At 46.0% G+C, this 144179-nt stretch overlaps 1 protein-coding gene across 1 annotated transcript; it reads left to right on the top strand.

The window, feature by feature from the left end:
• The first annotated feature begins 40574 nt into the window (after positions 1-40574).
• Positions 40575-96526, top strand: LOC127580684 (ankyrin repeat and BTB/POZ domain-containing protein 3-B-like). Its single transcript, XM_052034430.1, has 17 exons — positions 40575-41670; positions 61374-61505; positions 63901-64105; positions 65538-65690; positions 67162-67327; positions 69142-69231; positions 70329-70430; positions 74446-74533; positions 75485-75620; positions 80561-80781; positions 84868-85043; positions 87105-87210; positions 88039-88141; positions 92860-92950; positions 93582-93650; positions 94288-94401; positions 95052-96526. Exons 1-17 carry the CDS (start codon positions 40830-40832, stop codon positions 95250-95252), a joined length of 2994 nt encoding a protein of 997 aa, XP_051890390.1. The 5' UTR covers positions 40575-40829; the 3' UTR covers positions 95253-96526.
• Positions 96527-144179: the final 47653 nt, after the last annotated feature.

Here is a 144179-nt window from a genome sequence, read left to right as displayed (position 1 = left end):
GCGGGTTCTCCCTGTCGCTCGGAAAGACGAGGCCCGCCGCCATCTTGGGCCTCGTCGCTCCGACGCCGCGCGACCCGACTGCCGAGCCGGTTCGCCCGACTAGATGGTGAGTCGCCACAATATCATTAAAACACTCAAGAACCACCAAATACATAGTTCAGCTCTATCTATGGAGGCCAAACAAAATCTTTCTGCCTCTTTGCAATCTTGCCCTAATTCAGCCAGCGTTCTGATCTCTGCCACATGGGAGTACATTGAAGCTCAAAGGACAGTGGCATACCACCAGGGAGCAGAGTGGAGAAATGCTACTCGTGAGCAGATCACGGTCCTCATTGGTAATTGGTTTATTATTGTCACATGTACTGAGATACCGTGAAAAGCTTTTGTTTGCATTGCCATCCAGACAGATCATTTCATACATAAGTACATTGAGGTAGTACCAAAGGAAAAGAAATGAATGCAGAATATAATGTTACAGTTACAGAGAAAGTACAGTGCAGGTCAAAAAAGTGCAAGGGCCATGATGAGGTAGATCGAGAGATCAAGAGTTCATCATTGGTGTATAAGAGGTCCATTCAAGAGTCTTAAAACAGTGGGATGGTAGCTGTCCTTGAGCATGGTGGTATGTGTCCTTAAGCTTTTGTATCCTCTGTGCCATGGTAGCAGGGAGAAGAGAGAATGAGCAGGGCGGGAGGGGTCCTTGATTATGTTGGCTGTTTTCCCGAGGCAGTGGGAAGTGTTGAGCAGCACAGTGTCAGCTGTAATTGGATTAATTGACACAAGAATGCCACTCATGAGCTGCTCACGGTCCTCCAGGAGCAAAGAGTTAGCCGGGAAAGATTTAAGTACAGTATATCCCTCAGGGTCCCAGCAATCTCCTCTATTGCTTCTCATTGCAGCCTGGAATGCATCTCATCAGGCCCTGGGGATTTGTCCACCTTTAAGCCCACAAAGACATTGAATACTTTCTCCTTTATAATGACAACGTGCTCTAGAATTTCACCATCACCCTCTCTGAATTCTTCAACTACAATACCATTCTCTTTAGTGAATGCAGATGAGGTGATCATTTAATACCTCACTTATGTCCTCTGACTCTGTGTACAGATTGCCCCTTTGATCCCTAATGGACCCTACTCTTTTCCTGGTTACCTCTTGCCCTTAACGTACATCTAAAATGCTTTGAGATATTGCATAATCTTGTAGGTCAGAGATATGTTGTGCTCCCACTTTGCCCTCATAATTTTTTGTTTAAGTTCCCCCCCAACTTTCTATACTCCTGAAGTATTGCCCATTTTCAGTTCCGTATACCTGCCATATGCTTCCTTTATTTTTTTTAATCCAACTCTTGATATCCTTTGACGTCATATGCAAAATACTGTGTTCTGTTGGGCATGACCTGAAAAGATAGTAGAAGCAACTTCAATGGTTGCATTCAAAAGGGAATTGAACCGGAAAAGTTTGCAGGACATTGGAGAACGAGCAAGGAAAAGGGATTAGCTGTGTGCGCTTGTCAAAGTACCAGGACAGGCACAATGGCACGAATTGTCCCATGTACTCCAGGATTTTGTCAAAACTATTTTCTGTTATAATTTAATCATTGCATAGAAAATTCATTTTGTCAGTTCTAGGGGTCAATGTGCATGGGGAGGCCAAGATAATCAGTGTCATTAATTTGAAGCTATTACAGTGTCCCTAAGAAATGTACATCTTGGACATAAACAGCAGCACGCACTTCGACACAGAGCACATGGTTATTCACAAGGCCTACTTGCTAATTGGACTAATCTGACATTCAGCATGATCCAGTATTGAGTCCCCGTTCTGCAGCACTTCAGAACAAATCCTGTGCATAGTAATACTGAATCAACACTGAGTAAAAGCCTAATGTTTGCCTGCCCGCTCAGGATTTTATTTACAGCAGTTCTCATCGCAAATATCCAGACAGCACGAATGTCTTTTTTTAGCCATAGCCCTTAATAAAAAGCATTCCGTCAAGTCAGGAATGCAGATTGATTTAAAATAAAATTGTGCATGAAAACAGAAATGTTTACGTAGGTGTGTGTGGGCTCTGCAGCAGATTGCTAAAAGTACCTAATGGCATAGATGACATTTGTCTTTCTTATTTTTGGGGTAATTTAAATCCGAAGTGGTAGCTGCCCTTGGGCACATAACTAAACCGGATATTCTTTATATCAGAGTCTCACAGCTAGGGTCGGCTTGATGGTGGAGGAAGGAGTGAGGAATGTTGAGATGTAAGAACGGTGTCTACATGAAATATTGTTTGTTGAGAGGATAAACATTAAATCACTGTGGTAAAACGCTGACAATTGGGTGTCCCATTGTTTGGAAATGCTGATGGTATGGCACCTGGCTCCCCAGGACCCCAATCCCATGCTCTCTTTAAACACACCAGGGCCCCATTCCCATGCTCCTTTTCATCTGTCTGGGGCTGTTCCTGTTCTCCCTTTAAACTAACCTGGTGCACTGGAAAATTTACTAAACTTCTGTGTAACTTCTGAAAAGCTGAATTAGAAGTATGTTTGTGTATTCGTAGCAGTAATATCCAATAGACAGGAAAATGTGGCAATCTGGCACCACCAAGTCCTGAGGGTGCCAGATTATTGGTGTGTTACTGTAGGATGGGTTCAGTGTTTCTGTTTTGTTGTTGCTTTTTTTCTGAATAGCTGTGAGCAATGTTACCTATCCAACTTTCCTTTTGATATGGAAGTCCCATACAGTACAGGGTTATTTGTATCTCTAGGACAGAAATCTTGGTCTAAGACTAGGGCTTAGGACTGAAACAGAGGAGTTCTGAAGATGGCCAACACAGTAGTTAGGTACAGGGCTAAGACAATGTACTTGGGACAGGGCTGAGGCAAGGAGATGTGGTTGATTGAGGCAGCATATTTGGTGTTAATGATACTGATGCTGCTTGGATTCAGGTGCACTGAAAACCTTCACATTTATCTCTTGGGTGAGATGTGCGATCCATTGGCTGTTTAAGTTCTAGTCCAAAGCCTGTTTACAAAGAGGACGTTCTTCATTCTTGTCCTACTGCTCAATTTTAGTTGTAAGTTCTCAGTCAAGGTATCTAATTACCATTAATATGTGACACCGGTGGTGAAGCTTTGCACACAGTATTGATTTGTATTCAAAGTTATATTTAAAGCTACTCCAGATTGGATTTAACAAGGCACATGGACTAGAAGGTCTGAAAGCTACAAAAAGACTGCTGAGTTAATTGAATTGCTTTCTTCAATCTGATCATTGGTTATTTTTAGTCACCGTGCAGTAATCTTTTACTGCTGTACTTAATCCTGCCCAAAGGTGAGCTCAAGTAGTAATCATGCTCAAAGCATTCCTATTAAACAAAACTGATGATGCATGTGGTCAGTACTGTGAAGATGAGTTAGCCATAGAATGTAACAGCCTCCTTAACAGTGCTGAGGGAGTATCTTCTCCACGAAACCAGGAACAATTCAAGAAGGCTGCTTATCACAACCTTCCTGAGGGCAAGTTGGGAAGGTCAATAAATGTGATTATCGTCAGGGTTGTCCAAATTCCATGAGAAAAGAAACATCGAGGAAACTGCCTGTCAGAGTGGAGTGTTGAACTAAAACATCACATTATATGTATAGCTGAATTTGGAAAGGGCCTCAGAACAGTGCAACTGCTTCCTTATCCAATCTTCTCTTCCCCCTACAATGTACAAATCACAAAATCTCAAATTTGGAATCACTTGATCACTATTTGCTTAATTTGGCTCATCACTTGACAAATTACTCCTCAATATTTGTGGTATCAAAGCAGAGTTTTAACCCCTGATCATGACTTTGCAATATTTAAATAATACTGGAAGATCACAATTGGCAAAAGTATAATCTTAACTCTTTCCGTCTAGAAGATGTTTCTTATGGTTGACCCTTTGTGAACTTTGCAGTGCAAGGACATTGTGCTCATGCATGATCACGCCCTAGCATTTACCATTGCTTGTTTCCACTTCATAAAATTATACAATGCAGAAGGGACGTGTTCTGCTTATCAAACCTGTGCCAGTCCTCTGAAAGAGCTGCCAGTTAGTCCGCTCCCTTCGCATACCCCATGCCCAGATTGAGCCTAGAAACCGAGATAATATGCGCCTGTTTTTTTTATTAGTGTAAAAATTGCGCATGAAAGTAAATTTATGCATGTTTGAAGCAGTAGTAGCCATTTCTTGTTGAAATCCCACCCATCATGAAATTGGATTGGGCAATTCCTGGCCTGACTCACCTTTGTTCCACCTACATTTTGCCTTCATTTTGAGTTGTCCAAGGACGTCGTCAATGTGCGCAAGGCTCATTTCTGCCCTACTGACAGAAATTGGACAACCAACTACTTTTGTAACTTTCAATAAACCAAGGAGCAAACCCATAATCATTGGGAAGTAGAAAGAAAAGATCTTTATGGGATACCAATGTGTAACTGTCCGCATACTGCGATCCTTGTAGAGTAACAAGCCCAGGCCTCACAGTGACTTGGGCCCATTCATGGCACAGGACTCAATCTATACCAACAATTGAGGTGGGGGTGGGTGATGATTGTTGCGATTGTATGGCTACACACATCAAATGTATGATTTCCCTCATCTTCATGGCAGCCTTTTATACTGCTGTATTGCAGCTGTTGTGGGAAGTTTTCTTCAAAGTACCTTCTTCCCATGGCTCCTGGAGACAGACAGGGCAGCTGAGACCTCTGCAGGCAGCTGCCATCAGGAAGTGCACAGATTGTGTTTCAGTGCAGTAATCGGTGAAAACCATCCTAACAATTTTTAAAAGATTTTTTTCCAAGTTTACTTGGTGGTTGGTACTAAACACAGCACCTATTTAGCATACCAAATATGGGTGAACTCTAATTTCTGGTCAGTAGTATTAAATTCAGTAAAGAAGACCAGGAAAAACAATGCAGAAATGTTGAGATTACAGAAAAAAATCAAGCAAATAACGATGCCCAATGTAAGCTTGAGGTGTAACACCTCATCTTCTGCCTGAGCATGTTGTAGCCTTCTGGACTTCATACTGAATTCTATAACTTTGGGCAACTCTTTCTCTGTTCGTATCAAAACTGACCATTTATGCTGTAAGTCATCCATCTGTGATATTGGCTGGTTTTTCTCATCTCACAGCTTTTATTCTCTAACTGCTTCCATTAACCAATCAGCCAGATGATTGATGGTCTCACAATCAGAAATGATGGCCTCACCTGATCAGAGATATTCCCTTTGTCCTCTCCGTTCCTGCCTCACCTTCCCTGCAACTTAAAACTAACTTGTTTTCACTCTTTTCCAGTTTTGACAAAGGGTCTTCGACTTTAATTGTTAACCCTGTTTCTCTTTCCATGGGTGCTGCCTGACCTGTCAAGCATTTCCAGGATCTTTTGTTTTAATTTCAGGTTTCCAGAACCTGCATTCTTTTAATTGTCAATATATGTAGATGGATGGCAGTTGGGTATATTCAGGGCTGATATCAACAGAATTTGGACCCATTTAAGAAAACAAAGAAACCTAGGAGCAAGAGCCTTTAAGTGCCTTGAGCTTGCTTTGACAACCAGTGAAATCATACCTGATCATGATCTAATCTGTGTGCCTGCCAATTTTCCATATCATTCAATGACTTTGTGCAGTAATGTATATAATTTGTGTAGTATAATTCAATGTGCTTAGGTGACAGTTGTTCTCCAAGCCAGCAGGGATCATTGTCCTGATATTTAGCAGAGAGCATTTTGATTGCTCTCTGTAAAGTCTATGTTTCCAGACATGACACTCTGTAGGATTGAAGAAAATTCTTAAACTTCCTAAAGTCTGAAACTCCATATATTTTGTATGCTAAGATATAATATTTTTGTTATCAAAATACTACCAATTACATAAGATTAATAATCTTGGGCTGGCGCAGTGGTGCATCAAGTAAAGCTGTTGCCTTACATCTCCAGGGATATGGGTTCAATCCCGATCTCCGGCACTGTCTGTGTGAAGTTTGCACATTCTCTCCTCGACCACGTGGGTTTCCTCCAGGTGCTCCGGTTTCCTTCAACACCCCAAAGACATGTGGATTGGTAGGTTAATTAACCACTGTAAACTGCCCCTATTGTGTTTGTGAGTGGTAGAATCTGTGGGGAGTTGATGAACATGTGGGGAGAATTAAGAATGGAATGAGTAAAAATGTAGGTTTGCTGGTTGGCACCACACTAGGTGGACCAAAGGACCCATTTCTGTGCTGTATAACTCTGTGACTAATCGATCCAGCATCTGTTACCATTTACTGAAGAGAGTTCCAAATTCTACTCTGCTCTGCATACAGCTGTTTTCTAGTTCTGCACCTGAAAGACTAGCCTTCATTTTCTTGACTCTGTCCCTTGGTCCTAGATTCTGTTCCTCTCTGTGAATTGATCTCTCCATCTACTTAATTAGTTGTCCCTAATATCTGTCTGGAAAATTTCAGTCAAAATACTGGTCCCCAGCTTTGTATATTCCAGGGATTTACAACCTATTTTCTGTGATGTCCTTGCATTTGAACGGTTGGAGTTCACTTATTATTCTGGGAAATCTACACAGCACACCCTCACTGCCCACAACCCCCACACCCCCCCCCCCCCACACCAACACCCCCCCCCCCCCCCACCTGCATGCCTCCAAGGCTTGCTTGCTTGCTTATCTTTTCTAAGGTGTGGTGCCCAGAACTATTCAAAGTACATTAGGTGTGGACTAACTAGTGATTTGTGTAGCGAGAGAATTACTTTTGTCCCTTCTGGGTTTTCTGTAATTGTCATTTCAATGATCTTTGTACACAGACCCCAGGTAATTTTTAAATGCATTTTTATTATGTGTATGGCACAGGCAAAGCTAACAATTGCTGCAGTGTGTTCTGTTTACAATTGCTCTGCAGTAAGATAAGATAAGGTGTCTTTATTAGTCACATGTACATCAAAACACGCAGTGAAATGCATCTTTTGCGTTGAGTGTTATGGGGGCAGCCTGCAAGTGTCGCCATGCTTCCAGTGCCAACTTAGCATGCCCACAACTTCCTAACCCATACGTCTTGGGAATGTGGGAGGAAACCGGAGCACTCAGAGGAAACCCACACAGACACGGTGAGAATGTACAAACTCCTTACAGACAGCAGCCGGAATTGAACCCGGGTCGCTCGTGCTATAATAGCGTTACGTTAATCACTACACTACTTTCTAATGGAGAAAATGCTCGGGATTCTCAGCAGGTCAGGCTGCATTTATGGAGAGAAAAACAGAGTTAACTTTATCAGATTGATGAAGGGTCTGTTTCTGTCACCAAGCTGTTGCCAGGCCTGCTGTATATCCCCAGCATTTTCTGTTTTTATTTTAGATTTCCAGCACCTGCAGTTTTGTTTCTGCTTCTCAACTAAATAAATTGATTTCTTTTCTGAAAAAGCTAACCTCAGTAACAGTAATCATGAAGCTACTGGATTATTGTGGAAAAAAACCCCCACCTGGTTTACTAGTGTCCTTCAGGGAATGAAATCTGCCATCCTTACCCTGTCTGGCCAATTTGTGACTCCTGCCCCACCATTGTGGTTTACTGTTCACTACCTCCTCGGTCCAGGTTCAAGTAGGCATAGGCAAATAAGTTGTCAACACATGGATTCCCAGCTCTGAGCTGCTAGATCAGTTCTAAGACTCATGAGATTCTGCGAAGGCTGGAATCTGGAGCAACACACACGCAATGCTGGAGGAACTCAACAGGTCAGGCAGCATCTGTGGAGGGAAACAAACAGTCGACGTTTTTGGTCGAGACCCTTCATCAGGACTGGAAAGGAAGAGGGTGGAAGCCAGAATAAAAGGGGAGGGGCTGGAGCACAAGCTGGCAGGTGATAGGTGAGTCCAGGTGAGAGGGGGAAGGTAGGTGGGTGGGGAAGGGGGGGATGAGAGGGAGTGATGTGAGAAGCTGGGAGGTGATAGATGGAAGAGGCAAAGGGCTGAAGAAGAAGGAATCCAGTAGTAGAGGACTGTAGACCATGGAATAAAGGGAAGGAGGTGGGGAACCAGAGGGAGGTGATGGGCAGATCATGAGGATGGGACAGGGGAAAGTGGGGGAGGGCACAGGAATAAGGAAAAACAAAGCGGGGGGGGGGGGAAGGGTTACTGGACGTTAGAGAAATCGATGTTGAGGCCGTCAGGTTGGAGATTACCAAGACGGAATATGAGTTGTTGCTCCTGCAATCTGTATCTGGCCTCAAAATGGCAGTAGAGGAGGCCATGGATAGACATGTTAGAATGGGAATGGGAAATGGAACTGAAGTGGCTGGCCACTGGAAGATCCTGGCTGTTGCAGCGGACGGAGCGAAGGTGCTCGATGAAGCGGTCACCCAATCTGCGTCAGGTCTCACCGATGTAGAGCAGGCCGCACTAGGAGCACTGGATGCAGTAAATGACACCCTCAGATTAACAAAATCCCCTTGACTCAAAAATCAGACAGTAAAGTGCCAGCAAATGATATATCCTATGACAAGATAGATATTGCTAAAATAACTTTCATCAATCAGCCTCATTCGTGGAGATTTGCTTCCTGCTTTTCTGCTCAATATAAATTATCTGAATGGATCTGTTCTGAATCCATTGGAACCATACAAGAACTGTTTGGTGATCACTCCTAGAAGCTCTGTCATGCACAGATAAAAATTATTGCGAGCACAGTCAAGCAGCTTTATCCTTTGTCTCAGTTCTTCCACCACCTGCCACAGACCCAATCTGACAGATTCGGCCGGCTTGATCAGTGGTACTCCAACCCACTCCTGTGCTACCAAGTACCTGACCCAGGGTACATCCTGCTTTCTTCTTCCTCCTAGTTGCTATTTCCAAGTCCACGAACATGAAAAAGCACTGACTCATCAGCTGAGGGAGTTGGTAGGTGCTAATCCCAGGAGGTTTTCTTGCTTATGTTTGACAAAGCCATAAGACTTCAAGACCATAATTCCAAACAAACTCATTTCCAAACTCCTCGACCTAGGACTCAGCACCCCCCTTTGCAACTGGATCCTTAACTTCCTGACTAACAAACCACATTCAGTAACACCTTTGCCACAATCATCCTCAACACAGGTGCCCCACAAGGCTGTGTCCTCAGTTCCCTACCTTACTCCCTATACACTCGTGACTGTGTGGCCAGATTCTGCTTTAACTCCATCTACAAGTTTGCAGATGACACCGCTGTTGTGGGATGGATCTCAGATAATGTCGAGATGGATTACAGGAAGGAGATAGAGCCTAGTGGCATGGCGTCATGACAACAACTTTTCCCTCAATGTCGGCAAAACAAAAGAGCTGCTCTTTGACTTCAGAAAGTGGGGTGGAGCACATGCCCCTGTATTAGCTATGATGCTGAGGTGGAGATGGTTGAAAGCTTCAAGTTCCTAGGTATAAGCATCACCAGTAGCTTGTCCTGGTCCAACCATGTAGATGTTATGGCCAAGAAAGCACACTAGCATCTCTACTTCCTCAGAAGGCTAAGGAAATTCAGTGTATCCCTGTTAACCCTCACCAATTTTTACAGATGCACCATAGAAAGCATCCTATCCGGATATATCACAACTTGGTATGGCAACTGCTTGGCCCCAGACTGCAAGAAACTGAAGAGAGTTGTGTACACAGCTCAGTCCATCATGAACATCAGCCTCCCCTCCACGTACTCTGCCTATACTTATCACTGCCTCTGAAAAGCAGCTAGCATAATAAAGGAGCTCTCCCAACTCAGACATTCTCTCTTTTCTCCCCTTCCATCAGGCAGAAGATACAAAAGCTTGAAAATACGCATCACCACACTCAAGGACAGCTTCTATCCCACGGTTACAGGACTCTTGAGTGGACCTCTTGTACATTAAAGATGAACTCTTAATCTCACAATCTACCTCGTCGTGGCCCTTGCACCTTATTGTCTGCCTGCCCTGCACTTCACTGTAACTGCAACTATAACATTATATTCTGCATTCTGTTATTGCTTTTCCCTTTGTACTACCTCAATGTACTTGTGTTTTGAAATGATCTATATGAATGGCATGCAAAACTGAGTTTTTCACTGTATCTTGATATATGTAACAACAATATACAAATACCATTAAGACTTTGTGTAGTTCAGAGCCAGTGTGCAAGACTTTCAGGGCCACTTCTTTCTCACCACACACCACTGTGCCATCATCTCTTGTAGTCCCATCCTGTTCTTTAGGCCAGTCAAGAATCAACCACATTGCTGTGAATCTGGGATTAAGTAAATGCTACATTGGGTAAGAGTGGCTTATTTCTACTTGAAGGATGTTGGTGAACTAGCTGGGTTTTTATGTTAATCTGGTAGCTTCAAAAAGGCATCTATTTGAAGCTGCAAAAACACATCTACCTGCTTCAAAAAGGCATCTATTGTACCAGTGCCCAAGAAGAGCGTGGTGACCTGCCTCGATGACTACCATCCAGTACCGCTTACATCAATAGTGATGAAGTGCTTCGAGGGGTTGGTTTTGGCACAAATCAACTCCTGCCTCAGAGGTGACCTGAATCCACTTCAATTCTTCTACTGCCACAACTGGTCAACAGCAGATGCGATTTCTCTGGCTCTTCACTCTGCTCTGGACCACCTGGACAGCAGGAACACATGCGTCAGGCTGCTGTTCATCGACCACAGCTCGGTGTTCAACACAATCCTGCCGTCCAAACTTATCATCAAGCTTCAAGTCCTGGGCCTCTGTACCTCCCTCTACATCTGGATCCTTGACTTCCTCATCAGTGAGGATTGGTAACAACAACTCCTCCTTGTTGACTGTCAACACAGGTGCACCTCTGTTGTGAAATGAACAAGTAGTTGCCACTCTTTTGACTTTTCAGTGATGCTTACATGGCTTGTGGCTGATGCAGATTTAGGCCTTCATGGGGTAAGTGTACGTAAGGTGGACCTGCGTGTCCTGTGGGTAACTTAAGGTGGCACTTCAGGTGATAGAGATAAAAAAACTCTCCCCACAATATTGGTCCCTTGAGTTAACACCTAGGACCGGGATACATGAAATTGTTAAAGTATTAGATCTTTTTTTTCCCCGTCTTCAGCACCCATTCCTCCTGTACTTTTAACATTTAGCCAGTTTTGATCTATTCACTTGAAAATGCTGTTATGCCATTAATTGTTTTTTAATTTCCCTTGTGCTGTCTAGCCTACTTCTCTCTGGACTTGTGCCAATCCATTCTCTCAGTCTAATCCTAACATTGTCATTGAAACTTACTGAGCACCCCACAGTTAGCCATATGTCATATTTGAACCAAGAAATGTGAGCTTCTACATCATGATGAAGATTGCTCATATCTACCTTCATCATTCCCTATATCAGCTCATCCACCATTGAACCTCTCCTGTCTGATTTGTCTCCTTAAACATGCCATCCAGTAACCTACTGCCCGTATCCTAGTTTTCATAACCCTGCTCAACCATTGCCCTACACTGAATCCTGGAGAAACAATACATTTTTTATATCCTCCCTCTTGTTTTCGGATTCTTTGATGTCCTTTCCCTGTCTCTGTGATCTCTTTCAATCCAACAACCCTTTGAAGTATCTGCATTCCTCCAGTTCTGGCCTTTTGAGTATCTCCGTCACTGGCAGTCGGACATCCAGCAAACAATACCACACACCAGTCTAAATGACCACCTCTTGATCACTCTTTCCTCCACTTACATCCTTCATATAAAAGGTGTTGCTGTGGGAATCTTTATGTTTGCCTTTTTACAGGATGTGCAGGACATTCATTTTGCCAGGCTTACTCCTGGTCCTTCATCCAACAAGTTGATGACTGCCACTGTTCCTTAATGTTCATGTTTCTAACTGGAAAACTTAATCAAATTGGCTTCCAATTTCCATTCCTTCATTGCTTTCGTATGTCCATTTCCAATTCTTCCTCTCCCTTCTTTGTTAACCATCATCTGAACTAATATCACAGAACGTCATTGCCAACATCGTTAGAATTTCTCCCTCCTTGCTTCCTTTGAGGACTTCATTCTCCCAACTTCTGCATTTCTCAGTTCTGATGGTGTGGCTCACCATCCCAGTGATTCCCTTTTCCTTCACCTCTAGGCTTTCACTCCCTCCCTTCCCACCCAGAACCACAATTAGCTTCCACTTCTGCTAATTGAAAAGAATAAAAGTTATTCCTTAATCTTGTGTTGAGCTTTGTTGGAGCAGGATAGAAGGACGGGGAGGGTTAAACTGAAGCCACATTGCCACCTTCCCGATTTATTGTTGAGATCAACAATTTCAGAACATACCCTCTGCTCCTATTTTTTTATTCTTCCATTGCTCATAATAATGCTACTTTTCCCATTTATACCAATTGAGCTCCAGACTTTAGTTACCTGATGAGAGGGTGGTCATTTAAAACAGGTGTGTCTGAACTTCTTTTCTCAGAGGATGGTGACTGTCCAAAATTCTCTACTCACCAGGTTGTGGAAGCTAGGTTGCTGTAGATATTTAGGAGGAGGAAGATAAATTTTGGGAAGCGGAGAATTGAGGGCTTTGGGGAACTGACACAAAGGAGATGAGGCCTAGGGCAGATAAGCCAAGATCCTGTTAAATGGTGGGGTATGCTTGAGTGGCCGAGTCACCTCTTCCTGCTTATCTTGTGTTTCTTATTTTCCTTTTATTATCTCATACCAGTTCTCTTTTATCTTGCACTCTCAGACCTTTTGCCATTTCATCTCTCCTCCCTCCTACCCTTTTAGACTTGCCCTTTTAAATGTTCTCCTTCCTACCTCCTCCATTTTCACTCTCTCCACTACAAAATCTGTCACATTTCTAAATCCTGATTAACAGTCATGGAACTTTAATGTAAGGGTGTTGCCCCAGTGTTGATGCTGCCTTCTGCACTCGTGTGGAACTGATCAACTTTATCAACCGCTACTAACTTCCACCCTGCCTTCAGATTCGCTTGGACCATCTCTGACATCTCTTTCCCCTTTCTGGATTTCTGTCTCCATCTCAGGAGGCAAACTATCCACTGACATTTACCACAAACCCACTGACTCCCACAGCTAACAATAGTACACTCATCGCACCCCGTATCTTGTAAGGACACCATCCCTTCCTCTCACTTTTTCCGTCTCTGTTCTTGAGATGAGGTTTTCTGTTCCAGGAAATCTGAAGTATCCCCTTTTTTCAGGAAAAGTAGCTTCTCTTGTAGTTGATGGAGCCCTCATCCATATCTCCATATCCCAAACCTGCTCTCACTCTGCCTCTCCAAAACAGACGAGAGATAGAGTTCCCTGGTCCTTACCTTTTCCCCTACCAGCCTCTACATTTAGCATATCATTCTTCATCATTTCTACCAGCTGCCATGGGATCCTCAACCTTTTCTGCCTTCCAGAGGGACCACTGTCTCCATGACACCATGGTTTACTTATCTCTCCCCATCTCCTGGCACATTCCCCTGCAACCATAGAAGGTGTAACACTCGTCCCCAAACCTCCTCCCTCACCACCATCCAGGGTCCTAAACGCCCCTTCCAGGTGAGGCAGAGATTCACATTGCACCTCCTCCAACCTTGTCTATTGCATTTAGTGCTCACAATGTTGCCTCCTCTACGTTGGCGAGACCTGGCATAGTATAAGCGACCTGTGCTCTGTCCTCCATGGCCATCTCGAGCTCCCGGTTGCAAGCCTTCTTTAAATCCCCCTCCAGGATAAAATGTCGGCACAACGTTGTAGGCTGAAGGGCCTGTACTATGCTGTAATGTTCTATGTTCCCACACTGACCTGTCTGTCATTGGCCATCTCCACTGCCAAGCAGAGGACAGAAACTAGAAGAACAGTACATCGTATTCTGCCTGGGTAGTCTATAAGTCAGAGGTATGAGCACTGAATTTTACAATTTTAGGTAATTCACACCCTGTTCCTTTTTCTCTCCTCCTGATCCACCCAGGTTCCTTCACCCTTCCCTTCCCCCCCCCCCCCAACTTCTTTCCAACCCGCCCCCAGCGCCCCATTACCACTTCACCTTCCCCACCTGGTTCTATCTGCCCGTCACCCACACACTCAACCCACAAGGTTTCCTATCTCCTCCCCCAGTGGTTCCATCTGCCCGTCATCCCTCCCTCATCTGGTTTCACTTATCACCCCTAATACTTATCAGATTCCAGAATCTGCAGCCCTTTCTCATCTCCACTTTCACTGTCTCCTCTCTCTGTCACATTTCTAAATCCTGATTAACAGCCACAAGCAGTAACTTTCAAAAAGAATAGGATAAATATTTCAAAAGAAAAAAAATAAGAAAAAGAACAGGGATGCAGCTGGTCCGGATTCTTCAGTGACTGATAGGTCAGCTAAGGTCAATGGTTACGTACCGTCAAAATTCCTTCCAGCCTCGGGGCAGGCACGGTAGTGTAGCGGTTAGCGTAACGCTATTACAGTGTCAGCGACCTGGGTTCAATTCTGGCTGCTGACTGTAAGGAGTTTGTACGTTCTCCCCGTGTCTGCGTGGGTTTCCTCCCACGTTCCAAAGACGTACGGGTCAGGAAGTTGTGGGCATGCTATGTTGGCACCGGAAGTGTGGCGACACTTGCGGGCTGCCCTCAGAACACTCTACGCAAAAGATGTATTTCACTGTGTGTTTCCATGTACATGTGACTAATGAAGATATCTCGTTTTATCTAATCTTAATCTCTACACTCCCCCCCCCACCCCCGCCTGGCTCCATCTATCCATCATCGCCTGCTTCACCTGGTTCCACCTATCGCCTGCTGGCTCCTGCCTCACCCCTCCCCCTCACCTCTTTGTATTGACTGTCTCCCCTCTACACTCTACGTCCTGATAAGGGGTCTTAACCTGAAAGGTCAACCATCCCTTTGCCTCCACAGACTCACTGAGTTCCTCCAACAGTTTTTTGCTCCAGATTCCAGATTTGTGTGTCTGTAGTGCCAAACTATTATATCAGCTGACCTTCTGGTTCCCTCTGCTGCTAGTTGTCATGTGTCAGCACAGCCCTAGTATTCACCAGAAGGTGAAGAGCTTGTGGGGAAGATTGGAACTGTGGAGGTCCTGTGGAATTTAATGTTAAGAAAAAAAAATTGGCTTTGCACATCATTGAGGATGCATCATCCACTTTTTTATTTACTGTCTGAGACGGAGGTTTAAAAATCAATCCCAATTATTCTCAGGCAGCTAATTGAGATGGTAAATTTAGCTTTTTGATGCTGTTTCCTCTAGTGCATGATGTTATTTGTAATGCACATTGTCAGTTGATGTGAACCCTTCGTATGTCAAACAGAGAACAGCCTGCAACATGCGTCAGCTTTATGACTCATTTTGCTTTCAGTATGCTTGAGGTTTTATTTAGCTGCCAACTACTTCCATCCCACATTGTGTCCTCAGTGTTTTATGTAGATTGTGGATTTGAATGTCAGTGATGAGAAAGGGAACTTTGGACCACTTTGGTAACCACAGTTAAGCTGAAGGCCATTTCTCCCCATGTCTATCTGTTTGAAAGAGACATCGGCCCTGGATCTTCCACATAAATGGCAGCACTCCTGCACAGTTACATTGATAAATGCCAGCAGTTTCCAAGTCCCGAAATTCTGCTCAACTGCTTCTCCCCACTTCCCCTCCCTCGTCAGGTTAAGAGTGCCACTGGAGCCCAGCAGGAGAGGAACATCTTAGGCGGAAAACTTGCCCACTGAATCTGGCATAAATCCAGTGGATCCACCCCTTTAAATGGGAAGAAATGGCTTCAGGGAGTAGCCTAAGTGCAAGATAATTCATGGATTTAATTAAATTGACTCTAGCTCTTTGAAGTTTAAATTTTTTAATGTTTTAAGAATTAACATTGTATTTCTAATAGTTTTTGTAAGTTTTTTAAATGCTGGAATCTCTTCGCAAAAGCTGATAAATCAGAGCCTGTGACTTATTTAATTGTTAAAACCTTGCAAGGGACAATGTTTGTCACTTGCACTCAGAAACTCCTGGTGCTGCACTAGTCCTGGCCAATCAGCTGGGAGCTTGCTTTCCACTGGAGGATAGCCTGGGGACCACCTCCAGTAATAAGTTGGATTTCAAGGGCACGTAACCAGTGACCTCGGGTGACCTGTTAGTCACTGAAGGATCTGGAACAACACACAATATACTGGAGGGACTCAGAAGGTCAGGCAGCATCTATGGAAGGAAATGGACTGTCAACATTTTGAGTCAAGACCCTTCATTGAGACTGAAGGTTAAGAGGGGAGAAAGCCAGTATAAAAGGGTGGAGGGAAGGGGTGGATCAAGAGCCGGCAGGCAATAGGTGCATCCAGGTGAGGAGGGATGATAGGCAGGTGAGGAAGGAAGAGTGGGAATAGCGCCAGAAGCTGGGAGGTGATAGATGGTGGAATCTGATAAGAGAGGAAGGTGGAGCGTGGAATCAAGTGAGGGAGGTGGGGAGGGCAGGTGGGAACGGGGGGGAGGGGAAACCAGTGGGAGGAGTGTGTGGGTGACGGGCAGATGGAAAGGGTGGAGGAGGGGAAAGAAACGGTGATGGGGGTTGGGGCAACTTCAGGAAGAACTGGATAGATTGAGAGGGGAGAGAAACGGGAGTGGGGGGGGTGCTGCAGTTTATCGGAAGTTGGAGAATTCAGTGTTCATGCTGTCAGGTTGTAGACTATCGAGTATGAGGTGCTGTTCCTCTAGTTTGCGTTTAACATCACCCTGGCAATGGAGAAAGTGAGGACATGCTTGTTGGTGTTGGAATGGGGAGCAGAGTTAAAATGGCTAGCAACCGGTAGATCCACACGGCCACAGCTGTCTATCACCCCTCCTCACCTTAATCCCCCTATCGCCTGCTAGCTCTTGCTCCACCCTGTTATACTGGCTTTCTCCCCTCTATCTTGCAGTCCAGATGAATGGTCTCGACCTGAAACGTTGACTGTCCATTTCCCCCCACAGATACCGCCTGACCCTATGAGTTCATCCAGCATTTTGTGTGATGCTACAGATTCCAGCATCTGCAGTCTCTTGTGTCTCCACTGAGGGATCTGGGCCTGCCATTTGGTCCTGCTTACCTTTGCCATATGGATCCCTTTTTTCCCTTTTGATGTATTTATGTTGTTCATTTTTGAAAGTTACTGCCAGGACCTTTCAGGCAGTACATTCCAGTCTATAATAAAACACCACATTTTTGATCAGAAAAGTTTCCTCCAACTCCACCTTCCCCACCCTCCACTCTTGCCCCCACCAAACCCCAGTTAGGGAAGACCATTAAATGCCCACCTACATCAAAGAGTGCTTAAGTACCATAGAGCCAGAATCCCTGCAAAAAAAAAACAATTCCCTTACAGATTCCCTTGCTGCTGATCAGTATCTGTTTGAACATAAATAATAATTAAGAGTGAGGCAAATTAAGATGTTGTATCATATTTATACAACTAATTAATGCCAAAACCATACAGTCGTTGACTGATCACTCTTGTGCAACCCTTAGTGCCTGTCTTCCACACGCATGGACTTTTCCAAGCTCCTTGGTGTTTTGCACAGGCTTTCTGACAAACTTGTTAATGTCCCAAGCATCCATCTACATGCCTATCAGAATTCATTTGTAGACTGTACCCAGCAAAGTCCTTGTCCAGGTCCTCTGCAGTAGACCCCTTGAGCAACCTCATCCTCCAAGGAACTGAAACCTAACTCCCCTCCCCTGGCTGCAGATCACTCATGCCTGGTGACTCACTGCGCACAAAAATACTGCCTCTTAACTTCAATGCATGGAACGTCATTTCTTAGCTGGTGACTCGATTCTCAGGTGGTGTGATGGGATGAGTCATCTTTGAGTACTTTGTTATTTAACAGCCAGGATCTGGGATTTCTTGGGTATCCGAAATTGTAAGGGCATGGGACAAGTAAGAAGTGCTGCCTAAGCTATCTGAATCTTGTAAATCAGAAGACATTGTAGGGTGAAAAGGAATTAGAGTATGAGAAATATTAGATATGCTTTCATCAATGATATTTGCACCGCATTTATCTGATCTCAAGGGCTTCCCAGGCCCCTGGGAATGGAGATTCTTCTCTCCCTTCTCCATTCCACTTATATCTCAAGAGTAACATCGGAAAATTAGAGTACCTTTTCTGCTCTACCAAAGATTGTAGGAAGCATTCCAAAGCTGTAGAATGATTTCCAGCATCAGTTGGAGGAAGAAGGCAATTTTTTCTTCAAGTCTGCCCAATACATCACGGGCACATCCCTCCCCACCATTGATAGTATCTACAGGAGGCGCTGCCTCAAGAAGGCAACATCCGTCATCAAAGATCCCCACCATCCGGGCCATGCCATCTTCTCGCAGCTACCATCGGGCAGGAGGTACAGGAGCCTGAAGTCCCACACCACCAGGTTCAAGAACAGCTACTTCCCTTCAACCATTCGGTTCTTGAACCAGCTGGCAAAACCCTAATCACTACCTCGGTATGGAAACACTATGACCATTTTGCACTAAAATGGACTTTTTTTGTTCTAATCGTGTTTTTTTTGTAAAAATTATGTAAAATTTATGTTTTAATTTGTTTTCTCTTGTGAATGCTGCTTATCTGATGCTATGTGCCTGTGATGCTGCTGCAAGTAAGTTTTTCATTGCACTTGTGCATATGACAATAAACTCGACTTTGACTTTGAATTACAGGCATGACTCTAATCAGCATGAGTTAGATGTAGCTGTAGGTTAAACTGCTAACAACTTCTGAAATTCCATCTTACTGACATGTATTAAGGTCCTAAACAATACTGCTGGTGATGGTTGGATGCTGCAAACTGTAATTGCATTTAGTAATTTTTCAGAATCTGTTGTCAGTGACAAGGCCAGCATTTATTGCCTATTCCTAATTCTTCTTGAGAAGATGGTGGTGAGCCAACTCCTTGAACCACTGCAGTGCCTCTGGTGAAGGTCCTCCCATAGAGTTGTTGGGGAGGGCATTCAGGATTCACCAATGCTGAAGGAATGACTCAGATGAGTTTATTGTCATATACACCAGGGTACAATGAAATTCCTTGCTCATGTGAAGCTCGCAGAGTAGACAGTATACATGACAATAATAAGTACAACAATAAATACGGCAACAAGCGCTAAACAACAGAATGGTGCAAAGATAGTGGTGCAATCTGAAGTAGTGCAGAAAGAAATGACAAATGCACAACAAGTGACAATAACGGAATAACCAAGAGAGGTAGAATTAAGAGTCTGAGAATGTGGCAGCATCACAAGGCAGGGGATGTGAAAGAGGTGATTGGTTCAGAAGTCTGAAAGCAGTGGGGAAGAAGCTGTTCTTGAGTCTGATCATCTGAGCTTTCAAGTTCCTAGATCTTCTCCCAGAAGTTTAAAGAGAGCAAAGGGAATGGCCAGGGTGGCAGTCATCCTTGACGATACCGTTAGCCTTCCTAAAGCAACGCACCGTGAAGATGGACTGGATGGAAGGAAGTGAGGAACCTTTGATGGACTGGGCAGAGTTTACCACTCTATACAGGTTCCATCAGAGATTGGTAAACACTGTCCAGTCCATGACAGACAATGTAATTCCAAGACAGGATGGTGTGCAACTTGGAGGGGAACCTGGGGGTGGCGGGGCTCCGATGGATCTGCTGCCCTCGTCCTTCCGGGCAGTGGAGGACACGGGTTCAGGGGATCTTTCTGAGTAGCCTAGGTGGGCAACTGCAATTCATTTGATCGATGTTGCACACACTGCAGCCATTGTGCACCAGCAGTGTCATAGAGTCATACAGCGTGAAAACAGGCCCTTCGGCCCAACTCATCCATGCCAACTGTATTGCCCAGCGAGCTAGTCCCATCTGCTTGCATTTGGCCCATTAAACCTCTCCTATCCATGTACTTATCTATTTGGCTTTAATGTTGCTAACGTGCCCGCCTCAACTGCTATTCCTGGTAGCTCATTCCAAATACGCACCACCCCTTCCGTGAAGAAGCTGCCCCTTATGTCCCCTTTAAATCTCTCGCCTCTGATCTTAAACCTATGCCCTCTTGTTTTTAGCACCACCTCCTTGGAAAAAAATACTATGTGCTTTCACCCTGTCTATGCCCCTCATGATCTTATATAGCTCTGTCAGGTCACCCCTCAATCTCCAATGTTACAGGAATAAATTCCTAGTCTATACAGAAGCATTAGGTGGCTCCAGGTGAGGAGGGTTCACGGACAGATGAAGCCAGGTGGGTGGATAGGGAAGGGTGGAGATAGCAGAGGCCTGGAGGTGATAAGTGAGGGCAACAAAGGGCTGCAGATAGTAGAAGCTGATATGAAAGGAAGGTGATGAGTGAAACCAGAAATGGGAGGGACGGTGGGCCAATGGGAACAGTAGGGGGGAGGGGATAAGGGACCCGGTGGGTTGAGAGTGTGGGTGACAGGTAGATGGAACCAGGTGGAGGAGGGGAAAGAAACTGGGTAACAGGGGGTTGGGGGAAGGATTGGAAAGAAGGGGGTGTGAGAGAGGACCTGGGTGGAAGAAGGGACAGGGGTTACCTGAAATTCAAGAATTCAGTGTTAGTGCTGTTCGGTTATAGACTACCCAGGCAGAATATGAGGTGCTGTTCCTCTAGTTTGCACTTGTCCTCACCCTGGCAGTGGAGGAGGCCGACAGCAGATAGGCTGGTGTGGGACTGGGGAGTGGAGTTAAAGTGGCTTGCAACCAGGAGCTCATGGTAGCCATTTGCGGACAGACCGCACGTGCTCGGCAAAGCAGTCACCTGGTCGCGCCGGTGCCCACTTCCAGGACTGGTCTGCCAAAAGATGCAGGGAACTTTCCAAAGCTGTAGAATAGATTCTTGTCTCCTGAATTTACATTGGTAGTCAGTTGCTTGATCTCTTCATGACCCTTAGCTGTGTGGGAAGAGGAACAAAACCAGGACAGAGTGGAAACACTGAGGATCTGTGGCAAAGAATTAAGGGAATCTTTCTGATGTGGATCCTTCATCAGAACTTTAGATTAATACAGATGAATAGTATTAATAGAACGATAGGAAGGGGAGGGGAAAACATACACACAAGAAGGAACAGCATTACCTTTGAAGTTCTTGCTGAATATTAGATGCTAAATAGCTCGTGAAATTAGTTGGTGCTCACCATGCCAACTTTTATCTGCAGGAAGTGAGTTGAAGAAGTTGCTTCAATTGGGAATAAATTTTTCGAAAGGGAGGAGGGTGGTGATGATTGGGCAGAGCTTGGATCACTGTATAAATAAGTACAAGGGATTAAGTAACGAATGAATTCAGTACATGGAGTTTACAACACAGGAACTGGCCTTTTGATCCAATTGGTCTGTGTTTATGCTCCACATCAGCCTCCACCAGCTTATTCAATTCTGTTGGTCATAATTTCCTTCCACTTCCTCTCTCTCTCACGCTTATCCAGTTGCCCCGTAAATATGTCCTGGGCTTGGGTGTACAAAGCACAATTTCAAAATATGCAGATGGCACAAAATTTGTGAGTTGGTAAATGATGAAGGCACGGTCGGGCTGCTGGGATCAGGGTTGCCAATAGTCCCTTATCGCATGCACTTAGATAGGAAATTGGCTGCCTCGTGCAAAGTCATACAGGATGCCTTCTGATATTTCCAACCCTGTGACCCGACCTCTAAGTGTTGAGCCCTGGATCAGGAAAGATGTAATGGCTAGAACTTTGAGGTCAACAGCAAAAACTGTCTGCTCAACGTTGAAAACAAAAATAAATTTAAGCTTACTTCACGGTGAATAGTCATTCTATCAGTTAGGGAGACCGCTGGGAACAGCTAGGAGACATCCTACACACCAAGTTGAAGGCACAGTAGTGCAGCTAGAAGGGCTGCAGCCTCACAGCTCCAGCGACCTGGTTCAATTCTGACCGTCTGTGTGGAGTTTGTTCGTTCTCCCTTGGACAAAATGGTTTTCAACCGGGTGCTCTAGTTTCCGCCCACATCTGAAAGGTGTGCAGTTTGGTAGGTTAATTGGTCACTGTAAATTTCTCCTAGTGTGTGTGGGTTAGTGGTAGAATCAGGGGGAGTTGATGGGAATGAAAGGTTTAGGGTAAGATTGATGTAAAAATGGGTGCTTGATGGTCGGCTCAGACTCAATAGGCTGAAGGGTTTGTTTCTCTGCTGTATCTCTCTGACGGTATGGCCAAGTGCTTTGACAGCTGATCCCTCCCATCCAGCTGTCAAAGAATGACATTTGATTGCTGCTGTAGGAAGCAGTAAGGAGGATACAGGAAGGAAAGGCAGAGATGGTATGGAGAGAGATAGGTAGGGATAGATGTGAGGATGAAAGGGTAGGAGGAAAGTGGGGTGGGGGGAATGGCAGGGAGAGATGGGTGAGGCAGAGACAGTGAGGAGAGGGGTGTCAGTGGCAGGGAGGGAGAACGGGGAGGAGTGGGGACAGATGAAAGCAAGGCCGGAATCATGACGGAGACGAGTGGCGGTATGAGGGAGACGAGGCTCGGGAGAGAGGAGGGAGGGATAAAAGGGAGACACATATGGAAAGGAGTTGGGGTGGTTGATCGGAAGGATGTGGTGGTTGAGGTAATAGCGGGAGGAAGACTGTAGGGTAAGAGTAGAGGATAAGGAGGTAAGAGTATGGTGTGGAGAAAGAGGGGAGGAAGGAGGTCCGGAACATGAAAACAAGACGTCAAAGCAAAAGTAGACCTCTATTCCCTCAGTGCCACTTTCCTTGATCCTTCCAGAAGTAATTTTAAAGCATTTTAAAGGGAATATTTTTTTCGAGGCTATGGCAAGAACTAAGAAATGGGATTATTTTTACATGAATGGGTTTAGTGCCCTGGTGGTTTCCTCCTGAGCTGCAATAATTGTCGTTATCCACAATCTATCCTATTCACATCAACTACTCCCAAGTATTGCAAGGTCTGTATTCTCATCACACTCTAAGTGAAGAGTTTCTCTTTTGTCTCTTATTGGATTGTTACTGAGCATATTTATGACATTGGTTCCCACAACTTATGAAAATACCAGAGCATCAACAGCGTTATAGATGCATGCAAGGACTAAACAAGGAAGCAAGAACAATCAAGTAAGGGGAAGTTAGCTGGTGCAGACGCAGGCTGCAACAAATGTCCCATTGGTTCTGGCCCATTTCTTTACCTTGGGGAGAAGCTGCTAGTGTGATTGATATTAAAAGGCACACAGCGGCACAACTTGTAGAGCTGCTCCCTCACGGCTGCAGCAACCCAGGTTTGATGCTGATTACTGTGTGAAATTTGCATGTTCTCTCTGTGACCAGTGGGTTTCCTCCCCGTGCTCTGGTTTCCTCCCACATCCCAAAGACATGCAGGTTAGGTAGGTTAGCTCCTCTAAAATTGCCCCACCCTTGTCAGTGGGTGGTGGGAGAATTGGGGTAGTTAATGACCATGTGGGGGAATGGAATTGATGGGAATTGCTCTGAGAGCCAGCCTAAACTTGATGGACTGAATGATATCCTATATTGGAAGAAAATATATGAAATTAGTAAGGCCAACTCGCATCTGGATAGCACCTTTAATGTAGGAAGTAATGGTGAAACACCCGACACAAACACATTAGATAATCAGGGCTGGACAAGTATCTGAAAGGAAAGAATTTACAGGGCTACAGGAGAGAGCAGGGGAGAGGGACTAGATGCATTGCTGTTAAATGGAGCTGGAATGGAATCAATGGGATGAATGGCCTCCTTCCCTCCTGTCGTTCAGTGAATTTGCATTAACATGGTCCCACAGATTTTGAATGCTCCATCACTAAAATAGATTTTTAGTTTGTTAGCTTAGTGACATTGGTTGAAGGCTACATATTGGTCTTGCATATCAGATGAAACTCCATTAACCTTTGAAATGGTGCCATGGGATCTTTTAGATGCACCTGATAGGGCAGACAGAACCTTGCTTTGGCAACCCATGAGAATACATTTGATAGTGAAGCTTGACCTCATCATAGATTTTACACTCCTTCCCTGCTTCCAGACGCTGAATCCAACCTTCTGCTGTCCATGAACACCAACTCCAGCATGGGCGCCATCCCCCTCCCTTACCCTCACCTCTCTCTCTGGCTACTGCATATGAACCTCCTCTTTGCCACAGGTCACAATACCCTTGGCACCACCCTTCTCCCAGACCACTGATGTCATTCCCCTCCCTGGCCACTGACTGTCTCCAAGATGACCGACTCCTCTCTATTCCCCGGCCACTGACTTCATTAGCCTGCTGGCAACCAACTCTTTCCCTCTCCTGAGATCTGATAACATTTCTTTCTTGGCCACTGACTCCATCCTCTACTCTCAACATCAGTGCCTGCCCTTAGCATCATACACACTAAAACTCCCAATAATCTGGCATTCGATTGTTCTGAAAGCTTGACGCTCCTGCATCTAGCTCACACATTAGTCTGCATTGTAGGCCGGGTGTCTGGCTGGAGTCAGACTGGGCAAGTGGAGGGGCCATTTGGTTGAACAACAGAGGAGAAGTGTGAGAGGAGGATTATTTGGTCAACCATGTCAATGGCTGCAATCAAGTCGAGAAGGATAAAGGGCAATAATTTGGTATAGTGAAGGTCATGTAGGATGTCAGCTGTGATCTTGAGAAGGGCTTTTTACAATGTTGAGGTAATTGGCAAAACTTGATTGGAGAATTTCAAACACGGATTTATGGGACTAATTGGCATAGACAAGGAGACAATAGAGCATTCAGGGAAGTTGGGAAGGAAACAAAGGGTTTGAAGTGAGTAAGTGCCAGAGAGACCAAGGTTGAGTTTTTGGTGTTTAGTCATAGAATCATACAGCACGCAGACAGGTCCTTTGGCCTACTGAGTCTATGCTGTCCATCATTTACCCATTTATACTAATCCTACATTAATCCCATTTTTTAAAAATTCCACATTCTCAGCAACTCCCTCCAGATTCTACCACTCACTGACACACATTACGGGCAATTTACAGCAGCCAATTAACCTACCAACCTGCATGTCTTTGGGATTTGGGAGGAAACTGGATCACCTGGAGGAAATCCAACCTGGTTGCAGGAAAACATGCAGATTCCATACAGACAGCACGAGTTCAGGATTGGGTCTCAGTCCAGAGGGATGGGGCATGTTGGGGTTCAATCATAAGCTTCTGCACTTTGAGGAGCAGAGCTTCTTTAAATAGCAGTCAGACCAGTTATCGGCAGAACAATGTGTTATCACATAGAATAAATACCCTGTCAATTGGACCATGTAGGTTCCCATAGCAACATTTATCTAGAAGAACTCCAGACATGTTGTTGTTATGGAAACTTAGAGTTTCCACTTAGGTATGCCCTTTTAAATATGTTGAACATGTTCCTAATTGCACCACACCACCACTCACATGCACTCTACCCCCAACCTCCAACCCACCACCACTGATACTCCCGATCTATCTTTACACTTGCTGCTGCTTCCTGCTGTCACCCTAGCATATTCAATTTCATAAATTCTGTTTAAAATTTCCATGCATTCCCTATTTTTCAATGGGCTGATCTGACTTCTTTCTGTGTATGGGCTTTTCAATGACATTGGACTTTGAATAAGGAAGTTTCTTCCCCACACCTCTTCACAGTTCCACCAGCCACAGCAGAGCTTCCAAAATGGCTGCCTGGTTCTCAGCCAAGGATTCCCCTCCATTCTGGTGAGCACAACCTTAGTTCGGGTTTGTCCTATTTCTTGTGCTTTTGCCTCACTTCTTTGCTTTCACAATCTTCAGAACGACAGTGTTCCCTTATTTACACTCTGGAGACAGGAAATTCCAATTCAATTCCCCCATTACTTGTGTCTCTGTTGCATTTGCTCAGATGATGAGACTTTCCACAAAGGTACCTCTGAAGTGTCTTCCTTCTTCCTGAACTGTGGCTTCCCTTCCACCATAGTGGACAAAGCCCTTGACAGCTTCTTGTCCACTTCCTGTACCTCTACTCTCACGGTTCCCTTATACGATGAGATGGACTCTGACCTCATGATCTACCTTGTAGTGACCTTGCACCTTATTGCACTGCACTTTCTCTGTAGCTGTGACACTTTACTCTGTACTGTTATTGTTTTTACCTGTACTACCTCAATGCACTCTGTACTAACTCAATGTAACTGCACTGTGTAATGAATTGACCTGTCCGATCAGTATGCAAGACAAGTTTTTCACTGTACCTCAGTACAAGTGACAATAATAAACCAATACCAATACCTCTCTCCTCTTGGACTGACCAAGGACAGAATTCCCCTGGTCTTGCTTTCCACCCCACCAGCCTCCACATTCAACAGATCATCCTTTGTAATTTCCACCAGTTTCAACAAGATTCCACCACTAAACACACTTCCCCTCCAGCATTTCAAAGGGATCGCTCCTTTGCAACTCCCTGCTCCATTCTTACATCCCTACCGACCACTTCCCATCTTGTGGCACTTTCCCATGTAACTTCAGGAATTACAACACCTGTCCTTTCATCTCTTCTCTTTCCATCAACCAGGGACCCAAACAGTCCAGGTGAGGCAGCGATTTACTTGCACTTCTTCCAATCTAGTGCTGTATTCAGTGTTCACAATGTGGTCTGCTCCACATCGGAGAAACCAAACACAGACTGCGTGATTACCTTGCAGAGCACCTGTGACTGTGACCTTGTTTGCTGCTTTAATTCCCCTGTCCCTCTCTCTCTCTCTCTCGCTCTGCCTCTATCTTGCTCTGTCTGCCTCTCTCTCTCTTTCTGCCTCTATCCCTCTCTTTCCCTCTCTGCCTCTCTCTCTCTCTGCCTCGCTCTCTCTTTCTCTCTCTGCCTCTCTTCCCCCCCCCTCTGCCTCTATCTCATTCTCTCTTTCTGCCTCTATCTCTCTCTCTCTCTCTTTCTTTCCCTCTATGCCTGACCGAGCGCCTTTCCAACATTTTCTGCCTCTCCAACATTGGCAAGATTGTAACATTTGATATCCTCCCACCATGGACCTGCAGCTTCAATATTAACCAGCAGTGTGTAGTGTCAATTGACAATAGAACCCTCGATGGTGAATCTTACTTTTGTCCATCTGTCCAGAGAATCAATTTTCTCAGACCACCCAACTCATGGAAAGGGCATGGCTGAGACCTGCTGTTGGGATTTCCATGTTCATCATCTGCAAGCATGAGAAAACTTAAAAAAAATATTTTGAAAGAATATTAGGGCCAGCTGCTATGTTCATTTAATTGCCCTAAATATCTTTTTTTTAAATTTTATTTACAGCGTGGTAACAGGCCCTTCCGGCCCAACGAGTCCGTGCCGCCCATTTTACACCCATATTAACCTACCTGTACGTCTTTAGTGTGGGAGGAAACCGGAGCACCCGGAGGAAACCCACGCAGACATGGGAGAACGTACAAACTCCTAACAGACGGTGACGGGAACCGAGCCCCGATCGCTGGCGCTGTAATAGCATCGCGCTAACTGCTACGCTTCCGTACCACAGAGTCATACAGCATAGAAACATGTCTACCACGTCTACACTGACTGTCAAACACCCATTTACCCTTATTTTACACTAATCCTATTTTACTGTCCCCACTTTCCATCAACTACCCCATCCCATCTTCTACCACTCAGCAATGCACTTGGGGCAGTTTACAGTGGTCAGTTAACTTGTGAACCCCCACGTCTTTGGGATGTGGGGGGAACCAGAGCACCCAGAGGAAACCCACAGGAGAACCTGCAGTCGCAGGAAGACATGCAAACACTACACAGATAGCACTGGAGGTCAAGTTTGAACCCAGGTCACCGGAGCAGTGAGGCAGCAACTTTACTAGCTGCACCACTGTGCTGCCCACTTTTTTGGGGCAAAAAAGTGTATGGACACATAATATATACAAAATTCAGTCCCATCAATCCCTCCTCCCCACCACCACCCCCCCCCCAGACCCCAGGAATGGTCGTGTTCTACCTCGGATGGCGGCTTCTTGCCACTCAGTAGTCCAGTAGTGCTAAAATGGGTTCAAAGACCCCACCCACCTGGGTCGTTCTTTCTTCTATCCTCTCCCATCGGGCAGAAGATACAGGAGCCTGAGGGCACGTACCACCAGGCTCAAGGACAGCTTCTATCCCACAGTGATAAGACTATTGAACGGTTCCCTTATACGATGAGATGGACTCTTGATCTCACAATCTATCTTGTTATGACCTTGCACCTTATTGTCTACCTGCAATGCACTTCCCTGTAGCTGTGACACTTTACACTACTGTTATTGTTTTTACCTGTACTACTGCAATGCACTCTGTAGTAACTCAATGTATCTGCACTGTGTAATGAATTGATCTGTACGATCGGTATGCAAGACAAGTTTTACACTGTACCTCGGTACAAGTGACAATAATAAACCAATACTAATACCAAAAATATCTTTGTGGATCTGCATCACTGAATACTGGGGCCTGCTCCTCAGTGCATAGGCAGAGAGATCTGGATGCCAACGGTGTGGCAAGTGATTGACCATGCTAGCAGGTGGCTAGTGGGAAAGCAGCCAACTTGCAATCTGCAAGCTGCATGGTGGGCTGAAGGGCCTGTTTCTGGGCTGTACAACTCTATGACTAGGACTCTACTCTGCCAACCCAGCCAATTTCTCTCCAGAAACGAAGATACCAGCAATTAATCCATTCAGAGGGTCTGGTGGTCTGGCCCCATTTATTTGACTGTCCCAACTTCTCCCATTCTTCCTCCCTTTTAAAGGGAGATCCTTTCTCTTGTTGTCATTTGTTTTGGTGCATTACTCAGACCACATCTGGCCCACGAGCTCTTCCTTCTGGCTGCTCCATACCGTCTGCCAAGGCCTGGAGCGTGGGTAGACAGGAGTCCTATTGATTGGCTCAGGCCCTGAAATTTTACCACATTCAGCTCTCTGCAGCTCTTTATGAATTGAATTTGACAAGCCCCTACAACTGAGATACACAGCAAAGCCTGCCACCCTGCAAATGTTACATTGTTCGTGCTGATTGGAAGCACGGACAATTACAGGCCATTTAACTTTAAATCTTTAATTGCTCTAGTGATTAAGTGATGTTTTACTTATTATTCTTTGTCTCAAAGTAATCATCTAAATTCTGCAACAATGGTGATAAACCCCATCTACTCAGAGACTGAGATCCAGCATGTTTCCCAGAAAAGCCTGAATCACTGTAGGGATAGACAGAACTATTTCCAGGATGGTACGGACAGAGGTCAAGAGGAGATTTCTAGACCAATTCCTGTTTATGAAATAGTGACACTGCTTCAAGCCTCAGTAATATGAGAAATTTGCAAGTGGGAGGAGAGTTCAAAAAAGAGTAATTGAAACTGCCATTCAGTAAAACTCTGATAAACTGCTAAATGACTATTCAGAAATCACCATGTTTCAGCATCTGGCTCACCATGTGCTGATCCCAGGGCTCCCTTTAACACACCGGGGCCCCGTTTCCGGTGCTCCCTCTGACACACTGTGGCCCCGTTTCCCATGCTCCCTTTCACTTACCAGCCTGTTCCCTTTAGATGCATCAGGGCCTCTTCCTTAGTCAGCAATGCTGACGTCTTATAGCGACTATATAAAAGCAAATTGCTGACATGCCCGCCTTATTTGTCACTATTCAGGTAATCAGCTAAAGCAAGAATAGTGGTGTAGAGACTGTGTTACTACATTGGTAATCTAGGGAACATGAAGGGTAATCTAGTGAGGGGTACGTTTTTTCACTGAGAGAGTGGTGGATGCCTGGAATGCATTGCCTGATATGGTGGTGGAGGCAAACTCATTGGGCTTTTAGGAGGGGCTTGGATGGGCACATGAATGAGAGGAAAGTAGAGGGATATGGGCATTCTGTAGGTAGGAGGGAATAGCTATGTCGGCACAACATTGTGGGCTGTACTGTTCTATGTTCTAACATAGGGAGTGTCCCCTTCTGTAAACTTGTCATTATCAGTAAAAATGAGCACAAAGCCACAGGATTACTGTAAAAATCTAACTAGTTTATTAATCGCCTTCAGGATTGGAAAAGTTCAGCCCTTACTTAGTTCAGCCCATACATGACTCCAGTTCCAAACTGACATGGTTGACAGCATGGTCGTTTTGTAAGCCACACAGCTGCAAACAACCCAACAACCAACAGCAGGGATAAAGCTCCATTTGGATATAGAGTCTGCTCTACATAGTATTGGTTATAATTTCAGAACAGGTATAAATACTTTAGCATTATACTCACAAGAAGGTTATGAGAGGAGGAGGGAAAGAATTATTAGAGAAACAAAGGACTGCAGATGCTGGAATCTAGATGAAAAGCACGATGATGCTGGAGGAACTCAGATGGGCAGGCAGCATCCGTGGAGAAAAGCAGGTGGTCAACGTTTCGGGCCAGGACCCTTCTTCAGGACTGAAGATAGGAAAAGGGGAAGCCTGATATATAGGAGGGAAAAGCAGAGCAGTGATAGGTGGACAAAAGAGGGGAGGCGGGGTGGGCACAATGTGGTGATGGGTAGATGGAGAATGTGGATACGGTGGAGAACGATGAAAAATAACGGTCCCGGGCACATCTTGGAGAGTGAGGCCCGGAGATGTGGAAGAGAAAGAGAGAAGGCCAGAAGGTGTCGGTGCATGGCAGAGAGGGTAAAGTGGAGGGCACAGAGGGAGAACCGGAGAGAGCAATGATGGATAGAGTGAATGTACCGGAGATCCAGGCTAGAGCTGAACTGGGAGGCCTGGAAATGGACCCTGTAAGCCACGTGGAACAAGATGGCGGCATGGACACAGAGCGAGGAAGGTCACACGGCTGTGGAACCGAGTCTGAGTGATCACATGGTCGAAAGAATTATTCCTCAGAAATGAAAAGCACACAGCAGTTCAGGTAGCACCTGTGAGCAGAGACAAAGTTAATGTTTTGGGTTAAGGATCCTTCATTAGAACCAGAAAAGTGAGAAAATAGGCATGTCTTAAATTGCAGGGACAGGGAGGGGTGGAGAGAACAAAGGGAATGTCTGTGATGGGGTGGCGACCAAAGTTGTTGAGGTAACAATTTCTTTAAAAGCTTCCAGTTAGACTTGGAGGAGAAAAAAAAAGAAACATATTGCAGCAGAAAGGTACAACCACACCTGTGGAGAAGAAAAGGATGGTTTTCTCAAAATCCTAAATTCATTACTGAGTTCCAAGGGCTGCAACATATCCAGACAGAAGATGCGGTTTTGTTCTTTGGGTTTATATGGGCATCAGTGGAGCAAAGCAGGAGACCGAATGGAGGAGATAAAGAGGTCAGGGTGGGAGTGGGGTGGAGAATTAAAGTGACCGGACCTGAAGGAAGGTCAGGGTCACTCTGCAGACTGCATGGAGGTGTTCTGCAAAGTGGTTACCTGATCTCCGTTTGATTTCTCCCATGTAGAGGAGGCCACATTGTGAACACTGAAAGCAATGCACTAAATTGGACAGAACACAAGGGAATCGCTGCTTCTCTTGGAAGGGTTGTTTGGGTTCTTGGAGGGTGTGAAGGGGAGAAGTTAAAGAACAGGTGTCACACCTCCTGTGATTGCCTGGGAAAGTGTGGTGAGAAGAGGGACTGATTAGGGGAGATGGAAGAGTGAACCAGGGAATGATCCCTTCAGAACGCTGAAAGTGGAGGGGAGGAGAAGATATGTCTGGTGGTGGAGTTTCATTGAAGATGGCGGAAATTATAGAGGATGATCCATTGAATGTGGAGGCTGGTGGGGAGGAAGATAAGTTCTATCCTCCTTTAGGTTGGGAAGAGAGAGGGTGTGAGAGTGAAAGATTGAGTGAAATAGAGATGTGGTTGAGAGCCCAATGATAGAGGGGAAGCCACAGTTAAAGAAAACGGAGGAAACCTTAAAGCATTGGTGTGGAAAATCTCGCCGTTAGAGCAGATACAACAGAGACAGACAAACTATATTTTTATTGTTTAGATACTTAACATATCATCATTGTAGATTTTGTGGACTAACATCCTTTCCCAGCCTGTCGATTCTGTAAGCAAAGAAGAAAGTAATAAATGAAAAGGTTTATGAAACAAAGGTAAATGTTGGACAGGAACTAATTTGCTGGTGCCTCCAGCCTTTCATGTAGCCTTTCAGACACTCCTCAACACACCCTGAGCCATGTAAGCATATTCTAACATGCTGTGTGTTTGCAAGGGAGAGATTCAAATGCTATAAATGGCAACTGGTGATGTTGATTCCTTGGGTCAAGGTCAGAGTTATAAAGAAGGTCTGCAAAGCCACATATTTCAGCAAACTGTGTGAATCAAAACTGAAGCCATTATCACTGGATTGTTGACTTGACCTGGGGTTCCTGTTGACCGCTCTTTAACAATTTACTGCCTGGTTGTATCATCAAAATTAATTATCCTAACACCACATTTATCCTTTAAAAAAACAAAATATAGTAGTAATTGAAATTTGGTAATTTTACAAAACAAATGCATTGCATTGAAGTTCCTGACTGACAAGAGCAATAAGCAACCAGATATTTATTACAGTAAAATTACCCTTCTATTTTACTCAGGAAATTACCTTCAGGAAAATAAACATACAATCCCCTAGAACTTGAAATATGAGTTGAAAACATTAATCATCAATTATTTCAGAATCAATGGAAACTCCAAAAGCGTAAGAGTCATCCTGAGTTGCAAGCAAAACAGAGGTCACATTAACACACCTACTTCCTCACTGACACGTTTGCAGACACACACACACACAGAGGTACACTGAAGAAGTACAGAGACATGTTTTGAGACACACTTACAAATGCACTGAGTCACAGATATAAAACCAACCTGTATGTTAAAGTAGCTTTAATGTAATGAAACATTCCCAAGGCACTAAGCCTCAATAAGTAGGTATTAGGACAAATGACCAAAAGCTAGGTCAACAAGATAGGTTTTAAGGAGTATCTTAAAAGGAGAGAGAGAGAGAGTGGAGAGATTTAGGGGAAGAAATTTCAGAGTGTAGAGCATAGGCAGCTGATGGCACGATGCCATTAGTGAACCAATGAAAATTGGTGATGCTCATGAAGCAAGAACTGACAGAGATTGTGGGGCTGGAGGAGTTTACAGAGGCAGGAAGCAATGGAGCGATTCAAAAACAAGGATGTGAATTTAAGCCTGAAGTATTTCTGCTCTGGGATCTGATTTATCAGAGCAATGTTTCGTGCTGCTGTGGGTGAGATACGAGTACCAAAGATTCGGTGAGCTTGTTCAGAGGGTGAAGGATGGGAGGTGAACCAAGAAGGGTCAGCATGCAAAAGATTTGGCAGCGGATGGAATGAGGCATGCTGGACATGCAAAATATTACGGAGGTGAAACCAGTGGATGATGACGGAGTGATTGATGATGTGGTTAGACACTCAACTTGAGGTCAAATATGACACCAATGTGACAAATAATCTGGTTCAGCCTCTGACAGTGGGCTGGAGTCAGTGATTGGAGAATAGAATCTGTGGCAGAGATAGAGGGCAATTAACATGAGGGGGGCAAGTGAGAGAAATTGGGTGACACAAGTGCATTTTGACCCAGTTTTATTAACAGTTAGTCACAGAGTGATACAGCATAGTAACAGGTCTATCTGCTGAGCATGTCCGTGCTGACCTATCTGTACTCCAGCCTAACCAATGTTTTATAAATTTGTACTATAATCCCTCTGGCCTTGTATTCAGTACCCCAGCTAATGAAGGCAAGTATCCCATATGCCTTCACAACCACTTTTTCTACCTATGCTGCCACCACCACGGATCCTTGGACTTGTACACCGAAGTTTCTCTGTTGCTTAATACTCGCTGAGGCCCTGCCATTCATCGTGGATGTCCTATCCTTACTAGTCCTCTCAAAGTGTATCATCTCACATTTGTAGGAACTAAATTCCATCTGCCACTGTTCTGGCCATTTTACCAACTGATTATTATCAGTTGGTAAGTCTACCCTCACTATCGACAACACAGCCTATTCTTATGTCATTTGCGAAGTTACTAATTGTACATCCTACGTTCACATCTAAGATGTTAATGTGTATAATAGACGTTAAGGGTTCCAGCACTAATCCCTGTGGTGCACCACTAGTCTCAGGCTTCCAATCACAAAAGCAGCCCTCCACCATCACCCTCTGCCTCCTATTACCAAGCCAATTTTGGATCCAATTTGCCAACCCGCCCTGGATCTGTTGGGTTCTAACCTTTTGGACCAGTCTCCCATGTGGGACATTGTCAAAGGTCTTCCTGAGGTCCATGTGGACTACACTGGCCTCATGAATATATTTTGTAAAGTCTTTGAAAAATTCGAGCACATTTTTCAAACAGGATTTTCCCCTGACAAAACCATGCCAACTAAATGTGATTACTCCCTACCTTTCCAAGTGCAGATTGATCTTGCCCCTCACAACTTTTTCCAATAACTTCCCCACCACTGACCTTAGACTCTCACTCTGTAGTTACTTGGCTGATCCCTGCTGACCTTCTTGAGTAAAGATACCAAGTTGATAAAAATAGTAATGCAGAGACCTAGGTTCAAAAATTTTAGTACGCCCCAGCTGCATTAGATGGTCCATGAGCATAACTGACTTAGCACAAAAATTCTAAAGACTGGGTTCATGTTGGCTGGCTGCTGTGGACCCAATTGACCCTGTGCTGTGGCTGGGAAATTTGGCTGACAAGGGGTTAGGCTCAGGGGCCAGATCACAGGTCAGGGCATGGGACATGGGTGATGGCAGAATGAGAGATTGGAGGGTGATAGGGAGGGTGGGGTGGGCTGACGTGAGGGGTGAGGATGTCAGTGCGATGTAGAGAGATAGGTACAGAAGGATGAAGGCAAGTAATTGACTTACTAGGCAAGGTGTCCCAGTGTAGTGCTGTATTAGAAAGACCAAGTTGTCCAAGCTGTGACTACCAATGGGCAATGTCAGGCCCAAGTTCCCTGTAGTGCTCCAAAAGGAACATTGGACAGTGAATGGCATCGCCACATGCTCCCTGATGTCGTGGATGGTTGATTCATAGCTGGCCTTGCCCAATCCAATTTCTGGACAAAGGTATATCCTCACCCGGTTGTAACAACAGAAGCTTAAAATGGTACAGAGACATAGTAATGCATGTTTATTACCAGATAAGACTGATGGTAATATATAGATAAATATAGCACAGAGCAGATTGAGAGAGGTCCTGAAAAAGATTTTTAAAATCACAAAGGATCCAGACAGAGAGAGAGAAATCTTCCCATTTACAGAAGGGTCATGAATCAGAGAATGCAGAATGAAGGTGAAAGACCAAGAAGTGACAGGTAGAAAGGAAAATTTACCCAGCGGGTGGTCAGAATTTGGGGGTGTTTCTGACTAGATTTAATCAGGGCTATTTGAAAAAGAACTGGATAGATACTTGAAAGGAAAATAGATGACAGGGCTCTGGGGAGAGGACTGTCGGGGGAAAGCAGCTGGTTTTCTCTTGCATAAAACTGGCATGGACTTGATGGGCCAAATGGCCTTCCGCTGTGCTGCAACTTTTACATCATTCTATGTTTCGTTGTTGTCATACAGAGAAGTCAGTAGACAGCTTAAAGATAGACTTGCACACCTTAAGAATGACTCACCACCTTACACTGGTGGGAAAATACTGAGTCACAGCAAAACAGCAGCGGTGAATGACGCACAAAACCAGCTGATTATATGTTAAAGCCCAGATGTGATCAAATACACAGAGCACACCTGGAGACACCTGAGGTGTATTCTCATTGAGAGTGAGATTTATGATCAGACAAACCCAAACACTACAGATTACAAATTTATTTTGAAGAGAATAATCATTATTTTTTAGTTAGTTTCTTGCACTGGTTGCAACAGAGTAATAGAGTTGTACAGCACTGTAATGGGCCCATTAGGTCCATCATATCCCTTGCCAATCTTTTTTCCCCATCTGTGCTAATTGTATTTGCCTGCAAAAAAATTTTTCAAAATTCCTGAGATTCCAGGAAGATCCTACTGAATCAGGGAAAAAAACACCTTTGCTCAGGAAAGGAGGGTGATAGAAAAGACGGAATTGCAGCCTCACCTCATTAGCTAGGGAAGTGCTGGAATCTCTTGCTAATGCAGTGATAATGTGATTACGCAGAGGCCAAATGGCTTTGTGGCAGAGAGGAGAGTGCTTTGAGGATGTAAGTAGTGGGGTAGTGAAAGAGGTGCCAGTGGATGTAGTGTATTTGCATCTTAAAAGACTTTCATAAAGGTGTCTTTTTAAATGTTACTCCACTAGATAAAGTTGAAGGTCAAATATTTGCATGGATAAAAGAGGACTGGTTAAATGACAGAAAACAGAGAGAAGGGATAAACAGGTCCTTTTCAGATTGGCAGGTTGAGTAATGAGGTGCCTCAGGGATCAGTGCTGGAGCTTCTGCTACTTACAATCTATATTAACGACCTAGAGCAAGAGACTGGGTGTCACACAGTATTGCTGTCAATAAACAAAATGGCTGGGAGAACAAGTCATCAAGATAGCACCAAGTTTCTGCAAAGGAATACAGACAAGTGTGTGGGCAAAAGGAGGGCAGGTGGAGTATAATAAGGGGTAATGTGAAGAACAGGGGTATTAAATAGTGTAAGGGTATTAAATAGTGTAAGAGTATTAAATGCTTGTGTTCAGAGGTATCTGGGCATCTTTGTGCAAGAAACACAGAAAGAAAACATGAAGGTACAGCAAGTAATTTGAGAGACACATGAAATGTTGGCTTTTGTTGCAAGGAGGATGGAATATAAGGGTACGGCAGTCTTGCTACAACAATACAGGGCTTTGGTAAAGCCACACCCAGAGTACTGCATACAGGTGTGCTTTCCTTATCTAAGAAAGGATATATTGCCTTGGAAAGTGTTGCAGCAAAGCGTCACTAAGATTAATTTCTATGATCAGTGGGTTATCCTACAAGGAAAGATTGAGAGGAATGTGCCTATGTTTCCTTAAATTTAAAAGGAATGATAGGTGATCTTTTAGGGCAGAATTTTGCTGACTAATGCCGATAGTTCAGAGCAGAACTGCCTCTGCTTAGCTGTTTAAACTACTGTTAAATTTCACACAGGTTGGGCCTTGGGTAGGAGCCAACATACCATTGTTTTAAGTGGGGATTATCAGCCAATTTATTCCGAGAAAAAGGAAAAGATAAAATTATATTTTACTGTAATTTATTGTTTTTATTTAGTTATATATTTTAGATGTCTTTAGTCAAATTTATTGTTTACTTTTGATGAAACTGCAATACTTTTTAATTTTTAAATTATTATTTGCTTCAATTTTAATTGTCTTAAATGCTTCTGACATTCAGAGACATTTAAAGTTTCACAGTTTTTACAGTCAACAAAGCTGGGCTGGAACTTTCCCGACTGTCAAATGTTTTTGGATGCAGTGCCTCCTCGGTGTCTACCTGGACCAGGTAATTAGGAGTGTGGGAAGGCTGCAGACAGTGCTTCCTGGTGGGAGGACCGATTGACAAAGATCTGGCCCATTGAAATAGTCTGAGAGAGTTTGATAGGATAGAGGCTGTGAGGCTGTTCACCCCGGTGGGAGAATGATGGACTGGAGAACATTGCCTCAGGATAAGAGACTTGCCAGTCAGAACAGGAATGAAGAGGAATTTCCTCACTCAGAGAGTTATGAATCTCCTGAATTCTCTCCTGAGGAGAGATTTGGATTCTGCACGTTTGAGGGCTGAGACAGGTCTTTGAATAGTAGAGAAATCAAAGTTTAAAGGGGTCAGATGTCTGAGGAGGGTGATGGCCAATGATCAGATCAATCATGATCTCATGAGTGGTGAAACTGGCATGAGGGGCATACAGCTACTCCAGCTCCTGTTTCTTATGCAGTTGGTCACACATTCTTTCATAGGAAGTCGCACACTCCCGATCCTGTCCCTCACATTCTGTGCAACCCTGGTTACCCCATCTGTCTGTCCCTTGATCTCATACCCTTTTCATTCCTGGCTCACACCATCTGTCATCCCTGGTCAAATTGCCCATCGCTGGCCTCACGCGAACTGTCTGAAAATGGGTCCCACACATCTGGGACACACTGTCCATCTAAGGTCTCATAAGCATTCTGCTTCATGAGGTCATGCACTCTGTGCATCTCTAAGTCTTGTGGACTCTCTCCATCCCTGGTCTCAAACTCCTTCCATCCATGGTGACACATTTCTTCATTCCGGAATTTCACATTCTCCCTATTCCTGGCACACACTCTATCCAACACTGTATACCACTGTTTATCCATCCTGACCACGCATGGTCTGTCGGGACCTGAATCCCACACACTGCCCAACCCTGTGTCTCATATTCTGTTCATCCCTAATCATGCACTCACTGTCCAAACACAGAGGTGCAGTCACATCATGGTTAAATTACTGGATGAATGGTCAGAGATCTGGACCATTGATCCAGCGACGTGAGTTTGAATCCCACCAAGGCAACTGGAGAATTTAAATTTCAGTAATTAATAAGACCTGGAAGGAAATGCACACATAAAAAAACAGTTAATTTTACTAACGGTAACCAGGAAAACACATCTGGTTCACTATTTGCTTCAGGAAAGGAAATCTGTTTTTATACAGTCTGGCTTATCTGTGGCTCCAGGCTCACCAATGTGGTTAATCCTGAACTGCCTCCACAGTTCAAGAATAATTCAGGATCCCAAACAAGGTCATACATTTCACTCTATCCCTGGCATGACATACTCTGTCAATCTCTGTATTACACACTCCGTTCATTCCTGGGTCACACACACAGTCCTGCGACCAACATTGCCTCTGTCCTTGGGTCATACATTCTGTCTAATTCAGGGTCACACACTCTGTGCAACCCATGTCTCACATACGGACTGACTCCACCCTTCGATTCCATGTGATCCTATGTCACACACTCAATCATATACTTTGTTCATCCTTGAGTTACACTCTGTCCACCATAGATCATGTACTCTCCCCAGCCTTGAGGTGCACCCACTGTCCAAACCTGGATCATGTACTCTCCCCAGCCTTGAGTCATGCTCTCTGTCTAACCCTGGATCATGTACGCTCCCCAGCCTTGAGTCACACACTCTGTCCAACCCTTGGTAAACATGTTCTGTTCATCAGTTGATCTTATAATCTGTCCATTCCTGAGTTACAGTTTTCCCATTCTTGGGTCACAAATTCTTCCTGCTCCTGGCCTCACACATTTCTTTCCTTTTGGGTCAAATACTCTGTTCATCCCTGGGACACACACTTCTTTCATTCCTGGACCATACACTTTGTCCATTTCTGGACCACAGACTCCTTCCATCTCTGGGACACACTCTGTCCATCCCTGGGACATACACTCCTTCCACTCCTGGACCACACACTCTGTCTTTCCCTGTCACCAGACCTCTGTTTTGGACAGTGGGTGCATGATTAGGGATGAGCAGGATATGAGACACGGGACTGTACAGTGTGTGGGATGCAGGTCCCGGCAGAGGGTGCACAATCAGGATGGTAACCAGTGATGGACAGAGTGTGTGTCCCAGGAATGGCAAGAATGTGAAATTCAGAAAGGAAGAAATGTATCACCAGTGGTGGGAAAACTGTCCAAATGGATGGAAGGAGGGTGAGACCACAGATGGAGATAGTACGTGGGACTTAGTGATGTACCACATGCTCTGTCCCGATCTGGCCCACACACTCCCTCCATCCCTGGCTCACACTCTCTCTCCATCCGCAGTTCATACACTCTCTCCTTCCTTGGGTCACTGTTCTTTTTTGGCTCCATTATGGCACCACACATTGTCCTATCTAGGAACACAGCCTCTCTTTCTATCCCCGGGTCACACACTGTCCAGTCTAGGATCGCCCCCACCCTCCATCCGTGGGTCACCCACTGTCCAGTCTATGATCACCCCCCCCTCCATCCCTGGATCACACACTGTCCAGTCTATGATCACACCCCCCCCTCCATCCCTGGGTCACCCACTGTCCAGTCTATCACCCCCCCCTCCATCCCTGGGTCACCCACTGTCCAGTCAATGATCACCCCCCCTCCATCCCTGGGTCACACACTGTCCAGTCTATGATCACCCCCCCCCCCTCCATCCCTGGGTCACACACTGTCCAGTCTAGGATCACCCCCCCCTCCATCCCCGGGTCACACACTGTCCAGTCTATGATCACCCCCCCCCCCCCATCCCTGGGTCACCCACTGTCCAGTCTATGATCACCCCCCCCCCATCCCTGGGTCACCCACTGTCCAGTCTAGGATCACCCCCCCTCCATCCCCGGGACACACACTGTCCAGTCTAGGATCACCCCCCCCCCCCATCCCCGGGTCACACACTGTCCAGTCTATGATCACCCCCCCCTCCATCCCTGAGTCACACACTGTCCAGTCTAGGATCACCCCCCTCTTCATCCCCGGGTCACACACTGTCCAGTCTAGGATCACCCCCCTCTTCATCCCCGGGTCACACTGTCCAGTCTAGGATCACATCCCCTCTCCATCCCTGGGTCACACACGCACTCTAATGACTAAGGTCACACCCTCTCTCTATCACTGGGTCACACACCTTTTCCAGTGACACATTTCGCCTGGCCTCTTGTTATTCTCGTTCACCGGTGGAGTGACGACTTTGCTCTGCGTACATCGGGCTCTGTCGGGACAGGGAGGTCTGTTTCCCGGAGATGGGCGGGGAGAATGTGGGAGGGGTTGACGGGTTCGCAGTCGGGGTTGATTCGCTCAACCACTCGGCCAACTTTGAAGGGGCCGGGTCAGGAAGCCGAGTCACAACCCCAGGTCCCAGGACCTCTGCGGGGCTGGGCTTAATTGAACTCAGGGCAGCAGTAGCGAAAGCTTTCCCCCACTGATACGGCAGCCGAGGCGATGTCTGGGCTCCGTAAACCGCCAGGCAGGAACTTCGAGAACTTGACTTTGGACTCTGGTTATGGAGGAGCCGCCACCTCCTGCAGATCATCCAGCCTGTCGCTGTCTCATTTGGGGAACACCTGGTACTCCTATCCCGGGACAGCCAGTAAGAGATATATGGATAGTTGCGACACACTAGACACCGGGTTGGCAGAGAGCTCCGAAGTTTTGGAACCTCTGGACTGTTATCCCAAACTGCCCCACTTGGAAGACGTGCCCTGGTCCGAGCAAGAGGTTGAAGAGGTCCTGAGGAGATGTGGATCCGTAGATCCGAGTGCTGTCGACGGCGCGTTGGTAAAGAAACTCTCCACGTACCTGAGCAGGGCGCTGGTTCGCATCGCCAGAGAGGCGCAGAGACTCAGCCTAATGAGCGCCCAGTGCAGCAAGCACGAAGTGCAGAGCGCCACCAAGCTGGTCCTGTCCTGGGCTCTGTCCGAGAGCTGCATGGAGGCAGCGGTGAAGGCTCTCTCCGTCTACAACATGAGCTGCAGGGAGCAACTGAACAGTAGCAAAAGTTCCCAGTGCAACCTGGCGTTCTCCGTCGGCCGCTTCTTTCGGTGGATGGTGGACAGCAAGCTGTCGCTCCGCATCCACGAACACGCAGCCATCTACTTGGCGGCCTGCTTGGAGAATGTGCTGGAGCAGGTCTACCTGAGGTTGCTGGACAACCTGAGGACCCGGGGCAAAGAGCTGCCCGGCGCCCCGGACAAGGCATTGGAGCAAGTAGTTGGCAGCGATGCAGATCTTTGGGGATTGTTCCAGGGCCACGACCATTTGATCTGCGGGAAAAACGCTTATGGTAAGTGGACTCAGAAGGCAGTTTTCTGTAAGAGCAAGTTCTTTATTTCTTGTAGAGAGCGGTAGGTGCCTGGAACTGCCAGAGGAGGTGGGAAAAGCAGACGCCATAATGGCGTTGAGGAGGCATTTAGACATGAACATGCAGGGAATGGAGGAATATGGATCATGTGCAGGTCGATAGGTTTGGTTTAATTAGCATGGTCGTTGGCCCCGAAGCGCCTTTTCCTGTGCTGTTGGTATTGGTTTATTATTGTCACCTATACCGAAGTACAGTGAAAAACTTGTCTTGCGTACCGATGGTACTGGTCAATTCATTACATAGTGCAGATACATTGAGTTAGTACATAATGCATTGAGGTAGTACAGGTAAAAACAATAACAGTACAGAGTAAAGTGTCACAGCTACAGAAGAAGTACAGTGCAGGTAGACAATAAGGTCACAAGGTAGATCATGAGTTCAGAGTCCATCTCATCCTATAAGGGTCTTATCACAGTGGGGTAGAAGCTGTCCTTAAGTCTGGTGGTATGTGCCCTCAGGCTCCTGTATCTTCTACCTGATGGAAGAGGAGAGAAGAGAGAATGTCCTGGGTGGGTGGGGTCTTTGATTATGCTGGCTGCTTCACCAAGGCAGTGAGAGGTAAAGACAGAGTTCATGGAAAGGAGGTTGGTTTCCGTGACGCACTGGGCTGTGTCCACAACTCTCTGCAGTTTCTTGCGGTCCTGAGCAGAGGGGTTGCTGTACTAAGCCGTGATACATCTAGATAGGGTGCTTTCTATGGAGCATCTATGTTGTTGTTTAGTTCACCACTTCCCGGAATGTTATTTAGCGTTTTAACAGTGTAATATGTATTCTAAAGTAGGAAATACACCATGAGATCCCACAAGCTGGGAGATAAGGTTTTGATGGTGTTGGCTGAGGTGAATTAATTAAACATATAAACTGCAGATGCTAGAAATCTGAAACAGAAAATGGTAGAAACACTCAGCAGGTCAGGCAGCATCTGTGGGGGGAGAGAGAGAAGTAACGTTTCAGGTCTGCCTCCCTGAGCGTTTCCGGTGTGCTCTGTTTTTGTTTGAGGAAAGTTAATGACTGCCCAGAGCGTTAGTCACTCAGAGTTAAATTGGAGTGCCTCAGTTACTGGGGCAGTCTTTGAGTTCCAACCCAGAAGCCAGGGTGTTTTCACTGGTCAAAGCCACATTGTGGTCTATTCAATTTTGTTTTGGTGCAGTAATTGAAAGGCAAAACAATCTGCAGATGCTGGAAATCTGAAATAAAAATAAAAAAACTGCTGGAAAAATTCAGTAAGTCAGGCAGCATTTGTGGAGACAGAAATATTTAGCTCACAGAAAGTTCAATAGAAATGTTAAGCAATTTGATTTGATGAAGATGCTTTTACAGTCCTTTCACTTGGTGGGGAGGTTACAAATTGCACTGGGTTTGTTTATTACTCCTGGATAAATGTTAAGAGAAAGATATCAGTTGATAGAGAGTGTGCAAACTGGTGTTGCTGAACTACTGGGGAGGATTTCCGACCCAATATAAGGAGGGAGAGTGGAAGTTGGGAATTTATATGGAAAATTAAGTTTCAGAGATCTCAAAGGTAGATTCAGGGTCCTAATGTTTTAATGTTGGTGGTTGTGTGTTTCCTCAGAGTTACTCCTGTTATTCTGTCCTTTAGGTGTATAAAGTGGTCCCTGTTTTACTTCAGGCTAAGTTATCATGAAGGAGTGGGAGCATGTCCGGGCACATTCACAGCCAATTTTTTTTTAATCCAAGTACTGTATTTTGTCGAACGTTCTTTTTCATTCAACGATAGGCGGTGTTGTTTTAACAAGCAATATGTTCGTAGTTGTACAGTGCACAATTGTGCACTATTTATATAAACCACACTATATTAGCCAAGTTCTCTTGTATATTGTGTGCAAAAGAGGTTAGGTGGGAGTGGCATTATACAGCAGCCCTCCTCCATACGTTCTTCAGGTGGATTGCATCTCACATGAGTGCATCCTGAAGCATGTACTCCTGGACTGCTGGGGTAGTTCATTGTGCAGATTTCAAGTGGACGTCAGGGCCTCTTTCACCAAGATAATGGTCTTCCTGCAACAATTGTTTCCTGTCTTGGTATATGTCCCAGCAAGCAGCCTGTGGAAACGAGGGGGATGAATCTTGGACGGATGCCAACGCATTTTTCTCTTGGCCTACTTTACAAAGGGGCATTCCAGTGATGAACTCAGCCACACTGCAGTCTCAAGGGCAGCTTGTGTTGGAAGGAGTGCTCAGAGAGGACCTACCTCACCACCATTCATGCTACAACATGGTGCCTGTTGGGCAACTCCAGTGATAAGATGCTTTGCAAAATGGCACCAGTGGACTGGTCGGTAAATGACCAATGTGGGTCTATTGTCTCCCCTCCCCACTGGACTGTAAGCACATTCCAATTTGACCAGTGCTGAAAAGCAGAGGAGGGATGGGTGATGCAGAGAGACCCATAAATCCAGAGATGCAAACATTGAGGCCATTGCGACTAGTGAGAGGTGCCGAGGATCCCCAGATGGGCAGCGGTGACCTCTTCCCAGCTGAGGGACAAAGAGACCATTAGAGGACGTGGCACCAGGCAGCAAAGAATGGAGAAGGTGGATGGGGCCTTGGCTTTTAAGGTCTCATTGGAAGAAATAGCATCTCCAACAGCGCAGAACTTTTCAACATTAAACTGGTGAATCACCGTGGATTTTGATCCCCAAGTCTGCAGGGTGGGTCTTGCACCTTTAGGCTCGTGTGAACACAAGAAAATAGGAGCAGGAGGAGGCCACTCGGCCTGTCAAGCCTGTCCTGCATTTCAATGTGGTCGTGGCTGATCTACTCCAGGCCTTGACTCCCTTCTCTGTGCCAGCTGCCTGTAGGCCTCAATCCCCTATTATCTACCTCCACTTTACATACTTCTGATGAGCTAGCCCCCACAACCCTCTGGGGTAAAGAATTCCAGAGATTCACCACCCTCTGTGAGAAGAAATTTCTGTGAACCCCAATTTTTAAATGACTGGCACTTTATCTTGAAGCTCCCTCTCCTCATTTGAGACTTTCGCATTGGTGAAAACATCTTCACAGTCAAGCCCCCATAGGATCTTATGCTTCAATAAGATCATCCCTCATTCTGTGCCTCTGTGCCAAGCCATAGTCTGTTGTTATCACTGACACCAATTCTGTTCACTCCATGTGATGTGAAGAAACAGCGAACTGCATTGAAAGCAGCCACCAACAATTTGGCTATAATGTCACAATGCTGGCATCTTTCTGGAAACATGGAAAATTACTCATTGTTGCTCAGTTTGGGTTCAGCTAGGACCACTTGTCTCCACACCTCACTCGATGCTTGATGCAGACATGGACAAGAGAATGAAATACCAGGGGTGAGGTGCCAGGGACTGTCCTCAACGTTAAAGGAACACTTGAATGACCATGGAATTTCATTTACTTATGATGTACTTGCAACATTAAAGGAGGCCATACAGCCTGCTGAGTCTATGCCAGCTCACAGACCAATCCCATTCCCCCAATTATTTCCCTGTAATCTATTCTCTCTCACCTGCCTATTATCGAGGGAGCTGAGTAAAAGTAAGAGGGAGGTCATGGGGTAGACTTTTCAGTGGCCAGCCTTTTACTTAGCACATGGGAAGATGAATATGGTTACTGGAGGTTCAACATCTCTGCCTAGAGCACTAACTGCAGGCATTGCTCAGGGATCTGCCCTATGCCCAATGGATGCTTCATCAATGGCCCTCCTTCCAGCCTAAGATACGGTGTTCAATTCCATTTACAGCTCTTCAGGTACTGAGGCAATTGATGCTTGCATGGAACGAGAGCATGCAGCATTCTGACTTGGGGTGATAATTGGCAAATAGCATTTGCTTCACAAGAATACTGCACAACAAACAGTTCCAGCAAGAGAGAGTCTGACCACCATTCTGGCATTACCATCGCATTGTCCAGCATCGGGTTGCTGTAGATCAGAAACATTAGGACCAATCACATAAATAATTTTGCTACCGGAACTGGTTGGAAGCTACACGTCCTGTGGTAGTGGTGTGCCCTTGACTTCCCCTTTCCAGCATATTACAGGCACCATCAAGAGTGCAATGAAATATTCTCCGCTCACATAGATGAGTGCAACTCCAGTAATAGTCGAAGCTCAGCAACCTCCAGGGCGAAGCAGCCCACTTGATTGCCATTCTATCTATCACACAGTCATAGAGCATGGAAATGGGCCCTTCAGCTCATCTGCTCCATGCCGATCAACGATTCCCATCCAAGCTAGTTCCATTTGCCCGTATGTGGCCCACATCCCTCTAAACCTTTCCTATCTGTGTACCTGTCCAAGTACCTTTTTCAATGCTGTTAATGTACCTTCCTCAACCACTTCCTCTGGCAGCTCATTCCATGTACTGACCACCCTCTGGGTGAAAAGTTGCCCATCAGGTTCCTCTTCAGTCTCTCCCCTCTCACCCAAATCCTATGCCCTCTAGTTCTTGATTCCCCAATCCTGGGAAAAAGACTGTGTGCGTTCACCCTATCTATATCCCTCATGATTTTATACACCTCTTTAAGATCACCCCTCATTCTCCTATGCTCCAGTGAGTAAAGTCCCATTCTGCTTAACCTCTCTCGTTAACTCGGTTCCTTGTAAATCTCCTCTGCACTCTTTCCAGCTTAATGGCATCTTTCCTGTAGCAGGGTGACCAAAACTGAAAACAATATTCCAAAACCTGAAACATACAAGCAACTGAATTAAGAGCAAGACTAAGTCCTGGAGCCTGTTCCACCTTTTAATAAGGTCATGGCTGATCTGACTGTAACCTCAACTGTGTGTTCCTGCTTAACCCCAGTAACCTTTCACCATTTGACTCACTCTACCTTAAAATATTTAAAGACTCTGCTTCCATTGCTGTTTGAGGGTTTCAGAAACTCTCAATCCTCTGAGAGAACAAATTTCAACTTGTCTGTCTTAAATAGAGAACTCTGTAATTTTAAACAGTGACCACTAGTTCGATACGCTCCTGAAGAGGAAACATCCTTACTACATCCACGGTGCCAAAATCTCCCAGGGTCTTGCATGTTTCAATCAATTCCCCCACCCCTGCTCTTCTAAGCTTTAGCAGATACAAGCTCAGTATGTCCAAACTTTCCCTGTAAGGCAACCTACCCACTTCACATTATTAGTCTAGTAAGCGTCTCTGAACTGCTTCCCCCACATCTACTTACTTCCTTCTATAATGAGATCAATATGGTACGTAGAACTCCAGATGTCATCTCAGCAATGCCCTGTATGACTGAAGCATGATGTTCCTACTTCTGTATTCAATTCCCTAGCAAAAAAATATACTGTTGTTTTTTTCTAATTATTATCTATACCTGCATATCAATTTTTGTGGTTCATACTGTAGAGTACCCAGATCCCTCAGCACCTCAGAGCTCTACAATCTTTCATTATTTAAATAATATGCTTTTTTTAATCTTTCCTGCCAAAATGAGTAATTTCATATTTTCCCACGCTGTATTCATTTATCAGATATTTGCCCATTCACTTAACCTTTTTATACCCCTCTGTAGCCTCTTTATGTCCTTAGTTCACCATTCAATGCACCATCTACAAAATGCATTGTAGCAATGCACCTTCTAGTCCTCCTTAGGGCAGCCGCCCAGGATTGATTTGCTTCCACTCCAGATATGTGGGTTCTGAGACCAACTTGGCGTCCACAGACTCTTCCACAAGTGGGGCAGGGTGGCTTGGTGGTTGGTGTGCTTCTTCTACCACTTACACCAAGCGTCTGTGATGCTCCCGATGAAGGTGCTCGATGTTCTCTGTATCCCGAGACGCTCTTCCATTTTCAGTGATCAAGAGCCAAGGATTCCCACAAGTTGGCGGGAATGTTGTATTTTCCTCCAAGGAGGATGTCCTTAAATTATTTCTTCTATCCAGCTGGTAACTTTTTTTGTTGCAACTACGCACAGAATTATTTTGGGTATCTGATGTTGGGTATGCAAACCCACGTAGTGTAGTGAGCACACAGCACTTCTCATGTCCATAACTTCAATGAGCAATAAGCATATTGGATTACCGCAACCTCCAAATACCCCTTCTAAGCCATGGAGTATTCTGTGCTGGAAATAATTTTGCCATTATTTTATCATTACTGGTGGAAAAATCTGGAACTCCCAACCAGCATTTCTCAGTCAGAAGAAATTTGCCATGTTAAAAGAAGATTGCTGATTGCTACTTCAGGAGGGAACTAAGGAAGGGTTTGCTGGTAATGCTTACAGTGCTTTAATGATTGTAAAAGGAGAAACGGGAAAATCAAGAGAAGATACAGAGAGAATCAGAGCAAGAAAGACAGAGTGAGAATGAGAAAGGGGGAATTAAGGAAAGATAGAAAGATGTACAGGGAGAATTGGAGAGAGAGAGAGAGCTAAGAGTGAAGGGTGGACATACACAGTGAGAGAGGAGCATTTTATTCCATCTGTGTGAGCAAATTTGAAATATAGATCTACTGGAGTTAGAATACTTCCCAGTCCATCAGACATGTCTGTACCTGTTAACCAACCTTACATAATACATTTCTGCGTCTCTGTTTTGTTTTGAATTTTAATCACTGATATTCCCTTTCGTCTTAATTTGTTCAAGGGAATAATGTTATACACGGGAAATATTTCAAATGAATCTAAAGTGAGTTCTGTGCAATTTCTTAGTTTGTTTTGCAGGATTGGTCATTTGTACTTCTTCCAATGCAAAGAGCTGTAAAATATGTATTAAAGTGGACATTTTTAAATCACTAAATGTTTGGCAGATTGTTCACCATTTTCCTCCTGCTGGTTATCCCTCTGCAAGTTAGTTACGGTTTCAGATTCCTGTTACAGGGCCCTGTTTAATGTAATCATCATTGGTATTGGTTTATCATTGTCGGTTGTACCGAGGTCCAGTGAAAAGCTTGTCTTACAAACCGATCGTACAGGTCAATTCATTACACAGTGCAGTTACATTGAGTTAGTACAAAGTGCATTGATGTAGTACAGGTAAAAACAGTAACAGTACAGAGTAAAGTGTCACAGCTACAGAGAAAGTGCAGTGCAATAAGGTGCAAGGTCACAACAAGGTAGATCGTGAGGTCATAGTCCATCTCAGTGCATAAAGGAACCATTCGGTAGTCTTAACGCAGTGGGATAGAAGCTGTCCTTAAGTCTGGTGGTACATGCCCTCAGGGACCTGTATCTTCTACCCGATGGAAGAGTAGAGAAGAGAGAATGTCCCGGGTGGGTGGGGTGTTTGATTATGCTGGCTGCTTCACCAAGACAACGAGAGGTAAAGACAGAGTCCAAGGAGGGGAGGCTGGTGTCTGTGATGCGCTGGGCTGTGTCCACAACTCTCTGCAGTTTCTTGCGGTCCTGGGCAGAGCAGGTGCCGTACCAAGCCGTGATACATCCAGATAGGATGCTTTCTATGGTGCATCAGTAAAAGTTGGTGAGAGTCAAAGGGGACAAACCAAATTTCTTTAGCCTCCTGAGGAAGTAGAGGCGCTGGTGAGCTTTCTTGGCTGTGGCATCTACATGATTGGACCAGGACAGGCACAGAAGGAGACCATTTGGCTCATAGAATCCATGCCAGCTCCTCAATGAGCAGTGCTTCCAGCCTTATTTCCTCCGCACGTCCCTGTAGTGGTGCAAATTATTTTCTCTCTTAATTCCCTTAAGAAAGCCCAGATTAACTTTGTTTCCACCAATGATGTAGGCAATGAGTTCCAGATCTCAGCCACTCTGCCTACATATAGTTCTCCTTCACATCCTGTGCCTTTACATTATTTTAAAACTGTGTCCCTTTGTCCTTGAAACTTCCAGGTATGTATCCCAACAAAAAATTACTGATCCCTGTCTTAAAAATTTCAATTAACTTGGAAGTCACTGATCTTTAGGAAAATAGTTCCATATGTCTGCTACTTTGTTTGGAAAAAGTGCTTCCAGGTTTCATTCCTGAATGGCCAGACTCTTATTTCAAGGATACACAGACCTTGCTTCTTATTTCTCAGTTTCTATCCATCTTGTGAATCTGCTTATCATTTTACACTTTGATCAGACTAATCAAAGTAATAAAATAACTGCAAGTGAGTCGAGGGGCATTTGAACCTCAAGTGAGAGACAAGTGTGGGAAATGAGTAGGAAAGTGGTGGTGAGGTCAAGACTGAATCAGCAACGATTTGATTGAATTATGGAGCAGGCTTGAGGGGCTAATTGGACCACTCCTGCTTCTCATAATATAAAATAGTGCACAATCCACCTAATAGGAATGTTGTCAGGCAAAGATTGACACTGAACCATAAAAATGGATATTAAGATCACCATCAATCTTCTAAGAGAAAGGTTGAATCTGTACGGCATCCCTTCCAAGGTTAATGTATCCAAGATGCAGTCTCTGAGGAGAGTGAATAGTATGGACTGAAAGGGGTGGGGAGAAGGATGTATGCCTTCTAATAGTTGCGATTAATATCGTGGTTTGAAACAGTGGGATTACAAGGCTACAGTCCTTTTTTTTAAAACTTGTTTGGCAATGTTTTTGTTATTGCATATTCTGGTTGCAGGTGCAATTTAAAACTAAAATGTGCAAGAACCTTTTAGTCAAGAGTGACATCATTGTCTAAAATAAATGACACCTTCCTCTTTCTGCAGTTTTTTTTTAAAGGCAGCTAACCTTTAAAGAAGATAATTATTGACTCATGGTGAATGCTTTAAGAGTTGAAGGGGTTAAGTATCCTGTGGCTGATTAAGGCAAATTAAATAATTGAGGCTGCCTTGCTTGTAATATGTCCTGTTTTATCTGTGTAGGTAAAATCCCAGTTAAACTCTGACTACTGAGAGTAAATGTGGGCCTCTTGGAGATTAAACTCTTCTCCTCCCAAAGTTTTATCATAGTTGCCTAGAACAAAGAATCACTAACAGCAAAATACTGCTAAGCACGCTGCGAACTTCAGCTGCTGGCTGGTCCCAAAGGGGACACAGTGTGACAGCAACATCAGGCTTGGGAGAAGAACTGGATCAGTGATGGTCCAGTTGTAGAATATCCAGTACTGTGATAATGAAGTGCCAGAAGGTTGCTGGTGATGGTGGAATAGTTCCCACAGTGCACGCAGCCATAGGACGCTTTTCATCAAAGTACTTGCGGGTGCAGCTCAGCCCGAGGCATAACACAGGTGGCAGGATGAGTGACCATTCTCGGGGAGGCTCAAGCTATCCAGACTTGCAGCTACTGCTGTTAAGTCATTCTTCAACGTCAAACAATCTGCAAGTTCCTCAGTAAGAGGAACAAGCAGCCCTTTGTACAGCTGGGGAACCAGGACTACTTAAGTCTATGTATCAGAAAACCCCAGTACTCTTCTGGGACAAACAGTGGGGCTTTGCTTTCCATGGGATTGATGCCTGTGAGATCTGGTCCAACTGTGTTGAGCAACAGTCCATGAATTGTGTAGTTTAAGTATTGCTGCCTTCCAGCGATTACTGGAGAGCCTAGAGCCAATGCTGAGAAGTGATGGTGTGAGAAGGCATAGCACTGCTTTTGTCTGTTTATTGAACATGTGGAATGTACCATGTGAGGCCTCAGGTGCCTGGGAGCTCTCACCTACAACCAGAGTCTCCACCATTATCCAGTAACCAAACATTCAAGCTGGAATCGAGCACAGCTTCTAAGCCTCACAAAACAAGGTGAAAATTTATAGGAATTAGGAAGGTAAACGGGATTGGGTGAATGTGGTTTAAAAGAATTTAAACTGATAGAAAAGAAATATTTTCTCTGGTTCAGGCATCTGGAGTAAAAAGGCATAACCTTTAAACTAAAGCTCAGCGGTTCAGGAGTGAAATCAAACACTTCGTCATACATAGTTCCCATCTCTTTGCTGTACCCTTTGCTGACATTACAGTTTGGTCATGTGCCAAAGATTCCACAGGGAACACATTAATCGCATAACATTGAGAAAGGCCGGACTTTTTAAATGGAGAACACAAGAGACCGCAGATGCTGGAATCTGGAACAACAAGCAATCTGCTGGAGGAGCTCAACGGGTCAGGCAGCATCTATGGGAGGAAAGGAATTATTCAGGGTTTCGACCCAAAGTGTCGACAGTTCCTATCCTCCCACGGAGGATGCTTGACCCATTTGAGTTCTTCCAGCAGATTGTTTGTTGGACTTCTTAAACTTTGCATCAAGGGAGTCTCCATTGAAGGGAGTTGTAAATGGGAAAGTGATCCTGCTAACCAGTTCTCCTATCTTGGGGACTTAAGCAATAAAGATCATACATTATGGAGGTTACGAAGGATTTAATAATGGAAGCAGGTCGCGATTGTTATCAGGACTGAACTGAGTGTTTCTCAGGCTTTCTCCTATGAAGAGAGTTCAAGGGAGGACTACAAGTCAGTAACAAGAATGTTCTGAAAAAAGGTAAAGAAGAGTTTAATGTCTAGTTTAGGTGCTTCAATCAGCTTTGGGGCAAAAAGAGGTCTTATGAATTGTGAGTTGCTGGGCAATTTATGCCACTCTGACCCCATTTGGAAACAGCAGCTTGCTGTCGGCCTCGCCAGTAGTTTCATAAGTTTCTGCATTTAGACATTAATTAGCAATTAAACGCACTGCAGAAAGTGTGGGCATGAGTTATGTTCCTACAATGCCATTCAATCTACAAGGGAACAATTTAAGAAATCGAATTTTTATTAGAATTTTTTTACTTTTCCTTTGGATTAAGGGACAGAAAACAAAACTATCTTTCTTTCCTTTTTATAGCAATCTAATTTGTTTGAAGCTAAATACAGTAGATGCCTGAAAACCTAAATTAAAAACAAAGTACTGGAAATATTCAGCAGGTCAGACAGCATCTGAGGAGAGAGGAGCAAGTGCTGCCATTTTAAGTTGATGATCATTCATCTTCTAACTGTTTCTGACAGATTTATCCTAATTCCTCCAATATTGTTTCTTTGTTAATTCCCAGAAATTTCCCAGCCATTACAATGTGTAATTGTCTCCAAAGCCCAGTATGTGACTCACTGAGTGCCTGAATTCTTCTCTCGGTTTGGAAGGGAATCAAGTGTGACCCAGCCATTTTGCTTCAGTGATGTGGCGTTTCTTTCTGTAGCTGTCACTGTTCCCATTCTCTGTTCCCACTTCAGATGACAGTGAACCAGACTTTGGTTGAGAACTGATTGAGTTTCATCCAGAAACGTTAGTATGGTTTAGCAGTGCAGGATATTACATGCAGCCTGTTTATGTTCCATTATAAATAACCACAGGCCGTTTGCAGTTAGCTCAGAGCTGCGTGTTGCAGATGATTTTTAAAAAAAAATCACAAAGAATGCGTGCACTTGCAAACACACAGTGTCTATAAACTTACTTTAGGTTGTTCTAACCTATAACTCTGTGGTGACTGCCAGCGATCTTAGTTATTTATAACAGTGTGTCAGGGTGTAGTCTACATCCTGCTGTGCTGCTAACCCACAGTGTAAACTCACAGACAGAAAAGATCAGTATTTGAGGGGTAGTGTAAACTCACAGTGCTGGCCAGTATCTTTGAAACAATGTTAGCTCGCATATGGGACCAACATTCTCTTGGACCATGAACTCTCAAATAGCCCAATTGGGACAAATAGAGTCTAGCGGCAAGGCAATTGGCCTCAGTTTATCGTGTCCATGTCTATACAAATCCCATTTTTCCTCTTGCATTCCTACAATTCCCACCCCCTCCTCCACTAATTTTCCTGCCGCCCACCTACACAGGCAATTTACAGTAGCCAATTAACCTACCAGCCCACATATTTTTGGGATAGGGACGGAGCTGCAATACCCAGGGGAAACCCATGTGGTCACAAGAAGAATGTGCAAACTCCCACACGGAGAGCACCCAAGATCAGGATTGAACCTGGGTCACTAGAGCTGTGAGGTGGCAGCAGTAACTGTTACACCATTGTTCTGTCCTGGTAAACTCTCAGGACTGATGTGTCCAGAAATAATGTAAACTCACCAGCAGGGCTAATCATCCCTGCCTGATTATCTGTGGGCACCAAACTCCTTGGAATGAGTGTCTTTGGAATAATATAAACTCCCAGACGAGCAACTGTGGGACATTGAAAACACACAAACTGGACCTATTGTCTGTAGGACAGTGTAAACTTGTAAGGCAGGAGCAACAGTCTGGGAACAGTACAAACTCACTCCTCAAAGCAATATTAGAATATAGAAGCAGTCTAGCATTGGATCCATTGTTTTAGAGTTTGAATGTTGTCCTGTTCTGAGGGATTGAAAGAATGTGGGTTGGTATCACACTGGGTGCGGTAAAAATAGAAATACATTTTTAAGTAGGCTATCCAGTCCGTGTCATTGTTCACACTCCATTGTCATACACATGGTCTAATTGTATTTATTTACTTCTCAGTTTCATTCATTCTGTTTTCGTTTGTCCACCACCTATCCAATTTAACCTGGAATATTTTCATAGTTTCATTTCAGCCTTAGACTCCAGTGCCTCATAACCATCTCATAGTCAAAGCACAGAAACAGAGCCTTCGGCCCACCTTGACCATCTACAGTAATCCCATTCGCCCACATTAGCTCGACATCCTTGCTTGTTGAAGTGTATCTTTAAATGCCTCTTAAACAAAGTGACTGTATCTGATTCCCACCACCTCCTGTAGCAGTGCATTCCAGATATCAGCCATTCTCTGTGAAACAAAAAAAACTTCCCCATCAGATCCTCTTTAAGACTCCTTCTGCTCACCTTCAACCTGTGCCCACAAAGTGCTAGAGGAACTCAGCGTGTCAGGCAGCATTGATGGAGGGAAATGGACAGCTGATCTTTTGCGTCGAGGTCCTTCATTTGGACTGATCTGGACATCCAGTTCAGATGAAGGGTCTCGACCCAAAATGTAGACTGTCCATTTCCCTCCACAGATGCTGCCTGACCTGCTGAGTTCCTCCAGCACCTTGTGTTGCTCCAGATTCCAGCATCTGCAGTCTCTTGTGTCTTCAACCTTCACCCTTTTGGCTTTGGCATCCCTACTATTGAAAGACATCATCTACTTGAAAGAGACTGCTTCTATTCATCCTGTCCTGTCGATATTATTAACATTTCCCTAGATATTATTAACACTTCCCTAGATGTTATATTCTCTGTTCTAAAACAGAAGGCCCACTTTTCCATGCCTTTGTATATGCAGGGGCCTAAAACCGAGCAAAATCTTGGTGAATCTTTATTGTAGCCCCTGTGATGTTGTAAAACATCACTATCTTTTCTCTCACGTGCAGATAAATAGAAGCAGGATGCTTTGGTATTGGTTTATTATTGTCACTTGTATCGAGGTACAGTGAAAAGCTTGTCTTACAAACCGATCATACAGGTCAATTCATTACACAGTGCAGTTACATTGAGTTAGTACAAAGTGCATTGATGTAGTACAGGTAAAAACAGTAACAGTACAGAGTAAAGTGTCACAGCTACAGAGGAAGTGCAGTGCAATAAGGTGCGAGGTCACAACAAGGTAGATCGTGAGGTCATAGTCCATCTCATTGTATAAGGGAACCGTTCAATAGTCTTACCACAGTGGAAATGAGACCGTATGACTGCCCCTGAATTAATGCACCTTGCTATGTGTTGTAGTTGGGTTATTGAGAGCAGGTGTAGCTAAACTTACAAGTAAAGTCCCAGAAGGCCATTGATTCATGGAAAGCTATTACTGAAATGGTTGCAAACTGAAAGGGGAACCAAGGCCCAGCTTCTGCTTCAGATGATTTCTTCCGAATGGCAGAGTCTGTTAAAAATGAGTTTGTTTTTCTCTCACCTTTCACAGCTTCAGTGTTTTACAGCCTGCGTAGCACTTCACAGGAAATGCAGCATAACCAGGACGTCAAAGAGCAATGTTTTATTCTTGTTGGTCGGGGGTTTGATATCACCCACAATGCTAGGCAGAACTGCTCAGTGAAGCAGTACTGTGGGATTTTTGTGTGCATACAGGAAAAATCTGGTTTAACATCTCAGCTGAAAGATTGCGTGTCCAACAGAGCACCACTCTGTCTGAGCTTCACTTACGCACTCAAGTGGAGTTTTCAACCCACAACCTACAAACTGCTACCAAGTGAGTTTAGAGCAGACAGTATCACAAACTGGAGCTCTGAGTCCACACACAACGCGCTGGAGGAACTCAGCAGGTCAGGCAGCATCTATGGAGGGAAATGGACAGTTGACGTTTTGGGCCAAGACCCTTCATCTGGACTGAAAGATAGAGGGGAAGTAGCTAGTATAAAAAGGTAGGGAGGAGGGGTGGAGCTGGAGCTCTGAGTTCCTGACTGCAGATGTATAGTTGTTTAGTTTCTAATTTAACAGGTGATGAGGCTGCTGCTAAACCACTGACTCAACATCCAGAGGAGCGACAGGATCTGATTCCTTAAAGTGGTGAAGGGAAGGGGGGTAGATTTTGAAGGATTTCAGTAATAATTAACCCATGAAAGAAGGGATCTAAAACCAGTGCCACGTGGATTGGTGTGAACTGAGGTTGCTGGAGAACTCGAACAAACTCGAAATGAGTCCATTGCGAAATATGGTGTCAGTCATTGCTGACTGCGTTGTTCTCTTGCCCCACGGTGCATTCATGACCCACTCCAGAGATTGCACTAAACCTGGACTGGCCCTTCAGTGAAATGCTGTGTGAGTCCTGCACTTATATCATCTTTCAGAGAAACTCCCTCCAAGTAGAAGTGAAAAATTCCAGAGAGTTACTCTGAATGAAAAAAGGATCCCTTTTGAAAATAACTGACAAGTCATTGATTTCACTTCTTGTGTGGAGGCTCATAATGTGCAAACATTTTTGTTTGGAGAGACTGGGCAAAATTTCTACTGATGATAAAATATTTTGGTTGCAAAACTCAGCTCTAGTGCACATGTTTTATCAGTGCTAGGGTGCTGAATTTGTTCTGCAGTGGTGCACACTTGTTGTGCTGAAGGACTTGTTCCTGACCTCAAGCTTCTGTGCAATGCAGCTGTTCCCAGATGTGGGTGCAATGGTTTATGTCCCCTTTGAGTTCAGCATGACCGAGAGAACAAGGAAAGGGAACGCAAAGCAGAGGATGCAGAGGAAAGGGCTTTGGTAGGATACAATAACTGCCTAAGGAATTCTGCTACCAGAACTGCAAGAAGGAATGGATTGTGATGTAACCCTTCAGTAAGGACATCCTCGTGAAACCTGCCATCTACGGCAGCATCAACTGCAGTCTGACAGCAGGGGAATGTCTGTTGAGTTGATGGTTTCAAGATCACCATGGCCATGCACACTTGCGTTGACGTCCTTCCAATATGTTTCCAACATTCCCATCAGTGTAGCGGTTAGTGTAACGCTATTACAGCGCCAGCGACCTGGGTTCAATTCCGGCCGCTGTCTGTAAGGAGTTTGTACGTTCTCCCCGTGACTGCGTGGGTTTCCTCCGGGTGCTCCGGTTTCCTCCCACATTCCAAAGATATACGGGTTAGGAAGTTGTGGGCGTGCTATTGTCAGCACTGGAAGAGTGGCGACACTTGCGGGCTGCCCCCCAGCACACTCTCAGTGATGCAAAAAGACTCATTCCACTGTGTGTTTTGATGTACGTGTGACTAATAAATAAATATCTAAAAATATCTTAAAAAAACAACTGTTGTGTATGGAGATCATTGAAGCTGTGTTCAAAATGAGCTGATCTTATTTCAGTCTCTCTCTCCAGAGAGCACAGAGAGAGTGAGGGTTATTATAGGATTCCAAAGCTGTAGGGTGCCTGGGTCTTGTATGCAACCACATTGTTTGCATCTTCAATACCAGGCTCCTGAAACAGGTGCTTATTGAGAACAGAGTTACCAGGAGGACAGAGGAATTGATTAAGGATGTCCTCAAAGCCTCTTTGAGAAACATCCTCGCCAGCTTGTGGGAATCCCTGGCCTGTGACTGCTTAAGCCGAAGAAGGATCATCCGGGGTGGCAATACCGTCACCAAATACCCCAACTTCCAATATCCTTGGGGTTACCATTGACCAGAAACTGAACTGGAGTGGCCATATATACGATGTGGCTACAGGAGCAGGTCAGAGATGAGGAATCCTATGGCAAGTAATTTGCCTCCCCAAAGCCTGTTCACCATCTACAAGTCTCAAGTCAGGAGTGTGATGGAACACTCTCCACTTGCCTGGGTGAGTGCAGCTTCAACGACACTCGAGAAGCTTGACGCCATACAGGCCACTTGATAAGCGCCCCATCCACAACTGTTTGTTCACTCCACCACTGTTACACAGTAGCAGCAGTTTATGCCACCTACAGGATGCACTGCAGCAACTCCCCAAAACTCCTTGAGATAGCACCTTCCAAGCCCACCATTTCTACCAACTAGATGGACAAAGGCCATCAAAAATGTGGGGATATCATCAGCTGGAAGTTGCCCTCCAAGCCACACACTATCCCATCTTGGAAATACATTGCCATTCCTTCACTGTTGCTGGGTCTGAGTCCTGGAACTCCCTCCCTAACAGCATTGTGGGTGTACCCACACCAAAGGACTGCAGTGGTTTGAGAAGACAGCTCACCACCTTCTCAAGAGCAACGAGGAATGGGCAATTCAATGCTGACTCAGCATGTGAAGCTCTCATCCCTTGACTGAATGCTTAATATAAAACAAAATGGTGCCTGGAAGCCCAGTGAAAATGAGAGGTGGTGTACAACACCTCTCATACTGCCCATGCTCCTGCTCCAGCTATGGCAGAGCCTGCAAAGCCCCACATTGGCCTTCTTGGCCATCTCCGAACCCACACAACCAGAGGGGAAGCAATCATCCGCTGTCCCACTGGGCTACCAGAGTAGAAGCCAAGACTGTGGTTGAAAATATTAAAAAAAAGCCCTGCAGATGCTGGAAATCTGAAACAGAAACAGAAAATATTGGAAACACTCAGTAGGAAGAGGAAGAGAACTAATATTTCAGGTCAAAGGGTTCTGATGAAGAGACTTTGACCTGAAACATTAACTCTGTTTGTCTTCCCACAGATGCTGCCTGACATGCTGAGTGTTTCCAGCATTTTCTGCTTTTGTTGAAGACTTTGTAGTTACCCTGCTGGAGGGTAGCGAAGGGGGTGGATGATGCTGCGGAGCTCTGGTGTAGAAGGCCAAGATGGGTTGTGCCATGAGTGGGCAGACAGGTGCTGGACAATAGCGGGGGAATTGTGAATGCCAGTAGAGAGATCCAGCCAGGAGGAGACCGCAGATTCACGCTCAATGGAGCCACAGCCTCTCCCTTAGTGTGGGGTGGCTCAACAACCATAGTAATCTGTTGAAGCATAGATTGCTGGGCAGTTTTGGCACCCTGAAAGTCTTCAGACCCACACCTGACTGAGCTTCCACTGCAGCATCCAGATCTTGAGTGGTTTCCATCTGTGCCACAAAGGAAGAAGAGATGGCGGCCATCAGCCCCTGCCAAGTGTGCTGATTTAAAAATTCCCCACCACTTCCTAGCTAGTAAGGATGAGATCCAAGCTGAAGATAAATCCTTGTGGCCCTAAAGTCCTCCTTGCCATTCTTGGAGGCCTGCTAATGCATTCAGCAGAAGTCATACTTGACGTGTTATCTAGAGGTCAGCCATCTGAAACGTGTTCTTGCCCTCCCGGGCTTCAGCTTTACCCCAGCTTTGTATCTCATTGTGGTTAGGGTCGATGGTGTCTGTTAAAGTGTGTGCCAGTTTGAGTTGGTGGGAGGATGTGATAAATTGGGTAGCAATGTGCTACTATCTTCAGTCTCTTCTTCTATCTGAGACTGGCCTGTTTGCAGTTCCTGGCTATTTGAAAGGGAAAAGAGAAGTGGTCAGAGTGAGCGGTGGTATGGAACTAAGACGTACATGTTTACATCATTTGCAGGGTGCATATCGGAAAAGTTAGTGGGAGGAGGTGAAGAAACTGTATTAGACAAGAGAACAATCATCTTTGATGCTTTAACCCTGCTACGGAGCCCAGTCGAAGTAATGGGTGCTTCAATTAGGGCGAGCAATGTCTCATTCATGGGAGACAGCTATGCCTGTTCCCATGTGGGTTAGCTGCTCCTGACAAGTAGTCCTGCAAGAGAGATGGGGGTGTGTTAGCAAGTGTCATGCAATGTGTTTGGGTGGTTTACCTGAAGAAGTTGAATAGCTGGCAACACTTGCAGATTGTGAGATTGGGGGGGGGGGGGGGGGGGGGTGGTGGTGGAGGAGGTGTAAGATTGACAGCAGTGGCTTGTGAGACGTGGCTACTGCCAGGACCAGAAAACTATAGCTGCGAGCAAATAGTGGACAAGCTGGGGCTGTTATATTTGGAACAGAAGGGAGGCTGAGGTGTATACATTAGGAAAGGTCTTGGGTCTGGATTGGACTATTTTCCTCAGCAGAGGATCAAAAATGATGGGGATAGGTTTAAACTAATTTTTGGAAGGGTGAAGGGGAGATGGGGAAAAGTGTATTCCACTCAGAGGTTGATGGAAGTCTGGAACTCCATATGAAAGGGGCCAGAGGTGGAAACTCTAATCACATTTACACAGATATACCCTTGAAGAGCTGTGATCTGAAGGGCCAGGACTTGATGCTGGAAGTTGGGAGTAGACTAGGCTGCTCCTTGCCTTGCTCAAACACAAGGTCTCCTTTGGCTTCCTTCTATGAATTTTCTCTGCTTCTCTTTCTAATTTCCTGTGAGACTGTGGTTAGATATGTATCCTTTTACAGAGTTTCTTGGTATGTGGGTGATGGGGATGTGATGAATTGAGAAGTGTGAGAGAATGGTACAGTAAAAGTCCAATACTTTGGCAACCTTGGGACTTTGATGCTGGACTGGGTAGATTTTCCAGACTATTGGATGTTACTCTAATACCCCAACACACTAATTTACATTTCTAAATGTTACACAGTAGTGCAATGAATTTTCTGGTGAATCTGGAGCTGAAAGCTGGAAATGGTGCCTTGGTGAGTTTAAAGGGAGCCTGGAAACATCACCCAGTGACCCAGTTGTGAACCGTTGGGATTCACAAATAATCCGACAGCAGATTATCAAAGTTTTACTCTTTTACGAGTTGTGGAAGACTGCATTTAGAGCTGCATTCTCTGACCTTGACCACTCATATGAGGTCATTGAACATTTTACAGTGCTGCATCCAGGCTCCTGGGCTTGACACCTGGTGTTGACTGCAGTCTGCTCACACAGTCTGTAGGATATGCTATCTCACAGTGAATTTGGGACATTTCCTTCTCCACCATGGTATCCAGCGCAGGTTCCAAAATCTGTGGACCCCATCCCGACCAGGTTGAGCCATTCTTCAGTGTACCTAAGGTTAGGATGAGCTGAACATCAACCAGTTCCCACTGCAGACATACACATCTTGTTTAAGTGGGCTAACTTTAAGTAATGTGGGCTAGCTTGAAATGTTGTACCTACAATAATTTGCCCCATTGATGAGTACAACTAAACAGCAACACGGCAATTGTGTAGGTGACCAGACAGCATGGAGTTGACATGCTTTTAGCATTGGAAGTGATGGGAATTGCCTTGATCCATGTGCTTGTTCTTGGGGAGACCTTATTTAAGCGCCAATAGATTTGTCTTTCCTTCATCGAATCTGTTACTCAGGTCATTAATTGAATGCTGATTACTTTTCTTATGTTCACAGGTGTATCTTGCCTTCCGATGTACCTCAGCCTGTACACTGAGCGCCATCATCAGCAGCTGTACACCAGCTTGGACCTTAGGAACCTTGAACAGGCCATGCTGGCAACCTATGTAGGCACCATCGCTGAACTCAGTTAGTATTCACGCAACCCTCTCTCCTTTTATCGATGTATGTGTGGGTTGGGGACACTTTAAACCTATGGTTATCTTTTAGAACAGGCCAGAACAGAAGACCTCGGCCAAAATTTTTGCCAGCACTTTCATGTGCGTGAAGGGCTACTGCATGGTGTTGTCAAAAAGCTGTCAGCTGTTGTTTGACATCATGTGCACAAAATCCTACAGCACAGCCAAAGCCTGTGGAAGCAGGCCTTAACCAAAGGTTGATACCAGCTCAGGCGTTAGAGTCATACAGCACAGAAACAGGCCCTTTGGCCTAAATGGTCCATTCTGACCAAGATTCCCATCTAAGCTAGTCCCATTTTTCTGCGTTTGGCCAATATCCCTCAACCTTTCCTATCCACATGCCTGTCCAACTGTATTTTAAATGTTGTTATTGTACCTGCCTCAACCACTTCCTCTGGAAGCTCATTCCATATACTGACCACCCTTTGGTTTGAAAAGTTGCCCCTTGGGTTCCTATTAAATCTCTTCCCTCTCACCATAAACGTATGCCCTCTAGTTCTTGATTCCTCACCCCTGGTAAAAAGACTGAGAACATTCACGCTACCTATCCCCCTCATGATTTTATATACCTCCTATAAGATAACCCTTCTTTCTCCAATGCTCCAATGAAAAAGGTCCCAACCAGCTCAACTTCTGTCCGTAACTCAGTCCCTCAAGTCCCGGCAACATCCTCAAAAATCTCCTCTGCACTCTTTCCAGCTTAATGGCATCTTTCCTATAGCAGGGTGACCAAAACTGATCACAATATTCCAAATGCAATTTAGTTGAAGGGTTCCACTCTATCTGGCTTCTGCCATAGAATATGACGTGTCACTATACTCTCCTCTTTAACTTTCTATGATTACTGATTGCCCCCACCCTTTGCTAGGTCCACAACCACCACCAACCATCCAGCATCAAGCTACTCTTCAGCTCACTCCATAATGGTGGAAGATGAGAGAGGAAGGGTCTATGCTTCTACTGGGCACAGAAAATAGGAGGCCTTTTAACACACCAATCCAAGAGGTGTACAGGTCAAATATTTTGGCTTCCCTTTATCGTGGTATACTCACCAATAATTTGCTCACCATGTTGAATTGGGCTACCAGACCATTTAATTCTGAATCTCTTTACAGTCTTGGTCCAGGCATGGTCAAGAACAGAACGTCGGAGAATAAGAGTGACTTCCTTGCCATCAAGCCAGTATCTGATCAAATGTAGCATTAAGGTCCCTGAAGTTAATTTGAAGGTCTTTAATAACTGGAGGCATACAAGGGAAATGGTTATGGATGTTGAAAGCTAAACACTTCAGGGCCAGGACTTCTTTGCAGCATTGCTAAGGCCAAGATTCTTCAGCCTATTCATCAACAACCTTCTCTCCATGATGTGGTTAGCTCAGTGCTGATAACTGAAGAGCATTCAGTTTAATTTGCAACATCTCAAAAATTAAACATGCCATGCCTACATGCAAGAAGACCTGATAGCAACAAGGATGGGACTAATAAGAGGCAGTCTACATCTGTGCCATGCAATAGGCCATCTCCACCAGAATCTAATCTCCTCACCTTTGTATTCAAAGGCATTCCATCATCAAGTCCCTTAACCTTTTGGTGAGTGCAGGGAGGGTTAAGTGGAAGAGGTTTCTCTTCATTGGAAACGTCAGTGGACCAGCTACATCCTTGTTTTGTGAAGAGAGAGACTTTCCCCCGACTTCCAGAACCCTTCAACTATCTGCAAGGCACAAATAACAATATAATCATACACATTTTACACTTGCCTAAGCGACTGCAGTTCCATTAAACACTCAAGAAACCCAACACCATCCACAGAGAAGCATTCTCCTCTATTGGAAATCCCTACCTCCAGAGTATTGAGCAAGTTACTTCATCACATAGACTGCAACTATTAAGGCAACTTACCATCTAATTCTCAAGGGAAACCAGCAGTGAACATCCTTCAAGGGAGACCTCAGCAGTGAGATCCCAAGAAATATAAGAATGAAAATAAACTGTGCCAGGTTGCAGGCTAGTATGAAGCATCAAGAACAGTGCATATTCCTGGATGGTGTTAAGTATCTTGTGTTGCTGGAACTGCAACTCTCCAGACAAATGATGAAATTTTCTGATGCTCCTGAAGTATGCCTTGCAGAGATTTGTAAGGGTTGGGAGAGTCAGGGGGTAAGTTGGTCACTGCAGAGTACTCACATTCTAGACCATTCTGGTTGAGGCACTGTTTACATGGCTACTGTGGTGGAGTTTCTGGTCAGTGGGGATGACACTGCCAGGATATTTATGGGCCCGTTGGTATCGTAACAAAATTAAATTTAGAAGGTGATGGATTCTAACTGTCTTTCTTTTATTCCATAGGTGACTTGATCTCTCACTCAATGTACTACCTCCAACAGTTTGGTGCATTGTACCACAGCAAGGGGTTTAAGTTACATTTCAGAAAGGGCCCATACTCCTGGGAGCCAGAAGCTTTGCACAGTCTCTATTACTACACGCACTGCCCACAGATGGAGTGGGAGAATCTCAATGAAGAACCCCCGAGAGTGAAACTGAGCAATGAAAGGTGAGACAACTGGAAATCAGCCTTCACAAAGTCAGCCGATTTTATTCTGTTTGAGTTATTTTGCCGAGCTGACTCATTCAGTAAAAACACAAAATGTTCCACTGGGCTTTTGGGAATTTAAGCATTTTCAGTGTCACACATTAGGGGATCTTGGAACATGTCGGAAAATGAAAGGATTACAAAGCCAGCTATTCCCTTGCCTCAGGGTCCTGAGAGTAGTTCCACCCCGATCTGACATCTTCAACCACAATCTTCAATTCCAACCAGGCTTGGTGTCCCTGCTGTTGGTCTTGGCTTGGATCACAAGCCATCAACTGAGAGTATCACCACTAAATTAAAGATGAAATTGAGCAGCTTGCTCTGTTTATATTGGTTGCTATACATATTTTCATGGCGATGAACCATGACTGAGTGAAAAGAGGAAGTGATATTTAGTTTGCAAAACTTGTTTTAAAAAAAAGTACAGCCTCGATTAGACTAGCATCTGAACACAAGCTGCTGCGGCAAGTTTAAATATCATGCAGTGACATAATTCAGATAGTTGGGGTTTTTCATAGAACAATGACTACAGCCTTGAAAGGTTGCAGGAACTGAAAAGTCCCTGATGATGGGTAGAATTTGCTACAGGATATGGTGACCACAGACTTGGTGCTTTTGAACAGAGGCGATGATTGTAATCTGAACTTGTGCAGCTTGCAATGTGTGGGTAAAAACTATACAGTCAACACACAAATTTCTCAGCATTCATATGAGAATGAGAGGGAAGAAAAACCCAGTTGTGGTTTATCAGTGTGATGTAGTAGGATCCAGTCACAGGAGGAAAAAGTAAATATTTTACCAGTTCCATGCAGGGAGTGTACACAGAAGGAAATCAGAAGTTACCCTGATCTTGCTCTTATCAGCTAATGACTTTTCTAGGTTGAGCAGAATTCTTTTTCTAAGATTTTCACCGTTTCTGTTCTAAATATATTGTGTAGTTCTGGAGAAACTATCACAGACGTGCACTCATGTTGGGGCAGCATGTAAAGGCCAGCATACAGGCTGTCCCCAGGTTATCAACACCTGACCTCTGGACACCCCAGTATGTACAAACGCGCTCAAAAATATTATTAAATTCAGAAGTCCGACGCACATACGAACGGCAGAACTAATTTCCTCTCTCTCCTCTTTTGGTAATTGTTCTTTCTCATTAGTCTTGTGTGCTTTTAATGCCATTCATTACAACACTGAAGGAATGGTTACCACATTGAGTGATCTTTGTGTATTTTCTGGCTTGCTGACAAAATTGACTTATGGACGTCAGTAAAAGTGGAACCAGTTCGTTACCCGGGGACGGCCTGTAGACGTGTGAAGATCAGCTGCTTCCTCATCACCTTTTGTGTCCAGGTTATAATCACGCTTGTTCCCTTTTCTCTACCCCACCCCACCCCAGGCTGTATGAGGTCCTCCCGCCAATGATTGAGTGGATCAGGGTGTGTATCGCTCAAGCGGAGCACAGAAACAGTTTGGTGGTGGACAGCATTGACGTTCGACAGGCTGCCAGGTTGCTGCTCCCGGGTATGGACTGTGAACCTCGACAACTCAGGTCAGCACAGATTTTCATCCTTCCTCTGCGAAGGGCTTGTGTCTGATTCTTTGCCTCTTGAGAGGCAATTCGGTATCATTACTTTGCAGATACACAGTTAAAGCTGCTCGGTTAAGATCATAAAATACATCAAGATTTAAAAAAAAATTGGCTTGTAGAGGTGAATGGACTTGTGTTTTTTAAAATGGTATGGGCAGCTTGAAAATGAGCCTATGAAAGTAAAAATAAAACTGAGATGCTACAAATTTGAAATGAGAGCAGAAAATTGTGGAAACGCCCGGCGTCTATGGGGGAGAAAAACGGAATCAAAGTTTCAAGTCCAAGACCCTTCATCAGAACTTAATAGCCTATTCTTTTTATCATGTTTCTAGGTAAATGAAAGTGTAAACAGGACATTTATTGCATGCCACTGATACTGAGGAGATCCATGTAATGCAGCATGATCCTATTTTCCTGACCCACAATTTGCTTGCTTGAACAACAGTGAAGTTACAATGTAGTGAACATCTGTTTATCATGAAAACCTGATTGTTAATCTTCATTTCCTGAAAAGTCACTTTCAGTTTGGACAACTGGATGTTTATATAGTACCTTTCATCACTCCTGGCTGCCCCAAGCCTGTTCGCAGTTAATTAAGTACTTTTTGGGGTGCTGCAATGTAGGAAGCATAGCAGCCAGTTTTGTTCGTAGCAACAATCCAAAAACAGTGAGGAAATGAATGGTTAATGACTCTGCATTTGAAGTTATTGGTGGAAGGATCAACGTGGCCTCAGTAAGAAAGAATTCCACTGTTCTCCTTTGAATCATGTCTTAGGATCTATTTTGTCCATCCCAGAGGAAAAATAGGGCCCTGGTTTAACAACTCAAGTGAAAAATTATATACTTGAAAGCGTAGCACAGCCTCAGTACTGCAGAGTAATATCTGCCTGGATTGTATACTCAAGGCTTTACCATATTATCATATTTCCTTACAACATAGGAGGCCATTCAGCTCATTGACTCTTGGCTAGCTCATAGAGCAATTCTATTTCCACCCTATTTTTCCCTATCATCTATTCTCTCCATTTTCCCACTAATTCCACCATCCAGCTACACACTAGGGGTAATTTACAGTGGCCAACTAACTGACCAACTCGCATGTCTTTGGGATGCAGGAGGAAACCCTTACAGTCACAGGGAGAACGTGCAAACTCCACACAGACACCAGTGGAGGTCAGGATTGGACCTGGGTCTCTGGCGCTACCAGTGCTGCCTTTTGGAGTGGGTCTTGCATCCCACAGCCTTCTGACCCCACGTGTTGTCCATTTGGCCATGGCCTGATGTAGGAAGCCAGTGGGACATTGGAAGAGTAGGGTTCAAGACTAGAGGTGGGGGGGAAAAAAGAAGTTCTGCTGAACTCAAATCTTTTCCTTGTTGAAAACATATATTGAAATGAATGTCCTCTTTTCTCCACTGCTCCCAATTTCCACAGGATTACCAGCAATCTGTGCATATCCCGCGGACTGAATGCCAAGCAGGCGGAGCTGAAGCTGAAGCAGGATCTGGGATTCCAGATGTTGAGCACTGGCCGCACTGATCTGGTGACTGCAGCTGTTGCATTGCTGGGACCAGACGAAATCAATACGCTTAATGAGCAGGTAGGGGAGCGGCGTTTTTAATCTGTAACATCAGATTGAGGTTAACCACTTTCAGAGATTAGAATTGTGGTTGCAAGCACACCCTTCGGTCACCATGCCATTCTTTCATGAGTAATGTCAATGATGAGGAACAGCAATAGGAGAAAGCAAACTTCGCTGAGGTAACTTTGGAAGAAGATGATAACTTTAGGTACGATATTGGTGAGCATAACACCCTCTTTGATGTTTTAAGGCTCATAAAGACCCAATGAATTACATTAATAGGTAGTAAAAGATGCAAAGCTTGTGTTCCATTTGGCACCTTGGATGAACAGGAGATGACCTAGAATCCCATCTAAATGTATCAAGTGTTGACAATTTGGACAGTTGTTTAATTACTGCTTGTATTAGAAGACAAAAGTCTTGTTAATTGCCCATTGGTGTCATGTCTAGCTAAGTTCACAGAGACTTCAACGTGTCCAACTACACCTCATACATTCTTTAGAACTAAGGCTCGAAAGCTCATGATGTTTGCTTGGCACGATTTAACAAAAAGTACTAATCAGACATTTTCTTTGTTCTCAAACTTGTATTACAGGTAAATGATAAGGAAACATGACAGAAATCCTTTAATGTCTCCACTTCTCTGTAGCTGTGACACTTTACTCTGTATTGTTATTGTTTTTACCTGTACTACTTCAATGCACTCTGTACTAACCCAATGTAACTGCACTGTGTAATGAATTGACCTGTACGATCAGTATGCAAGACAAGTTTTTCACTGTACCTCGGTACAAGTGACAATAATAAACCAATGCCAATACTTACAGGCAGTAGGGAAAATCATGATTGGTAGTTAATTTGAAATTTCCATTGAGTACCCCACAGGTTACTTATCCTGCTCTGCAAGGGAATGTAGATGTAAAGACCCAATATAAACACAGCAGTTGAGATATAAAGGAGACTCATTCATTCACATGCACTGCAGAGGGAGGGAGGACAGATTGGGTGTCCATGTAGGACTATTCTCCCTCACATATAGAGATTTTATTTTCGTCAGAATGAGCCGATGACACATTGATTCTGGTACTTACAAGGAATTGAATGCAATTTGCAGGAAGACATAATCTATTGAAGGATGTGGAGAGGTGTCTACCAACACTGAAGACAACTCCCACATGATGTATCAGTGCATTATTGTTGACACTGCAGTTTCCAAAAATATCTCTGCACAGTTGCCTGGTATTCTCTTGTTTGTCTCAGTGTTGGAACATGCAGATGTAAGTTTGTTCACCTTCGCTTGCACCGCAGTATGTGGTTGTACAAGAAATCGTGGACATGACTTGACTTGTGCTGTGCGAACTTGAGTCTGGTAAGATGCAAAACCAATATTCGGCAAAACTTTGTGCATGGAGGGAGCACAGCTATTCCACTGAGAGGAATCCAACAGAACTTGGCTTTCCAAGTGATAGGAAGGCAAAGAGAAGGCTAACTATTTGAGAGAGAGACAACCACACGACAAGAAGCTAAGAAATGCAGCTCCCATGTGACATTTACTTAATCCTCTTTTCTGATGTGTAGATTGAAAAAGTTAATGTGCCTCTCAGGAACAAGGATCGGCCAGTGGTTACATTAGTCATTCGACTGCAGGGTGTAACACAGGCCGCATAATGACATGGATGACAATGCCAATACCACACAACTCTGCACTTTTCATTCAATGTGTGAGGGTTCCTCTAAGCTACGCCACTGTCTTTTGTGCCCAGAGTCACTGGGCACAGGCACACTCGGTCTCAAAGCTCATTATTAATCAGACGCTTTTCTCAACTGCCCAGGGAATGACTCCATTGATGTATGCAGCGAGTAATGGGGATGAAGCTATGGCCCAAGTACTTCTGAACTCTGGAGCAGCTATTGATATCCAGGTAAGCACTGAAAGGATTTCCAAACAAAGCTTCTCCTATCATAAGGCTAGACTGTGTGGCGCAGCTGGTAGAGCCGCTGCCTCACAACACTAGAGACCCGGGTTCAATCCTAACCCCCGGCGCTGTCTGTGTGGAGCTGCATGTTCTCCCTGTGTCCACATGGGTTTCCCCCAGGTGGTCCAGCCTCCTCCCACATCGTTGGTAGGAAGTTGGTAGGTTAATGGCCACCGTAAATTGCCCTTGTGCGTACGTGAGTTGTAGAACCTTGGGGGGGGTGGGGGGGACATTGATGAGAATGTGGGGAGAATAAAAAAAATGGGATGAGCGTACGATTATTGTAAATTGGTGGTTGATGGTAGACGTGGACTCGGTAGGCTCTTGAGCCTGTTTCCATGCTCTCTCTCTCTCTGACTCTATACCATTACATTGGAATAGCCTGCAAATACATGCATGGTATATGGGCCCTGACACAGCCAGGGGTATGTAATGGCAGCATATTTACTCTGTCGCATGTATACCTGTACTTCACGTACCTGGCGGTGTCTGATTTACATCTGTACCACATGGTCTCTGATGGAATCTGGCATGTGATATGGGGGCCCTGACACTCTTCATAGTTGCATCAGCCTGCGCTGTGTATAAAATCATGAGAGGGTGAATGCACTCAGTCTTTTTCCCAGGGTTGGGGAATCAAGAACTAGAGTGCACAGGTTTAAGGTGAGAGGGGAGAGATTCAATAGGAACCTGAGGGGCAAGTTTTTCACCCAGAGGGTGGTCAGTGTATGGAATGAGCTGCCAAAGGAAGTGGTTGAGGCAGTTACGTTAACATTTAAAAGCCATTTGGGCAGGTACATGGACAGGGCAGGTGGGACTAGCTTAGATGGACATCTTGGGCGTTGGGCCTTAGGGCCTGTTTCTGTGTTGTCTGACTCTATGATGCCCTCTATATTAATTCCTATGTGGCATCCCTAGTTCATGTTGAAGTCTCAGCATGCACGTATGTTGTGAAGAATCCAGCTCTGATGCAGACCTGGTAATAATAACGTTTAAGGTCAACAGGCTGTGTTTGAGAAGCCACTGAACTGTTGTGTTTGCAGGTCCCCAGTAATTCCCAGCAGTTCCCGTCCATTCATGCAGAGACTCGACACTGGACTGCCCTCAGCTTTGCCGTGGCATTCGGCCATCTGCCAGTCGCACAGGTATGGATGCATGTCAGCACTGTATGTATAATGGAGTGTGCATTAACTTCTCTCCACCCCGGACTGGTATCACTGTTCCTGGAGAGGCATGCAGCTTAACAGCATAGCTTGCAGAGGGCTGTTTGGCAGAGCAAGTCTGATTCTGTCCTTGGATCCATTCCATCCACACACTTACCACAGCCTTTCTCTTCGATGTCTCCAAGATGTCAGCACTCCCTTCCCTGAGACAGGTTTGCTGGAGCTACATTCGAATATAATTGAGCTCATGATCACGTCAATACTCCTAGTGCCAGTACTGAGAGAGCGCTGCACTGCTGAGAGTCATCTTTAGTATGAGATACAAGTCCGTGGCTTATTGAAAGTGGCTACCCAGGTAGATAGGGTGGTTAAGAAGGCTTGTGGAATGCTTGTTTTCATTAATTGGCGTATTGAGTAAAGGAGTCAAGAAGTTACGATGCACTTCTATAGAACTCTGGTTAGGCTGCATTGAGAGTATTGCATGCAGTTCTGGTCACCTCACTCTAGGAAGGATGTCGAGGCTTTAGAGAGCATGCAGGGGAGGTTTACTAGGATGCTGTCTGTATTAGAGGGCATATGCTGTCAGGAGAGGCTGGACAAATTTGGGCTCTTTTCTCTGGAGCGGTGGAAGCTGAGAGGTGATCTGTTGGAAGTGTGTAAAATTATGAGGGGCATAGATAGGGTGGACAAGCAATATCTTTTTCCCCATTATTGAGCGATCCAATACCAGAGGGCATGCATTTAAGGTGAGAGGGGGTAGGTTTAGAAGAGACGTGAGGGGTACGTTTTTCACACAAAGTGGTGGATGCCTGGAATGCGTTGCCTGATAGGGTGGTGGAGGCAAATTCATTGGGGGCTTTTAAGAGGGGCTTGGATGGGCACACAAATGAGAGGGAAATGGAGGGATATGGGCATTCTGTAGGTAGGAGGGAATAGCTACGTCGGCACAACATTGTGGGCTGAAGGGCCTGTTCTGTGCTGTACTGTTCTATGAGATGCAAAGCCATGGTCCTATCTTCCTGGGATGGACATTAAGAACATAAGAAGTAGGAACTAGAGTAGGCCATTTATTCTAAGCCTTGAATAAAGTCATGGCTGATCTTTTTCAAACTTACTTGCACAAACTCCACATCTCTCAATTCCTTTAGCATCCACAAATCCATTGTTCGCTATCTTGAATGTAATATAATGACTTAACGACACAATGACACGATCCAGGCATTCACAGCCCAGGGCAGGAGAGCAGTCCAAAGATTCAGATTACTGAGGGAAGAAATCTTGCCTTGTTGCAATCCTCTATGGAAGACAGCCTTTTCAGAGGCAGTGCCCCTTCATGTGATAGTTTGAGGCTCTCCAGCACAGTAACCATCCTCCCAGTATTAATCATGTTAACCCTTTTAAGAATTTTATGCATCATTCCTTTACCACCCCTCATTCCTTTAATTGCACAGTTATACAACATAGTAATTTACTTAATCTCTCTGCATAGGAGAATATTTTATATAACAGAAAATTCTGGAAACACTCAGCAGGTCATGAAGTGTCTATGGAAAGAAAACTAGTAAAACACCAATAAATCCACACCTGTGGGTCTTTGCTGGTGCTGGACCAGCAGATTTTCTGGATTATTGGACGTTACTCCTAATAATATCCCAATACATCTTTATTTTACTTTTTTTATGTGTTACATGGTAGCATAATAAATTTTCCAGTGAACCCGATGAGGTTAAAGGCAGTAGGAAGTATGCAAACACTCTGGACCTTGGTTCCAGCTGTAAACCTACCCACCTTCTTGACCCCTGGTGTTTTGGGCCCCAACTCTGGCTCTGGCTGCATGCCTGCTCTACAGTACAAACCCCGGCCTCAGCCGCATTCTGGACCCCAGCTCTGGCTTCTCACCCTGATTTACATTCTGGACTCCTGGCTCGCATTCCCGACTGATGAATGGGCCAAGTACTGGATTTCCGAACATTCAAAGCTGTCCAGAACTGTCTCTATCTCCTTGCATTCACTTATCCCTACTGTAAACTTCCTTATGCCCTACTGCCTCTGACTAGTGACTGGGCTGTATCACCCACTACCTAAATGGAAACATGTCCCAAAACAAGGTGTCCACACTCGTTCGCCTTTGAACTTCCCAGAAGGGGAGGAGGGAATATGAAACTTTGTGCTCTAGTACATACTACAGGCATTCTTAACGCATTGCTGTTTCTCATTCTTTCTTGGGAAGAAGGAGCCTGATAACCAGTACAGGTCAAGGATCCAGGCTGCAAAGAAACAGGGGTGCACTTTCCCCCACACCAACTTTATCCTCTGGATCCTGAATTTTCACTCGCCACTGGTTCCTCAGTGCTGCAAGTTTAATTGGGACATTTAAATGAGGAACTCACAAGCAGGAATAGGATATTCAGCCTATTGAACTATTTGAGCCTGTCTGTAACACAGACCATTTACCTGCCTTAGCTGAGGTCCTCGCCCAATAAAAAATGATCGATCCCAATCCAAAATTTTAATTGACTCTTAAATTGGAAGAGATGAACACTCTGCTGGAGGAACTCAGCGGGTCGAGCAGCCTCGGTGGGGGGTGGGAGGTTTGCAGGGAGGAATTGCATCAGGGCTGATGGATGCATCGAGAGATTGGAAGCTTCCATCAGCCCTGAAGCAGGGTTTCAACCTGAGACGTCAACAGTTCCTTTCCTCCCCGCAACTGCACCCCACCCCCACCCCCACCCCCACCACCACAGATACTGCTTGACTCACTGAGTTTCTCCAGTAGATTATGTGTTGCTCCAGATTCCAGCATCTGCGGTCTCTTGTGTCTCCATCCTGGGAGAGATTTTCACCAAATCTTGTGTGAAAATGTTTGTGATTCAACCTTCTTCAGGTTCTAATTTTTAAAGCTGTTCTGGTTGTCATCACCAGAAGAAGTAATTTTTCTGCAGAATCATTTTAAACACCTCAATTACCTCGTGCAGGAACAGGGAGTACTAGGGATTACAGCTGTAGAAGACGTTGGAGAAGACCAGCCCCGGAAAATTATGTGCAGTTCTGGTCTCCAGGCCATAGGAAGGAAGTGATTAAGCCAGAGAGGTGCAGAAAAAAAATCACAAGGATGTTGACTGGAGGGCTTGAGTTATGAGGAGAGACTGGATCGGCTGGGACTGTTTTCCCTGGAGTGAGGGATACTGAGGGGTGACCTTACAGAGGTTTATAAAATAATGAGGGACGTAGACAAGGTGGATGGTCAGTCTCCTTCCCAGGGTAAGGGAGTCTAAAACTAGGGGACATAGATTTAAGGTGGGAGGGAAAAGATTTAAAGGGGACCTGAGAGGTAAGTTTTTCATTCAGAGGGTGGTGGGTATATGGAACGAGCTACCAGAGGAAACGGTGGAGGTGGCTATAATCACAGCTTTTAAAAGACATTTGGACAGCTTCATGGAAAGGAAAGGTTTAGAGGGATATGGCCCAAATGCAGGCAAATGGAACTTGCTCTCTAAGGCACCTTGGTCATCATGGATGAGTTGGGCTGAAGGGCCTGTTTCTGTGCTGCATAGCTCTGACTATGGAATAAAAATAAATCGGAGACAAGATGGCGATAAAGTAAGGCACGGATGTTTGGTGAGATTAGGAGCATCTGGAGGAATCATACAGAATATAGAACGGAAAGCTGTGGGTTGGGAACTGATGGATACTGGGTAGGATCTCATAGGAAGGAATACGATAACATCGCAGACGCTGGAATCTGAAATAAAAAGAAAATTCTGGAAACACTCAAGTCAGGCAGCGCCTGGAGAGAGGGAAACAGTATTAGTATTTCAGGTCAATGAATATTGGATTACATTGGGCAGACATAGATATGGTTGGAATTGAAGTCCTCAGAGGGGGACGATGTGGAAGAAAGACAGGCAGGGACCAGTTGGATTCAATGGTCCATTCCTGGATGCAGATTCTGTATAATTCTCCTCCTCTCTACATCCTCTTTTTTTTCTGTTTACAGTTACTGTTGGATGCCGGGGCCAATGTCGAAGGTTGCGTTAGCGAAGGAAGCTGGTCAGAAACTCCACTACAGCTCGCAGCTGCAGCAGGTACACAACAAGCAGGGAAGCGTGGTGTTCACATGAGAAAAGGGGAAGATGTTTCAATGCAACAATAACAGTGTTGATAAATAATGCCATGTAAATTAGAGTTAAACTGTTTATGTCAAAACGGCAACACCACAGATTTACATTAAAACCTCAGAGGAAAACTTTTTCTATTTCACAACTTCTATTTATAGAAGTTCATGTATATATAGACTGTCATGTGAAACAAAAACAGTTTGTACTGATTATCACACAAAACAAAAAAAATGCCAAACCAATGAAGTGCTACAAACCCCATGTGAACAGTTTTAAACAAGTCTCATCTGATAGGTCAAATCTCGTTCCCTCTGATCTCATTGCTTAAGTTGTCCTTAGTTATATTTTGCACAATTTATACAATGTCTGCCCCTAGAGTGGGTAACGTCACTGGAACAGCCATATAAATGAGCCGGTTACATGGGAAGACCAGGGACTGGATATTCTGGGGTGAATGATTCAACCCCTGATTCCTCAGACTTCCCACAATCTGCAAGTTATAACTCAAGAGTGCAATGGAATATATTTTTCACTTGCTGGGGTGAGTGCAGCTTCAAAAACATTCAGGTAGTTTGACAACATCCAGGATAAAGCATCCATTTTAATTGGCATCTCATCCAACACCCTAATTTTTTTTTGCATATAAGATCCCTTTGAGGATATTGCAAGGGCATTTTATCTCTCCCTGATGTAATATATCTCTTCCCGATGTCACAATGCATATATAACAGGTCCTTCCCTACATCGTGCTTGAAAAGTGCCCTTCCCTATCTCAGTGTGCAAGATATTTCTTCCCCTTATCATACCTTTTCCCTATAAATATGATGATATGCCCTCTTACTGCAACTTTCTCCTGTTCTAGACCTCCTCATTGTACAGTTCCTTCCTGATTCTTATCTGGTCTTTCATCTACTTCAGGTCAGTTTGATCTAGTTTGCCTTTTACTGCAAAAGGGAGCTGATCTCCTGGCTGGGACCATTGACAAAAGTGGTGTTGCCGCATCTCTGCACGGAATTGCTAATCCCTTCAGTCAGGCTGCTGCCCATGGGCACAGGTAAGAAACTGGGGCAATGTGGTTTTACTTGCCAGATGGTGTTTATCAGAGAGCATTCTAACTGAAAGCCTACTGATGGTAGAGAGAGTTTTATGTTTGAGATGTTTAATCTGTGGCTGGGACCTCGCAAAAATGTTCAGAAATTCTTTGGCAGTTGAAGAATAGATATTTTGTGGAGTGGATTGCACTAACATTGACAGTCATGCTGGATGGGACATTAGACCAGCTCTTTCAGTCAGTTGCTCGACACAGGGAATGCAAAGGGAGTTCTGCCAACTCTTGTGCAACACTCGGAACGCTGCAGAAGAAATTTAATCTGTTTACCCACTTCAGACCAATCACTGGTCCCTCCCTCCTTTCAGTGTTTCATTTTGTGAGACTGCCTGACCAAAAGAGCTTTGTGCACAACTTGTACCAATGCACTGCCTGCTGCAGAACATTGAGGGCTAGCTACCAATTCAAAAGGCTGGTCCCACTGACCACGGTGACTGTGGGTGAGATGCACTGCCACTTCTCCTCACTGTGGGTGCTTCAGTGGTAGTCCTACAGGGGCACGCTACAAGATCTGGTCCTGTGGGACAGACCTCACAGGCAGAGTAGACATTCCCAGGCGAGGAAGGCAAGAAGAGATCATATGTTAGACCTTATTCCTTCCTGCAATGCATAGGAGACCTTCCTGCTAACTCCATCTCTCTGAGGAACAGTGTCCATAGAGGCTGAGGTCTTTCACATCAGTGGTGAAAGAGGTCTGTGACCTTCTGTTGCTGTGAACCTCTGCATGTGGAAGTGCAGATCCTTGTAGCCCTTGATTTTCTGGCCTCTCCATCATTCCACACAGCAGTTGGTAATGTATGCCATTTCTCCCAGTGTGCAGTTCGCTGCATCATTGGAGGGTGACTGTCTCTCTCCACTCAAGTAAGAGAGACTTGATCTACATGTCCTGCAACAGAGACCATTAGGCTGAGCGGGCCAATGTATTTGTGAACCGTGTGGCCTTCCCTTGCGTTCAAGAATTGGCAGGTTTCACTCACCTGTGGCTTTGGACTCCCCTTCAGAAACCACGGCTCTTCATGAATCACAATGGTCTGCACTCCCTGATCGTGCTAGTCCTGGTTGCCATGAGGAGAAATTGCCCGTGTCTGAGGAACACCCATGACTTTTGTTGGAGGACAGTCTACATTGCTTCCCATTGTCCTTGGGCGCTGAATGCTATCTCCTGCTTCCATGGCTTATGACTCTTCTCCAGACTGCTGTCTCAACATAGGATACGGGCCCACCAAAAACCTAATGGAGAAGCTTCCTCAAGATGTGATTCTGGTCTTTGAGCCTTCCACTACTCAACAGTCGGGGGATCTTTAACTTTGTGGTCACCTGCCAATTCCTGCGCAATGTCGTCATCAGGACGGACTCTGCCCGGTGGCCTCCAAAGGAGAGGTAAGCAGATGGCAGAGGGTAACGGTGAAGGTGGGTGGCAGCAAGAGAAGCCCCCTCTGGATGAGCTGCCAGGGGTGATCTGATTGGCCACACATTTTCTTGAGGACTTCTCTCCACAGGCTCCATGTCCAGTCAAGATGCATAGAACAGCACAGGAACAGGCCCTTCGGCCCACCGTGTCTGTGCTGACCACAATGCCAATTTAAACTGCTCATCAGCCTGCACGTGGTCCACGTCCTATGCCTGTTCATGTGCCTGTCCACGCGCCTCTTAAATGCTGCTGTTGTATCTGCTTCTACCACTAAACTGCCCACAGAACCGACTATTCATTTGTCAAGGACCCATGGTGGAGGAGTGAATGTAACTGTGGTAGTTCTGTCATCGACTCCACTCGAGCTCGGACCTGCTGGTTGTGGTTGTTGTCTGTTAATCATCCCAGCTCCAGGACTTCACTGCAGGAGTTCCTCAGGGCACAATCCACGGCCCAACCGTCATCAGCTGATGCATCGATGACCTTCCTTCCGTCATGAGGTCAGGATGTTTGATTACTGCACAAGGTTCAGATCCATTCACAGCTCTTCAGCAAATGCAGCAGCCCATACCTGCATGCAGCAAGACCTGGACAACATTAAGGGCATGGACTGACACGTGGCAAGTAATATTCATGCCACAAAAGTGCTGGGGCAGTGCAGACTTCTGACGTGAGAAAGTCTCGCTTCCTAACCTTGACATTTAATGGCGTTACCAGTGTCGAGTCTCCCACCATCAGTATCCGAGGGTCTCCGTTGACCAGAAATTCAACTGACCAGCCAAAAGTCTAAAACAAAGTGCTGGAAACGCTCAGCAGGTCAGGCAGCATCCATTGAAAAAGAAACAGTGTTAACATCTTGGTTTGAAACCTCTCTTCTGTTAACTCTTCTCTTCCCAGCAATGCTGCCTAAACTGGGTATTTATTTGAGCCACACAAGTATCATAACTACAAGAGCAGTTTAGAGGCTGGGTATCCTACAGTGACTGGCTCATCTCCTGACACCCAGAGACCCTTCCACCATCTACAAGGCACACGTCAGGAGCGGGATGAAATACTCTCCACTTGCCTGAATGAGCACAGCGTCAACAACTCCCAAGAAGCTCAACACCTCCCAGGACAAAGCAGCCTGCTTGCTTAGCACCCCAACAGCCATCTTTAAACGTTCATTCTCTCCACACTGGCACACAGTGGCTGCAGAGTGCACCATCTGTGAAATGCACTGCAAGTATTCGCCCAGGCTACTCTGAAAGCAACTGCCAAGTTTGGGACCCCCTATCACCGAGATGGACGGAGGCAGCAGCACCACCCATTCCTACCCCAATTGGCACACTGGTCCTTTGTTGTTGCTGAGTATAAAACCTGCAACCCTGCACTCTGAGAGCACCTTCCCTGCCCAATCGTACTGTGGGAGTATCTTCACCAGAAGGACTGCAGCTGTTCAAGTAGATGGCTCACGACCACCTTCTCAAGGGCATGAGGGATGGGCATTAAATGCTGGCTTTGGAAAATGACAAAGTAAAACCATTGAGCTGTATATTTGCTGTGACCCATACCATACAATGCCAATATTGATAAACAGATCTTTTGAACAGCAGTCTTCTCCCCGATGGCAAAGGTATTCTCCCGGTCAGCACTTCAGTCGCACTGAACTCCTGTTACTTTTCAAGTGGCATTTCTTCACTTTCTCACAACAACCATCTGCTGCGGGGTGAAAATCAACAGAGAGCTCTGAATCAATTGGCCTGAGGCACGAAACTTTGGGCAGCCTTGGCCTGTGCCCCTGGGGAAGGAGAAACCTGTTCCGTCAGCCACTAGTGCAGGCTCAGAAACCTGGAACGCGTCCAGCGTAGAGGTGACGTGCAGCTGAGCTCTGAGCAAGGCTGGGGACAGGTTCCACTGTGCTCTCTCTATCAGATGGGATAATGCACATCCAGCCTTGCATTGCATCATTCTTTCCACAGACACTCCCCCTACCACGGTCCTCAGATCAATCCAGGCCAATTCTGATGTACGACTTCCGCTGCTGGGTGCTGGCGCATTTGTTGTGTGTCCTGACTGTAGCTCGCTAGGTGCAATCTCCGTGGAAGATGTGCCCCTATACCCTGGGGGTGCCAGTATCTGAGCTGGTGCTTTGCAGAGTCAGATGCAAAAATGTAGCCTGTTTGTCCTTCACCCGTGCAAGCGCCACCGTGTCCTCTTTCCCCATGTGATCTCGGTTCCTACCTGGGGGTGGGTGTTGAGTTGGGAGGCAGTTTGTCTGCGGATCTCTTCTGAGAACCTGCAGTGATAGACAAAAAAGCAGGGCAATGGAGTGTACATTTTTGCTGCTGCTTATAGTCCACAGTGTCACCTGGATGCTCAGTTTTGAGCTGCCAGATCTGTTAAAATGTCCCTACTGAAGACGGCACAAGTGAAGTAGGGTTGCAAGAGTTAACACTCTCATTGTAACATCTACAGCACAGTCTCTCCTCATCCACAAAGATCTTGTCAGGGTGTTGTCAGGGAAATGGGGGCCATGATGTCTCTCCTTCACTGCCTCCCTGCCATTTGGAACCAGCGATCAGAGGCCACAATGCTTGCAGTAATGTGATAACTTTCAGGAGAGAGTTTCAAGAATTGGTGCCCTGATGATGTGACTTAACACTGCAGAGCGCTGGTAGGCTGTGCTAAATTCAATACTTTATTGTCAAGACCTGCACTGCTCTGCATATTTTATAGCACTGGCTAGCAAAAATAAGAAGATATCTTTATTAGTCAGGTGTACATCGAAACACACAGTGAAATGCATCTCTTGCGTAGAGTGTGCTGGGGGCAGCCTGCAAGTGTCTCCATGCTTCCAGCGCCAACATAGCATGCTCACAACTTCCTAACCCGTACGTCTTTGAAATGTGGGAGGAAACCGGAGCACACGGAGGAAACCCACGCAGACACGGGGAGAACGTACAGACTCCTTACAGGCAGCGGCCGGAATTGAATCCGGGTCACTGATGCTGTAATAGTGTTAGGCTAACTGCTACACTACTGTGCCTGCCATGCACTATCATGCCTACTGTGCTTTTACACAGAGAATGCAATCTAATACAGAATCCAGGCTCTCTGCTAATTGCTGGATTAGCACTCCAATTCAGGATCAGAACAGATTTTAAGCAAGGTAACAAAGGGTGGGGAGTAAAGGAGAGTGAACTTTAACCGGGAGCATTACACTGAGAAAAGGGTGCAGCAGAGAGTACATTTCAACTGATAGCCTTGTTATGTAACAGAGAGGTGGGGCAGGGAGTTAGTTGGCTTGTGACAGAGAACCTTGAGTTGAGTGGGCCAAAGAAAATAACTGGGGAGGTTTTTACTGCAGATAGACGGTCCCTGTGCAGATCTCATCTGGGTACTGCCCACTTACAGCGACAAATCTAACCACGGACTGGAGTGCATAGTTTTCATTGCTAATAGTTCTTCATTCTTGCTTTTAATTATTGCTCAGGAATGTGCTGCAGAAGCTCCTTTCGCAGCCGGACACTGTGAACACTGACTTTGTGTCTCTGGAGGACATCCTTGCCGAGGGGGCAGAGATGAACAAGCAGCAGGCGCCGAACCTTGGGCTGAGTCGCAGCAGTAAAGCCCGCAGGAGAGCTCTGCAGGACGCCCTGTATCAGAGTGCCGAACACAACTACCTCGACATCACTATAGAATTGCGCAAACTGGGTGTGTATAGCAACTTGCCAGAGTTATGGCACTTTGCACTCTCCTTACTGAAATGTTTCTCTCGTTCCCTAATCCCTCTGTGGCCTGTTGACCAGAGTGTGCCGCCTCTGAGTGGGCTGACATCTGGGCACGCAGCCTGGGCCGAGGAAGCCCTGCCTGAGGAAATCTCTGCAGAGTTTCACCTGGCGAGAGTCGATGTGTTTGTCACCTTGTGCTCCGATGCAATTTCCCTCAACTCGTCCACAATCCAGGCGACACAGTGGCGCAGCCTGTAGAGCTGCTGCCTCACAGCTCCAGCGACCCGGGTTCGATCCCGACCTCTGCTGCTTTGAACATTCCCCCGTTTCTTCCCACATCCGAAGACATGCGGGTTGGGAAGTAAATTGGCCATTAAGTAGTCGCTAGTGTGTGGGTGAGTGGTAGAATGTGGGGGAAGTTGATGAGAATGTGGGGGGAATAAACTGGAATGGAGTGAGTGTAAAATGGGGATACCTATCACCTCCCAGCTTAGAACATAGAACGCAGAACAGGCCCTTCGGCCCACAATGTTGTGCCGACTTAGCTAATCCCTCCTACCTACAGAATGCCCATATCCCACCATTTTCCTCTCATTCATGTGCCCATTTAAGCCCCTCTTAAAAGCCCCCAATGAATTTGCCTCCATCACCCTATCAGGCAATGCATTCCAGGCATCCACCACTCTCAGTAAAACAAAAACGTGCCCATCACATCTGTTCTGAACCTACCCCCTCTCACCTTAAATGCATGCCCTCTGGTATTGGATCGCTCAATAATGGGAAAACAGTATTGCTTGTCCACCTTATCTATGCCCCTCATAATTTTTATACACTTCCAACAGATCACCCCTCAGCCTCCACCGCTCCAGAGAAAAGAGCCCAAGTTTGTCCGGTCTCTCCTGATAGCACATGCCTTCTAATCCAGGCAGCATCCTAGTAAACCTCCTCTGCACCCTCTCTAAAGCCTCAACATCCTTCCTATAGTGAGGTGACCAGAATTGCATGCAATACTCTAAATGCTGCCTAACCAGAGTTCTATAGAGATGCATCATAACTTCTTGACTCCTGTACTCAATACCCCAATTAATAAATGCAAGCATTCCATAAGCCGCCTTAACCACCCTGTCTACCTGTGTAGCCACTTTCAATGAAACTTGCATCCCAAAGTCTCTCTGCTCTTCAACATTTAAGGGTCTTGCCCTTAGAGTGTACTGCCTCTTGACATTAGTCCTACCAAGGTGCAACACCTCACATTTATCCAGGTTAAACTCCATCTGCCATTTCTCTGCCCACATCTGCAACTGATCTATATCATGCTGTATCCATTGCCAGTCTTCTACACTATTCACAACCTCACCAATCTTGGTATCATCTGCAAACTTACCCACCCATCAACATACTCATCTAGGTCATTTATGTACATCACAAACAGCAGAGGTCCCAGCTTAGATCCCAGCAGAACACCACTACTCACAGGCCTCCAGCCCGAATAAGTCCCTTCAACCACCACCCTTTGTCTTCTACGAGCAAGCCAGTTCTGGATCCACACAGCCAATTCTCCACTGACCCCGTGCATCTGAACTTTCTTGATTAACCGATTTATATGGGACCTTGTCAAATGCCTTACTGAAGTCCATATAATCTTGCTCTTTGCTCCAAGGCTTCTTGTATCATTCCCACTCTCCCTCCTCCCCCACCTGCCTATCTTCCCTCTCACACCTGGATCCACCTATCAGCTGCCAGCTTTTGCTCCACCCCCTCTCGCCCCCCACCCTTTCATACTGGCTATCTCCCCTTGACCTGATGAAGGGTCTCGATCTGAAATGTCGACGGTCCATTTCCCTCCATAGATGCTGCCCGACCCGCTGAGTTCCTCCAGCATTTTGTGTATTGAGTGTAAATGGGGACTTGGTGGTCAGCATGGACTTGATGGGCTGAAGGGCCTGTTTTCGTGCTTTCTGACTCCATGACCTCAGATTCTGGGCCCGGTTGGGTGCTGCCAATCCTACACACAGATCTCCATCTCTCCGAACAGGAGCACAGTATCCCAGCTGCTTCAGCACAGTCTGTATGCAGCAGCAGGTGAGCTAAGGAGCCCATTGGTGCTTCTCTTCCCGGTTGCCCCATCTCACCCAGGGCCGGGCAGTGTCCTCTCCCAGCTACTCCTCATGTTGCAACCAAGTTGGAGAAGCTGCAGGAACCCCTGACAGCAAATGAGGAACATCTCGGAGAAGATTTCCCAGCCCATGTTTTCTCTTCATTTCTCCCCCATCTACCTCCCCAGCATGGAGCAATCTCCCCATTGGGATCTCACCAATTTCCTCTCTTGGTTCTCCCATTATTGCCCTCCAATCTGGAGATTTGTGGTCTTTGACTCCATCTGCTGAAAACGTTAATTTTATGTGTCGTCGCTGGTTGTTAAAGTCCGTGGAAGCAATTATTTGGAATGTTTATTACTCAAACAAATCCAGGCCTGGTGTTCTCAACAGTGTACACAGTTCAATTCCCCATTGACCACAGGGAGCCTCACCCAGATATGACATGCTGGGGGCCTCTGCTGGCATTCACAGGAATTGCACCTGTCTGCACAGCCTCCCAGCAGGGCAACACCACAACAAAGGACGACATTTGGTTACGACGGAACCTTTAACAGGACATATCGGGACACTTTACTGCAAATAAAGGAACTTTGAAGCATAACCATTGTGCAAAGTAGGAAATGCTGCAACCAATTTGTGCACAATAGTTTAAAAGTGCCATTGCATTTATGCTTAAACCATTTTGCAGTTGAAAATGGATTGTTTTTGTTTCAGTCGTGAATCGTGATAATGACTATTTCCAGGTTGATTCATATCTACTCCAGAAACTTGAACACTTCCTGTAAATGGGTTACTCTTGCACCCTGATGTGGTTTCTGTGTCGGCTGCAAGAATTAATGTCATTCCTCGTGCTTCTCCTCTTTGAGACTTTGTGGAGGGAAATGGACCAGTTTGTCTGGGAAGTGACCGTTGTTGTGATACTCCAACAATGACATCGAACCCACACCCGGATCCTCCTGACTACCCGACCCAGCCATCATCGGTTTCCAAACACCACCCCGCCCACTTCCCCCAGCCTCAACCACTGACTCCTTTGCTGTCTCTGATTCTCACTGGTGATCTTTGGCCCTAAACCTGGGTCAACCTGGGCCAGTCGATGGTGATTCTGGGTCCTTCTCTCCATTCCTGGGCCAATCGTTATTCCTGCTCCTGGTCACCCAACCCCAGACATCCTGGGCCAATCATTGGCCGTGATGCTTCTCCACCACCACCACCACCACAAATGCTGTCCCTCCCGGTTCATTCCCACCACCCTCCCCAAGGCACAAGCTAGCTGCCCACCCCAAGGCAAGCCTAGCCCTCCATTTACCACAACCATTGGAGAACACAGGATCGATCTTTCTACGTACATGTTGCACCTCACTGGACCCAAGGCACAGGCCAATCCTTCTGTCTCCCCGAAGCACTGGACCCAAAACTCCAGCCCAATCCTTGCACTTCTCCCATCCCATCCCTAACTCCGATCCAAAGCATAGGCTGGATTCCTCCCCACCCCACCACATCCAAGACTCAGGCCCAATCCTTTCCCCACCACCCGTCCTGTCCCCTCTCCCTGACCCCTGTATCTCTCCACCCCTCTACCCCACTGGACCCGAGGCCCAGTCCTCCTGCAATCCCCACCCCACTGGACCCAAAGCTTGGGACTAATCTTTCTATCTCCTCAAACCACTGGACCCAAGGCGTTGGATTGATCCTTCACGCCCACACGCCCTCCGCAGCCATGGCACAGGCTCCTCCTCCTCCTCCTCCATACATGTCTAACTCTGAAGTGAGAAGACATTGATCCACACCCTAGAACCACAGTGAGCAGACTACATCAGACCTGACTTGGTCTTCTTTCCTTCCATGACTGATTTGCCTGGGCTCTGATGTGAAGTGTTGGGAATTCCTGTGCCTTGGTTAATAACCTCTCGCTTTTTCATGGCTGTCAGCTCCCTTTGACTCATGACTATTTGTTCTTTTCACACCAGGTGTCCCATGGACTGTACACTCCTGGCAGAAGTCCCTGCAAACCTCATTCAGTCAGCATCGTTGGTCCATCACTCTGGATCTGCTGAAGGAATTTGATAGCTTGAATGATGTGTACAGTGAAGAAATGATCTCCAAGGGTCTGCCCCTCATGTTCAACATATTCCGCCAGAGCAAGGTGTGATAGTGTGCAATCTTCTCTATGCCTGTACAAATCTACAATAGCACCTTTCCCACAGATTCAAATTATATTCCAAGATAGCGATCAGATGGAAAACTGGGCAGAGTTTTGGCAGATAGAACTTAATCCCAACAAGTGCGTGGCGATGCATTTTGGGGAATCAAATAGGGGTAGAACATGTACAGTAAATGGTAGGGCACTAAGGGAATGTTGATGAGCAGCGGGACCTTGGGATTCAAGTCCATAGTGCCCTGAAAGTGGTGACGCAGGTAGATAGGGCGGTGAAGAAGGCAAATGGCATGCTTGCCTTCATAGATCGGGGTGTAGGATATAAAAGTTGGGTCATTATGTTGCAACCTTGTAAAAGACTGATTAGACCATACTTTGGAGTATTGTGTGTCGTTCTGGTTATAACTGTGGGAAGGATGCGGTTGTGCTGGGGAGAGTGCAGAGGAGATTGGCCAGGATTAGAGGGCGTTTTGCTAATGGGGAGAGATAAGAGAGGCTGGGCTTGTTATCCCTGGAGTGAAGGAGGCTGAGGTGATTAAGGTGACCTGATAGAGGTGTATAAAATTATTGGATAGGGGAGATAGTCAGAATCTTCTTCCCAAGGTGTAGGTAAAACAAAACAAAAGGGCAGAGGTTTAAGGAGAGAGGAAGCAGTTCTAATGGGGGTCTGAGGGGAGAGTGGTTGATATCTGGAATGTGCTACCAGAAGAGGTGATGGAGTCAGATATAATTACTACGTTTAAGGGACATTTAGGTAAGATAAGATATCTTTATTAATCACATGTACATCGAAACACAGTGAAATGCATCCTTTTGCGTAAAGTGTTCTGGGGGCAGCCTGCAAGTGTCGCCACGCTTCGGGCACCAACGTAACATGCCCACAACTTCCTAACCCGTAGGTCTTTGGAATGTGGGAGGAAACCGGAGCACCCGGAGGAAACCCACGCAGACACAGGGAGAACACATAAACTCCTTGCAGACAGTGGCCGGAATTGAACCGGGGTCACTGGTGCTGTAATAGCGTCATGCTAACCGCTACACTACCTTGCCATTTAGACAGGCACTTGTATAGGCAAGGCGTAGAAGGATACAGACATAGTGTGGGCAAATGGGATTAGAGTAAATGGCAGTATGGATGTGTTGGGACAAAGGGCCAACTTTGGAGATGGTTGGACTGGGTCCCTAATAAAGTGGTACAGCAATATTACACATTCCGATCCAACAGTCTCTGATATTCTAGGTCCTAATCTACCAGTTTCGTCGCAAATCCAACAATCAGACACCAAAAAAAAACTGCAGTAAAGCAAAAAATAATTAACCCGCAACTCTGGAGAGAGAAACGGTTAACATTTCAGGCCAATGGACAACATTGACTCTGTTCCTCACTCCACAGCTGCTGCCCGACCTGCTGAGTATTTCCTGACATTTCCTGTTCTTTTACCTAATTGAGCAGTCTTTGATATTACAGGCGCAAAACCAACAGTCCCTGATATTGTGGCCCTCATCCCAATAACCCTCAAAATACAGGTCCAAATCTAAGAGTCGCTACATTTATAAGTCCAGCCTATTGATCCTGAGATTCCAGACCCAAAACCAAGTGTCCTTGAAACGACAGGTACCAGTCCACTAGTCAGTGATATTTTTATTCACCTGCATCAAGTTCTGCAATTACGGGTCTCAATCTAACAAAACATGAGCTACGCAATCTCTTGTTGCGTAATATGATCTTGTAATTCCCACAGTCACAGACCAAGGTTTCAGACAACCACTGATATAAAACTCATTGACAAAACAAATCCCTCCTGCAATCTACTGACCATGGGGATTGTGGTGGGTAAAGCATGATGGTAAGGATATGTATGGGTTTGCTGTGTCTGACCTCGTAGTAGTGAGCTGGGGTAACCACTATGATGAAGTGGGTGGTGTTTCAACAGTGAGTCTACTTAACGCGACAGTCAGCAGTTGCTGGGATCTGCGTATCAAATGTTGGTGAACTGACCTCAGACCTGAATGATGTGTCATGGTGTCTCTTTGTGTTATGTTTTTCAGAATGATGCTATTATTAGACAGCTGGCAGCCATTTTCACTCACTGCTATGGACCCTACCATATCCCCGTGATCCAGGAGCCCAAGGAGAAACTCTGTGTTCCAACGGGTGAGCATTAGCTGCCTCGTCCGACCGGTGGAATTAGACAGTGGATTCAATCACGGACAAATTTTCAATCCCAAATGTTTGCTGTTGTGTGATGAGATTTCTTTATTAGTCACATGTACACGGAAACACACAGTGAAATGCATCTTTTTGCGTAGAGTGTTCTGGGGCAGCCCACAAGTGTCGCCACGCTTCCGGCGCCAACATAGCATGCCCACAACTTCCTAACCGGTGCGTCTTTGGAATGTGGGAGGAAACCGGAGCACTCGGAGGAAACCCACGCAGACACGGGAAGAACGTACAAACTCCTTACAGATGGTGGCGGGAATTGAACCCGGGTCTCTGGCGCTGTAATAGCGTTACGCTAACTGCTACACTACCATGCCTGCTAAAGATACCACTTGACTTAGGCCACAAGGGGCCCCCTCCATCTCTGCCCGCCATCCATATCACCATCCCTGATGAAGCTGGCTTATTACCCTAGCCTCCATACACCCCTGCGTGGGGTCTCCCACTCCCCCTTTCCATTGTGGCTGTCTCTTCATCACATCTCTGTCGATCTTATGGGGCTTTCACTTCTCAAACTTCACTGAGTTATCTACCCCATCAGTCCCACTTGCTCTGCTCCCTCCCACCTCTCCCTCTAGTGTTGTCCACTTCAAGAGCAAGTACTTTGGATTAGACTGTGGCTGCTCTCACAGGGTGAGTAAGGACCAGTTCCCTACGACCTCACAGTGTGGAGTGTGTTCAGTGATGCCGTTGGATGGGTCGGGTCAGAAGGTGGCTCTCGGTGCTTAATTTAAGTCCCTCTCTCTCTGTTTATTCCTGCAGAACCCATCCCCCTGAACAACCAGGAACATTCAGACGTCACCTTCCTCGTGGGTGGGAAACCATTCTATGGTGATCGTGCACTGCTGTCCTCTGCCTCACCACGGTAAGAGCCCACAGTTCACCAGACTGACAATCAGTCCAGTGCATTACCCAGGCTAGTGCACTGTGCTGAGGCAGAGACACCCCTGTGGTTTAGTCCCAACCACGTGCTGTTGATTTAAAAATTGCAAAATGCCGCAGGTGTTCAAAGCTGAAATAAAATCACAAGATGCTGGAAGTTGTAAAGCAGGCAAGGCAACAAGTTTGTGAAGAGAATGAGGGGGAAGAAAAGTAGAGATATATTGGCTTCAAAATGCAAAGGAACGGAGTGAGGGAGCAGAGAACAAATCTTAGAGAAGACTGCTTTATGAGCAGCGAATCTAGTGTATGAACATAGAACACTACACCACAGTACAGGCCCTTTGGCCCACAGTGTTGTGCCGACATTTTATCCTGCTCTGAGATCTATCTAACCCTTCCCTCCCACATAACCCTTCATTTCTCAATCATCCTGGATCACCGGGACGTGATAGGGTCCATGGCAGTGAGTGAAAACAGCTGCCAGCTGTATAAGTACAGTCGAACTCTAAGTTGGCACGCTCGGGACTCTAAAAATAAAATTTTCTTTAAAAGATTTATTATACAGCACGGTAACAGGTCCTCCCAGCCCAATGAGCCCGAGCCGCCCAATTACACCAGACAGCGGCGGGAATTGAACCCTGATCGCTGGCACTGTAATAGCGTTGCGCTAACCACTACGTTACCGTGCCGCCCGGAGTGTGTGATCCAGGGCCCCGGTCAGTTTGTAGAGAGCGCGGGGAGCTGGGGCCCCGGTGAGTTGGAAGGGAGTGTGGGAACCAGAGCCCAGGTGAGTTAAAGGGAATTCAGGAATCGGGGCTCCAGTGAGACGGGAGTGTGGCAAAGATTACCCAGTGAACCCGATACCAAACCGTGCGGATTTCTGATTGGTCAGATAGCAGTTTTTCAGAGTTTTACTGTACAAGTAGATCACTGCGTTCTCTGGAAAGTGTGTATCAGGTCAGTCATGGGCAATGGGGAGGCAAAAAAGACATTGCCGGCAATGTCATGGGATGGTGCTTTGGGGAAGGAGTGTCCTGCAGGGAACAGGCCCATCAGAATTCCAACAAAGGGAGGAGAGGGGTTTTTAAAAAAAACAAACACGGGTCGGTGTTGGGGCCGCTTCTTTTTACCTTGTACATTAATGATTTGGATGATGGAGTAAATGGTTTTGTGGCTACGTTTGCGGGTGACACCAAGATAGGTAGAGGAGTAGGGAGTATTGAGGAGACAGGAAGTTTGCAGAGAGACCTAGATAGTTTAGGAGAATGGGCAAGGAAATGGCAGATGAGATTCAATGTTGAGAAATGTGCAGTTGTACACTTTGGAAACGGAAATAAACAGACAGATTATTATCTAGAAGGAGAGAAAATTCAAAGTACAGAAGTACAAAGGGACTTGGGGGTACTCGTGCAGGATACCTTAAAGGTTAACCACCAGGTCGGATCAGTGGTAAAGAAAGCGAATGCTATGTTGGCATTCATTTCTAGAGGTATAGTGTATAAAAGTAAGGAAGTGTTGATGAGGCTCTACGGGGCACTAGTGAGGTCTCATTTGGAATTCTGTGTGCAGTTTTGGGCCCCATATCTTAGGAAAGATGTGCTGACGTTGGAGAGGGTTCAGAGGAGATTTACGAGGATGATTCCCGGAATGAAAGGGCTTACGTAGGATGAGCGTTTGTCGGCTCTTGGACTGTACTCACTGGAGTACAGAAGAATGAGAGGGGACCTCATAGAGACATTTAAAATGTTGAAAGGACTGGACAGAGTAGATGTGGCTAGGCTGTTTCCCTTGGTGGGTGAGTCCAGGACCAGAGGGCACAATCTTAGAATTAGAGGGTACAGTTTCAAAACAGAGATGAGGAGAAATTTCTTTAGCCAGAGGGTGGTGAATTTGTGGAATTCCTTGCCAGGTACAGCATTGGAGGCCAGATCATTGGGGGCGTTTAAGGAAGAGATAGACATATATCTAAATAGTTGGGGTATCAAGGGATATGGGGATAAGGCCGGAAATTGGGATTAGAATAGTTTTTTTTTCTTCTTCCTCTTCTTCCCCCCCCCCCCCCATTTCTCATTTCTCATTTTTTCCCTTTTCATTGGAGCAGACTCGATGGGCCAAATGGCCCACTTCTGCTCCCTTGTCTTGTGATCTTGTGAAACTGCTGGAGGAACTCAGCGGGTTAAGCAGCATCTGTGGCGGCAAAGGGATTGTCAACGTTTTGATTCAAGACCCCGCATCAGGACTGAGAGTGTAGAGGGGAGACGGCCAGTAAAAAGGGGTGAGGCAGGGGCGGCAAGCGATGTGGAACCAGGTGAGGAGGGGTGGCTGGGCGGGTGGGGGAGGAGTGGAGTCAGGAGATGGCAGATGAGGAAAGAGGGACAAAAAGGTGGCAGATGGAGCCGGGTGGGGGGAGGCTGGAGGACGAGACGGAGGAGACTGGAAGGTGATGTGGAACCAGATAAGGGGCGGATGAGGGTCAGACAGAACCGGCTGGGGGATGGGATAGGCGAACCAGATGTGGTGCGTGGGTAATGGGCCAATGCAACCAGGTGGGGGAGGGGAGTGAACTGGGCAACGGGAGGGGTAGGTGTGTTTGGTGGTGGGAATGGGAAGCCTGGTGGGATAGAACAGGAACCGCATCCTGGTCTTTGGAAGGAGAGGAGACAGAGGAGCAGAAGTTCCAGAGACATTGGAGAGGAGGAGGACGAGGGGTGACTTGATAGAGGTGTGTACCAGATGATAAGAGGCATAGATCGAGTGGACAGTCAGAGACTTTTCCCAGGGCAACAATGGCTAACACGAGAGGACATAATTTTAAGGTGATTGGAGGAAGGTATAAGGGAGATGTCAGGGGTAAGTTTTTTTACACAGAGAGTGGTGGGTGCGTGGAACACACGGCCGGCAGAGGTTGTGGGGGCAGATATATTCGGGATATTTAAGACACTCTTAGATAGACACATGAATGATAGAGAAATGGAGGGCTATATGGGAGGGAAGGGTTAGATAGATCTTCAGGCAGGATAAAATGTCAGCACAACATTGTGGGCCGAAGGGCCTGTACTGTGCTATAGTGTTCTATGTTCGTAATGGTCACGGTCCAGAGTCTGTCACTTGAGATGGTGAGGAATCTTAGTGTCACAGAGTCATCCAGCACAGCAACAGGCCCTTCAGCCCACTGAGTCCATGCTGGACATCCAGTACCCATTTACGTGAATCGTACAGTAATCCCTTTGTATTCTTCCCACATTCTCATCAACTCCCCCCAGATTCTACCACTCATCTAGACTAGGGGCTATTACAATGGCCAGTCAACCTACCAAGATAAGATTTCTTTATTAACCACATGTACATCGAAACACACAGTGAAATGCATCCTTTTGCGTAGAGTGTTCTGAGGGCAGCCCGCAAGTGCCGCCGCACTTCCGGCACCAACGTAGCACCCCCACAACTTCCTAACCTGTACGTCTTTGGAATGTGGGAGGAAACCAGAGCACCCGGAGGAAACACGCAGTCACAGGGAGAACATACAAACTCCTTACAGACAGCAGCCAGAATTGAACCCGGGTCGCTGGTGTTTTAATAGTGTCATGCTAACTTGCTACACTACAGTGAGAATGTGCACAACCTGCACGTCTTTGGGACGTGGGAGGAAACCGAAGCACCTGGAGGAAACCCACAGGGAGAACGTGCAAACCCCACGTAGACAGCACTGTTAGTCAGGATTGAACTTGGGTCACTGGTGCTGTGAGGCAGCGGCTCTACCAGCTGTGTCACAGTGCCGCCCATCTTCAGCGGAGGATAAAGAAAGACGTATTAGAAGCACTGGTACTGAAAGGGTCATTGTTCCAACAAATAAACGTGGATTGAGAAATGGAGGGAATAAGTTGGAACCAGGGTGAGAGGTCAAAGGGTATCGCCAACTATTTCGTGGGAAGGTGGCTGTGGGAGTCGATGGGCTTTTGCAGATTATTGGGAAGTTGAGGAAAAGAAGGAAGGGGGCGATTTGGAGATGGACCATATGAAGTCGAGAGAAGGATAGAAAATGGCAAAGTTGATGAAACTGTCCTGTTCAGAAGGAGAGGCTGCACCGATATGGCCTTCAATATACTCGACCAACAGGTGAGAGGTGAGACGAGTGGTACTGAAACCAAGAACATTCTACGGTACCTACAAAGAGGCAGACAAAGCTCAGACACAAACCAGTTCCCATGGCAATACCTTCTATTTGAAGAAGGTGATTGGAGTTACAGGGGAGGAAAAGTTCATCTAGGTTGAGGAGGGGACTGTCAGGTCCCTGTTTGACAAAGAAGCAAAGGGCTCTCAGCCCATCCTGGGGTGAGATGGAACTGGAGAGGGATTGGACATCCGTGTTGAAATGAGCCTCTTGAGAGTAGGAAACTGAAAACAGCTGAAGTGACCCACAGTATCAGGGATGTAAATGGGAAGGGACTGGGCACATGGTATAACACTGAACACCAGTGGGGAGGGCTTCTCTGGAGAAGAGCAGACTTTGTTTGATTGGGGTTTAGGGATACTTTTCCTGCTCGTGTTACTTGAGGATCAGCAATGTTTTATTGCAAGTTTTGCATACATCTCTACCAAGGAGCCAACGCGGATACCAGAGGCCAGATGGTTGCATTTTGTGCCGTATCATTCCATGGTTATGTGGTCACTACATGATTTGAATTTTTTCTCACGTTTAAGGTTCAAAGTACTTATTGAAACCTGCCCTTCCATCGATGCCAAGGCCAACAATCCTATCGAGATCAAGGATGTAGCGTACGACACATTTGAGGTAACCAATCGCCAATTATGCAAATTCCTGATATAACTAGGGTAGCAAGTTAATCTCAAGCACACCAGGTATGCTTGTTTTGATAGCTAACTCCCTAGACAGCTGGTATATATTGTCCTGCTGTCAAAATCTGAGTGCATATGGTGTATTGTAGTCCTGGTGACTATCACTGCTTATGCCTGGACCACGATTCTGGTAGCTAACCCCTTGTGCCGGAGTTCTTCAACACCTGCTCCAGGTAGAAACTTCAATTTAGTACAGAAGGAATGTTGCATCCTTGGAGGGTGCTGCCTTTGGAAGAGATGATAAGTCACAAAGATGCTCTTTGGAAATGTTTCCCAGGTATTCCAGGCTAGTATTGAAAATCAACATCACCAAAAAGGAATGACTGGTTGTTCATCTCATTGCACTTCATGTACAGCTGACTGTGTGCAGTTTAGTAGCTACATTTTCCAATAAAGTAGCAATAACTGTGCTTCAGAAGTAGTAATCATATGTAAAGGGCTTTGCAATAATCAAAGCTGCGGTAGAAATGCATGATTTTCATTTGGGGAACTGTTTTTTTCACTTGGCTGATTGTTATTGGAGCCTTGTGCACAGACCCTTATATTGATGTGTGATCTCTCAACAGTGCTTGGTTCAGTATATTTACAGTGGAAGGACAGAGGGACTGGACATCAGTAAAAGCAGAGCCTTGGAGGTAAGGTGTCCTCTCCTATCCATCTCAACTCGGTCTTACCTGCACCCTTATTTCATGGACTCCTGCTGGTTAGCAAGTGGTGAGCTATCGGAGCACGGAAACCTGATTGGCCACTTCCTCAATCAGATAGTAATGTGCATTAAAGTCTCTGTGCGTCGAGTTTATTACCACCGGCCAAAGAAGTATCATCAACTGAGGACTTCTTGGACCAATGTGCTCAAGAAGGTGGCAAGTGTAGGTGGGGTGGGAAGGTGATATTATATGAGGACGTGCTGGATGTGATGCTCCCCTCGTTGAATGGGTGACTGATACTTTAGTTTGTTGACTGCTGGATTAAGGATGGGAGTGGAGAGGAAGAACCTTGCAACAGGGAATGGAAGTAAAGGGATGGAGTTGGGTGGGGAAGCTGAGGGACAGATTGGTGCTCGCTTTCTCGTTTTCATTTCTGGAGAGGATTGCATTAAAGATTAAATGTGTTTAGTGGAGTCAATGATCATACATGTGCTGGGGGAGGAGATGATAGGAATGGGTATAGTGTAGAATAGATGGAATGGTTTTGATGGATATGGAGAGATATGATCCAGGGAGCAGTATAATGGTTTTACTCCAATGCTCATGACTTTTGTCTCTGTTCTAGGTTCTCTCAGCTTCCAGCATCTTTAAACTAGAGTCACTTAAGCATCACTGTGAAGCTGTGTGTTCAAGGGGCTTGACACTTGCTGACAGCTCAAATACTTACCAGAAGGCTAAGGTGAGGTCAGCCATATCTTACGCTGATATCCAAGTTGTATAACACAGAATATTCCGAGTTAATGTTGAGTATTGCGCCAACAATTAATGGGATATGTTTTGAAATCAATGCCATCAAAATTGGCGGAGTTCTACACTGTGCAGATCACATATAGGCTGATGTCCCTTGAATAATAGTGAGAGGGTGCTGCACTTCTGGAGATGTCATCTTGGACAAGGTGCTCAGTGTTTTTTCCCGAGGAAAGAGAATAAAAAAAACTAGAGAGCATAGGTTTAAGGTGAGAGGGCAAACATTTAAAAGGAACAGGAGGTCCTGCTACTTCACACAGAGGGTGGTGGGTATATGGAACGAGCTGCCAGAGGAAGTGGTTGAGGCAGGTACAATAACAACACTTAAAAGACACTTGGACAGGTACATGGATAGGAAAGGTTTAGAAGGATACAGGCCCAATGCAGGCAAATAGGTGGGCATCTTGGTCAGCATGGGTGAGTTGGGCTGAAGGGTCTGTTTCTGTGCTGTATGACTCGAAGAGCTGCAGAAAAAGAACGGAGGAATGGAAATAATTGGATAACTTTCTTAAAGCCAGAAAAGGACAATGGATGACTATGGCTGTGTTTCTGTCATAAAAGCTACCCCTTTTTTTGCTGCAGGTTGTCGAAGCCTCTGAGTTGGTCTCCTACTGCAGTGGATACTTTCTGAAGAACATGCTGTCTTTATTGGAGCAGGATTCCTTCCGGCAGCTGCTGAAAAATGAGGCAGTAAAATCTGACCTTCTGACGGATCTACAGAAAGCTCTGGCCTCCAGGATGCAGGCAGTTTACCAGCCCATCTCTAAGGAAACAATGGTGTGATTTAATAACGGGACTCCAATGCAGACTTAACCTTTTGAATGGTGGACAACAATTAACAAACACTGTCTGTAAATGGAGATTGCTCTACCGGACAAACTAAATGAGCAACACAATTTAATAAGCATGGTTTTGAGTGGCTTGGTATGGAAACAAAATAGCCTTGAATGTTTTCACCGAGAGAATCCGCTTTCTTCTGTTTCAATGTTTATGCCTTGATTTTTTTCTGTCCCCAGGACCCCGTCCATCCACGTTTCTATTCATGCTGCCTTGTGTCTACATCTCCAACAGGTCAGGGGCTAATTGTTAATTTGTGAGCACTTAAATATGTTGTCCAGTCCTCAGTGAAGGAGGAACCAGATCTTGTTATGCTGGAGCAAGAAATGAGGAATCCTCGGTATTTACACCAGGTTGTGCATCCTCTTTATAACGAGGATCACTATGTGGGGAGCAAAAAATGAGTGTATTGCTTTTTACCTCCATTCCCTGCTCCCATTGCATCCCAGCTTACCACTGTCTCCATCCCAAGCTGCCTTATTTACATCAAGGCCATTTCCTGATGGTACGGAGCAGCCCTCCTGGACATCATTGTCCATGAGCAGTTATCAGGCAACAGTCCTCGTGGTGAGCCACCTTTAGAGAATTGTCCCAAGTGTTGATCGTGCTTAGAAAGCCTCCACCATTTATAATCCGTGGCAAGCAGTAAACGTGTGCTCCAGATGGCAGAGGACAGAAGATCCTTCTGGAACTTCTTATCAATTCGTGCAACCTGAAGCTTAAAATTAAACCTACTTGAAGTTGGCTGACTTCGGGGAGTTTACACTCTCCTATTGGAGATGTCACCTAACTCACGAAGATGTGTGATGGTCTCACTGAAGTGTTGAGATGATCCACAGAAGGACCGAAAGCAAAGCTGTGTGTGAGACCAGGAAGCAGTGCTGGCTGCTTCCCAATTATTACTCGGGCATTCAATCCCTAAACCTTACTGAGCCTCATGCATGTTCACAATCAAAAGAAACCAAATGACTATTTTTTTACTGAAGTGCAATATTGTGTGTAACCTACTGTGTCTTATTGCTTAATTTAATTGTTTTTTTTTGTGTAAACAAAATATTAAGCAGAAGATTATTTATAGAAAGTGAAAGAAATCTGTATTTTCATCAGGCATGAAAATCATGAAGGATTTCAGTGCTGTACATAATTATTTACAATGTTGAATACATTGGTACCTTAGATAATTAAACCATATCCTTTTATAATTAAATACAATTCAATTCATTTGTGTTCCTTTGTACTTTTTGTGGGCTGTGCGACTTCAGTCACATGACAAATAAATGGTTCCACTCTCCTCCTTTTGGGACCTTCGCTGGTCCTGGTCTCCCGCTGAACCATCTCATTGAACCTGGAATTAAAAGGTGACTGACTGTAGTGGGCATAGTGATGGGCACAAACCCTGATAATATACCAGCCATAGTGCACCAGGGCTAATCATTCAGCTGGTTAAGTTTCTTACATACAGCAATGGCACAGTCAGCTACCTCTTGAGGTGAAGGTTTGCTAGGACATCCAACCAGCTATTGTCCCAGTTATCATTAAATTGAAAGGAGTTAACAGTGCCACCCTGAAGAATCTACTCAAGAACCTACTGGCCTGTAAGGACCACATAGCTACAGGCACAGATGCAAAGGCTAGATGTCAGAGGAGGACCAGTAAAACTGAGATCAGCGAGAGCGATAGGAAAATTTTCCAGTGTTGGGAGGAGTAACAGGCAGAGCAGAAGAAAGTTGTGCTGTCTGAGGAGTTCCTCAGCACAGAGTCTGGTCTGAACATCTCAATAAAAGCAGAAGGAACAGGAGCAGAAGCCGGCCAGACAGTTCCTGGAGGCTGATCCAGCATTCAATGCGGCCATGGTGATCCTGTGCCTTCAGTCTGCTCTCCCGCTCCTCCCCATACCCCTCGAGTCCTCTCGTGTCTAAAAAATCTATCAATCTCGGTCTTGAAAGGCTTCACCAACTGGGCACCCAACCAGAGATTTCCAAAGATTAATAACCCTTTGAATGATAAAAAAAAATTAAGTTTCATCTCAGAGACCATGCTCTCTGCTTCTGGGCTCTCTGGCCCACTTGCTTCATTTCAATCTCCCAGTAATTTTGGAAGATCATTGGCTGCTTCACCTTCCCTTTGTCATTTGGCCTGCAGTAATGCTACAGTATTCAGGTTTAGTTACAGCTCTTATAAATACAAAATCACCCATGAGACTTTATTAATGGACCTGGATAACATTGATGCTTGAGTTTGAACCTAACACATTATCATGTAAATTAAGACCATCTCCAACAAGGAGTGCTTCATCTGATCCTTGCACTCAGCGGCACATTGTCATCGAGCCCTTCACCATCAGCTTCCATAGATGAGAAGTTTAACTGGACCTGCCATAGTGACGTGGAGGGTTAAAGTTCAGAGGAGTGGAGGGTTAAAGTTCAGAGGAGTGGTTGGTTAAATAGATCAGTTATGCACCTCCTGACCTTCAAGTCTGCAAGACTCCTGTAGGCTCCTTTGTTATGACCAGGCTGCCTCCATTAGAATGGTGGAGACATTAAATTATGGGATTGGTAAGAGATTAGAGTTATACAAATTATAGATTACAGAGGTTGAGAGAACAAGATAATGAAGGTTTCTGAAAGCAAAGATAAGAATTTGAACATCGAAACGTTGCTTAACTGGGAGCTTTAGCAAGGGGGCCTTTAGGAATTTAGCTAAACCCATGAGAACACCTTATCTTGAATTGTATGCAATTAAGCTGACTGAAAATGAAGGTTATCCTACACTTGTTATCACTAATAAGGTACAGTAGCAAAAGAGACAGCAGGACAAAGTACAAAAATCCGACTGGTACACATTGATGCATAATAGGGTTCACACAGACAAAGGAATGTCGAACAGTTGGCCACAAGTTGCGTCCAATATACCAGTAAGGCAGGGACATTAGGAAATACATCAAGGCCAATGACGATAGAGAAGCAACATGCAGAAAGTACCTGTAGAACCTCGAGCTTTGATTAGGTGGGTGGTTAATTCTGAATGAGTAAACATGATAAGATGGGTGTGGATAAGGAGTTACGTGTCTCACAATTCAGACTTTGAAGGAGATCCCCGAGGAATTCGCAAAAGAAACAGACCGAAGTTGATAAGGATGGGTCTGACCCTGAGTACGCACGTAGGCACCAGAGGCCGCAAGCAAAGAGCTGAGAAGGGTATGTAAGTGGGGGTTTCCAGCTTCTGTAGTGGGAGTCTGGGATCAACACATGAGAGGGAGCACCCTGAGTTCCAAGCACGGTGCAGGTTGCTGACTCAGCCTGATCTGACACCACTAACGGTGACGTAGGACCAGATTGTAAGTGTTTGTCTGCCTGCTGTCCTTTGAGTAAATAGTATTGTCAACGTCACTTGTCCATTTCCCAATATCATTAATTTGGTACTGAAGTAGCTGAATCAATGTCAATCAGCAAGTGAGAGGGACTTGAACAAATGCCACGGATGCAAATTAAGTTTTAGATGAATGAGTTTATGGAGTTTATCAAACCAATGCAACTTTATTTTAATATCTCATCCAAGAGGTAACACCTCTGACAGTGTGGCACTTCCCTAGTGTTCCACCTGTTGTCAGCAGCCTCCTGCTTATGGGCTTCTGATTCACCGACAGGGGCATTATCCTCTCAATCATATTTGGTGCCTTCAGTCAACTGCACATCACATCGCAAAGTATTTTGCATGAATTACGTTTAAAGTGCAGTCACGTGTGAGTAATAAGATCCCACGAACACCGAGAGGGACAAGCAATGGATTAGTTTTGACGGTGTTGGGTGAAGTAACCTAGGAATGCAGTATCCTTAGAGTCATGCAGGCACAGTGCACCATCACACTGCTGCTTCACCTCCTGGATCTGCAGGCACAGAGTAGACCATGGTGTTTTGTCATCTGTGCAATTTATTTATGCTGTGACCTGACACCATCTCATCTGTGGCTTGAGCCCAGCGGACCCATGGGTGCAATGAGAGAGCATGGGGCCCAGTCTCTAAGGATAGGTGACTCATACTTGTGCTTTACCCGTTTTAGTCTGGGACCCAGATGTGAACCTAGACTGGACTGGTGCAGGGAGATATGGTCTCCCATCTGATTGGAGGGTTTTTGTCCAGTTTTTAGTGATTGAAATGACTCATGGTTTCACACTGGAGACACAGGAGACTGCAGGTGCTGGAAATCTGGAACAACGCACAAAACGCTGGAGGAAATCATCAGGTGAGGCAGCATCTTTTGAGGGAAACGGACAGTTGATGTTTCGGGTCAACGCTGCCTGACCTGCTGAGTTCCCTCAGCTTTTTGTGGGTTTCTCATGGTTTCACACTGCCTGTCGAGGATTTGCCAACAACCCGTTTCACATCACCGTCTTTAGCTCAAGAGACAACCAAAGTCTTCAACAGTGACATGACGATCAACCAATCCTACAGCGCTTGCTCTAGTTTTCTGTCGGAGTTTTTATTATTTTCAAAATAAAAGATAGCACCACACACATGCACAAACCCTCCTTTTTTTTGGAATAAACATTGCAAGAGAGGGCCCTTTCTCAGGCACAGGAGAATTCTGAGACAAAGCCTAGATATAGCTGGAATACATCAATCCTTTAGTACATTTTAATGTGAACGACTCAAGGGTGCCAGACTGCAGAGAAAGAGAGAGAAAGATTTGCTGTTCTCAACAAAACAAATTCTAGGCCCGGGGGTCCTCCAGCGCTATGTGAAGGTCTCTCCACTAATCACTTAGTCCTGGGGTTCATCGGAAAGTGGAGACACGGTCTTCCTTCTGTTGACCAGTGAACACCCCACAATACATGTTCAACCCACAGTACGAGTGTTGATCTTTAAGTTTGGGTAAATAATCTAATCCAGCACAGGGGGGGAGGAAAATGTTCACATCTTCACTTTCTTCTCTTCGTTGTCCTTCCGTTTCCTTATCAGGTCTCGAGCCGCTTCCAGTCCAAGGAAGTGGAACACCCCCCAGTACTCATGGTCATCCTCAGGCACACTGACCAGCATCCCATCCGGCACGTGCATCGGAGTACGGAACAGGATATCGAAGAGGGTCTCGTCAAAGTGCTCAGGGTGGGGCGGCACCTCGGTGGCTGACAGGAAGGGAGCAGAGGTAGAGATCGCTGGGCTCTTCGCCGTCGTGGTACGCTGTTGTCTTCCTGCCATGGGCACCCCATCCACTGACTCTCCGTAGTCTTCACCTGCCCGTGAGGATGTGTTTGCTCTGGGAGTGAGCAAGTTTGGTGCTGAGGTCGCTGGTTCCAGCAATGACTCTTCATGAGAATCAGGTCCTGAAGCTACCTGCGATGGCAGGGACTTTGTAGATGACAACTGGGTGGCTGAGCTTGAGGTGGTTACACAGGAAAGTGAGGGAGACATTTCTTCACTCACCGCCTTGGACTCAGCTGCCAAGTATGGCCCAGAGGAGACCTTGTAGGGTGCTGTGGGAAACCGGACTGATTCAGTCGGGCCCTGGCTTGCTCCAGTGTGTTCCTGGTCTGGTGCTGAATGTACTTGGTTCGAGCCAACGGGATCCTGGCCGGGTTCAATGGAACCATTGTCCAGAGCTGCAGGGACCTGGTCTGTTAATCCAGGGAGTTTCTCAGGTGCTTCAGGGAGATTCCCCACTGCTATGTGGAGTTTGGCTAGTTCTGCAGGGAGTTTACTTGGTTCTGCAGGGATTGTAGCTGGTTCTGTAGGGACTTTGTCCATGACTGTGGGTGATTGCTCTGGTACTCCAGGGAGTTTGGCTTTTGCTGTGGGGAGCTTGACTAGCTCTGCGAGGAGTTTACTTGTTTCTGCAAAGATTCTGCCTCGTTCTGTAGGGGCCTTTCCCAATGCTGCGAGGGATTTTTTTGGTTCTGTGGGGACTTTGTCTGGCTCTGCTGGGACTTTGTCCAGTTTAGTGAGACTCCTACCTGGTTCTGCTGGGACTTTGTCCGGTTCTGTGGGGACTTCACCTGGTTCTGCTGGGACTTTGTCCGGTTCTGTGGGGACATCACCTGGTTCTGCTGGGACTGTGTCCAGTTTTGTGGGGACTTCACCTGGTTCTGCTGGGACTTCGTCTGGTTCTGTGGGGAATTCACCTGTTTTTTCTGGGACTTTCTTTGGTTTTGTGGTGACTTCGCCTGGTTCTGCTGGGACTTTGTCTGGTTTTTTGGGGACTTCGCCTGGTTCTGCTGGGACTTTGTCCAGTTTTGTGGGGACTTCGCCTGGTTCTGCTGGGAATTTGTCCACTTTTGTGGGGACTTCCCCTGCCTTTGCTGGGACTTTATCTCGTTCTATGGGAACCTTGCCTGGTTCTGCTGGGATTTTGCTCAGTTCTGTTGGGACATCACCTGCTTCTGTGGGGACTTTGTTTACTACTGTGGGCACCTGGTCTGGCTCTGTGGGGACATCATCTGATACAGCAGGGACTGTTCCTGACTCTATGTGAACTTTGTCTAGCTCTGCGGGGACTTTGTTTGGTTCTACTGGGATTTTGCCTGGTTCTACTGGGATTTTGTCTCCTTCCACAGGGACTTTGTTTGGTTCTGTGGAAACTTTGTCTGGCTCTCTGGGGTCATTGTCTGCTCCTATGGAGACCTTATCTAATGTTGCCGGTTCAGTCAGTGATCCTTTCCCCACTGTTTCCTTGAGTCCCCTTGCACTTGACAGCTCATGGTCCCCGCTGCTGGCTTCTGGTGTGCTTGTCGATGGTGGAGAGGTTTCAGGAGTGGAGTCAGCAGCAGGATTATCCCCGAGTTCCTGGAGATGCAAACAGAACACAAATAGCATTGTTCTAAAACACAATATAACAAGATTCCCAAGGGGGTCCCCATCAGAGGGTGTGAAATAAGTTCAGCACACACTGGGCTAGAGAGTGAGGGAACAAGCCCTCAATGTGTCAGTGGGAAACCATTTACAAGGCCTTGCAATATATATTATACCGATACATACATACAATGATATAATAATGACAAGCTTTTCCCTGTACCTCGGTACAAGTGACAATAATAAACCAATACCAATATGCACATCCAAACATAGCCTGGCTAGAACTTGCTACCAAAGCCAATTATGTTTAGGCAATCAAACAATGGAAGGGTAATTTTCCCCTTATGACATAAAAGGAGGCCATTCAGCCCCGCGAATCTATGCTGGCTAGCAGAGCAATCCCATTCCCTACTAAATTTCTCAGCAACCTATTTTCCCCACACTCCAGTCAACAGTCCCCAGACTCTACCCCTAACCTACACATTAGGAGCGATTCACAGCAGCCAGTTAATCTATCAGCCCGCACGTCGCTGGGACGTGGGAGGAACCCAGAGCGCCCAGAGGAAACCCACACGGTCACAGAGAGAACATGCAAACTCCACACAGACACCAGCACCTGAGATCAGGATTGAACCGTGGTCTCTGGAGCTGAGAGGCAGCAGGTCTACCAGCTGTGCACCTGTGCCATTGGGTCATACAGTTTTAGAGCCCAGAAACAGATCCTTTGATCCACCGAGTCCACATCAAGCATCAATCATCGGTCCTACACCAAACCCATTTTATTCTCCCCACACTGCAGGTCCTCAAAACAATGACAGCAAGTCTCCAACCTGAAACGTTAACTCTGATTCTCTTTCCACACATGCTGTCCGACCTGCTGACTTTTTCCAGCATTTCCTGTTTTTTATTTCAGATTTCCAGCATCTGCAGTTTTTTTTTGATTTTCAATGAAATACTGACACCCTGTGTCCAAACAGAAAAGAAGTGCAGGACAGGAGTACCAGGGATTTTTTTTTATCATCTCACCAAACTGAGCATTTACAGGTAGGGCCATTCAGTTGCTGGATGTCACGACTTCTGAAGGTCTCAGATGATATAGGATGTCAAAAGAAAATCCATGAATCTGTAGGAAAATTCAACAAGCCTGGTCCCAGCAGAGGAATGCAGAAGTTGGAAACCCAGACTGGAGAGGGGGCTGAACCACCTCACTGACACATTACACTGGTGCGGCATTCCTCCCTAGGGTGAAGTATCGACCTCTTAAAACCCATCAACGGTCACCTTGTTGGTTAATGAAGATCAGAGAGACAGACCTGGGTGCCCACAGTAAGACCAAGGTGGCAAGTTTCCACTAATGGGAGAATGCTGGATGAGGGACGTAGTCACAAGGTAAGGAGGAGGTCAGTTAACACTGAGATACATAGGAACTTCTCCCAGAGGGTGGTGAATCTCTGGACTTCTCTACTCTGAAGAGTTGTGGAGGCTGGATCACTGGAGGTAAATCTTTTGAAAGATTGGGGAATTGAGGGCTCTATGGAATTGGCATAGATGAGGTGTTGAACCCTGTGGCAGACCACCAACGATGATATTGAATGGCAGTGGCAGGCTCGAGGGGCCGAGTGGCCTCCTCCTGCTCCTATTACCATATGTTCTTGTGACACCCAATTGTCCAAACCCTTCCAACGGCCAATCACAAGAGCTGTGTAGTGCCAGGGAAATGGGAGCAACATTTAGTTTGGAGAAACCTACACAGGTTAATGTTCTGTGTGGTAAAATTTCAAAGGTCCTCAGCTTGGGAAGTCCTTCACAGCGACCTGGCCCACTAGGGCTTCTGAGTTTGGCTCATCACAGGAGTGACTCACACAGGACCAGCGATAGGACGTTCAGCCCCTTGAGGTTATTGTACCACTGGAGCCGATCACGGTTGAGCGATACCTCAGCTCTGACTGACACTTTTACCTGAGAAGAATCTATTAATCTCGGTCTTGAAAATCCCAATTGTCCCACAAGAATAATGGGAACCACTTCCTTCCTCCACATAAGTTTTGCTGTGGTGGGATACAGAGGAATAAAAGCTGAGGTTGAATCTGGCCAAGAGATATGGCACCAAGTTGGGTACTAGACTAGTTCCACGGACTACACACACACATGGTTCACCCATGGGATTCCTCCCCCACCCACCCACCCACCCCGTCTGGTTCTGGTTCCACCCTGCCATTCACCTCTCCCCTAATGGTTTCCTTTCTCACCTCCTTTACTTCTGAGAGTCCAGCACCGGTAGCCCTTCGTGTTCCTGCTTATCTCCTTCCAGCAGCCGTCTCCAACCTTCACCCTCCCCCCTCCCTCACACCTCGCTCCATCTGCCACTCATTTTTTCTCTCTCTGTGTCTCCCTCCATCTATCGTCCACCCGCCACCGTCCCCCAACTCCACCTCCGCTCCCCTCCCCTACCTGGCACCACCTGCCTGTCATCTTACACCCTTCAGCAATCACCTCGGACTCCTGTTTCACCTCTCCCCTTCTCTTCTTTATGTTGGCCACCTCCCCTCTCCACCCTCGGTCCTGTAGCAGGGTTTCCATCCGAAACGTTGACAATTCCTCCCCCCTCCCCCCCCCCCCCCCCAACGGACGCTGCTCGACCTGCTGACGGCCTCCAGCAGGTTGTTTGCCGTTCCAGACTACTTGCAGGGGCCCATAGTTCAAAATGGCGGCCATTGATGCCAGACTGTGAGAGGTTGAGAGTGGAGGTCGGGATCAACCTCTCCACGCACAGAGTGGTACCATGGAACCTATGGAATGTCTGTGTCAACAGTCAATGTTGGATAGGGTAAGGATTACAGGAATACAGGGCGGTGAGACTATTGGCTCAATACACAAGATGTTGAAGTATCTCAGCGGGTCGGGCAGCATCTATGGAGGGAAATGGACGGTCGACTTTTCGGGCCGAGACCCTGCATCTGGACTGGAAAGAAAGAGGGGAGAGAGTCAGCCAGTATAGAAGGGTGGGGGAAGGGGGTGGAGCAAGGGCCAGCAGGTGATGGGTGGGTCCAGGTGAGGGCGGGGGGACGAAGAGGGGGGGGTGATATCAGAAGCTGGGAGGTGATAGTGGACGGGACGACGAGCTGACGATGATGGAATCTGATTGGAGAGGACGGCAGAGCGTGGAGTAACTGAGGGAGGTGAGTCATGGGCAGATGGAGAGCCCGAGGGCAGGCGAGATTAGTGGCTCAGCCGGATTGCAAAGACCAAGCATGAATGATTGAGCTGCTTTGTGGTGTATCTGCAACGAATCGAGCAGGCAGGGGTGTAGGGATGGCACAGTAAAGGGTGTGGGTTACACTGTGACACTTACTGTAGGTGACTGGATGACGATCACACCCCTGGAGCTTTTGTGCAGGACATTGGACTCACTTGATTTACTGTTTCCCATCTTATCTGTCTGCAAAACAGAGAGATAAGTATCATTACTCATCGGGCGAAGGGCATTCAGCGGCGGGCTCCGATTGACGGTGAGGAGCGGGAATTAATCCTCAGGCACTCACAATTTCATTCCATTTCCGAGTGTCTCACTGGTCACGATTGTTCCTGGCCGGAGCTGGCACTGTGAAGTGAAGGAAGCCACAGTTAATAATGGGGACAGCGGATGGCGGAATCTGGAGCAAACTTCCAGTTTGTTTTTTTGCTCATTAATAAAAAGAAAACATTTACTTCACATTTAATAAATGCAGACCATTCCCCGATGTTGATATTGGTTTATTATTGTCGCTTGTACCGAGGTACAGTGAAAAACTTGGCTTGCATGCCGATTGTACAGATCAATTCATTACACAGTGCAGTTACATTGAGTTAGTACAGAGTGCATTGAGGTAGTACAGGTAAAAACAATAACAGTACAAAGTGTCACAGCTACAGAGAAAGTGCAGTGCAATAAGGTGCAAGGTCACAACAAGGTAGATTATGAGGTCAGAGTAATGAGCGGGTTCTGTTTTTACAGACGTCAGTAAATTGATTTTGCCCATAAGTCAGAAAATACACAAAACTCACTCGATATGGTAACCGTAACCCCACAGTGTTGTAATGAGTGGCATCAAAGGCACACAAGACTGATAAGAAAAAATAATTACTTAAGGTGGAGAGAGAGAGAGAGGAAACATTCTGCCGTTTGTAGGGATGAACATCTGTGTGTACATTGGACTTCTGAATTTAATAACATTATGGGAGCTCGTTCGTGTGTGGGGGTGTCCGTAAATTGGGCGTTCACAACCCAAGGATCACCTGCACAGCAAAGCTCCGATAATCCAGCATCAGCATCCTCAGGACTTTGGTGGTGCCAGACTAGCAGATTTCCCGGACTATTGGATGTTACTCCTATTAATATCCAAGCGCACATTGATGTCACAATTTTTTACATGTTGCACAGGATATGATAAATTTCCCAGTAAATCCAACAAGTTTAAAGGGAACGGGAAATATACAAGGACTCTGGATCCTGGCCCCGGCTGCAAACCCACCCACCTTCTGGATCCCCGGTATTAAGGATCCCAACCCTGGCTCTGGACGCACACCCGATCCACACTCTGGACCCCAGGTTCACATTCTGGACCAATGAGTGAGCCAGGTGCTGGACCACCGGGATTTCCGAACAATCGGACACCGGATGGATGTTCCGGAAGAGAAGCATCTGCAGCACAAGGGAGACGATGAAGTGGAAGATGTTGGGCTGGAGAAGAAAGGGTCTGGGAGGTTTGTGTGGATCATAAACACTGGACCAAACAGCCTCTCTCTAAGATACAAAATAATCCACTTCCACTGCTCGGTGGCCACACTAGAACCCAGCTTTATCAAGTTATAGAGAGATACAGTACGGAAACAGGACCTTCGGCCCACCAAGTCTGTGCTGACCGCCGGCCACCCATTTACACCAATCCTGCTTTAATCCCATTTCATCCTCCCCACGTCCCCATCAACTCCCCCCGAATTCCACCACTCACCTACACACTGGGGACAATTTACAGTGGGCAATTAACCAGCCAACCTTTGGGATGTGGGAGAAAACCGGAGCACCCGGAGGAAACCCATGCGGTCACAGGGAGAACGTGCAAACTCCACACAGACAGCACCCGCGGTCAGGATCGAACCTGGGTCTCTACCAGCTGCGCCACTGTGCTGACCTTAAGTAAACACTTCCTGGCACAAACCAATTAATGACACAAACTTCTGGCAACTGACTTCCAATTCCGCCCAGACTAAGCCATCGTGCGAGGCTTGGATTTATATCTAAACTGTGCTGTAAATATTCTTTCACGGTTTGACAGGATAATGTAGAGGAACTTTCTTCTTTACCCAATTTACCATATGTCCTGGGAGTGTTTAATGGGATGGTGCAGAGAGGTTTTTATTCTACATAGAATCCATGTTGTGCTCTGTCCTGGGAGTGTTTCCTTGGACATTGTAAAGAGAGCTTCACCCTGCACTGTCTGCACCCTCATCCTTGGACATTGTATTGAAACAGTACAGAGGAGTTTATACTGTGTCTAACCCATGCTATTCCTATCCTGAGATTGGGAGTATTTGGTGTGATAATTTGAAGGAGGTTTATTCTTTATCTAGACTGCCTTGGATGTGTAGCTGGGCTGGTGTGAGGGGTTGGAGAAGGAACATTCAGGTTGGTATTAAGATCCCTGAGTCCATGCATCGGGAATGCACACAACCCTATATAAGTGACAGAAAGAGTGCACCACCTCACAGACCGCTCACCTACCACACCATCGGCACCCCCTGCCCCTGTCTGTGGAAGACTCTGCAGTTACCACATTGGCATCATTAGTCACCTCAGAACCCACTGAACCACAGAGGAAGTAAATCATCTTTGACTCCAAGGGACTACTTAAGAAGAAGAGGGATTTTCACTTTGTCTCTCATGCATGCTTCTCCTGTCCTGGGACGGGGAAGAGTTGATGGGATATCTTAGAGGGAACTTCATTTGGCACTTGCTGGGACAGTGTAGAAGGAGCCCTTTCTTCATTCTAACTCATGCTGTACCTGCTCTGGGCGTTTGCTGGGAATGTGTAGACGGAGATTTGTTGTTCCTTCCCGGGGAATGTGTATTGGGAGAGTGTGGAGGGAACTTCACCCTTTATCGAACTGGTGCTATCCCCGCACCGGGAGTGTTTGCTGGGACAATGTCGAAGGAGATTTATTCTAAATCTGCCACATCCTGTATCTGTCCTGGGACTGTTTGCTGGGACAGTTTTGAGACATCCAGCATGGAAACATTCTGCCCACCATGTCCATGCTAACCAGGGGGCACCCTTCCATATTAATCCCACCTTCCAGCACTTGGCCCATGGCCTTCTATGTCCAGGTGATTCAAGTGCTCGTCTAGACACTTCTTAACTGTGATTCTAATTCCACCACTCTCTCCGGCAGTGAGGTCCAGGTACTCGCCACTCTCTGGGCGAATAAGGACCCCTCAGATCCCCTCTAAACCCCTCAATCTACATCTATTTATAGAAGATTTATTCTGAATCTGACCCATCCAGTGCCCGCCCTGGGACCGTTTGTGAGGATAATGTCAAGGATAGTGTAGAGGGAGTCTTACTCTGAAGCTGACCAATTCCGTACCTGCCCCAGATGCCGGAATTGGAAAGATTTCCATTCCCAGCTCTGATACGGACGCGGGTTCTTCCAGGCCGAGCTGTTATATGAATCAGTCAGGAAACTACTCACCATGACTCCTTCCCGGCTCACAGTTTCGGAATCTCATACTTTGACCTGGCCGGGCCTAAAAGAGTGTAGGAATACGAGAGATGATTAGACTGGGAACAGGCAAAGACTGTACTACATTGTGTTACTTGGAGGACCTTGCCCTTTAAGACAATTCCAAGCTAATGACTTGTTACAAGCAGCTTCATTAAATTTCTGTCTGTATTCCACCAGGAATCTCTTCATCTTCTGACCTAGTTTGAAGTGACAGAAGGGATTGAGAGAAGAACCCCTCTGTTAGATCTAAACTCTGACCGAGCTACTGACTAAACACAGCCCTGACCAAAATCTTCACAAGATGATAAGAGGCATAGATCGAGTGGACAGTCAGAGACATTTTTCCCAGGGTGACAATGGCTAACATGAGGGGATGTAATTTTAAGGTTGTTGGAGGAAGGTATCAGGGGGATGTCAGGGGTAAATTTTTTTACACAGAGAGTGGTGGGTGCGTGGAACGCACTGCCAGCAGAGGTTGTGAGGGCAGATACATTAGGGACATTTAAGAGACTCTTAGATAGACACATGAATATAGAAAAATATGGGGCTATGTGGGAGGGAAAGGTTAGATAGATCTTAGAGCAGGATAAAATGTTGGCACAACATTGTGGGGCGAAGGACCTGTACTGTGTTGTAATGTTCTATGTTCACAGAGAAACAGAAAATGCTGGAAACACTCAGCGGGTCAGGCAACATCTGTGGAGAGAGAAACAAGGACTTCAGGTCAAAGATCTTTGACTTAAAATGTTAACTCCGTTTCTCCACAGATGCTGCCTGACCTGCTGGGTATTTCCAACATTTTCTGCTTTTATTTCAGATTTCCAACATCTGCAGTTTTTTAGTTATCCACCGACCAAAGTTGCCATCATTGTTTTTGAGTCTTTCGGTATGTTCCCCCTGTGTGTCCTTGAATGCTCTGCCACCCTTAGATTCAAGGTCTTTGAGAGAAAGCTGCATTGTCCTTCTGTTGAATTAGATGTTAAAGCTTCAGTGGACGTAAGAGTTCACGGGCGTTATGTTGAAGAAGAACGTCACTGATGTATTGGTTTATTATTGTCATGTGCACCGAGATACAGTGAAAAGCTTTTGCAGTGTGCCATCCAGGCAGATGATGCCACACATAAGCACATTGAGGCAATAGAAAGAAAACAGAATACAAAATATAATGTTACATGTTCTGGTCAATATTTGTCCATTAATCACTATTACTGAACAAATTATCCAGCCACTATTCTTGTTACCAGGCTTGCATTTGCTGCATTTTCATATTTCCATAAGACAAGGGAACAGAATTCGGCCATTCAGCCCATTGAGTCTTCTCCGCCATTCTATCATGAGCTGATCCATTCTCCCATTTAGCCCCCCTCCCCTGCCTTCCCACCATAACCTTTGATGCCCTGGCTACTCAGATACCTATCAATCCCTGCCTTAAACACACCCAATGACTGCCTCCACAGCCGCCAGTGGCAACACATTCCACAGATTCACCACCCTATGGCTAAAGAAATTTCTCCACATCTCTGCTCTGAATGGGCGCCCTTCAATCCTGAAGTCGTGCCCTCTTGTATAGACTCCCCTACCATGGGAAACAACTTTGCCACATCTACTCTGTCCAGGCCTTTTAAAATTTGAAAATTTTCCTTACAATGTAGGAGGCTATTTGGCCCATCAAGCCCATGCCAGCTCTCAGAGTAATCCCAACAATCCCGTTCCTCCATTAATTTTTTCCTGTATCTCATTCTCTCGTACATGCCTATTAACACCCCCCCCCCCCCGCTTCTCCTACCACCCACCCAACACTAGGGGCAATTTACCTCCCAACCTGCATGTCCTGGGATGTGGGAGGAAACTGGAGCACCTGGGGGAAACCCATGTGGTCACAGGGAGAATGTGCGAACTCCACACTGACAGCACCGGAAATCAGGATAGAACCCAGGCCACTGGAGCTGTGAAGGCAGCTGCATTACCTGCATCACCATTTTGCTATCCTATGCTGTCATGTTTTCTACATTGCAATAAAACGTTTCAAAATTCAGTCATTGACTCTGGGAGTGAGGAGTGTTTTCTGATAACAAGTTGTTATTAAGACTTTCTCCATTATCTTAAAAGCTACTCACTTCAAAGAGTGAATGCAATAGAACCAGAGGTGGCCCAGACACTCTCTTGGTCTTGCACTGCTGTTGAAGATGATCATAGCCAATCCTGGCAGGCGCGGTAGCGTAGCGGTTAATGTAAAACTATTACAGCGCCAGCGACCGCGGTTCAATTCCGGCCGCCGTCTGTGAGGACTTTGTACGTTCTCCCTGTGACTGCGTGGGTTTCCTCCGGGTGCTCCGGTTTCCTCCCACATTCCAAAGACGTACGGGTTAGGAAGTTGTGGGTGTGCTATGTTGGCGCCGGAAGTGTGGCGACACTTGCGGGCTGCCCCCAGAACACTCTATGTAAAACATGCATTTCACTGTGTGTTTCGATGTACATGTGACTGATAAAGAGATCTTATCCTATACTCGACTTGCCTTTTCAGATCCCATCATCTCTCGTCCCACAGCACCTTCTGCCCATTGACTGCTTCTTACCTGGGTCCTCCTCTGAGTGGGAGCTTCAGACGGCGTAAACTCACACCCCCTGCCTTCTCCTCACCCCTCACCGTGGCTCCCAGGGCCGGCCAACCCACCCAGCGGGGGGACGGTCCCGGTGGGACGACACCAGGGCTCATTCCTCTGATAGCAACGAAGCTCAGGTCCTGATACCTAACAGAGCATTGCTAGCACAAAGGAGGGACCGGTGCGTGGTGGGACTCTGTGACTGGATTGGCCTGGCAGGGCATGGGGCAGGGGTAGCACGTGGCATTTTGCTGCAGGGTGACCACACACAGGCCCTCTCCGGAGTGAAGACTTTGATAAGCCAGGTTACTACGGGGAGGCTGACGAGCGTCTGCAGTGCCTGGTGCATTGACAAGGTGCAGGATAGACCTTCAGACTCTGGCACTGAACCAAGGAGAACTAGACTAGACTGGGCCTATGTTCCATAGAGTACATATCAAATTTTTAAAGGGTCCACAGGCAGGATGCAGGGAGGATGTTTCCTCTGGCTGAGGTGTGGACCAGGGGTCACAGTCTCAACGTAAGGGGGAGGCCACTTAGAGTCAGAGAGTAATACAGCATGGAGACAGGCCCTTCGGCCCAACTCATCCATGCTGACCATGGTGTCCACCTAAGTCAGTCCCATTTGCCCGCGTTTGGCCCATATCCTTCCAAACCTTTCCTACCTGTGTACCTGTCCAAGTGTCTTTTAAATGTCATTGTATCTGCCTCAATCACTTCCTCTGGCACACATATACACACCACCCTCTGTGTAAAGAATTTGCCCCTCAGCTCCCTTTAAAGTTTTTCCTCTCTCACCGTAAACCTCTGCCCTCTAGTTTTTTTGGTTACCTTTCCCTGGGAAAAAGACTGTGCGTTTACCTTATCTATGCCCCGCATGATTTTACACACCCTCTATACGGTAAATTGGTTTATTATTGCCACATGTACTGAGGTACAGTGAAACCTTTGTGACTCCTACTAGTCTCATACTGTCCAAGGAATAAAGTCCTAGCCTGCCCAACCTCTCCCTATAACTCAGGCCCTCGAGCCCTGGCAACATCCTCGTACATCTTCTTTTCACTATCTCCAGCTTAATGACATCTTTTCTATAACAGGGTGACCAAAACTGGACACAATACCTCAGATGCGCCATCACCAACATCTTGTACAACTGCAATACAACGTCCCAGCTCCTTTACTCAATGCCCAGACTGATGAAGGCCAGCGTGCCGAACACCTTCTTCACCACCCGTCTATCTGAGTCACTGCTTTCAGGGTCTGAGATTTAGGACTGAGGTGAGTCTTCACTGAGAGGGTGGAGCAGTTAGAGAGTGAGAACATAGACAAAGGAAGAGTTGTGAAATGCAGAGCCGGAAGACATGCCCGGCAGGTCAGGTTGGGCACGTCCTCCATTCCTGGGGGAAGGGAAACAGACTTAATATTTCAGGTCAAAGATCCTTCAACAGACAGACCGATCCACAGACTGAGAGAGCCAATGACTGTTAAGGGCACTAACTGAGAGAGACATTGAATAAAAGAGTGATGGTAATTGGCTACACTGTTGGATAGTTACACTGACTGACAGAGACCGACTGCTCGATAGAGACAGTGACTAACAGTCACTGATACTATCTCCTAAGATAGAGCTCTGATAATAGATGCATTGACTAAAGGAAGCTTGAACTGAGCTAGGCACCAGTTGTTCCTCCTCCTCGGAGGAGGAGGCTGTGTGTTTTGTAGCACGTGTCCAGCTCTGGCTGCTATGCAGTGATGCAGGGGTTGGTGCACCTCCCTGCAGGCCCCAGCACCTGAATATTCAAGCATTTCTTTGGAGCAATAAAGGCCCCGAGAATGTATTTCCACCATTCAGATGGCTCCCTCTTTACCATTTCAGGTGAACACCCCACTGTTTTTCCAGTGACAAGTGCTGGCATAGACCACTACTCCCATGTTGGGATAGAAAGGCTCCATGTAAAGTCCTGTGGGAGCTTGGATCCAGAGTCCAACCCTCCTCCCAGACGTCAGGTGCGACCTTTCTGATTGGTTAGGCTACACATTTTGATGTGCTCCAACCTTCATTCATTGGCTACCCCATTTTGTCACCTCAGGAGAAGAACCGTTGTACAACCACATCAACCTGTGTATGAGATCCACTTTCCTTCTGGTCTTGGCTACTTGGCTGCTCCCATGTAAAAGTCCTCTCCAAACAGGGCAGCCTGGTGACACAGTGGTAGAGCCGTTGCCTCATAGATCCAGAGACGCGGGTTCAATCCTGAACTTGGGCGCTGTCTGTGCGGAGATTGCACGTTCTCCCTGTGACCGCGTGGGTTTCCTCCCAAAGGTGTGAAGGTTGGTAGGTTAATCAGCTGCTGTAAATTACTCCTAGTGTGTAGGTGAGTGGTAGGATCTGGTGGGAGCTGCTGGGAATGTCCCGTCAGATCTTCCTGCAACTTTCTGCAACCTTTAGAGGACTTACAATAGCATTTCAGAGCACCGAGCCCTTCACCTTTAAGAAGTTCATTCATGGTTTCAGTTAGTCGCAAACACCTTCGACAAGTACTCATCATGAAATCGGACTCTGTGGATATCAGTGCAGTTTGCCCTAGGTGGATGCCATGTTCATTGTAAGGAGGTAGCTGTAACCGTATCAATTCTTATGTTCTGAACTGCATCTTCACAATGGTCCTGATTGGCGGTGGACAATTGCACAACTAATTGGAGGCTGCTCCGTGGACAAGCCTATCTTCGACAATCTTAGTATTGATATTGGTTTATTATTGTCACTTTTACCGAGGTACAGTGAGAAACTTGTCTTGCATACCGATCATACAGATCAATTCATTACACAGTGCAGTTACAGTGAGTTAGTACAGAGTGCATTAATGTAGTACAGGTAACAACAATAACAGTACAGAGTAAAGTGTCACAGCTACAGACAAAGTGCAGTGCAGGTAGACAATTAGGTGCAAGGTCATAACAAGGTAGATTGTGAGGTCAGAGTCCATCTCATCGTATAAGGAAACCGTTCAATAGTCTTATCACAGTGGGATAGAAGCTGTCCTTGAACCTAGTGGTGCGTGCCCTCAGGCAGCGGAAACTTTTCCAACCACCTTCAGCCACAAGCGCTGAGTAGGTTAATCCATTACAGCTTTTCCTGAGTTCCCAATAAACATAGTCTTTATCCAATCAATTCACTCAAGACGTGAAGAGATATCTTGAGTGCACTGAACATAGAAAGGACAGAAATGTCTATGGATCTGATCCCCTGCTGAAGGCGGCCCCTGGAATGGCTGGGCCTTTGGTCAATATCTTCTATAACAACTGTGATGCTGGCATCTACCTCTCAATGTCAAATATTGCCTATGTCAAGTCCCCGATGACCCTCACCAATTTTTAGAGATGCATCATAGAAAGTGTCCTAAACAGATGCATCACAGCTCGGTACAGCAACTGCTCTGCCCAAGACTGCAAGAAACTGCAGAGAGTTGTGAACACAGCCCAGTCCATCGTGGAAACCAACTTCCCCTCCATTGACACCCACACTTCCCGCTGCTTCAGGAAAGCAGCCAATGTAATCAAGGACCCCTCGCACCCCGGTCATTCTCTCTTCTCCCCCACTTCCTTTGGGCAGAAGATGCAAAAGCTTGAGAGTACCACCAGGCTCAAGGGCAGCTTCTATCCTGCTGATATCAGACTCTTGAACGGACCTCTCATACGCTAGAAGATGAACTCTTGATCTCCCAATCTACCCCCATTGTAGCCCTTGCAATTTATTGTCTGCCTGCACTTTCTCTGTATCCGTAACACTATATTCTGCATTAGGGTTTTCTTTTCACTACTTGGATGTACTTATGTATGGAATCATCTGTCTGGATGGCACACCAACAAAAGCATTTCACTGTATCTTGGTACATGTGACAATAATAAACCAATTCCAATTCTATTTATGTACTGTTCACTAAAAGTAGGACAAGTTCAATGCAGCCAATAACAGTTCTGTAGGTTTACCATCAATTATCAGTAAAAGGAACAAAGGTGCTATTGACAGTGCTACCAAGGAGCATTTACTCATCAATAGCTTGGTGCTTACTTTGAGTGTCACCAGGACCACTTGACTCCTGACGTCATCTGAGCCTGAATTCCAGGGGTGAGGGGGAGAGTGGCTGCCCTTGACATCAAGGCAGGGATCGGCTGAGCATGGAGCCTTACCAATCAGCACCGTATCCTTTTCCTGGTATTTCAACCCTGGCTTTGACCTCAAGTGCCACATCGTCCCACCAGCTCTCCAATATTGACGTTGATGTCCTTCTATATGGAGGACCTCCCTCTGTAAGAATCAGTGGAAACCTTCCACTGACAGAAGATTTTCTCAGCACAAAAGTAGGTGCTCATGGTTTTGGAGGCCAATCCTCTTGGCTCCAAGACTTCACTTGCTGGATTTCCTCAGGGACCTTGCTATCTTCACCTGCTCCATCGCTGACCTTCCATCATAAGGTCAGAGGCAAGGATGTTTTCTGACGTTCAATGTTCAATTCCATTCAGAAACCTTCAGAAAATGAAGCAGTCTATGCCTGCGCATAACATTCATTGAAAACCTCACCGTCACTTGGTGTCATCAAAGACCAGAAACTCAGCTGGACCAAACAAATGACTCCTTCAGGGACAATAACAGGTCAGAGGTTGGGTATTTAGAGGCAAATGGCTCGTCTCCTCACTCCCCACAGCTTTCGTACCTTCTACAAGTCACAGGTTTGATGCAACACTCTCCACGTGCCTAGAAGAGTTTTGCACATCATCCAGGATAAAGCAACCCCTGTCACTGGTAACTGAGACACTGACCTGAATATTCACAACATAGAACGTAGAACAGTACAGCACAGTATGGGCCCTTGGGCCCACGATGTTGTGCTGGCCCATATAAACACCTACTCCATGATCAATCTAACCCTTCCCTCCTACACAGCCCATAACCCTCCACTTTCCTTACATTCTTGCCAGGACTACTGTATGCGACACCTACAAAGTGCACTGCAGACACTTGACAAGACTTTTTCAACAGCACTCCACACCTGTGATCTCCGATGCACTGTCTGACAGAGTACCAACTGATAGAGACACCAGCTGACTGAGACAATGATCTGCGGTGAAAAATAACAAAATGGACTGAAATCCCCAACTGTAAACTTTTCCTTCTGTATTTTTCTCCCTTTCTGAGTCAGAAGACTTTGGAGTTATGTCTTTGCGTCCCATTCCAGGTACCCAAGTACAAACATCCAGACTGATTACCCAGTGTACGACTACACCGTCAGAGGGACATGAAACCAAGTGCGTCATCCCTTGGAATTATCCCTTGAAAATGAACTGAGTTATCCTTTGGAAAGTAACTGAGTTATCCATTGGTGTTCAAGCCAACATTTATCCCTCCTTCAACATTACTAAAAAACAGATGATGTAGCCATTACCACATTGCTGTTGACTTAGTTGTATCCACATTGGTTACCCAGATTTTCTACGCCTTATGTTGTGGCTGCATTCAGTTGGGAACAACTGTTTCCCGGAGTCTGAAGATCATGGGTTCAAGTTTTACTCTATGGACTCAAGTCGTAAAGTCTGAAGTGACTCTCCGGTGTCACAGAGAGGCAGTACTCCACTGTTGGTTGGACTTCTCTTGGATATTAAACTGCTCTCTCAGGTGTTATCGATCCCACATTCTGAAGAAATAAAGAGGAGCTCTCCCTAGCGACTTGGCCAAATTTATCCCACAGCTAGCACCAGTAAAGCAGTTCATTACCACCCTGCTGTTTGTGGGAACTTGCAGTGTGAAGATTGCCCAAAGGTTTCCCTTCATTATAACAGTAGCTACTGCTTCATAGGTACCTCATTGATTACGTAGAACATAGAACACTACAGCACAGTGCAGGCCCTTCGGCCCACAATGTTGTGCCGACACTTTATCCTGCTCTGAGATCTATCTAACCCTTCCCTCCCACATAGCCGCCTATTTTTCTATCATTCATGTGTCTATCTAAGAGTCTCTTAAATGTCCCTAATGTATCTGCCCCCACAACCTCTGCCGGCAGCCTACCACTCTCTGTGTAAAAACTTACCTCTGACGTCCCCCTTATACCTTCCTCCAATCACCTTAAAATTATGTCCCCTCGTGTTAGCCATTGTTGCCCTGGAAAAAGTCTCTGACTGTCCACTCGATCTATGCCTCTTATCATCTTGTACACCTCTATCAAATCACCTCTCATCCTCCTTCTCTCCAAAGAGAAAAGCCTGAGCTCACTCAACCTACCCTCATAAGACATGCTCTCCAATCCAGGCAGTAGCCTGGCAAATCTCCTCTGCACCCTCTCTAAAGCTTCCACCTCCTTCCTATAATGAGGCAACCAGAACTGAACACTTTGCGACATCCTGAGGTTGTGAAAGGTGCTGCAGAAATGCAATTTGTTTTGCCTTCCTAACGAGCTTCAAGTGTGTCTTGTCAGTGCCTTGAAGCTTAACCAGCACAGCTGCCTTGCAAGCATGCTGCTAGTAATAGAATCAACATCATAATGTACCTCAGTAACAGCCTTGTCTGTACCTGCCTCTGTCTTTGTAAAGGCTGAATCAGGAAAACTCATTTCACACTATTGAACAATCAATTGGCATTTCCTTCAGATGATTCCATTTTTCTAGCCACACCAGATTTGTCCATTTCCTTTCCCTTAAAATCAGCTGAGATATTTTCTTTAATCACTTTTACTTGCGATAGTCAATTTGAAACTCCTGGAATGTCACCATTTTAATCCCCTTAGCATCACTGGCATCCATTTATACCCCAATTCATTGTTATCTTCCTTCATAATGTCAAGTGACATTTTATTTTGTCTTTGGGAGTTAGTGGTCATCATATTTAACCCAACAAGACTGTTACTTAAAATAATAACTTTGCCCTGTGTGGGTGGTTATTCAAGATTACCACCAGGAAGGAGCTCCAGTGTCCCTCTGTGTGTTTAGATACTTCCAAACTTTCACAGATATTTCAGACGAGGTTAGTTTTCTTTATTTAATCCATGTTATACCTTCCTACCATTCCTTAGTGGGAAGAGGTAGAGAGGGGATAGCTGATTGTGAAATTTATTCTCTGGTAGAGTCTGATGAGATAGTTTAAAAGGTGAATTGCCCTCTAGGCTAACCCATGCCTTAGGGTCACAGAGACAGGACAGTGTAGAGAGAGATTTGCCCTGTATTTGACCAAAGCTCTATCTGGCTGAGAGTTGCTTGGTTGAATAGTATAGCAGGTGGATTACTTCTCTGTGGATTGTCACCTTGTCGTGGTGGAGAAGCTTGTGTGGTCCTGAGATCCCGAGAGCGATGCCGTCTGGAGCTATGCTCCTGGTAGGGTCACCCATGGCGGTGAGGTCCCTGACAAAGAACAATCCAACCAAGACCTCAACGGTGGAATGGGCGGACAAAGTTATTTTAGACTCAACGGCTGTGAAAGCGGGTGAAGGCTGCAGCAAATCCATCAGCTCCAATCGTCGTGGTTTCAATGCCATTGGAATCAGTTGGTTGACTTGTGAAGTATCTTGTGCTTTTTGAAGTGCAACATCAAGTACACGTTAAACAAACACACGCACAGGCATCTTCGCTCTGTGGGCTACTTCTGATCAACGGAACGAAGACCATCATCCTCGACCTCGAGGGATAGCCAGGTCGACGGAGTATAGCAGGTTCTTTACCCTGGTTTTAACACATGCTGTATATATCCTCAGAGTTTTTGACTGGGAAGGTAATGCATACAAATCCAACCTGACATCCCTGTGGACATTTGGTGTTACTGTGTAAAAGCAGCTTTACTCTGTGTTTAACCTGTGCTGCATGATCCCCTGGGAGAATTTGATGGGACAGAGGTTTACCTTGTATATAACAATTGCTGTACCTCGCCTACGTGTGTTATCTTGCACAGCATAGCCAATTTACTCTGTATGTAATGTCTGGTGAATCTTTGTTGTCAGAGCAGTGAAAGATTCCTGGAAATAATAGATCAAAAGCATGGAGAGAGTATTGGCATTTAATATGGCTTAACCCAATGTTATCTTCCTCTGCAGTGAGGCAATGTCAAGAGAGATTTGTGCTGTAAATAAAATGTGCTGTCAGTTCTCTGGGAGAGCTTAATGACACAGTACAAAGCGAGTTTTATTCTATTCTGTAACCATTGAAGATTGTGAATTAAATTCCATTTGTCAAATTTCTGTTCAATTGAACAGACCATCGATGTCTTCCTGCAGTCCAAAGCAATTATCTCTCTGTCAACCCACAGCTGACATATGTATCACCTGCAAACTTCTTTATCATGTTCCCATATTAAGTTTTAAACATTAATATATTAGAAAATGCAAGGGACTCTGAGCCCTGTGGAACTCCACTGGAAACAGCCTTCCAGCGAAGTGGTGCACCTAGTAGACTTGCTGCCTCACAGCTCCAGTGACCTGGGTTCAATCCTGACCTCAGGTGCTGTCTGTGTGGAGCTTTCACCTTCTCCCTGTGACCGTGTGGGTTTCCTCCGGGTGCTCCGGTTTCCACCCACATCCCACAGATGTACCGATTGGTAGATCAGTTGTGCGTCATGAATTGCCGGTGGTGTGCGGGTGAGGGGTAGAATCTGTGGGGAGTTGATGGGAACGTGGGGAGAATAAAGTAGGACGAGTGTAAGTGGGTCGATGCAGACTTGGTGGGTTGTTTCCATGCCGACATGGTCATTGGTCGTTGGTTTATTATTGTCACTTGTACTGAGATACAGTGAAAAACTTGTTTTGCATGCCATCTATACAGATCATTCCAAAACATCAGTACATTGAGGTAGTACAAAGGGAAAAGCAATAACAGAATGCAGAATATAATGTTATAGTTGCAGTTACAGTGAAGTGCAGGGCAGGCAGACAATAAGGTGCAAGGGCCACGACGAGGTAGATTGTGAGGTCAAGAGTTCATCTTTTTCGTACAAGATATCTGTTCAAGTGTCTTATAACAGCGAGATAGAAGCTGCCCTTGAGCCTGGTGGTGCGTGTTTTCAGGCTTTTGTATCTTCCGCCCAATAGGAGGGGGGAGAAGAGAGAATGTCTGGGGTGGGAGGGGCCTGATTATGTTGGCTGCTTTCCCGAGGCAGCGGGAAGTGGAGACGGAGTCCATGGAGGGGAGGCTGGTTTCCGTGATGTGCTGAGCTGTGTCCATAACTCTCTGCAATTTCTTGTGGTCCCGGGCAGAGCAGTTGCCGTACCAAGCCGTGATGTATCCGGATAGGATACTTTCAATGGCGCATCTATAAAAATTGGTGAGGGTCAATGCAGACATGCTGAATGTCCTCAGCCTTCTGAGGAAGCAGAGGCACTGGTGTGCTTTCTTGGTCATACGTAGTTGGACCAGGACAAGCTATTGGTGATTTACACCGAGGAACCTGAAGCTCTCAACCATCTCCGCCTCAGCAATAACAAAAACATCCAGTAACATTACCCTTTGCTTCCTGCTACTGTGGTAATTTTCGATACAATGTGCCCCTCTCCTTTGGATCCCATGGGCTTTCATTTTTTGACCAGTCTGCGCGCTGGAACCTTGTCAGAAGCCTTGCTAACGCCCACATAGGCCACCTTAAATACACTGCCAGCATTGACCCTCCTCGTTACTCCCAGAATGAATTAGTCAAACCCTTAGCAAACCAGTGCTGACTGTCCCTGATTAATCTGGTGCCTGTCTAAATGAAGGTTTATACCCTAAGATAAGACTTCTTTATTAGTCACATGTACATCGAAACACACAGTGAAATTCATCATTTTGCGTAGCGTGTTCAGTGGGCAGCCCGCAAGTGTCGCCATGCTTCCGGCGCCAACATAGCATGCCCACAACTTCCTAACCCGTAGGTCTTTGGAATGTGGGAGGAAACCAGAGCACCCAGAGGAAACCCACGCAGACATGGGGAGAACGTACAAACTCCTTACAGACAGCGGCCGGAATTGAACTCGGGTCGCCGGCGCTCTAAAACGTTACGCTAACCACTACACTGCCATGCCTGCCCAATCTGATCCTTAGAATGGATTCCAATAATTTGTCCACCACTGAAGTTAAGCTAACTGGCCTGTAATTAGTTATTCGTCCCTTCCTCACTCTATAAACAAGGACTGCTTGCAGGACTGCAATCCCTTGAGCAGGGAGGATTGAATGCTCCTCATCAGAACCTCTGCAATTTCCACCTTTTAACAACTTGGGATATATTTCAACTGGGCCCGGTGACTTCTCCACTTTCAAAGACGTGAGTTGTTTTCTCTGGAGCGTCAGAGGCTAAGGGGAGACCTGATAGAAGTTTACAAAATTACGAGAGGCATAGATAGGGGTAGACAGTCAGATTCCTTTTCCCAGGGTTGAAATGTCTACTACTAGAGGGCGTGCATTTAAGGTGAGAGGGGGCAACTTTAAAGGAGATGTGCGGGGCAAGTTTTTTCCGTGCCTGGAACGGGCTGCCAGGGGTGGTGGTGGAAGCAGATATGATAGTGGTGTTTAAGAGGCTGTTGGATAGACGCATGAATATGCAGGGAATGGAGGGATACGGATCGTGTGCAGGCAGAAGAGATTTAGTTTAGTTTGGCACAGGCATTGTGGGCAGAAGGGCCTGTTCCTGTGCTGCACTGTTCTATGTGTCTCAGGAGAGAGGGTGGAGAGATGGAGAAATAACTACTTAAACCATCATGGCACTGATGTATAATCCATAGACAAACTGTTTTTTTAATCTTCATTCAAGGGATGTGGGCTTTGCAGGCTGAGCCAGCATTTAATTGCCCATCCCTAGTTGCCCTGGAGGAGGTGGTGAGCTGCCTTCTCAAACCACTGCAGTCCTTGAGGCGTGGGTATGTGGTTAGGGAGGGAATTCCAGGATTCTGACCCAGTGACGGTGAAGGAACGGCGATGTATTTCTGAGTCGGGATGGTGTGTGGCTTGGAGGGCAACTTCCGGGTGGTGGGGTTTCCCGTGCCGTTGCTGCCCTCGTCCCTCTAGCTGGTAGAGGCGGTGGGTTTGGAAGGTGCTGCCTAAGGAGTCTCAGTGAGTTGCTGCAGTGCGTCCTGTAGGTGGCACAAACTGCTGCTACTGTGTGTCAGTGGTGGAGGGAGTGAATGGGTGTGGATGGGGTGCCTGTCAAGTGAGCTGCTATGTCCTGTTTAACGTTGAGCTTCCTGATTTTTAAAAGTAGAGTGATATCATCCAAGTATATTAATTGTTGAGTTTACGCTGATCATCTATGGGATGGAAACGTTTAAAAGGAGTACCAACAAATCTTTTAGATCCATTTTTACAATGTTATTTTGTAGAGGAAATAAAGAAGTGAGCATGTGACCCAAAAATGATTAAATGTCTGTTCCATCTACATTGGAGTAAGAAAGGGAGCTTTATAGCATGTTGGTAACTCGCTGTGTGAGTTTTAGACAGGCCAGTGGCTCATTCATCTATGAAGTAGACCACTGGCCTTTGTTGGTGTTTCTCAGTCTTAGATTGCCCAGCATGGGCTCTGAACCCTGTACACTTTATACCTCCCACACCATCGCTGGACTCCAGGACATTGGGAGGGCGAGGACCACCTCTGACGGACGAAGGGCAGCCTGAGAAGCGGTCCTGATTTCCAAAGATAAATCCGTGACCATGGCGTGGGATACTGGAATTAACCACTGAGACTTGAGAGGGGAAAACGGGAACTTTCGGAAGCAGTGCCATTAGCAAAAGAGGAGGCAGCAATGAAGGTGAAGGCACACCAGAAGGAAGGTCGCAAAGAACACAGAGGAAATGAATAGGCTCGCTGTAAGATGGGCAGAAGAGACAGGGACCAGTAGAGGTCACTAGTGCAGTATTGGTATTGGTTTATTATTGTCGCCTGTACCGAGGTACAGTGAAAAGCTTGTCTTGCACACCAATCGTACAGGTCAATTCATTACACAGTGCAGTTACATTGGGTTAGTACAGAGCGCATTGATGTAGTACAGGTAAAAACAATAACAGTACCGAGACCCGGCAGATTATCCTCCTACAAAGACAGAGGTCAGAAGCAGGAGGACTGGAGGAATAAAGGAGCAAAAGGGGGGAGCAGATGGGAGGGTGCAGCCTGCCCCACAGCGCCAGAGACCCGGGTTCAATCCTGACCTCTGGTGCTGTCTGTGTGGAGTTTGAATGTTCTCCCTGTGACCGCGTGGGTTTCCCCAGGGTGATCCGGTCTCCTCCCATGTCCCAAGATGTGCGGGTTAGTAGGTTTATCTGGCCACTGTCTATTGCCCCTTGTGTGTAGGTGAGTGGTAGAATCTGGGTTGATAAGGATGTGGGGAGAAGAAAATGGGATTAATGTAGGGTTAATTAAGTCTGTGGTCATTGAGGTAAATGGGTGGTTGATGGTCAGCACGGACTCGATGGGCTGAAGGGCCTGTTTCTATGCTCTCTCTCTCTCTCTCTCTCTCTCTATGACTCTAGGAAGTTACATGGCAACCATCTACCTTCCACATGTAGGACAATGGGAGGCCGCTCTGGGCCCAGGAATGCAGAACACTAATGCAGAAGGCATGGTGTGAACAACCCCACTGCATTCAGTCAGATCTACATGGACCCCTGCCTTGCTTCAGTGGAACCAGCAACAAATCTTTGTTGATTCACCATAGTTCACACACTTCCTTCATTATCTTCCCAGTAAAATCAGAATCTACCTGGTCATCGTTCCCTTTCCAGGGATGATTTCTTGGACCATAATCATGTACATGTTTACACGTGGGGATGGTTTCCACCTCATGGATAAGATGATCCCCGATTAGCAGACTATAGCACTTTCGCCTACTTTACGGCAATGGTTCACTGATGTCCATCCATAGATTCCCCCAGCGCCTGTGTCTGATATGGGATGGGAGTTAGATGTCTTATGAGGGAGCAGATGCAGGAGAACCGGATAATTAGGAACCCATAGGAAAAGTCGACATTTGGAACTGGCCAAATGGGAGGATTACAGAAGGGAATTAAGATTAAGACGAGGATCTTGTGCAGTAAAATGTGAGGAAGGGGTAGGAGCAGATGCCACAATGCCTCTGCTCTATAATATCAGGGCCATGCACAACTCCCAATGTGTAGATTTTAGCGAACGAGGACCGTACGACAAGTGAAGGGATTTGGCTAGTGTGTGGAGGGAAGTGGGAGGTGGAATTTCTGCAGCAGGACCTGAATGGAGGAGGACGTCAGGTTCATCTTTGAGGACCAGGCAGATTGAGCTGAGGGGAAAGGCCTGGCGCTATGATGGGCATGAATGCAAGAGAGCATGTGGCCAAGGAAAGCCAAGTATGATCTTATGGCCAACCACTTCTGATGTTGCGTTGATACGATCTATGGAGATATTCCAAAGGCCAGTTACCCTGGCTGGGATGGGAGGGCTGACAAACTTACTGGAGCCCTTTCAGCAATGGGACCAATACTGAGTACCATATACTGGTGATTGTTACATGAAAGAAGTCCATGGTCATTGAGGTAACCGTCTACCGGAAATCCCTGGCGGCTGAGAACAGAGGGACGCAAGATCATCATGCAACCAGCTCTACATCAACTTGTCCATCCCTCCTTGTTATGGTCCCTGCACGGTATTCAACATCAGATAGTCGTCGCAATCCTCGTTCTAACTCCAAGTCCAGATTGATGCCTCCTGCCCACAACAGGACTGCTCACAAGGATACTGGGACCATAGGAGAGGATAGGGGTAAAAGGGATAAGGGTGACACAACATTTGAGGTACCAAACAGAAGTAATGAGATTGTTGAACGATGCTGCTACTATTTCATTTTGCTTACAACACAGATGGAGACCTTTTGGCCCATCGAGTCTGTGCTAGCCAGATTAAACTCATTAGAGTAAAGCTCCTATAATCCGGCACCCTCAGGACTGTGGTGGTACCAGACTACCAGATTTTCCTATTAATACCCAAACCCACTTTTAGGGTCATATAGTCATATGATCCCAAATGTGTGTTTGGGTATTAATAGGAAAATAATCTGTGTTTGAGTTGTACAGCGCAGAAACAGGCCCTTCGGACCAACTCGTCCGTGCGGACCAAGGTGCCTACCTGAGCTGGTCCCATTTGCCTGCATTTAGCCCTTCTCCCTCTGAACCTTGCCTGTCCAAATGCCTTTTAAACATCGTAATTATACCCACCTCTACCACTTCCTCTGGCAGCTCGTTCCATGTACCCAACACCCTCTGTGTGTAAAAGTTGCTCCTCGGGTCCCCTTTAAATCTTTCCCCTCTCACCTTAAATCTATGCCCCCTAGTTTTAGACCACCCTACCCTGGGAAAAAGACCGTCACCAATTGCCTTTATCTGTGCCCCTCATCATTTTATAAATCTTTATAAGGTCACCCCTCAGCCTCCTTCGCTCCATGGAAAACAGCCCCAGCCTGTCCAGTCTGTCCTTACGACTCAAGCCTTCCACTCAGTAACGTCCTCGTAAATCACTTTTGCACGCTCTCCAGTTTTTTTATTTCACTTTTTTTTTACATGCAATATAAGAAATTTTCCAGTGAACCCAGTGAGTTTAAAGGGAGTGGGAAAAGATCCAGGCACTCCGGACCCCGGCTCCTACCACAAACCCACCCATGTTCCTGATCCCTTGGGTACCATAACCAACCCCAGCTCCAGCCACACTTCTGGCCCAGAGTCCAAGGCTCCGGCAACATACCCCACCTGTAACCTGGACCCCTGACTCACATTCTGAATGAATGAGTGAGATAGATGCCAGACTATCAGGATTTCTAAACAATTGGATGCTGGATTATTGGAGTTTTACTGTGGTTAACGGTGAGGGTCTTGCTGGGCTAGTTTATATCCTTTGACTTTAAGGACATCTCTCAGAGGAGAGAGATCATGAGAAAGATGAATAGTTTTCATGGGTAGGGTGGGGTGGTAACTGTTCACTTGCAGGATGTGGTTTACTATTTCAGGCAGCTCGCTTTCACAATAAACCCAGAAATCCGCCCAAGGTCGGAGCAGAAGATGATGGGTGTATGTTGTCTGGGTCTGGGGTGGTAGATCTGGTCCGAGCTAACCTAGAGTGAATTTGAGGGGTTCAGTCAGTAAGCTGGGGTGATCCATCTACAATGACCAGCAATCACTTCAATGCCAGTGTCTGCTGTAACCAACCATTGGTGCCTGCCAGACCACACCTTCTGCAAGAGGGGTGGTCTTGTACTACCCTGTGTTGATTGACGCACAACCCTATCTTCCAAAATGGAGAACACGGGAGAAATATGGAACAGCCATGACGAACACTTCAAATTCCTGACATTCCTAAATTGTTCAGTCTGGGTTGTCTTGGACCCACCTCAGGCCTTTCCCTTTATGCAGGTGACCTGATAGACCTCATGGCCACTGGCTGTGGGTTTGACTGGGACCATTCAGCCTGGTATTGTACCACAGATGTTGCCAAGTGATATCGTTGCAGGAGACAAGGAGAACACTGTATTACAGTCTGGCTGACCCAAGACCACAAAAGCATTATTACATTATAACACGGTGGTCAGACACAAATCACCCACCACTCCGATGGATGGGAACCAGAAGTACGGGAGGGGTCTGACTGAGGGGACGAAGACCTCCTGCCCTGTGCCACCTGCAAGATGTTGAGAACATCATGCAGAGTAAGGTGGGTGGACTAAAGTGGTCATCTGTCCACTTGCAACACTCATGCATGGCTGTTTCACTGTCCGTCAGCTGTCAATCATCATCCCTGTCTCCATTGTGTCTCACAGTCGGTGTACAGTAAAACTGCATTAACCCATGGGGACTTTGGTGGTTGGATAGCAGATTTTCCAGACTACTGTATGTTATTTTATTAATACTACAATAACCCAACTCACATTTAAATGTTCCATGGTAACATTCCAGGGAACCCAATAAATTTAAAGGGAGTGTGGGAAACAGAACCAGGTGAGTTGGAAGGGAACATGGGAACCTGGGATTTTGGGAACTGGGGGTCCAGTAAGTGGATGGGAAATGGGGCAAGCATCACCTGGTGAGCCAGGTGCCGAACCATCATTTCCATCATGGTCAGACAGTGGATTATCAGAGCTTTACTACCAGGGAGAGACTAACCAGAGGTTCTCCCTTGCACGCTGGTATCAATGGAATAAATATTAGTGCCTCTTGGTATTGGTTTATTTTTGTCACTTGTACCGAGGTACAGTGAGAAACTTGTCTTGCATACCAGTCGTACAGGTCAATTCATTACACAGTGCATTGAGGTTGTACAGGGTAAAACCAATAACAAAATACAGAGTAAAATGTCACAGCTACAGAGGAAGTGCATTGCTGGCAGACAATAAGGTACAAGGTCATAACAAGGTAGATTGTGAGGTCAAGAGTCCACCTCTGTCATGGTTCCAAGTGGTGGCCCTCGATTCGGCCCCATTGATGGTGCCTCGTTGTGCAGCACATGGATTCCATGCACTACTAATTATATAACGACACACACCTGAGCCCCATCAGGAGACTAGCATAAGAACCCTGGTTTCACTAGCACTAGTTGCCAGAATATTGGTCAACTTTTGGCTCCTAGCTACTTAGAGCTGGCAACTCTAGAGCAGTCCTGGTTTTACCGTTCCTCTTAGGATACCCAGTTTCTGTGTTGGGACTCGGCCTCAGAGCACCAAGGCAAGATTCCTTCTGGTTGCTGCCTGTGTTTGGTTCTGAGGAAGCATCTGGACTCCAGTCTTGTACCAGTGTGCTGCATCTGGGTTCTCTGAGCTCGCTCTTTGCTTGACATTGTGATAATCTCATTGTATAAGGGAACTGTTTGATAGTCTTCCCACCATGGGATAGAAGCTGTCCTTGAGCCTGGTGGTATGTGCCCTCAGGTTCCTGTATCTTTTTCCTGGTGGGGGTTGGGAGAAGAGAATGAGGTGGGTGGGGTCTTTGATTACGCTGGCTGCTTCAGCAAGGCAGTGAGCGGTATAACCCTCTACAGTTTCTTGTGGTACTAGGCAGAGCAGTTGCTGTACTGAGCCCTGATGCATCCAGATAGGATGCTTTCTATGGTGCACTGATAAAAGTTGGTGAATGTCAAAGGGCACATGCCAAATTTCTTTAGCCTTAGTCTGCAACAGTGGGGTAATCTGGAGAGAAACCTATGCTTTATCCTTTCCCTCAGATGTAATGGAGCAGAGTGACATATTCTTCACAGCTAACACAGTTGACTTGCCCTGGGACCATTTGATGGGACAGTGTGGTGGGAGATGTGTACCTATCCTGGCTGGGACAGTATAGAGGGTGCATTACTCTGTGTCTAACATGCACTGTAAATGCACATGCAGTATTTGAAGAGACAGTGTAGTGTGACCTTTACTCTATATAATTCTGCTGGACCTGATCAGTGGGAGGAGTTCAAAAAAGAATTGTATATGATAAAGAAGCAACATATACACTAAAGAATCCAGAGCTTGAATCACCAAAGAGAAATGGGGAGTGATGTACAACTGAAGAGATGAGGGACAATGCTTTTAAAAACTGGAAAGAGATAGTGAGAGCAGCACAATGTGGCAAAAATGGCTCAAATAGAGACTTAAAGGAAACTAAAAATTAGCACAAACAGAAAAAGAGGGTGGTGTCTCTGAAAAGTCAGAATTAGTAGTCCAAGTAGAAATCAGAATTAGTAGATTTTTTTACAATTGAGGTCAGGGATAGTGTGCTGGACAAATCTAGCATTGAACCAAGGTCAGGAACTCATTAATGCAACAGTAATGAAGAAAATAACATCACTAAAGGGTGATGAATCCCCAGGACCAGGAGGTTTCCACCACTGGGTTTTAAAGGAAGCAAGCCTCAGCATTTCACGTGTGCTAACTATCATCTTCCAAAGCTCTCCTGATTTAAGAATTATTCTTCCAGATCAGAAATCTGTGCATTTCACTCAAGACAGCTGAGAGAAACAATCAGGGAAACATGGACCATTTACCAGAAAATCTGGACGAACAAAGGACTGCAGATGCTGGAATCTAGATGAAAAACACTATGATGCTGGAGGAACTCAGCAGGCCAGGCAGCATCTGTGGAGAAAAGCAGACGGTCAACGTTTCAGGTCAAGACATCCTGAAGAAGGGTCCTGACCGGAAATGTTGACCGCCTGCTTTTCTCCACAGATGCTGCCTGGCCTGCTGAGTTCCTCCAGCATCATTGTATTTTTCAACCAGAAAATCTATCATTGGGGAAACTACTGGATTCCATAACTGAGGATGGAGTGGTGGAACACACTGAAAATCTTCATTTAGTAGCGAGAACTGGTATAGATTTCTAAAGGATGGGTCAGACTGACAGGTCTGATCAAAGTTTTGAACATTAGAACATGCCAAACAGAAGAAGCTCTAGGCTATTCAGACTTCCATGCCTAGTCTATTGTCAGTAAGATCACATCTAAACATTTACCTCAGCACTTCTTTCCTGCCCTAACCTCAAATCTTTGATTCATTTAATATGCAAAAATCTACCTCTGTCTTGAAGGTAGTCAGCAACTGAAGCTCCACAGCTTCCTTGGACAGGGAATTCTGAAGGTTTACTATCGGCTATCCAAAGAAATTTCATCTTATCTCCGTCCTGAATGGTCAGCCCCTTGAGACAGCGAACTTTGGTTCTAGACACCCCAGCCTGGGAAAACATTATCCCTGCATCTAACCTGTTGAGTCCTGTAAGAATTTTAAAAGTTCCAAAGAGAAGGTCTCTCATTTTTCTAAACTGTAGACAGCAAGTGCTCAGTTAGCTTTAATTTCTGCTCATCCCAGAAATCAGTCTGGTGAACCTTTCTCAGTGTCCAGTGTGTCCTACCTTAGGTAGGAAGACCAGATCTGTACACATTACTTCAGTTGCAGTTTCACCATGAAACCATATAAGTTCTGTCTTCACCATTGCACTCAAGTACCCTTGCAATAAAGGACAACATGACTTTATTGTACAAGGACACCCAAGTCCCTCTGAGCACCAAACATCTTTCAATGTCTCACAGTGTTAACAAAAGTCTGCTTTCTCATTTTTTTCCACCCAAGTGGATAACTTTGCATTTTTCCACATTACATTCGACACCCTTGATCATTCACGTCTCCTGTTTATATCCCCCTGAGGGCTCTCTGCCGCCTCCTCCTCCTCCTCACAATTCACACCACCAGCAGACTTGGATACATTCAGTTCCCTCATCCAGATCAGTGATGGAGATTGTGAACAGCTGGGCCCAGGCACTTAGCCATATGGTGTCCAACTAGTCAGCACTAAAAAATAATCTGTTATTCCTAATCTCAGTTTCCTGTCCCTTATGCAATCCCCAATTCACCATTATATTACCCTGAATCCCATTTGTTTTAATTTTGTTTGATAACATCCATGTGGCACCTCAATTCATGCCTCTAAGTATCCAAAAACATCATGCCCATAGTTTGTTGAACTGGATCAATCCCTGTTGGCTCTGTCCAACCTGCTCGTTATTTTACAAATGCCCTGTTATCACCTCCATAAGAGTAGGTTATAGCAAGTACCCTGCTACTAAGATCAGGCAAACTGGTCTGCAGTTCCTTGTATTCTCTCTGTTGCTTAACTAATGAATTCAAATAGTGAATAGAGGGGTGCTGTTTATACAGATGGCCAAGAGGCATTTACTTGAAGACCCTCATAAGGGACAGATAGTTAAGCTCATGAAGAGAAGGAAAATTAATTTCCTGTCTAGGAACCTGGCCGAGTTGGGTTAATGGGCAAATAGTTAAATTGCCAGGATGTGAGTAGGTGTGCTCCGCGGATATTTATGTTGGTTTCTGCAACTTTCATAATCGAGTCATGGAGAGATACAGAACAGAAGCAGGCCCTTCAGCCCAACAAGCGGAGCAGACTCAATGGGCTGAGTGGCCTAATTCTATATCTTGTCCACACCAATTATTTACACGAATTCCATTTCTTTTTCTGCACAGTCCCATCAACTGCCCCCTGATTCTACAAACTCACTGACACACTAAGGGCAACTTACAGGGGTCGGTTAACTAACCGAGCTGCATGTCTTGGGGATGTGGGAAGAAGCCAGAGCACCCGGGCAAAACTCGTGTGGCGATGGGAAGAAAAGTCAGTGAGTCACGGAGTCACACAGCACAGAAACAGGCGCTTCGGCCCGATTTGTCCATGCTGACGGGGATGCCTATCTACGTTAATCCCATTTTCCTGCATGTCCCGCTATTCTTTTCTTATCTATGTACTGGTCCAAATTCTTTTTAAACGTTGCGATTTTACAGGTCCTCCCCAGCTGATGAATGCCTGACTTACGTACAGCCTGTATGAGTGGGAGACCGGCGGGATGGATTTGCCGGCCACTGTGGGGCTGCAGACATCTTCTGCCGGGTGGGAACTCGGCTCGTGACTGCATTTCCCACTGGCGAACTTCGGGTTACGAATGATTCACGGGAATGGAGCCCTGTGGTGACCTGGGGAGGACCTGTACCTGCCTCCACCACCTTTTCTGGCAGCTTGTTCCACATACCCACCACAACGTACACACTACTCACGTCAGGAATGATCCCAGGTTGCTGGAACTGGAAGGATGTGGTTTTAGATGAAGGGATAGAAAGCCTGAATTTCTAATTCTACTCAGTAGCAGTGTAATCACTACAGGAAGATGCAATAGACTGCGAGCAATACTAATGGACCAGCTGATAGAACAAAAGTGTAAAAACTGAATTTCACTGTAGGGAAAACTAAATACTTACAAACTCAAGAAACTAGAATGATAATTTTCTAAAGTTCTCATATTTTTCATCAGTTAGAGCAGATTATAAAGAAGAACTCCTAGCATCTCTGTTCAAGAAAGAACAAAACGAACCAGAGAGAAATTAGCTTAATATCCGCTATCAGTAAAATGCTGGAGTCCATCATTAAATATGCAGCAACAAGGCACTTGATGATAAACCTGTTCGACATGGTTTTCTGAAAGGAAACTGCGCTTGGCAAATCCAAAGAATTTTTGAAGATGCAGCTGGCAATGTAGAGAAGGGGAGACCAATAGATGAAATGTATCTGGATTATAAAAGGTTTTTGATAAAGTACCACACGAAAGGAGGGCTCATGTGGCTGGGGTGACAAATTAGCATGGATAGGTTAAAGGACAGAAATGTTATAAGTAAATGACTTGCGGGTTAGCAGAACTGATAGTAAAATGGTGTCGCGAGGACCCCTTAGCAGCTGGCAACTTCTGTTAATAGTTTGGCCAGGAAGACAGGGTGTGATGTGTCTAAGCTTGCAGCTGGTGGAGGGCTGGGTGGGAATGTGAGCTGTGAGAAGGACACAGAGTCTGCAGCGATACAGGCAGGGTGGTGAAGGAGGTGGCAGAGGGCAGATAATGTGGGAAAACATGAGGTTATGCACCTTGGTAGAAAGAATAGAAAGGGGAAACATATTGAATGGTGATGAACTAGTCGGTGTTCAGAAGAAACTCAGTAAGCTGGTTGACAAAATGCAGATCGCAATATTAGATTGGTCTTCACTGCAGGACAGTGAGCTACAGAAGTAAGGAAATGGTGCTGACATTGTACTGGGCTTGACGAAATTATGCGTGGAGCACTGTGTGCTGTTCCGATCTCCGAATTTGCCTTGGAGGAGGTACAGAGAAGGCAGAGTGTGAGGCTGACTACTGGAGTGAGGGGCTGGTGGGAGACTGGGTATGACTGGCCTCTCCTCACAGGAGTGCAGAAGATGGATTGGACGTACACCCTGGGAACATTTGATTACGACAATGCAGAGATGTAACCGGTGCTGCACTTGCCCTGGGAGGGTTTGCAAAGGCAGCTTCACCCACTAACCCCCACTGTACCCATCTCTACTCTCTTACCCCTCAAAGGCTCCCCTCCCCGCCACTGACTCTTTCCCCTGAATGGACGAAACACCTACTTTTCGAGAAAGCCTATGAGGAAGGAACTGCCCCCATGTTTAACGTTGCCGAATGAAGAGGGATAAACTTAAAAATTCTTGCCTGAATGAGAAGCGATTCAGGCTGGAACTATCATGAGCCGTTGGGTAAATGCTGCTCCAAGGCCGTCGATGAGCAGCTTTCAAGAAGCTGACACAATGATCAGTGGGGTGTTGCTGTGGTCTCATTATGATTCACTTCACACGTGTGTGGCATTGTGAGGTCAGAGACTGGTGTGAATGCCCTGCACTGCTTTCTGGGAGTTGCATCTGGCACAGTTTGACGGGGACTGAAGGAACACTCCCATAGAATGGGCTCTGGCACACACTCTCACAGTCCTCACCCTCCCTGACACCCAGTACCTCTCTGCCTCATGATGACCATTCCCACTGTCGGCCTTGAGGTTCTCCACCAGCCGCACCTCTCTTGGAATGTTTCCTCTGAGGTGATCTAAAAAGTCAGTCTATCACCTGCCTTTTCCACTAGGGGACTGAGTGGGAACTTATTCTAGTCTCAGTGTATGTAGAGATGATCCAAAGAGCAAAGGGGGAAGAAGAGAAAATAACCAGGGAACTATGGACTCCTTAGTAGTTGGTAAAATGTGAAAGCTATAACAAAAGGTGTAATGTCAAGGCACTTACATAATAACGACATGATTGAGGAGAGTCAATATAGAGTTAATCGGTAATTTGTAATTGGTTTATTATTGTCACATGTACCAAAGTACAGTGAAAAGCTTTGTTTTGCAAGCCATCAGACAAATCATTTCACAACATAAATACATCGAGGCAGTACAAGGGAAAAGCAATAACAGAATGCAGAATAAAGTGTTACAGAGAAAGAGCAGTGCAGGCAGATAATAGGGTGCAAGGGCCATGATGAGGTAGATTGTGAGGTCAAGTGTTCATCTTTATCGTGCGAGAGGTTTGGTTAACAGTCTTATAACAGCAGATAGAAGCTGTCAGGTAAAGCAAATACTGTTTGACTAATTTACTGGAGTTCTCAGAGAATGTAACCAGTAGGGTAGATGAAGAGGAACCGATAGATGTAGTATATTTAAATTTTTAGATGATTTTTGATAAAGTGGAGATAAGCAAGGTTAAAGCACATGGAATTGGGGGTAAGATATTAGTTGGACTGAGAGTTCGTTAACAGATTGGGAGCCAATGAATGGGGAAGTACTGCATTGATGAGAGCTCAGACCCCAGCTGTTACCAACAATTTAACCAAGGGGACCAAATGTAACTTGTCTAGGTTTTGCTGATGACACAGAACTAAGTGGGAATGTGAGCAGTGAAGAGGGTGCAAGGCAGCTTCAAGAGAACTTAGACAAGCTGGGTGAGAGGGCAATAGAATGTTAGGTGTTGGGGAAATATGTGAGATTATCCACTTGAAGTACAGAAAAGCAGAGTGTTTGTTAAATGGTGAGAAACTGGGTGACGTTGATCCTCAAAGGGGACTGAGGTGTTCCAGTACACAGTCACTGAAAGTTTACATCCAGGTGCAGCAAGCAAGTAGGAAGGCAAATGATATGTTGGCCTTTTCTTCTAGAGGATTTCAGTACAAGCATAAAGGGGTCCAGGTGTACGGGATCTTGGTGAGATCACACCCAGAGTATTATGTACAATTTTGATCTCCTTAACTAAAGAAGGAGATACTTATAATAGAGGCAGTGCATTGAAGATGCACCAGATTGGTTCCTGGGATCGTGGGTTTCATGAATGAACCGGGATTGAGTAGGCTAGGCCTTTATTATAGAGTCATAGAACAATAATACAGCACGGATACAGGCTCTTCGGCCCAACCAGTCCATGCCGACCACAGTGTCCACCCAGCTAGTCCCAATTTCCTGTGTTTGGCCCAAATCCTTCCAAGCTCTGCCCCTCCATGCACCTATCCAAGTGCTTCTTAAATGATAATGCTGTACCTGCCTCAACCACTTCCTCTGGCAGCTCGTTCCAAATACTCACCACCCTCTGCGTGAAAAAGTTGCCCCTCAGGTCCCTTTCAAATCTTTCCTCTCTCACCCTAAACCTATGCCCCCTGGTTTTGGACTCCCCCACCCTGGGGAAACGACTGTTACTGTCCACCTTATCTGTGCCCCCCATGATTTTATAAACCTCTATAAGGTCGCCCCTCATTCTCCTACGTTCCATGGGATAAAGACCCAGCCTGGCCAACCTCTCCCTATAACTCAGCCCTCTAGTCCTGGCAACATCCTCATAAATCTTTGCTGCACTCTTTCCAGTTTAACCACGTCTTTCCTATAACAGGGTGACCAGAACTGTACACAGTACTGTACGCAGTACGGCATCACCAACGACTTATACAATTCTTTACGATTTAGACGTTATTTAGAAGAATGAGAGGTGACCTTATTGAAAAATGCGAACACTTTAGGGGGAGCAGCTGGGTAGCTACAGGGAAGATATTTCCCCCCGCCGAGGCGTCTAGAACCAGAGGCCACAGTCTCAAATATGGGGTAGGCCATTTAAGACAGAGATGGGGAGAAATGTCTTCATTCAGAGGTGGTGGCACCTTGGGATACTCTACCTGAGAGGATGAGGGAGGCTCATTCACTGATTTCATTCAGAACAGAGACTGATAGATTTCTAGATATTAAACCAAGAGCTAGAGGGAGAAGGGAGGAAGATCAGCGATGATCTTGTTGAATGGTGGAGCAGGCTCGAGGGGTTGCCTATTCCTGCTTGATTTCATAAATATTTACTCTGGAAGATGTAAGTAAGGTTTGTAGCTGAATGAGAGACTGAAGGCTTTGGCTCACACCTCAGCTAAGCATCTAAACGATGTATTACACAAGCATAGCCTACAGCTGTGTTATAGGATAAGAACAGAACCAAGTCCCCTTTAATTTCAGAGCCAACAGCAAGGTAGCTTAGCCATTCACTTAATTACTTATTAATCAGCTGCAGGAAGCCAGGGGCTTGTCACTCTGGGACCAGAGAGGTAGCTGGGAGATTGCACGCAAAGTATGGATTGGACTCAGTCCACATGCCACTGACCTTACCTGCTCCATGAACTGATGCTGCCTTGTTTGATGTGTGCAGTGCCTAGGAGGAACCATAGGGGCCCCTATTGTGTGCTGTAAATGCACACTGTAAGTACACAAACTTCTGGACAAAGCAGACCCTGGGACTTTGACCCTGTTCCATATGTTTCCTACATATTCTAAGGTCCCACCTGATAACCTCCTAAATGGTTTGATTGGAATTTCAGGTCCTGGATGAATGGATTCTGATGTAGTCTGGAAGAATTCCCACATATCTTAACTCACTCCTGGTGATCAACTATACATCACGACAGATTCATTAGGATCCACTCAAAGTCCGACATATCTCACAGGGATCCACTACATATACAGACATAGAACATAGAACATTACAGCACAGTACGAGCCCTTCGGCCCACAAAGTTGTGCTGACATTTTATCCTGCTCTAAGATCTATCTAACCCTTCCCTCCCACATAGCCCCCCATTTCTCTATCATTCATGTGTCTATCTAAGAATCTCTTAAATGTCCCTAATGTACCTGCCTCCACCACCTCTGCCGGCAGTGCGTTCCATGCACCCACCACTCTCTGTGTAAAAAAACTTACCCCTGACATCCCCCTTATACCTTCCTCCAATCACCTTAAAATTATGTCCCCCTCATGTGAGCCATTTTTGCCCTGGGGAAAAAGTCTCTGACTGTCCACTAGATCTATGCCTCTTATCATCTTGTACACCTCTATCAAGTCACCTCTCTCCAAAGAGAAAAGCCTTAGCTCACTCAACCTATCCTCATAAGACATGCTCTCCAATCCAGGCAGCAGCCTGGTAAATCTCCTCTGCACTGTCTCTAAAGCTTCCACATCCTTCCTATAATGGGGTGACCAGAATTGAACACAATATGACATAATTTGCTACAGAATTCACACACTTTAACTATAGCACGTGAGCAAGGCTCCCCTACAAATCTGATCGCTCATCTGGAGATCTCCATCGAATTCTCACACATAATTAGGGTCCCTTATTAATCTTGACACGTTCCTGTGGGCACAGTATAATTTAGGCTCATTTCTGAGGACCTGATATTCATGTAGTCAAATAGCAACAAATAGTGACTCTGGGAAATATCTTGCCACCCATCTATGGACCACTTACAATGGAGGCACTCAAACGGGATTCTGGACTAGTGACAAATATTGACCCTGTAAGTATTGGCAGGGTCCTGAGGATCTCCTGTGGATAAGGTTTCCAAGAAGTACTACCAGGGATAGCTGTGAGTATCAACAGCTTGAGATCCTTCGTAAGTACTGAAGCACTAGTGGGGATCACCTATAATTATCTACCCATTCCTGGGGTTCTACTGTAAATAATGCCACACTCACGGGGATCCGTGGAAAACACTGGCACACTCACGGGGATCTCTTGTAAATACTGACGCACTCATGGCCATCTCCTCTAAATTCTGACACAATTATAGGGATTCACTGTAAATACTGACAGACTCACGGGAATCTCCTGTATATACTGACACACTCATTGGGACTCACTGCAAATACTGTCACACTTGTGGAGATCTCCTGTACGTACTGACACACACATGGAGATTCATTGTAAACACTGACACACTCATGGGATCTCCTGTAACATCCTGAGGATCTAATTTAAATGCTCTGAAGCTACTGTTTATGCCCTGTAAATATCAGACCACTCCAAAGGATCCTATGTGAATTCTAGAATCCAGGGATCTGTTTCAAACAGTCACATTCCTGGGTATCCTAAGTAATGACAGACTTCTGTTAAATATTGGTGCATTCTGCTGTAAATGCTGGCACTTTCTCACAGCTATCCCCTGTAAATGTGGGCACACTCCCATGATCCCTGTACTTCTAATACTTATGAATTCCTTACAATACTTGTGAGGTTCAAATGTAATTTTTGAGATATTACTGGGGATCCCCTGTCAATTATAAATTACCCCAAGGGTTCATCTGTGAATACAGAGTTGTGGAGATCCCATTGAAATGTTGAGACCCACTTACAGGACTTCTGTAAATCCTAGCACACCCCCGGTGATCTCCTGCCAAAACAGACATGCACTTGCAATACATTTCAAATAACTTGCACATCTCTGTGAGATAAAAACATACTTCCAGGGGTATCCTGACAAATATTCGTCAAAAACATGACTGCCCCCTGCAAAGGGTTACAGACTCCTGGGGCTCCCTTTTTAAACATTCCTAATCTATCAATTCCTAACGTAGGTTAGGCACAAGAAATGGGAGAAGGAGTTGGCCATTCGGCCCCTCAAAGCCTGTTCTGGTATTCAGTAAGATCATGCTGATCCACTGTCAAACTCTCATGAAAGGTGGCCAGGCTCTGACAGGACCTGTGTAGTTTGTTTAAGTTTAAATTGGGCTGTCACACCTGGCCTTCAAGTCTTTCCACTCAGGTAGGCAGGGTGGTGAAGAAGGCATGTGATGTGCTGTGTCCTCAGCCTCCTACTCTACTCCCTATACACTCATAACTGTGTGGCCAGATTCTGCTCTAACTCCATCTACAAGTTTGCAGATGACACCACCGTAGTGGGCCGTATCTCAAATAATGATGAGATGGGGTACAAGATGGAGATAGAGAGCTCAGTGACATGGTGTCATGACAACAACCTTTCCCTCAATGTCAACAAAAGAGCTGGTCATTGACTTCCGGAAAGGGGGTGGTGTACATGCATCTGTCTACATCAGTGGTGCTGAGGTCGAGAGGGTTGAGAGCCTGGGAGTGAACATCACCAACAGCCTGTGCTGGTTCAATCACGTAGATGCCATGGCCAAGGAAGCTCACCAGTGCCTCTACTTCCTCAGGAGGCTACAGAAATTCGGCATGTCACGTTTGACACTCACCAACTTTTATCGATGCACCATAGAAAGCATCCTATCTGGATGCATCACAGCTTGGTATGGCAACTGCTCTGCCTGGGACCGCAAGAAACTGCAGAGAGTTGTGGACACAGCCCAGCGCATCACAGAAACCAGCCTCCCCTCCATGGACTCTGTCTATACCTCTCGTGAAGCAGCCGGCATAATCAAAGACCCCACCCACCCGGGTCATTCTCTCTTCTCCCCTCTCCCATCAGGCAGAAGATACAGGAGCCTGAGGGCACGTACCACCAGGCTCAAGGACAGCTTCTATCCCACGGTGATAAGACTATTGAACGGTTCCCTTATACGATGAGATGGACTCCTGACCTCACAATCTACCTTGTTGTGACCTTACACCTTATTGTCTACCTGCACTGCACTTCCTCTGTAACTGTGACACTTTACTCTGCACTGTTATTGTTTTTACCTGTACTACCTCAATGCACTCTGTACTAACTCAATGTAACTGCACCGTGGAATGAATTGACCTGTACGATCAGTATGCAGGGCAAGTTTTTCACTGTGCCTTGGTACAAGTGACAACAATAAACCAACACCAATACCAATCCCTTCATTGGCCATGGCACTGAGTCCAAGAATTGGGGCATCGTGATACAGTTGTACAAAACATTGGTTAGACCACACTTGGAGTAATGTGTGCAGTTCTGGTTGCCACACTACAGGAAGGATATGATTAAGCCAGAGAGAGTGCAGGAAAAATTCACAAGGAAGTTACCTGTACAGGAGGACTTGAGTTATAAGGAAAGATTGGATAGACTAGAAATGTTTTCCCTGGATAGAAGGAGTCTGAGGAGTGACCTTATAAAATCATGAGGGGTATAGAAAAAGTAGATGGTCACAGTCTTTACCCCGGGGTAGGGGAGTCTAAAAGGTTCAAGGTGAGAGCGGAAAGATTTTAAGGGGAACTGAGGGGCAAGTTTTTCACCCAGAAGATGTTGGGTATACGGAACGAGCTGCCAGAGGAAGGGGTAGCGGCAGGTACAATTACAACATTTAAAAAATATTTGGACAGGCACATGGATGGGAAAAGTTTAGAAGGAGATGGACTAAACATGGGTAAGTGGGATTAGCTTAGATGGGCATCTTGGTTGGCATGGATGAGTTGGGCCGAAGGGCCCATTTGCAGGGCAGATTTCCTGGGATGGAAATGCCAAATACTAGAGGGCATAGCTTCAAGGTGAGAGAGCAGATTTATGAGGCAAGTTTTTTTTACCTGGAGAGTGGTAGGTGCCTGGATTGTTCTACAGAAGAAACAACAGAGGCACATGAACAGGCAGGGAATGGAGGGAGACAGACCAAGTGCAGGCAGACCTGCAGTTTAAATTGGCTTCATGGTCAGCACAGACAATAGTGGGCCGAAGGGCCTGTTCTGTGTTTACTATTTGGGCTGTACCACTCTATGACGAAGTCTTCCCGCACCGTCACGTCAGACGCCTCGCTTTCCCTCTCTATTTTCCATTCTCAGTGCCCGTTTACCCCTCTGCTGCAGTGACCCACTGCTCCCCCTCACTCAGAGCAAGGCCGGCAGACGGCCCCCGGTGGGTAGTCCTCGAAGTAGTTCTGCCGCTTGCTGCCGTAGACCCAGAAGTGGCCGCTGGCCCTCCCCAGCCAGCCGAAGTGGACCCCGCGGATGTGGACGGCCTTGAGGCTGTGCCGCTGCCGAAGTTATTCGGGGATGGGGCCGGGTGAAGTGCAACTCCTTCGCCGGTGACTGCGAGGCCGGGTTCACCTCCTCTGCTAGGCTTGGACGGGCCTCAGCAGGACCAAGGTGGTGCACCAGCCTGCCCTGGGCGCTCCATGATGCCCAGGCAGGGAAGAAGCGCTCGCTGACGATCAGTTTGTTCCTGCGGTGAGTGATGTACTCCACTTTCAGGTTGGTATTGGTATTGGTTTATAAGGTAGTGTAGCGGTTAGCGTAATGCTTTACAGCGCCAGTGACCCGGGTTCAATTCTGGCTGCTGTCTGTAAGGAGGTTTCACATTCTCCCCGTGTCTGTGTGGGTTTCCTCCAGGTGCTCCGGTTTCCTCCCACATTCCAAAGACGTACAGGTTAGGAAGTTGTGGGCATGCTATGTTGGCGCCGGAAGCGTGGCGACACTTGCGGGCTGCCCCCAGAACACTCTACGCAAAAGATGCATTTCACTGTGTGTTTCAATGTACATGTAACTAATAAAGACACCTTATCTTATCTTATCGTCACTTGTACCGAGCTACAGTGAAAAACTTGTCTTGCATACCGATCGTACAGGTCAATTCATTACACAGTGCAGTTACATTGAGTTAGTACAGAGTGCATTGAGGTAGTACAGGTAAAAACAATAACAGTAGAGAATAAGGTGTCACAGCTACAGAGAAAGTGCAGTGCAATAAGGTGCAAGGTCACAACAAGGTAGATCGTGAGGTCAGAGTCCACCTCATCGTATAAGGGAACAGTTCAATAGTCTTATCACCGTGTGCTAGAAGCTGTCCTTGAGCCTGGTGGTACGTGCCTTCAGGCTCCTGTGTCTTCTACCTGATGGAAGAGGAGAGAAGAGAGAATGATCAGGTTTTCCCTTTCCCTTGCACTGGAAGCACTGGACATGGCCCACGGTGGAGCAGCTGTGGCAGAGAGCCTCGCTGCCTCCTGTGCGCTCTGGCCAAAGGCTCATCACCCCCAGCCCCCTGAGCAACTGGGGTGCGCTGGCTGTCGATCTCTCCCGCGCCCCAGCACTTGGCACAAAGGATCAGACCCCACCCGTAGCAGTTGACGCACAGCCCCTTCCTCTCGCTGTTGGGCACGTGGAAGTACTTGGTCTCCTCTCGCAAGTACTTGGTCAGCAGGCATGGCAAGTCCCAGGCCTTCAGCTTCTCGCTGGCAGGGAGGGCGCTTCCAACCACTGGTTCCATGAAAGTGGGGTCACAGGTAGACAGGGTGGTGAAGAAGTCTTTGGGCACACTGGCCTTCATCAGTCAGGGCACTGAGTATACTGTAGGAGTTGGGAGGTTATGTTGCAGTTGTACAAAAGATTGGTGAGGCCGCACTTTGAGTATTGTGTTCAGTTTTGGTCACCCTGTTATAGGAAAGGTGCCATTAAGCTGTAAAGAGTGCAGAAAAAGTTTTGGAGGATGTTGGAGGATGTTGCCAGGACTCGAGGGACTGGGTTATAGGGAGAGGTTGGACAAGCTAGGACTTTATTCTGTGGAGCGTAGGAAACTGAGGGGTGATCTTTTAGAGGTGTATAAAATCATGAGGGGTATACATAGGGTGAATGTGCAGTTTTTTTCCCAGGGTTGGTCAATCAAGAACTAGAGGGCATAGGTTTAAGGAGAAAGGGGAAAGATTTAATAGGTATCTGAGTGGTGACTTTTTCACACAGAGGATGGTCAATATATGGAATGAGCTGCCAGAGGAAGTGGTTGAGGCAGGTACAATAATAACTTTGAAAAGACAATTGGACAGGTACATGGAAAGGAAGGATTTAGAGGGATATGGGCCAAACAGGAGCAATTGGGAATAGTTTAGATTAGCATCTTGGTCAGCATGGATGAGTTGGGCCAAACAGCCTGTTTCTGTGCTGTATTACTGTGTAACACTAGGAAACAGACTCTTTGGCCCTAGTCTCCATGCTAGCATTTATGCCCCTTGCAAGTCTCCCATCTGACCCTTTCACCATTATCTTCTGTGTTCTCCCTCTCACACATTTATGGTCTTTCATTAAATGGATTTGTATTATTTGTCTCAACTACTCCATGTGAAAGCGTGTGCACGTTCTCACCACATTTTCCAAAGCCATTAAGCTCTCCTGAACATTTTGTAAGGTTTTCTTGCATATCTCGTCCTGAGGGGAACACAAAGCATCTATGAAGAGGATAGGGACCAGAGTGGGCTGCCTTTGGTGCTCTCACAGCAGACAACAGATTATGATGTCATTCAGTTGCAGGATGACATCAAGTGAGCAGTGTGATGATGCTGGACCCACTGCTGGTTATAATGCACCGGCAATCTAGGCTTAGAGTCATAGAGAGATACAGCGCGGAAGCAGGCCATTCGGCCCACCGAGTCCGCACTGACCATCAACCACCCAGTTACACCAATGTCGTCCAATTCTATTCTCATCAACTCCCTCCATGTCCCACCACTCACCTACGCACCACGAACAATTTACAGTGGTCTATTAACCTACCAACCTGCATGTCTTTGGGATGTGGGAGGAAACCGGAGCGCCCGGAGGAAACCCACGAAACCAGAAGGAGATCGTGCAAACTCCGCACAGGCAGCAGCTGAGGTCAGGATTGAACCTGTGCCGCTGGTGGTGTAAGGCAGTGGCCCTACTAGTTTCGCTAACAGCTGGGATTCCATGTGTCTCCCACGAGTGCTAATTGGTCTCCTGATCAATCATTCTTCGATCGAGAACGGACCTGATGCAAAGGCTGGGCGAGATCTTCAAGGTCATTCCCAACACTATGGATCATCATGGTATGAAATTCAGTGAAAGGTCAGAAGGAAGGAAATTGCAAGTGAAGCTTCTGAATAGACTGGGGACTTATTCACCTTAGCCTGGTGACCTTGGACTAAATACACCAACTAGTAAGCCCAATTAATATGGGCAATTCCCAGGTCATGAACAGGTTCTGATTTTACAGATGTCCATAAGTCAATTTTGTCTGTAAATTGGAGAATACATACGTAAAAATCAGTTGATATGGTAACAGCTGCCCCACAATGTTGTAATGAATGGCATCAAAAGTGCATCAGGCTGATAAGAAAGAACAACTACTAAAAGTAAAGAGAGAGATTGAGGGAGTGAGTGAGAGAGAGAGAGCGAGAGAGAACTAGTTCAGCCATTCATAGGA

Source organism: Pristis pectinata, chromosome 20, assembly GCF_009764475.1.
Source record: "Pristis pectinata isolate sPriPec2 chromosome 20, sPriPec2.1.pri, whole genome shotgun sequence".
Lineage (NCBI taxonomy): Eukaryota > Metazoa > Chordata > Chondrichthyes > Rhinopristiformes > Pristidae > Pristis > Pristis pectinata.
Note: the sequence above shows the minus strand (reverse complement) of the source record. Positions and strands in the feature narration are given on the sequence as shown.

Coding starts and splice junctions, on each gene's coding strand:
- LOC127580684 (XM_052034430.1), top strand. CDS start 40,830: ATGTCTGGGCTCCGTAAACCGCCAGGCAGGAACTTCGAGAACTTGACT. Junction 41,671..61,373: donor CTGCGGGAAAAACGCTTATG/GTAAGTGGACTC, acceptor TTATGTTCACAG/GTGTATCTTGCCTTCCGATG. Junction 85,044..87,104: donor ACATATTCCGCCAGAGCAAG/GTGTGATAGTGT, acceptor TATGTTTTTCAG/AATGATGCTATTATTAGACA.